Genomic DNA, 144,179 nt, shown 5'->3' on the forward strand with positions numbered 1-144,179 from the left:
AGCCCCACATGGGGCTCCTTACTCAGCAGGGAGCCTGCTTCTCCCTCTGCCTGCTCTGCCTGTTCTGCCTGTAGCTCTCCGTACTTCCGCTCTCTCTCTCTCTGACATATAAATAAATAAAATATTTTAAAAAAATCTTTTTAAAAATAAATATAGTTTATGTTTAATTTTTAAAATGTACATGTCACACCTCTTTGAGAAGTTGATTCTGAGGTATTTTATATTTAAAACAAATTATGTCATATATGGCACCTTTTTCATTAAATTTTGAATTTTTTAGAACAAGTGCAGGGTTTCAGTGTATGCATATTTATTTTCTAACTGACTCTTACCTGATGTCTCTTTCATATTATTTTCTTTTAGATTCTCTTTGGCTTGCAGTATTGACAATTATATCATCTACAAATAATAATTTTCATCCTCTTTTCTTCTACCCTCTCCCCTCATTTTATTTAATTGGCTGGAACTTCCCCATCGTTGTCAAAATAGCATCACAATGGCTCCCTCCTTCCATTCTTTCTCACCTTCAGCATGAAGGCCCTATTTTTTCACTATTGCATAGGATGTCAACTGTTGGGTCTACATCAATGCTCCATTGCTCATGAAAGGTAGTCTTCTAAAAAAGAGAGAGAGCTCAGCTTTAGATCCAGTTAGTGTGAAACATCTGGTAGGCATCCCAGTGGGACGTAGAGTCAGCCGTTAGCTATAAGACTCTGGAGGCCAGAGACAAAGCAGGAGCTGGAACGAAGCATGAAGGATTCCTCAGGACACAGAGGGAATTGTTGGCCATGAAACTTAGTGTCCTCATCCCAAGGTGAGTGTGGCAGGAGAGGAGAGTCCTCAGGACAGGTCTGGGGACCTGCAGGGAAGAGACGACAAAGAGGGAGTGGATCCAGCAAGGGGACTGCGAGAAAACAGGACGAAAACCTAGACTGCGGTATCCTGGAAGCCAAGAAAAGAAAAAGATCCACAAGGACTCTAGGGTGCTCTGGGGGATGCTCATAACCAGCAGATAAAGGGACTGAGGCTCAGAGACCCTGCGCCACTCTGTTTCCGGGCTCCATTTGGAGGCCCTGACTCCAGAACGTGCTTCAGTCTGCACGGGGCAGGAGCAGTGTGGCCACACACCATGCCTGCCCCCTCTCGCTCTGAAAAGAGCCCTTTGTAACTTCTTTTAAGAAGGAAACACCTCCATCAGGGGAGGAACATTATTTGCTTCCTGTTAGAACAGACTCTTACTTAGGATCAAGTTCCATGCCAGCCCCATGCCCACGGGGAGCAATGAAGCAAAGAGGAGGAAGGGGCCCTTGGGGGGGGGGGGCAGGCAGTTTAGCAAGGAAGGTTCTGGAGAATTCAGAGCATGGGGGAACTGGAGACCCTCAAACCCAGCCTCTCTTAACCAGAAATTCTCCCCTTGCCTCCACCAATCCAAACTCTTGAAAAGCCTGAGAAGTGTCATAAACACTCTCAGTCTGGGTGCTCAGTGGGTGGGTTCCTTTGACTCTCAGCGCTCTCCAGGGAAGGTCAAAGCCAGTCAGTCTTTCACGCACTCAGCAGCTCCTCACTGAGCACCTACTTTGCGCTGGGCTCTGTGCCAAGCATGAGGACACAGCAGGACAAAAGACAGGCTCGCGTCACATCCCCCAGGAACTTCGAGTCTAGTGAGAAAATAAAGAATCCCAGAAACAGCTCTCTAATCACAAATGCGGGAAGGTTCTACAGGAATATTCCCCAGGGTGGGGAATAAGATGGAGGCCAGGCAGGGAGTCCCTTCTGAGGAAGTGATAGAATCTGTAAAAGCAAGAAGAATCTGCCCCCTGTGCTTTAGAAGCCAGCCAGACACTGTTTGCCCTTGGCCAGGATGCTTTGTGTCCCCAAAGCCCAGATAGAATAGTGGAGGTTGGAGACGGGGCACTTATTCCCAGCAGGACCTGAGAGGCTGCATCTAGCCGCCAGGAGTCCCTGGTGTGGAGGATGTCTCTTCTAGGGAAAGCAGCTTGAGGCCCAGGAGCCAGGACCAGGAGACGCCCAGAGCTTCTGAAGCAGAAATGATAATACCATCATCCACAAATATCTGTGAACGTTTTGTTAAAAGAAGAACAAGAGGGGGCACCTGGGTAGTTCAGTCAGTTAAGCATCTGACTCTTGATTTTGGCTCAGGTTGTGATCTCAGCCTCGTGAGACTGAGGCCCCCATCGTGCTCTCTTGTGCGTTTTCTCAAATAAATAAATAAATCTTAAAAAAAAAAAAAGGAACAAAGGATACTATGGTAATTTTATTTTTAATGTTTTCAGGAACCTCCATAGTATTTTCCATAATGGCTGCACTAATTTACATCCCTCCCAGCTGTACTCACGGGGTCCCTTTTCTCCACATCCTTGACAACACTTGCTATCTTTTCTCTTTGTGATCATAGCTACCCTGACAGGTGTGAGGGGATATCTCCTTGTGGCTTTTATTTCCATTTCTCTGATGATTAAAGACGCTGAGAACCTGTTAGCAATTTGAATTTCTCCTTTGAGAAGTGTCTATTTTTTTAATATGTCAAAGAATGTTCATTAAGCTATTTTTTTTAAAAGATTTTATTTATTTGACAGAGAGAAATCACAAGAGAGGCAGGCAGAGAGAGAGGAAGGGACGCAGGCTCTCTGCTGAGCAGAGAGCCTGATACGGGGCTCAATCCCAGGACCCTGAGACCATGACCTGAGCCAAAGGCAGCGGCTTAACCCACTGAGCCACCCAGGGGCCCCTCATTAAGCTATTTTTAAAAAAGAAGAAGAAGAAGAGCAGAGGGAATGTCTATGCCTCTTGTGAAAGTCAAGGGAGAAATCCTACATAGGCTTCTGTAGGGCTGTGATCTTCTCTACACCCCTGCTTCCCCGGTGCCCCACAAACGTACATCTCACAGGCACACACACCCACTGCCTCCACACATGGGCACATGCACACCTGCAGAGGAAAGATAGTGAAAGTTGGGAGGAAAGTATAGGCTACCCCAATGAACGGATATCCTTTGGATTCACAGTTCTTTTATTTCATTTTCTGGATCGATGAATATTAATCTAAACATTCCGTTTATGGTTGAAAATACCTTAGCCCCTGGTCTTCCATGAATCTACACGGAAAGCTACTAAATTGTTCATGGACCAATGAGGATATTGAACACTCAAGTCTTTTATTTTATTTATTTTTTTTAAGATTTTATTTATTTATTTGACACACAGAGAGAGATCACAAGTAGGCAGAGAGGCAGGCAGAGAGAGAGAGGAGGAAGCAGGCTCCCCGCGGAGCAGAGAGCCCTATGCGGGGCTCGATCCCAGGACCCTGAGATCATGACCTGAGCTGAAGCTGAAGGCTTTAACCCACTGAGCCACCCAGGCGCCCCTCAAGTCTTTTATTCTGCATTTCAGCGTCACTGTGTGAAGATTAGCCTGTGGGAAGTTGGGTTGAGTGCATGGAAAAGATCAATGAAGGCTTATTGGGATATTGGACGTGATCATTCTCAAGGCACTTACTGGCTTCCATCCAGTCAACTGTCCTGTGAATTGGATAAGAAATATTTCAGTTTTCAAGATGAGGAAACTTACATCCAAGATGTTAACTTGCCTGCAGGTCATCTAATTAAATTGTCTTGTTTTGTTTTTCATCTTGACCACTGTATTCCTCTTATTGTCTTCAGCACTCTGGAAGTCATATAAATATATATACACATACATATACATACATATATATTTAACTGCATTTATAGTTGTCTTAATATTCATGTCTTCCTAAAATTATGGTGCAGACAATAAAATCTGACAAGTAACTCTAGGTTTATTGTTTGTCTGGATAATTAAAATTTACTATATTTTGTTTTAATCCTGTTAATGAAATTTTGCAAGTAGCCGCGGCCCCTAGAGTCCCAAATTAAATACAGATGGATCACGTACACATTCAGCTCAGTTACATGGCAGTTCCAAATTCTTAATTTCAACCTTTCATTATTATGAAAATCTTAGTTTTTAAAATATTTTTATCTATATTTTTTATCTATATATTTTAAATTTTTTGTATTTTATATTTTTTAAATATGCCTTTCAGGTTTTTTTTTTAAATATGCCTTTCAGGTTTTGTTTGTTTGTTTTGTTTTAATGGCTGAGGAAGAGAGTGGGGGTGGCCACATTTTGGTCTCTTTTGACAATCATCAGCGCCATCTACTGTCAAGAAATAAAATCACGAAGGGTTGTAACAACTTGTCCAGGAAAATAAGAGATTATGTAGTATGGGAAAGACAATTTTGTACCCCTGGGGACTTAACTAATATAAGGACCACATGTCCTCATGGCATTTTACTCAGACCTCTCTGTTACTATTAAATCACTGTGTTATCAACGTTTTTTTTACAAAGCTTCTTTCTTTCTGGAAGAGAAATCCTCAAGGGCAGAACTCAAGCTTGTTAAATGAATGAATGGATGGAAGAAAAATGGTAACGTATTATGTCTCCCAGGTCAAAGAGATGATGCCGCCACAAGGTCTTTGAGGACAGAGCCCTTAAGTTCTACCCTCTCCAGCAACAGTGATCACTCACTTAGTTTATTGGCTTGAACTGAGTTGTCCTTAGGGACAAACCACCGTAAAGTGCCGTCCTTCCCCCTTTATGATAATGAAGTCCAGGTAGAGTTTCTTTTAATTCAAATGTCTTCTGCAGGGAAAGTGAGAGGATTTTACTGAGATTCAAACATACCAACAATTAGAAACTGGTAAAATGCATATATGAATCACAAAATTGTGTTGCTAAAGTTGCTTTGAAACCTAAGGGTGTTCAGCCACTCATGGGTTAAAAGAGAAGAAACCTACCACTCAGAAACGCTTTGAATACTGAGTGAGATAACTGGCACAGAGCATCTGGGGCAGTGCTTACTGGCTTCATCCTTTCCCCTACAAGTCCATTTCCTGAGCTCCTACTATGTGTCTAATAGACAGTGTTGGGGGCGCTGATGGTAGACGGTAAACAAAACAGGTAAAATCCTTCATGAAGCTGACACATGAGCTGGGGAAAAGGGTGCAGGGGGCAGGGAGGATAGCAAGCGGGGATTCTGACTAATAAGCAAACGATAGTGCCATGGAGCAAAGCAAAAGGGACAGGAAACCGGCGAGCTGGGAAGGGCTGGTTCAGATGGAACAGCCACTGAGGGCCTCTCCAAGCTGTGACACTTGAGCGAAGAGCTGATGCAGTGTGAGAGAGCACCATGACAGTATCTGGGGGAAAGCGTTTCAGAGAGGACAGGAAGATAAAGGCTCCCCAAGCTGGAAGTGTGCCTGGCTCTGGAAATGCCAAGAAGCGTTCTTTCACACCTTCCATTCCACACCTGAGTCCTTTGCTTTTCCTGATGTGGCTCCCGTGATCCCACTGATTTAAGGTGCTAAGTACTGGCCATGTCTGGGTAAGGACACCATCGACACATACCCAGCCCTCGTGGTGTGCCTCCAAGGCTGTAAAGAAAAGTAGTCAAGGTGAAGCTCTCTGTGGCAAGACCATTCCTGCTTCATGACTGTGCGATGTCGTAAAGGATGACTGGGTTTCCAGGCTAGACCACAGGACCCAACTAACATCTAAAGTGGATGGAATGTGGGGCCTCTGTAATGGAACACAGTGGAAAACAACTCTGTTAGCAGTGGATAGCACAATGTTCTACATTCCATTTCAGCTCCGACAGTCTGTAATTCTAACATATAAGAGGAGGAAAGGGAAAACTCATTACCTGTACTAGGGCTTGAGTGAGTCTTTGTGGGTTGACCTGGAGAACCACAAACACTTAAAACATTCTCTCTACAGAAAAATGAGTTCTGGGTTTCCAAGGCTAGGCTTACGGACATTCCACACAAGACCATTCATGAAATGGAGACTCCCCCCAGGGCGGATGAGAGTGTCCCTGGAGGCAATGGGCAGGAAGAGGTTCCAGAACAAAGCCCAGCACCACGGTAGCTGCAGCATTATGGGGAAACACTCATGACAAACCCAGAGAGAAAGTCCTCAGAAGGGCACCAGCCGCAGCATCACGTGGCTATGGGGTCACCACAGAAGACCAGGAAAATGGGGTCTGTAGAGTATGCAGCAAAATTGGCCAACTCCTGGGGCTCTGTAAAGAACCCTAAAAATGTTAATGTACTTGTCTCTCTCTGTTTTGGGGGATATGTGTCCTTTTCTCTGGGCAACCTAAGGTATCATCTGTCTCTAAGATTAAAACTATTACAGGAGGAATGCAAAGTGGGGGGGAATCTGATATTTTGAATAATAGCTTTCGTTATTTAAAATAGGATTTTGGGGGCGCCTGGGTGGCTCAGTGGGTTAAAGCCTCTGCCTTAGGCTCAGGTCAGGATCCCAGGGTCCTGGGATCGAGCCCCGCATCGGGCTCTCTGCTCAGCGGGGAGCCTGCTTCCTCCTCTCTCTCTGCCTGTCTCTCTGCCTACTTGTGATCTTTGTCTGTCAAATATATAAATAAAATCTTTAAAAAAAAAAAAAATAAATAAATAAATAAAATGGGATTTTGTAGCAACACGCTAAGCTTAAAACCCAGGCTTAAGTCAGAGAGAGAGAGAGTTTGTTCCACGTTCTTTTATTTCCTTCTTTGACATATGAAAACCCGTAGTCCATAAAAGTCCATAAAAGGAAATAAAAAAGAGGTGAGAGGAAAGTCTGTCTCTAGACCCAGGCATGGGTGGGAAAGGGAAAGAAGCTGATCGATTAGGTTAGTCAAGCTTCTTCATCCTCACTTGGAACCAAGAAGCTTGCACCAGTGACGGTGAATCAGTTGGTTCACTGCTTTATTCGTCAAAGAAATCTTCAAAATCCTTAAAAATTGGGCTGAACTATGCAACGTGCTTACTCATATAGTAAAAATGGAATGACATCAAGGTTTGGACGTTGAGTGCAAATCATTCTCTTTATTAGGTGCTAATACGGATGCTGATCCATAACAAGTACAATTGTTTCCTGATCAGGCATGATGGTGGTGAGGGCGGGGGTTGGGGGAGAGCTCTGGAATATTTGCCCTGTGACAGGAGCTCATAGTGTTTCTGCAAGTTAAGAAACCACCTCAGTCCCAGCTTTTGTAGGTGTGAACTAGACAACCATCTTGCTTGTTTGACGTCTTCAGTATTTTTAACAGACATAATACTTCCATGCAGAGAAGGAAGGCAGCCCGCTTTTCATGTTAGATGAGACCAAAGGGCACACGCACAAATTAGGGGCTTGGAATCCAGTTTCTACGTACTGTGGTGACATTATATATTAGTGAGGTGATGATGATCTTGGCGTGGCCTCCCGAAGAAGTTAACACACTTCCTGTGTTCGGTAGAATGTTTTGAATTTTTCCACTGAAAAGAGGTCCCCACACAGGAAATCTGTGGGTATGGTAACCCATTTCTGTCATCAAAGAGTTTTAAATATTCCACAGTTCAGAAGAAAGAAAATACTAGAATTTTTTTCATTTTTAATTAAATGTATTCATATTTAATATTCAAAATATCCGTAGAAGGTACATATAATTCATAACCAAAATACCTATCCTGGGGGTGTGGACTCCAGCAGTTTGTGCTAATTGGGATGCACACTCCATAGGTTGGAGTCCACTGGATTACAAGATAAAAAGATCAGGCTATTTTAGCCTGATGCAATTAAAGACCTGATTTCTTGAGTTCCCCCTTGTACTGATTCCTTGTGGTTATGTCCTGCCACAGGTGGATATCTACATAGAAAGAGAATGCGGAAGATACAGATCAAATATTTTTAGACCAGTGACCGTGACTTCTTATGCTGAGGTACTAAAGTGCTTTCTGATGATGATTTAGTTTGCCATGTAGCTTAACGACAGGGAAAAGAGGTCAAGAGTCCAGCCCGTTGAAAATCCAGCTGCTGACATTTTGCTGTTCACTCCAGCCTCCGGAAGCTCGTCTCCCACCTGTGTTAATCTCTCAGAGCCGGAGGAATCTGAGGCCTTCCTTGTGGGGATCCTGGGATGAGGTGACCCGTGCATGATAGATCCTGCAAGATCGTCCAGCCCCCAAAGTCCATCTTTTAAACCAGTGGTTTTCACTCTGTGCTCCCAGAGCCCTTCCCTTCCCCCATGCTCTCCATCCTACCCCACCCCCACCTCCCAGGTCTGCCCTAGTCTATCACATATTTTCAGCTCTGGCATAAGATCTGCTCCTAAGGAAATTCGGAAAACTACTGCCCTACCCACCTGTCAGCATTCGTATCTGCTCTCAGTGCTGAGTTCCCTGGTTTCACCCAATTCCACCTGTAAATCTTCAGACACGTCTTTTCTTCAATGAGTATGCCTTCACCAAGGCTCCATTTGTCTGTCTCCATTTCAGGCTGGGGCTCCCTGCTGTGGGTGCTCCCAGGGCCAAACCCTCCTACCCTCTTCCCGGCTCTGCACCTTCAGAATTCCTGGATGCCTTCAGACAACACCTCTGTCCGCTCCCACCTGCAGCCTCCTAAAAGCCAGAGGCTCTCTGGTCCTCCAAATCTCCCAGAGAATCAAGCCCAATCTACACAGTAGCAGCTTCATGAAGTTGCACTGATGTCAATTACTGATGAGGGAACAGGAGGAAGTGTTAGGAAATCAAATAAAGGCGCCAGTAACAAGACTTTAATTGATTAGATAAAGGGTCTTCTCAGCATAGCATCTGGTTTCTGGTTGCCATAGAAACCAGGCAACCAGCTCTGCAGTCCTCCCTGTTTCAAAGCCCCAAAGATTGGGGACGATTGGCTGGAGTGATTGTATCAAAGAGACTATTGCTGGGAAAGGGACCTGGTCTAGTTACTGAATTTCCTCATGGGGGAATCCGAAGGGGTAGACTAGATGATGTCTCAATCGCTGGGCTGGTATTCAGCCCGTGTATCCCTCTAAGAGCATTCCAGACCTTAATATGTTGAAACACTTTCCTACTGGTGGGTAGATGGCTGCTGGCGTCCTTCTCTGAAGGATTCCCCTGCCACCTCCCTACCCTCACTGTCCAGACCCTTCTGCCCTTTCTCATTCCTCCCAGATCTCCCATGATCTGTCAACAAAGGGCTAAAGCCTGACTCAGCGGGGGACTGCCAGACCCAACTCAGCCCTGGACACTTGGTAAGTCCCTGCCACGCACACCCTGCTCAGGCCCCCGCCATACCCGGCAACCCAGCCTCCTTGAGTTTCCATTCCATTGTGAAATGGAATATGGGGGTGCCTTCTGTGGAGGGTTTGACTGGATGGGAAGATAAAGACTTGCTCAGGCCTGAAATTGCCCAAACTGTGTCTCGTTCTTTGCACTGGTGCGCTGCTCAGGCGAGGCCTGGCAAGGCAGGAAAAGGCACTATCAGCAGGGACAGGCATGGAGTCTGCAGAGCCGAGGAGAGGTGACCACATCCGATCTGGACAACTCATGGCTCGGTGGGATGTCCCTCTGTGAGTGCTGAGTTTAAGCTGCTTGCTCAGACGTAGCTGACCTAGGCGGGGGCCAGTGCATTGCAAACTCAAAGCTACTACTGGAGATAAAGGAAAGGTTTGCATCAAAATTCAAGCTGCAAAAAGGGATTTGAAGCTTCAGTCCACAGAAAGGAACCTGAAGACTCAGAGAATTAACAGGACGCACTTTTCCTTCCTTTTACATCCTCCTTGTGTTGATGGCTAAACCCTTGCTTGATATCTCGATTTTGTACAATGCTTTGCAGTCTGCACACAACTCTCATGGGTACAACTGTACTCACATCTCAAAACAGCCGCACGCAGGGCAGTAATGATTATTACTCATCTTACAAACAAGGAAACCAAGGAATCTCAGAGACTTGCAATAACCTGCCCACCCTCACTCCTTTTGAAGCCAGGCTTTCGGACTTTAAGTCCAATGTTTCCTGTTATAGTGGGCTGTTTCTTAAAGTCCTTTGAAGACAGGGCCCTCTTCTGTTTGACTTAGCGGGAAGCTGCCCTGTAAAGCTTAGTGATGTCTGTTCATCTCTTTCTTCCCTCCTTCCTTCCCTCCTTCCTTCCTTCCTTTCTTCCTTTCTTCCTTAATCTTCCTTCTTCCTTTATCTTCTTTCCTTCCTTTCTTTCTAGACATTCTTCCTTTCTTTCCTTTCTAGACATTCTTTCCTTTCTAGACATTCTTCCTTCCTAGACTTTCTTTCTTTCTTTCTTTCTTTCTTCCTTCCTTCCTTCCTTTATTTATTTGTCAGAGAGAGTTTGAGCACAAGCAGGGGGAGCAGCAGGCAGAGGGAGAAGCAGGCTCCCCGCCAAGCAAGGAGCTGGATGCGGGACTTGATCCCAGGACCCTGGGATCATGACCTGAGCTAAAGACAGACACTTAACCCACTGAGCCACCCAGGCATCCCTGTCTGTTCATTCTGAGACAGCTAAATGAAGTGGAGTTTGTAAGGAAATGTAAGAGAGTCTCAGGAGCTTGCTGCTTTGTCAGTCAAATGATACACAGACTTGTGAGACTCCTGATAAAAAATACAGGAATCCATCCTTCTTTCGTTGTAAGAGCTTACTGATTTCTCTACAGGTAGGTACAGTTCATTGAAATGTTGCCTTTTGAACAGCAAGTGAAATAGACATAAAACCCAGCAGTAGGAAATTCACCTGTTGGATGTGAACCCATAAACAAGGAGAAAGAACAGGACGGCAGATTTAGTTCATGGGGAAGAAGATTTGGAAAGAATGCAGAAGAATAGCGTCCTCTAATGGAAGCGTGGGGAGAGATGACAAATTCAGGTGACGCAAGTTTGCTAAGCCTGCTAAGGGAAGTAGGAGAAGCCGTCAGACATTCTCACATTTGTCCTCACCTGTCTGGGTTTTCTGTGTGGATTTTCTATAGAAAATCTGTAGAAGAAGAGACTGAATAACTTCTCGTGTAGTTTCATGGTTTTATGACCACTTTGCCTGCTGTACGTGTCAGAAGGTGAAGACATTTCTGTTCCTTCAGGGCTGGTAGGTGAATTTCTCTTCACAGGAGGCCCATCCTTGTTGGGGAAATAGTCAGTGCGGCCACTCAGAGCAGATGAGTCTGGAGTGGGTGTGGGGGGACTGGAGCCAAGGCCACGAGGCCACAAGGGAAGGGCAGGCAGTGAAGGAGATGGGATTTTCTGTTCCCCAAAGAGGGAGGGAGGTGGAGTTAGGAAGTGGGCTTAGAGGAAGAGGAGAAGTGAAGATAGAGGAGATGTCAGGCTGTGGGCTATGGCATCCAATGACCCCCTTGACTTCTCTCTGACGCCATTAACTTCTAGACATGATTGAATAGAAGGACGAGTTATAGAATCCTCCAAGGGTTTGAGTTTCCAGGTTGAAGGGAGGACAAAACAGAGGAACATTTGTAAATATAGGAGCTCAGCTAAACCCCCAGAGCACAGGTGGTCCTAGCTGACAGCTGGGTTCCATAGTTCATCCCTTTAAGACATTTTTTTTTTTTAATATCTGAACCAGTACACATTGTGTGCTTTGCTAGTTATCAAATTTGGGGTGAGCTGGTACAGGTATCTTTTTAGTTCTCCTCAATTCAAGGCACCATGATTCTTTTTATGCTCTAAATTGTAGTTTCTGAGATTCTGGTCTTTGAAGGCCCTCCAGGTGGTCTGCGGTTGCCCAAATGCAATGAGTAGGTTTGGTACGAAGAGTATTTTCTACTAGAGATTTGGACTCTCTGTAAAAAGGGTATAGAAATAGATATTTGATGATTACAACCACAAAGATGGTCACTTGCTAAGCAGGCACTTCATATGGTGCGGCTGTGGTGGTGGGATGTGTGCGTGTGCGTGTGTATGTGTGTGTGTGTGTGTGTGTTCCATGGTTGCAAGCAGTTTTGAGGTGGGTGGTCCAAGGGATTCTTGCAATGTGGGTCATAGTCTAAAATCTCACTTGGGATGAAGTGAAGCCAAACACTTTTAAGACACCAAGAAATCAAACCACCTTGTTTGAGAATCTTTAAAATAGGTATTTGAAAGTGATCCTTCAATTGTGAAAATATCTTGACCCTAAACCTTTGCAATTTCATTTCTGACCATAATGAAGGGATATCTTAGCCACAAATCCCTCATATCCAATTTTATTTCTAGTAGTGTAAGCAGCTACTCAGCTTTGAAGTTTAGTGCCGAGCCATATTTTAGGGGATGGTTTGGGAAGCGATTGGCTAGGAAATCCAACCTCAGAAAATGTCTTTTGAAAACCTTCACTAATCTTTATCATCATACCTATCTTTCAGCTTCATTTAAAAGAATAGTATTCTACCCATGGGCTCAAAACCACGGCAAGAATGCAGACCATTCAGACAGCAAGAACTAGTGGCAGTAGAGTTTTATTTAATCCCCAGATCATAAAAAAGAGACACAGCTATAAGGATGATGAAAGAAAAACACCTCAACAAATGAGGTGAAAAGGAATTCCCAGGATTCCATATCTTCAGGTGATGGCTGGGTGTGCCAAAATGTGAGACAGCAGCTTGAGAGAGAGAAAAAGATTAGAAAGATCTACAAGCCAGAGGATCTATCTATTACCAGTCTACCTCACCCCTAAAAGAAGAGAGCCACGCTAGGAGGACCTCAGTGGGCAAATTGAAAACCATCCAGTAAAAAAGGCTCCAGTCAGTAAGATGGTGGCTGGGCTGGGCTGGGATGCCATGGTGGTCTGGATCACAACCCCACAAACACACCCATGTTCTAGTCCCTGGAACCTGTGTGTGTTTCCTTACATGGCAAGAGTGATTTAGTAGATGTAATTAAGTTAAGTTAAATTAAGACGGGGAGGTTATCCCAGACAATGCAGGTGGGCACAATATAATCACGAGGGTCCTTACGGGAGGAAGGCAGGAGGATCACAGTCAGAAAGGAGATATGACAACAGAAACACAGGGTGGAGCGACACATTTTGAAGACGGAGGAAGGGACCCCAAGTCAAGAATGCAGGTCGCTTCCGGAGGCCCGAAAATGTAAGGAAGCAGACTCTCCCTCAGAGTCTCCAGAGGGAGTGGGGCAGTGCCAATACCTTGATTTTAACCCAGTGGAACACATTTTGGATTTCTGACCTCAAGAACTGTAAGCTACTGGGTCACCTGGGTGGCTCAGTGGGTTAAGCCTCTGCCTTCGGTTCAGGTCACGGTCTCAGGGTCCTGGGATCAAGCCCTGCATCAGGGTCTCTGCTCAGCAGGGAGCCTGCTTCCCCCTCCCTCTCTGCCTACTTGTCTGCCTACTTGTGATCTCTCTTTCTCTGTGTCAAATAAATAAATAAAATCTTTTTTAAAAAATTGTAAGCTACTAAGTTTGCACTGTGAGCCACCAAGTTTCTGGTGATCTGTTACAGCAGTAATAGGAAACTAATACAGTGGAAACCACGTCTCCCAGAATCCTCTTTCTTGTGTGTCCCAGTTAGAGTTGGCCAAAGGAGAAACTTGGACAAGATTTGGGAAGTGGGAGCCATTTCTCTCTGACCATCTTTGTGATAGGGTACCCCGGGTCCATCCAGGTTGGCCTCTCTCTCCTGTGCTACGTGCCTACCTCTTCCAGATGACAGGCCCTGATGAGCCAAGACAGCCCCAGGCCTCACATCAGATGCTTGGCTGTGAACCCACAGAGGCCATAGCTACCCCGAAGCAAGAGCTTCCTAGAGAACCCCCTACCAGTTCCTCTTCATGGCCCCACTTCAGCATGGACCCCTGGCTTTTCCAATTCCATTGCATTCTCCTAATAATGTTGGTGTTTCTCCAAGTTATTCTACCATTTGCTCTGCAATGTGTGGATTTTTCTATTGTCCTGCAACCTCAACAACACTTAATACGGGCTGATTGATTCTGAACAATCCGTAAGCTATGGGCTGCAGTCTCCTTGTGACTTGACTTTGCATTCCCCTATTAACTAACGAGGTTGGGCCTCTTTCAGTATTTTTAATGGCCTTCTGGATCTCCTTGTTTCTGAAGCATGTCTGACTTTTGCCCGTTTTTCTACCAGGTTGTCTCCCTTTTTCTTAATGATCCATGATACTTTGTATACTCTGGATATTAGTCCTTTATCGGTGCTCTGAATTGCAAACATCTTCTCCCAGGATGTGGCTTGCCTTTTTTTCTGTCTTTAAAGATGTAGCAGTCCTTTTTTTTTTTTTTTTTAAGTGGTTAGTGCTTATTATGCACACTAAAACCCAGCAATTCTACTTCTGGATCTATGCCCTAGAAAAACTCTCACACAATTCTCCAGGTACAGGAATATTCACAGACATGTAGAGGGAGAAGCCTGGAAGCTCTGTAAGTAGCCATCAAGAGGGGAAATGGGGGCGCCTTGCTGGCTCAGTTGCTAGAGTGTGTGACTCTTGATCTGGGGGTTGTGAGTTTGAGTCCCACACTAGGGGTAGAGTTAACCTGGGGGGGGGGGGGAGGACAGAGAGAGAGAGGAGATGAATCCAGTGCACATGTCCCTACACAGTAATGAACTACAAACCCATGTGTCCATATGGATTTGTCTCAAAATCCTACTGTTAACTGAAAAAAAGAATTCCTTTTATTAAAAATTCAAAATCAGACCAAGTTAAATAATATATTATTTAGGGGTTAAAAAAAATACCAGAAACCCAGGTGTTAAGGTGCTAAGCTCTAAAGAGAAGGAGGGGGGCGATTCCTACAAACCTCAGGATCATGGTTACCTCTGGAGGGAAGGAGGGAACAGGAAGTGAGACAGACCACAGGGGCTTCTACGTTTCAACCTACCCAGTGTGGGCACAGCTCTTTCCCTTATTCTTCTTCATTGAAATGAACATAGATAGTTATTATTATTAGATAGTCATTGTTACATGATCTATTTTCTCCATAAAACATTTGAACAGGTATGATTCCCTGAAAAATCATATTTGTTGGCCCGGATTAAGGTGGCTGAAGGTAGGAGAAGATTCGGGATCCTTTAGAATGCCAGCTATGGGGGCGCCTGGGTGGCTCAGTGGGTTAAAGCCTCTGCCTTCGGCTCAGGTCATGGTCCCGGAGTCCTGGGATCAAGCCCCACATCGGGCTCTCTGCTCGGCAGGAGTTGGAGGAATCTGTGTCACCTTGCCCGGGTTTGGGAGCACCCAGTCCCTCTTATCCTTACGCAGCCTCAAGAGTGGCTCCCTACTGCCCTCTCGTGGCCAGTTTCCCCATCCAACCTGAGCGGAGGAAACCAGGCACGGTGAGCAAGGGAGCACACTCTCCTTAGGATCAGGGGTTGTCCAGGCCTGGCGGCAGATTGAGGACTTGTACGATGGAACTAGATGCCAAAAACAGCATCTAGGACCCACTAGCTCGTCTAGTATTTCTATGTGAAGTCCTAGTGCTCTAGCCTGGCTTATTGCCTCGAACTTAATCCAGGCTCCTCCTGACAAAGATGATCTCGTGGACCCAAAGACCCCTCCTGCCTGCTCCAGAGCCTCTTGTGGCTTGGTCCTCCCTTCCCTGGGAGATGCTGTGACTCTGTAAACTGCCTCCCCACCCAGACTCACCACCTGCACACACCTGCCCAAAGGATCGGCTCTCCTTTCCTGCCTGAACACACATCTGGTCTATCTAGACCACTCCCTGATCCTGGGCTCTCCTGCACAATGCTGTCCTGACCTTTGGCTGCCACAAGGGCAGAGCTATTAAGAGGGTAAGAATCAAAAGCCACAGAGAAATGCAGCTCCGGGGCAGGTGAATGCTGAGGCTCCACTGAGCACGCTGGGTGCTTGGGGCTTCTCTGCCCCTGTCCGCCATCTTCCTTTTTCTCTTTCTCTTCCTCAGTCAGTCAGAGTTTCTGATTCCTGACATCAAGCTTGGCATGGGCAGGTTCATTCAGAAAAATCATAGAATTGGTGTCACTCAAAGGAAGAGCCTGCCCCCAGGAGGCAGGATCCAAGTGTGTAGAGTCCCTGGGGTAATGTAATGCCTTCGGCTCAGGTCATGATCTCAGGGTCCTGGGATCGAGCCCCGCATCGGGCTTTCTGCTCAGCAGGGAGCCTGCTTCCCTTCCTTTCTCTCTGGCTGCCTCTCTGCCTACCTGTGATCTCTATCTGTCAAATAAATTTAAAAAATCTTTTAAAAAAATGAATTTAGAATAGAAATTGGATTGGAATCTCTGCCTGCTTACATGCTTGGTAGTCTTGGGACATTGTTTTGCCATCTCTAAACCTCAATTTCCCTCTGCTGTATAAAAAGGATAATAATCTTTAACTTGAAATTTGTTGTGATTATTGAAGGAGACAGAGTATGAAAAAAATGCTTATCTCATTTTATACACATGTAAGTACTAAAGAAATATACTCGTTGTTATTTATTATGAAGTCCAGGCCTGTTGGGACTCAAAGGGCTGTATCTTAGAAGCAGTCATTTGGAGCCCTTGGAAGCCTCTGTTGCCCAAAGGCTCCACTTGACACAGCCTGGGAAAAGGTCCAGTGTGACTCCATCCTGCCTGTTTCCTCCAAATCCCATTAGGGCCCTGGCCCAGCGCTGGATTCATGCCCTCATCCCAGGGACTACTGGCCCTTCCTGTCCATCAGTCCAGTGGACCACAACCCTACTCCCTCAGGAGAAGGAGCCCCCTTTCTCTCTGCTCTCCTGCTGGCTTGCTCCCCCCGCCCCTTCCGGCCATCTCCTCACCAACACTCTCCCCACAGCCATCTGTTGTCACTCAGTCTGCTCCTTTGGCCCTCCTCTCCTCCTCTCACCCCCCCCCCCACCACCCCCAATCCTCCACCCTCACCCCGGCCTTGCTTACTCAGTGCTCTATTCCTCCTGCCCTCCCCAGTCAGGTCTCTGGGGTGAGGAGCACGGAACCTCCTTGGGCTGCTCCTACGTACAGGCAGCAGCCCCAGGTCTGTGAGACGGCCCATCCCTAGTGATGACAGAATTGACAGAACGCACAGCCTAAGCAGCCTCTGCCTGGCTCACAGGGAATGTCTCCTTAAGTCATCCCTCTGTTCTCTAGGACCCAGAGCCGGGCATTTTACTGAGAACACCATGAGCACACTTACCTTGCTTCTAACCACAAAATAAATTCTGTATTCACCGTTAGACACCGAGGACACCAGAACCCTCATGACAACCACAAGACCTGAGTTATGGGTCCAACTTGGCACTTACCAGCTACGTGGGCTGCTAAGTTACTTTCCCCTCTCTGGGTTCCTCGCCTGACCCATGAGGGGGGTGAGTCGGATGGTCTCAGAGGCAGCTTCCAACTCCAGTGGGTCGCAGCAGGCTCATCAAGGCATAAGATAGTCACACTTGCTCTTTCTGGGGCTCCACCCTTCCGAGAAGCTGCCCGCATTCGGCCAGACAGTTCTGTCCGCTTTGGTCCTCCATGCAACTTCAAGGCTAGGTCATTGACTCACCGATGACACAGATCCTTTAAGGTGACTTGCTCGTAGCCACATAGTAAATCGATGTCCGAGGCAGAACAGACGCTCAGCTCTCCCTCCCAGCTTTACCCCATCGAGCCAGCCCAAGACTGCAAACAACCCCTGCTGCCCCCCCAACTCCTCCTAGCTCTACATCCACACAAAACTTCTTTCTCACCTAAATCTTACCCTTCAGCATGGCGTGTATTTAACATAGACGAACATAGACGGTCATCATTCAAAACTCTTTCTTTAACCTGCCTGAAAGAACATTGAGAATTGTGAAACTGTATCCATCTGCTTTTTCTTTCCATGCTTTGTTTTTGAAAGCACAAGAACTTCAGTTTCCATACACAGCCCCACGCCACTCAGGGCCTGGTGGCGCGGATTTGTTGGGGGTACTCGGTGTTCATTTCAGAAGCTGAATGCTTTATAGGCACGGGTCGCTGGTACAAAACCCCACACTGACTCAGCCGAGGATTGAATCCCCACAGAGACGTCAGGCTCCCAGGAAAAAAACCACTGAAAGCAAACATTTTTTCCCCCAAGGCAACATTATCTTATCTCTGACTCTGTTCCCTTATCTAAGAAGAGAGGATCAAATTCTTCCTGCTTTCCCCCAGCAGTGCCTGCCCTGTGGGAAGTAAGGCTGATTTCTCATTTTTCCTCTATGATAATGGCAGCTGGCACACTGTGCGAAGGGAAAGTCGGGATTTGGAAAATCTCGGGGTCAGGGACTCTCTCTTTAGATACCCGTGCTTTATTGTGTTGCCACTATTTTTATGAAAAGACTGGTTTGTCTCAGAAAGTTCTGCAGCCCCACGGAGGTAGGAGGGAGGGCAGGAGTTTCTAAAACCCCTGAGGATGCAGTGCGGGGAGGTGGGGAGCAGTGTGCTGGGAGGGCCAGAGAACAGAAAACACTTACGGTTGGGACCCAAAAGAAACAAAATGCTAGACCTTGAAACCAAAGGCCAGGGACACCAGCAGCTGAAGGCAGAGCCTTCATTCAAGGACGGGGTGGAAGTAAGGGTCGGGGTGGGAGAGGGAGAAACCAGCTCCCGGGCATGAGAAGCGAATGGGAACGGAGCATGGCCAGGCTGGCGAGCTGCCAGGAAGACACAGGAGCCTTCCCAGGAGCTTAGCTCGCCCTCCGGGAGGAGGAGAGAAGGTGCATCAGAGTGGAAGATTCCCAGACTTAAAATCTAGAAGTAGCTGAGTTACCTTGAATAGGCGATTTTTATCTCTTCCATGGTGTTGCTAGCCAGGACGAAAAGATCCTCCGCGGAGTTTAACTACAGATTAATAGCACAAGTGACATTTTTGCATACATGAATCTTACAACTGAAAGTCTCACCTGCTCTATCAGCAACATTTTGTCTTACTAAAGGATGTCAGAGTAGATCTGTGTAAGAAGGCACTGACCCCTAACTCCCACACTGTTTGTGAAGGTAAAAGCCAGAATCTATTTTTCTCTTTTTAAAGGGCCATTAGACACAGAGCACCTTCCAGCCGGCAATTTAGTTTATATGGGTCCAAAGGAGAAACAGTAAAAGCTGTTTTTGTATGAATGCAAATGTGATTTAGACACAACAAAGCTGCACCTTGATCTTCGATATTTTTAGACCTCTGTGAATTATGTTTCTGGCAACATAACATGTTGGAACACATTCTCCATTTCATACAGGCATTGATCCTTCAAGTGTGAAAGCACGTTAGCAGGAGAGCAGGCTCACGGTCAGGCGCCCTGTTCCCCAAAGTCAGTTAACTGGTCAGTATTACTCTTAGGAGATAGGGAATATCTGGGCCTAAGCCATTTTACTATAAAGCCAGGTTAGAAATCTGACTCATGGGGCACCTGGGTGGCTCAGTGGGTTAAGCCTCTGCTTTTGGCTCAGGTCGTGATCTCAGGGTCCTGGGATCGAGCCCCGCATCGGGCTCTCTGCTCAGCGGGGAGCCTTCTTCCCCCTCTCTCTCTCTGCCTGCTGCTCTGCTTACCTGTGATCTCTCTCTGTGTGTCAAACAAATTAATAAAAATAAAAAAATTAAAAAAAAAGAAATCTGACTCAATTGTAGTGAAACATCTAAAGAGAGACGCAAGATCTCTTCACGAAACAATTTTGTTTGCTCACCCACAAGCTTCTTTGCACAATAGCCTTCCTATGTTGACTGTCTGATGGAGTCCACCAGCCATAGCAGAGGGTAAATGACAGTTACTTGTTTTTCTAAGGCAGCTCCCTTTCAGCAATGGCATGGGTGTGAGCAGCTATGGCCATGGAGACTGTAAGGGCCTATTTAGCCAGAGCGATGCCATCGGTTAAACAGTGATTTTGTTGTTTATGCAGTAAAACTTAAACTGACCCTGCCCACCTTCCCCCCAGGGGACTTACTTAAAAACAAGTCGAGGAAACCAGTCCCAGGTAACAACACCCAAATACAAGGGTGGGTCAGGCCGGGTGGAGGTATTCAATCAGTGGGGGCACATACTGTCTCCTAGCTACCAAGGAGTATGGGCCCCGCCCTTTGGGTGCCTTTTAGGCACCAATTCTGACCAAGGTGATAGGCTAGTTCAAATATCTACCAGGGTAAATTGTAATTCAATTGGTCACTTATGTGTGACCTAGCATGACTGTGCAGCTTTCTCTGTGTGTTACAATCTCATTGGTCACCTGTGCGTGGCCAGGCCCAACCACATGGCCTTTGCCCTTAAAAGCTAGTCTGTAAGACAGAGAGAGGTCGCCTCTTTGCAAGAGACAGCCCTGGCCAGTCAGTTTGATTCTCGATGCTTGGCACGAAATAAAGCTTTGCTTGACCTTCACTCTGTATCAGTCTCACTCCTTTGACCATGGACCCAACAGAGACATGAGGAATATCTGGGGAAATTTTCCTTAATCATAAAAAGAAAGAGATGCAGGCGGATAGCCTCCTTCTTCCCTCCTGCCTTCAGAAGCAGTTGTGAGAGGGCATGATTCCTGGTGCTGTGGCAGCCATCTTGCCACCATGAGGATGCAGACCTAGGATGAAAGTCAATATGTTGTGGATTGCAGCCTGGAAATATGGAAAGTGCCTGGCTCCTAATGATACTGTTGAGATGCTGAATCGGTCAGGCCTCCAGACTTTTTGAGATTGTGGGATAAGAAAAACCTTAAGTGTTTAAGACACATCAAGTTGGTTTTCTATTACTTGCAGCCAAGCAATACGTTAAAAGTCATAGGAAAGAGAACTAATTTCCATAAGCTGTGAAAAGAGAGTAAAAATATTTTAGTTTGTGTTCTAATTTTCCTGCTGTGATCCTCTGGATTTAGTATGAGAGTTCTCTTCCCATTCCCCTCCATCCCATTCTCCAAAGGGAAATGCTTCATTCTCTCTGGGGGTCCACAAGCCCAACTCCCAGCTCCCCTGTCATCTCAGTACCAACCTCCTCAGTGCTTTGCCTCCCATTCTGGATCTGTTTTTGATGGAGGTTTCTCCGGCACTCTGTGGAGCTTTTAGGTGACTCTGGCATAGTGCCATGACAGACCAAAGAATGACTTCCTTACTATCCTAGATATTTGGATATTACAAACATACATGAACATGAAGTGGAGAGCTTTGGTGCTATTTTTTGTGACCTGTCTCCACCTAGATTTTCATTCTTTGTTTTCTTCTTCCTTCCACAACTCTTAAGTTGCCTGTGTTCTCCCTTTAATGATCTAATTGATGATGTCAAAAAGTGAGTCAAAAAAGTGCCTTAAGCCATAGAGTACAGAATAAACAAAAAATACCAAGAGGCATATTCCCTATGAGTTGGAATCTTGAGAATGGTAACAAATGTGGACCTTTTGATCCTCTCTTATCTTTGCGCTCCCTCTCTCTCTCTCTCACTCACAGGAGAAACTGTGAGAAGAACGTCTAATGAAGTACTCAATTTCCCAAATCTGAATTTCATTTGGTTTCTTTTGCATAAAACACCAAAAATGAATAAAGAACAGGTTTAACAGAGGTTCCTCCAGTGTAAGTCTGCCTGACTTCATTTTTACTTTAGAAATTCAGCAGATCACCATCCCTACTGCTACAAGCAATGTTTCTCAAAGGGCAGTCCGTGGGACATCAGGTCAGAATAATATTTTGAAATGCAATTCCTGGGGCCCATCTCAGAGCTAAGAATCTGAAGATTTGATGGTCAGAGAATCTATAAAATAAGCAAGCAATCCAGTTAATGTATATGCACATAAATATCCCAATCTTTCAGTTTACCATTTTAATTACAAATGCTACCTAAAAGATTGAGTGGGCTTTGCAAAGCAGAAACCAGGGACAGCAAACCTCGTTGAAGTATACATGTATTTAGAAAGCATTACAAACACTGGATCATATAATTCTGATGAGAAAAGTAGTTTGATAAACAGAGTTAGTTTTAGGCAAAATTTAGGTCTCTGAGGTGAGGTCAAAAAATTCCATTTAATTTTGAAAACTTGAGTTCTCCTTTCTCAGCTTCCCTCCAATTCCATATTCCACAACCAAATGGGTCTTTCTTTTCTGTAACCCACCTTACCTGACATTAACCAATTAAAAAAAAATTTTTTTTAAGCAATTACGTAGGCTGGGGACAAATGTACAAACCTGTCAAAACTTCAGGTTGAAAAGTAAAGAATTCAGGGATGCCTGGGTGGCTCAGTTGGTTAAGCCACTGCCTTCGGCTCAGGTCATGATCCTGGAGTTTTGGGATCAAGTCCCACATCAGGCTCCCAGCTCCTTGGGGAGTCTGCTTCTCCCCTCTCATGCTCTCTCTTCCTCTCTCAAATAAATAAATAAAATCTTTTTTTAAAAAAAGAAAGAAAAGTAAAGAATTCAGATGTCGAGGTATTTTAATGTATCTGTCAATCTATTTATTCATTCAAGATGTATATTAGTGAATGTCAAGTATGAGGATAAAAAATGAGTAAGACATGGCCCATGCTTTTAAGAAAAATTATCTAAACTTAGAAATTAAAAACTCACATCACATTCATTTGATGTTTGGGCGTTGGTTAACAAGCCTGCCCATGGAGTATTTAATTCTTTAGGAAAATGTGCGTGTTTGTGACTGGGGCCACTCACTGTTAAGGGCTGAGTTTCCACGATGGGTAACTTCTAAATCTACCAGCACCTGGTGGGTGGAGACTAGGAATATGCTGGATAGCCAACAAAATAATTCTCTAGTGCCAAAGGTCAGTAGGACTGAAGTTGAAAAACCCTGTTCCAAAGAGCTCCAAAGGCTGTAATTTGGGACATTAGGAGACCTTTGTCCCCTTCATGAGAGCAGTGTTAGGATTTTCCTCAAGGGGCTGATAAATGGTTGCGGAAGCAGGAAGACAAGTCTGTGAACAGGAAGTATTCTCTTATCGTTTCTGGTAGTGCTGGGTGTGAGATAAGGGAGAGGCAGGATGAGGACTTTTTTTAGGAAAGGTGGTTGATGCTGGTCAAGTATTTAAACATATTTGGATCAACTGAAATTTTCATTTTTCCTTTAGATATTTGATGCCTTTGAAGCCCTAACCTGGGCCACAGTGGCAATTACAGCATGTTGGTGAAAGATCTTCACAGTTTTTACACATTAAAAAGGGGAGAAAAAAATACTGCTTATTTTTGGTCGTGTCTTCACGATCACAAATATTTAGCAAAGGAAAAGACTAGAAGTGCCTTTATGGCAAAAGTTGGATTCTCTCTGTTAATTTTTTTTTAATTGCTGTCACTCTGTAAAGCTGTGTTGTATTTTTCTATGTGACTATCTACATAATTAAAATTAGTTTAGCAGGCTTTCATTTGTTAAATACAGACACCCTTTGAGTTACACTTTCTATACCACGAGTGACTAGCCAGTCATTACATCTAGAAGAAGAGTTCCTTCTGTTTGAGAAATGGGAGGTTTTTACTACAGAGAGAATAAATGTCATTACTGTTGGAATTGTCTTTTTATTTTATTTTATCTTATCTTGATTTTTTTTTTTGGAGGAGCATGGAATAGTTGTTTTGCCTCAGTTGAGAAATAAAGACCCCTGTGGCTAAATGGACAGTTCTTTCTTTGCTAGAAAATTCAGCAGAGGCTGCGGTTGGAGGTAGGAAGAATTCCTTTTTTTAATTAGTTGGTAAGCAGATGCCATAGCTGGAAGATGGGGTCTCTCTTTTCTTTTTTTTTTAAAGATTTTATTTATTTATTTGACAGACACAGAGAGATCACAAGTAGGCAGAGAGGCAGGCAGAGAGAGGAGGAAGCAGGCTCCCTGCTGAGCGGAGAACCCGATACGGGGATGGATCCCAGGACCCTGGGATCATGACCTGAGCCGAAGGCAGAGGCTTCAACCCACTGAGCCACCCAGGCACCCCGGGGTCTCTCTTTTCATTGGACCGCTATTAGCTGCTGCAACTGGCAGGAACAAGTCCGCTTTTTTTTTTTTTTTTTTTTTACCTCCCTAAGTGGAAACAGCTAGGGCCATAGCTAAAGGTGGGTGATATCCTGACATCAACAGTTCTGATTGAGAATTCAGCGGAAACCATATAGTTATGTTTTCATATAGACTATGAGGGATTTTATGGGGTTACTTAGAAAACAAACCACAGGGGCACCTGGGTGGCTCAGTGGGTTAAGCCTCTGCCTTCGGCTCAGGTCGTGGTCCTGGGATCAAGCCCCACATCAGGCTCTCTGCTTAACAGGGAGCCTGCTTCCCCCTTTCTCTCTGCCTGCCTCTCTGCCTACTTGTGATCTCTCTGCCAAATAAATAAATAAAATCTTAAAGAAAAAAAGAAGAAAAGAAAACAAACCACAATTTATAATGTGATTTTCATAAGATATATTCCAAGTTCCAAACAAACCACAATTATTTTAGATCTTGATACTAACAGGTTAGTCACTTGCTTTAGGAGTCAAGCTTTCTTCTAAAATCATTACAGTGGTGAACTGCAATGTTCATCTTTGTCTAGATTCACTTTTGTATGTGTCTTAATTGTAATAATGGGAGTATAAATCTTTATAAAATGGAAAAAGTTTTAACGATGAATGGTGAATTAATGTGTCTCTATTATGGCACAAGGGTGTTTTCTTCTTATAGATTTATTTGCATACAAGAGGCCGTCTCTACTGAACAATTTTTTTTTTAAATTTTATTTATCCACTAGAGAGAGAGAGAGAGAGTGCGAGCACAGGCAGACAGAGCTGCAGGCAGAGGCAGAGGACGAAGCAGGCTCCCCGCCGAGCAAGGAGCCCCATGCGGGACTCGATCCCAGGACACCGGTATCAAAACCCGAGCCAAAGGCAGCCACTTAACCAACTGAGCCACCCAGGCGTCCCTACTGAACAATTTTTTGAAAGAGATTTGCTCCTAAGGAGAAACTACTTCTCTTTAAATAGTCTGAGGACAGTGGGTCTGGGAAACTGCTAACCTAAATTTTCCCAGCCTGAACCTTGTACAAAACTGACTTACCACCCAAGTTCAAAATGAAATCTTTTGTTCTACTTATGTATAATTGAAACTATCCAGTTATTTTAACTAGTTTGTATATGCATATATTGTAACAATATTTTGCTTAACTGATGAACATTTGACTTTATCTTAAGCCTGCCACAAGGAAACTGACCTCGGCTTGTGAAGTTGACAAATAAATCATGAATGTCCCTGAACATTTTCTCTCAAGATGAAGAAAACATGCGTAAGGGAGGGGCAAGACTCCTCTTTACTCTGTGAGTTCCATTTTCGAGTGTATACAAGGCTATGCTTTAAACGGCCTGTCTACAGGAAACCACGGTAAGAATGTGACTTAGAAAGCCTTCTGCAATTTCAGAAGAAACTTCATTCCTATCTTTAACTGTCCCAGAAAAACTGCTGATCATCATCGAACAAGGTTGGTATCAATCAGGCAAAGTATATGCTTTTCTGAAAATAACTGTTTCTTCATTGCACAAAAACTTAATTTTTCTAGCCAAGCAGGAAGTTTTGAATAAGAATTCCATATTTCAATGAGGTTGTCATATTTTTAATAAATGGTTTCAACATTAGATTGCTATGTAGTATTACATAAATATTGTTGCTAATTTTTCTTTCCTATGTATTTTTCTAAAATACCATTTTAAGTTTTATTCAGCACAGCTATTTTATTGTATGTAAGTGATTAACAGTTTATTACACTAATTATTTAGTCATGTGGAAACTGTTAATAAACTTACTCTTACGCTTTTTTCATAGAAAGCATTTTCCCCTTGGAAAGTCCAATTTGGTCATAGTAATCTCAGAGTAATTTCATAGTTTGGGGGGTAATTTTCTTGTGTTCTGGGGGTCCCCTAAAATAAAAATATTCCCCAAAAGCACTCCACCTGCATTAGATATAGTATTATTTTCCCTCTTTTCCCCAAGTCTATTCCTAGACTAACCTGAGCATACTCGATGCACCATAATTCTGTATGCACCTGTGGCTTAGATATCATGGTTAACCCCACGAAAGAAGCTCCCCGTGGGGTAAAGTGCTCTGATCTGGAGATTCAGGCCCTCTTGTAAGAGGAGCAATGAAGGCTGAACCCCATTATTAACTGACTAGGGAGATGAAACAGGACAATATCACCTCTGAACTTCTGGGATGTGCTTATGAGAGGTGTTCTGATGAACCTCGATTGAATGTTCTATCAGGCATCAGGATAGCGGGCCTCACTGGAGGTGGTTGAGAGGAAAGGCATTCACAAAAATCTAGGTTTGATTATTGCCTCTAAAAGCGACTGTGGGACTGGGGCCAAATTTCTTCACCTCTGCAAGCCCCTGCTTCTTCACCTCTGCAAGCCCCTGCTTCCTCACCTATAATGTTACTTCTCTCACTGGATGGCTGGAACGATGGAATAGGACAAGTCATCCAAAGAAGGAAGCAAGAATGGAGTGTAAGATACAGTATTTTTGTTGTGGCTGTTGTTGCTGTTGGCTCTCCTCTGGTCCCCAGGTCTGACCTGGGAAACCTGGAGCTTCGGTGGCGCTGGCGGGCTCCTCCAGGCTGCTCTTTGTGCAGCCAGCCTTGGGACTCTCTCTCTCTTCTTGGTTAGTGTGTCCCTAATTTTAGAATGATGTCTTCAGTTATTTAGCAACAAAACACTTCCTTGACCCCAGGCTGGAGAAGAAGGTATATGTTGCTGTTTTGAGGTAGGGGTTGGGGGTCTGGCCTGGGGGGTACTTACATTTACAGCTCAACCTGCAATTCACAGCAATTCAGGTTGTAAATTAGAATATACCAAGAGCAAAAATATAATGGATTGGAATGTAAATGGCAATATCCCCATCATAGATTCCTTTAAGTAAAATCCAGATCAAATTTCTAGAACAAGACTATATCTTCTCAAGGAAATGGAGGCAAAACCCTTGATTGCCTTCTAACTAAACAGTTTCTTCACCCTTAATGGTCTGTTCCCTAAGTTGATAGGTGATAAAAAGATCTGGAAATAATTGCACAAGGAAGTATATGAATAATTAACCATAGAGTACATTGATCACTGTTATAGGGCTAAAACCAACTTGGTCTTTCAATTGCTTCCTGGAAATAAAACCACTTAAATAAAACCCAAGAAATAAAACAAAACATAACAAAATAAAAAACCCTGATAAACCCATAACATGTGCTCTACAGCAGGAAAGGCTTCAAATGTCTTAATGCTTTTTTCTTGACTATACATATTATTTTTAAAAATTCCTTTTCAAAATATTTATTTGATATTGAGTATGTGCACTGTGTCCTTGAGTATGTGAACTGGGGACACCAAGATAGATACATCCTTGCCTTGAAGAGCCCAATCTCAAGGACCCAACAGTCAATGGCCAAGCAGTAATAAAACTGGGTATGAGAGAGAGGTGTCTGCAAAGCAGGGGGGAAGGGTTTTGTGATTATTTGAATCCTTATCCTTCCCCAAAAGTTTTGATGGGTGCATGGATGGGCACATCTTTTGGGGAGGAGAAAAATGTACAGAGGAGCTTCCCGAGAGAAGCGGATTAACTGGATGAATTGGTTTTTGACCAGCGGTGAACGGGAGGGTATTCTAGGCACAGAGGGCACCCTGAAGAGCACACAGAGACTGGAAAATCTGTGGCTTATGAAAAGATGGGAAGACAGTTTGGCTATAGCTGAAGTTCAGAATGATGTCTGGTAGGGAAAAGCTGGAGAAGCAGGTGAGGACAAACTGGGAAGGGCCAGATCATTGTAGCACTGTGCTAGTTTTGATGGAGAAAAGTGTCTCAATCAGTTCCAGCTGCTAGAACAAATTTCCATAGGCTGGGTGGCTTAAGTGACACTTGTTTCTCATAGCCCCGGAGGCTGGAACCCAAGATCATGGTGCCAGTGTGGGTTGGGTTTTGGAAAGAGTCCTTTTCCAGGTTGCAGACAGCAGGCTTCTCACTGTATCCTCACATGGGAGAAAAAGAGAGCTCTGGTCTCTCAGTCTTCTAATAAGAGCAGTAATCCTATTCACAGGACTCCAACCTCATAACCAAGTTATCGGCCAAAAGCCCTACCTCCAAATCACATCACTTTGGGGATTAGGGTTTAAATACATGAACTTTGGGGGAACACAAATATTTGCCCATGGCCAACAGAAACTTTGAAACTCCTGTTGTTTCCCAAACCCCCCTTTAGTAGTTCCTTTGATGCTATACTCCAGGAAGGGTGGGGGAGTCATTCCTTCTTTTTTAGGTTATCCATACAACAGTTCCTGGCAAGAGTAGCTCTTCTCTGTGCTGTTTAGTTTTAACTTAACCAAAGATCAATGGCTACCACTATCTCAGTTTCTACCTCTCAGAAAATTTTTACTAAGCAAGGAACAGAATCAAAGATACTGGTGGCAGGCAGAGGAACAGGTGTTAGGTAGGTAAATGAGAGTCTAGCTACTTTATCCTACTTCCTGAATTTGAAGAACAAGTCAGTACCAGCTGCCATCTTCCTCTTGGAGCAGAAAGTTGGTAGGGCCTTGTTCTCCACTCACACTCCATGTTTTTATTGAGGATCTCCTTTGTGCTGTGTACTGAGGACATAGCAGTGAACAACTCAGTGGGCTGCTTCTGGAAAAGCTTAAATCGCATGGTGCTTTAAGCTTCCTTTAAGTATTACAGAAGAGACAGTATAGTTTCTTTTATAACCAAATCTTATTTTAAAAAAAACAAACAAAACCCTATTATCACTTTGCATAATAGGTTTACATTATATTGTATTCTGGAAAAACAAAACAAGTATTAGCATTGTATTGTGATATCCTTGCAAACCGTAAAATGAAGAAGTGGTTTTTGGAACGGAGTGCTATTCTAGCTAGTTTCAAATCTTAGAAGTGTTAGCCTGCAGTCTTCCAAAATATAACTTTGTTTTAATAAAATGACTGTGGCTATGGCTAGGCTTGCTTATTCTTTAATGCAGCTTGCTTAAAACTCAAAAAACACCTTAGGATCCTAGAGAACCCCCATCAGTAAATAGCATTGTATAGATGATAAAACAAGCCTTTTAATTTTTCATAGAGCAAGATTTTTTTTTTCTTAGCAAATAGGAGTGATCTGTTTTTAATTCCATTCAGTACACTGGTGGGGAATTTAGTAATCAACACTAAGTTCTGTGCAAGCCTAAATTTGACGTCTGCCCTACCCTGCAATGAAGACTGAACTTCAAGGTTATGCCTAGGAGGGGTAACAAATAAGGGTATACTGGGGTAAGGGTGAGTTTGGGCGCGGGAGCCAGGTGCAGGCGGGTTTGGGGAGCGGCAGTGATGGGACAGACGCGCTGGGCCTGTCGCGGCTGGCCCGGAGCCAGGGCCGGAGACCCGAGGGAGACAGGCTTGGAGGGGGGGCGGCATCCCGGCAACAATATGCCGTGCGGGCCGAGGCGCCGGCGGAACGCATTCTCCTTCTGGAAAAGGTGCGCTGGATGCCCGCCCGGGTAAGTCGAACCCCCCGCGGGAAGAGGCGGGAGCCGTAGGGCGAGCCGCCGCGGGCTCCTCCCCCGGCGCCTCCACTATCTGGGTCAGGACGCGGCGGGCCGCGGGGCCGGACGGGGGGACCCGCGGGCTCCCGGCTGCTGTCCGCCCGGCCGCCGCTCCGCTCCCGTCCGCCCAGCCGCAGGTCCCGGGTCCCCGTTCGACGACCGCGAAAAGGCCCGAGCGGCGAACTCAGGTGCGTGGGGAGGTGAGCAATGGGAGGCTCGCCTGGCGCAGGCCAGACCCGGACGCGACGGCAGAGCGGAGGTCTGAGGCGGCACTTCCGGCGGCCGCTGCGGCACTTCCGGGTTCCGCGGGGGGTCCCTGCCGCAGACGCCCCGCGGGGCATCCTTCCGCCGGCTGGCGCTGCGCCGCGTCCTCCCGGGGGCTGCCCCGGCGGGCTGTGGCTCTCCCCTTCTGGAGCAGCCCTGTCGAGCCGGCGTCTGGAAGCTTCAGTCCTGGAACTCGCCGGTGTTTCACGCAGGCCGCCCGTCGTGGGTGCATGGGAAGCTGGCGGTGTGCTGCGCGCCCCGGTGGGTCCCTGCAAGCCGAAGGGGTTTCAGCCGGAGACGCCGGGTCCCCGCACAGTCTCCGGCAAACATTTTTGTTGTGTTCTGTTTTGCTCAGACTCCGATTCTCTATTTTACACAAAAGAAAGGCCAAATTTTCAGTGCCCCAAATATCTGCAAAGAAGCCAAACATCAGCGAGCCCTGAGTTTAAAAGAAATTATTAAATAGGAAAACTAATGAGAACCTGATGAAAAAGGAGTATTAGAATTCACTTGGAAATACTAGGTTATCCAGGTCGCTGTGATTGCCAGTTCAAGGTCTCAGAGACAATCCTATGGGAATCAAACCTCAGGCCTGAGTGTAACCCATGGTATTCCTTTCCCCTTCTTGCAAAATTTTTCATACGTCCTCCAAGTACCAGAGTTACATATTTTATGTAATTCCCCCTAAGATTCTGCTGATGAATTAAATGAATATATGGTAGATATTGCTGAAAACATTGTAAGTTGATAAAACACAATTTCCATTTCTAAAAATTAATGTAAAAATTTCTTTAGCGTTAACATTTTGGTGATTTATTACTTCAGTAGGATTCTTGGTTCTCATCTGCAAATAATTATGTATTATCCATTAGCTTTAGATGACAATATTTTTTATTAAAATAATGTGTCATTTTCTATTATTACTAGCACCTTACAAATCAAGACTTGTAAGGGGACTGATACTTAGCATTTGATTATCTAGTCCATACATTTTTTAATTACTGTGTTTTTATACTAAAGGATAGTGTAAATACACTAATTTGATAATTAAACATATAGAAGTTACACAAATAATGTAATACAGCCTTTGAAATTATACTGCAGGTAAACAAGTGTTCTGATTTATTACTTTGCTAGTTTTTTTATGATTTATTTATTTTTAGAGAGAGAGTGAGTGCAGTGGACAGGAACAAGGAGAGGAAGAGTCTTAAGACTTAAAGGTGAGTCTGAGGAGGGGCTCGATCTCAGGACCCTGAGCTCATGATCTGAGCAGAAACCAAGAATCTGGCACCAACTGCACCACCCAGGTGCCCTTGCTAGTTACTATTTTTAATGAGAGGCATTTTTCAGATTGGTGGCTTAGAACCAGGTTTATTTTATACTGGTAAAAAACTCAAACACAGCTTGCACTATTAGTCTCTCATTGTGGTTATTTAAAAGCAATACCTGCTCCACTGATTGATTCTAGTTTTTCCCCCTGTTGATTTTTATAGTTCTGAAATCCTGTTTCAGCTGCGAACATCTCTGCCCAGGCAGCACCCTCCTTCATATCCTTATGGATGCTCTCTGAACCTTCCTCAGGCAGCCATTCGTCCAGGAGTTATCAGGGTAATGGTTTTCCTGTCCTAGTCGCACAGCCCCTGCGTAAATGACTTGACAGCAGGCAGTATGCCTCAGTTTGCTTTCTGCAAAATAGAGATAATAATAGGACCTGCCTCCAAGATATAATTTGGAATTGGTATAATTCCTAAAGAAAAGGTCAAATGAAAATTCATGCCCCTGGCCACTTATTTGAACCTGGGACAGTCTCAGGGATCAGATCGCCTTCCTAACTTCCGTTTATTTACTTGATTAAATGAAAATATTTTCAAACTAGGCTACATTTTTCTCGTGTAAAGTTCAAGGAAGGCCCATGAGCCAAGAAAGCAATCAGAATAGGAAGATTTCTTTTAATAGACCTCCGGATCAGCATAGGAACATTCTGCATTAATCTTTTTATTGACAAAAAGCCAAGAAGATCAAGTTTGATGCGTGGTTAGTAGACATAATGCAAATGGAGGTCATGGGCACATAGTGACTTTTATTATTATCTGTTGCCTTTTTTGCAATAATCTTTCAAAATAATTTAGTTTGGTGATATATTTTGTGCACGTGCATGTGTGTGTGTGTGTGTGTGTGTGTATGTAAATAAGCGTACAGCTAATAATTACCCACAACTTTAGCTGAATTGATCCCAATCTACTGCTGCTGTGTCTCCTGGACAGGATAGGAAAAGACGAATGGTTAGACTTACAGTTCCATTCTAACAATTAGGTAAAAAATGCTTTTTGTTTAAAAAAAAATTAAGTCCAGGAAAACTTCCCTGAGGTCAGGCAGGCCAGATTAAGCACTCAGCCTTTCTTCTAGAATCTTTGGCTTTGGAAGAAGGGAGTCTTAATTCTCTTGGATATAATATTCACCAGTAACTTCTGAAAAATTATTTTAAAATCCTTAGTCCTTCTCTTTTACACTGAGACCTGTGATGAAATGGAGCATCTAGCTAGGATCCTCCCTGCATTCAGTGCATATCATCTAATATATTACTTAAGGAATCCGAAAACACTTTCTCTTAGGCAGATTTCTTGGAAATAATCTTATTCACGCTCCAGTGGGGACCATTTGAAGCACCACATTTAGTTGCTCATTTAGAGTATAACAAACAATGCTTTGCTCAAGTATGTGTGATCGTGAGCTATAGACCCTAGAAAGGCACATTTCAGGTACACAACTGAATTCAGAATTCACATCTTTCTAGTGCGCCTTTCCCTGTCCTCACTCTCAGCTGTTTATTTTGTTTCCTAGTTCACTTAGAACAATGAAGCAACCACAAAGAACTTTCATAAGTTCCCACTGTCCCATCTACCCACCTTCCTGAATCTGCTCACATAATCTGCCTTTTCTTTCCTTCCTATGAATGAATGGTTTGTGTTTCCATCAAAGGTCAGGGTCTGTGCCTGTGCCCTGTGGACCGTCCATCCCTCTGCCTTCTCAAGTTTCGTGCTTCAGTGATTCTCTGATCTTTTACTTCATCATTTTATATTCCTTTATTTAAAGAATTGGATCTTGTCCATGCCCAGATAGAAATGCTTTTATATCTCCCATCTTTTTGGCACCATTTTCCAATATAGTCATGACATCATTTCTTCTCTCCTTACTTGCTTTCTGTTTTCCCATTTGTTCTTTTTTTCACCCTTTTCTGACCTCTTTTGGACTAACTGAATATCTTTAGTATTACATTTTTATCTCCACTCTTGGCTTATTATTCACACCTTCAAGGAGTTTTTTTAAACTGTTGCTGTTGTTTGTTTAGTTTTTAACCCTTGGATTTACAACAGTACATCTTTAACTTACTATAACAACACTGTGTTATAATCCATGACCCTTACAACAGTATATTCTACTTTGTCCCCTCCCATACTTGGGCTATTGTTGTCCTCATTTTTTTTTTTTTTTTTACTTCTACATATAAACCCCATAATTGGTTAATATCATTTTTGCTGTGATAAGCAAATATTTTATAAAGAAATCTTTTAAGTGGGAAAAATGACTTTCATATATACCCTTGTACTTGCCAATCTTCTGTGTAGATTCAGGTTTCTGTCTGTTACCATTTTCCTTCTGCCTGAAGAACCTCTGTTAGCATTTCTTGTAGTGCGTATCTGATGGCAATGAATTCTCTCAACTTTCCTTTGTCTAAAAAAGTCTTTGTTTGGGACACCTGCATGGCTCAGTCTGTTAAGCGTCTGCTTTGCGCTCAGTTCATGATCCCAGAGTCCTGGGATCAAGTCCTGCCTCTGTCTCCTTGCTCAACAGGGAGCCTGCTTCTCCATCTCCTTGCCAGTCCTCCTGTTTGAGCTCATTCTCTCTCTCTCTGACAAATAAATAAAATCTTAGGAAAAAAAAACAAACACTTTAAAGAATCTTTGTTTTACCCTCACTTCTAAAAAATATTCCATTCGGTATAGAAATGTAAGTTGACAGTTTCTTCCAGTACTTTAAAGATGTCACTTCATTGTTTTTTTGCTTGTTACTTTGTCTTCAGGTTTGTTGACTTTTTTCTCCACAATGTTTTTTCTTCCGTTAATCTCAATCAATAAAATTTTATTTCAGATATTTTATTTTTCATCTCCAGAAGTTCTCTTTGGTTCTGCTTAACACCTTCTATTTTTCTCCTCATCATGTTTATGTTTTTCTGTAACATCTTTTTTTTAAAGATTTATTTGACAAGAGAGAGAGGGTGCATAAGCAAGGGGAGTGGGAGAGGGAGAAGCAGGCTCCCTGTTGAGCAAGGAGCCTGATGTGGGGCTCAATCCCAGGACCCTGGGATCATGACCTGAGCCAAAGGCAGATGCTTAACCAACTGAGCCACCCAGGTGCCCCTGTAACATATTTTTAATATTTATATTAAATAGTGAACATATTTGTAATCGTTATTTTAACATCCTGTCTGCTAATTACATCATCTCCATCCTTTTCCTGATTCTTTGTGTATCTAGTTATTTTCGATTGGATGATCAACATTGTGATTTTATGTCATTGCCTTCTGAACTTTTTCAATTTCTTTAAAGAGTTTTGGACTTTCTCTTGAAGGCAGTTAAATTATTTGTGAATTAGTTTGATCCTTTGGAGGCTCATTTTTAATCTATTTTAGAACAAATCTAAATAGATCTTAATTCTAGGGTTAGTTTCCAAGATATTAGCCTTCTGAGATCTCTACTGAAAGCCTCAGATATTTGATAAACACTCTCCAGTCTGGCTGATGGGAATTTGTGTAATCTTTAGGAATAATTAGGTTTATAGCTTCCTGGAAATTGTTCATTTGCCTGGGCAGATGGGATTTGACTCTATGCATGTTCAGACTGGTATTCAGTTAAAGATTTAAGGAGACTCCTATGCATATTTCTAGAGCTCTTTCTCTACATACTTTCTTCATCTTCACTAATGTGCCACACAAATTCTAGGTCCGTCAGATTCTCTGAACTTTGTTCTCTGTTCAAGTCAGTAGACTACCAGGCTTTGTTTGGTTTTCCTGTTCCTGTGCCATAGTCCAAAAATGCCTCAAATTAAAAACCCAGGGAGCTCACAGAACTTACCTCATTTGTTTCCTTTTTCTTGGGGATCATAGGTGGCAATGCTCTATTAGTATGCTCCTTGAGAAAGTGTCAAGAAAAATAAACCAGAAATTTCGTGAATTCAAATTCCTGTAACAGACAGTTTACCATTATTTGTAACATTTCTCTCAAATTGCTAACAAAATTTAATAAAGGTATATACAAAGTAGTGGCTATTGATGGGAAAATAATTTTGAGAACTTCAAAGTCTGTAAAGAAGCCTCACTATATTTTATTCTAAACACAGAAGTTTATTATAGTACTAATATACTTATTGCCATTTTAAAGTCTTGGGAGGAAAGGAATGTTATACTATTATAAATATTATATTTTTATTATATTTTATATGTTTACTTATATATTTAATATTATATATGTTTATTTGATAATATATTATTAACTATATTATTGTTTTTCATTAATGGTCTTCTGATTTTAAGAACAGAAATAAGCAATAAAACTAGGAAGATGGGATATACCAAGGAAAAATTATGGTGCATTTAGTCAAAGTAGCTGAGTTTGTGTGGAATTAGGCAGGCAAACACTTGAGCCTTGGATGTAAAACAGTGAAAGTTCAGATGGAGAGAAGAGTCAAAGGAAGGACATTTTTGCTACTTTAAAAAAGAGGAAAATTTGAAAGAAAATAAAAACATTAAGACCTCAGAAATAGAAATGTGAGGAGCAGAGGCATTCTGAATCAGAAGAAGAAAGGTGATGAAGCCTTCATGTGGTAGTGTTTTTGCTCTGCATGCCGAATAAAACAGAGAAGAGGTAGGTTACAAACTTGCCAGGGCTCTCTGATATATTTTATATTCCAAATCCTTGGGCTTTGAAAATGCGTATTACTCTAAGTATACATGTGAACTGGGTGCCAAGAAAAGCTCCTTGAACTTCCTTAAAGATTGGATAAGACTCAGAAATCATCATACCAATTTTATACAGATAAAAGTTTCAAACAGAGTTAAGCACAATTTGAATTCTTTTTTTTTCATAATTTGAATTCTTAAATAGCTTTTTTTTTCAGAAATGTATAATGATGCTTTTACCACTATCATATTCTTTAAAAATGTATGATAAAGAATAAATTTCAGATCAGTCATGTAGAATACAAATTCTGAATTAAAATTGAAACTTTACACTGGACTTCAATGATACCCTTAAAGTAAATATTTCTATTGGGCCACATACATTTTAGAAATAAATATACTATACTTACAGTATATTTTAGTTTATGATTTTTCATGTGTTTGTGTGTGTGTCTGTGTGTCTATGATGTGGACTTTTGTCGATTGAGAAAGCTTTAATATTTTTGTCTTGGGTAAAGACAGAAACAACATTTATTTACATTTATGCTTTCAATTTTAGAAGCAAAGCCCAAGAAATGCCTCATTCTACAAACAAAGAACTGATAGTTGGCATCATGGTGGGAACTACTGGAATCAGCTTGCTTCTTTTGTGGTACCACAAGGTTCGAAAATCAAGGACAACACTGAGTTTACCTAAATTTCTTTCTCTGGGTAATAAGTTTGATTCCATGACTTTTCAAGATGAAATGTATAATGGCCAAGGCACAGCAGCAATCTTTCAAGGAAGGCAGCTTCAGATATTGGAGAAGTTAAATGAATTACTGATAAATATGGAAGAACTCAAAGAGGAAATCAGAGTTCTTAAAGAAACCATTCCAAAGCTGGAGGAATATATACAAGGTGAACTTGGAGGGCGGATAACTGTTCATAAGATAAGTCCTCAGCACAGAGCTAGAAAAAGAAGGCTTGCCACAGTTCAAAGTTCTGGAACAAGTAATAGTTCAGAGGAAGCAGAAAGTGAAGGAGGGTAAGTTTCTCCATGATGTTTCCCATGTTGAATTGATTATTTATTTCCTTATTGCTATTATATTTAGGTATTTTCATTATGCATTTCCAGTTATGTATTCTGCTAGTAATAAGATTAAAAAAATTATTTGGCTTACATCATAATTAAAACTATATTCGATAGTGGTCTGTATTTAAGATAATTTAGACTGCACTGATAAAAAGAATATAAGTGACTTACTAGCACCAAGTGCCATCATGAGTAATGAAAAAGTCATTAATTGTTTGCCAGAATGTGTAACTTATTTTTATATGTGGCCATGGCATGACCCCTTATATAAGAACTGTCCAAGGAGTGCTCTCAGCTAGAACTTTCTGTGATGATGGAAATGGTCTAAGTCTATGCTGCCAGTATGGTAGTGATTAACCATCTTAGCCATTAAGCACCTGCAGTGTACTTAGTGCAACTGAGAAACTGAATTCTTAATCTTATTTAATTGTAACTAATTTAAATAGCCAGGGGACTAGTGGTTTACTGAATTGGGCAGTGCAGACCTAAAAAGATTTGAGAAGGTACAAGTGATTCAGTCTCATCCTCACCATCCACAGTGGTAAACCTTTGAATTCTAAAATCAAGAACATAAAAAACACTCTTTTAGAAGAAAAACAAATGATTTATGATTTAAAAACAAAAAACAAAAAGCTGTTCCCAGCTAGTGTTTTTGAGGAGTAAAATAGGCAAGTAAATAAAGAATTACTAGAGGTTCTTTAGGGCAGGGACACTATGTTTATTTTATTATATTCTCTTTTTTAAAAAGATTTTATTTATTTGACAAGGAGAGATGGAGGGCACAAGCAGGAGGAGCAGCAGGCAGAGAGAGAGGGAGAAGCAGACTTCCATCTGAGCAGGGAGCCTCACGTGGGGCGTGATCCCAGAACCCTGGGATCATGACCCGAGCCGAAGGCAGATGCTTAACCTACTGAGCCACCCAGGCGCCCCTATTTTGTTATATTCTTAACATCTTGTTTTTGTACCTAGCACAGAGTAGATGATGATAACTTTCATGAATGAATGAGTGTTCTGCTACATCACCATGGAATTGGGAGAAGGGAGGAGAGAGAAGAGAGAAAACAGTGGGTCGGGATAAAAGTGTGATTTCATAGGTGAAGAAATGTAAACGGTTGATCAGGTCTTTGGCATCATGCTAGGACTGGGATTACTTAGCATTTTTATATATGAACTCTGTGAAAAATCAGATAGGGAAGAGCCACAGATGATGGATCTAGAGAGCAGGAAGGTTGTAAACATTTGTGTTCTGAACAACAAGTTGTTGACTGATTTTAAAGTTGGCAGTGCAGTGACGAAAAGGAGTCAAGGATACTTGTAAATATTCCGGAACCACAACTCTGCAAAGGTGCTGCTAAGTATTACAGGTATAAAGAACTGCAGTTTTGTACTCGAGCGGAGACAAAGATCCCAACACAGCATTGGGCATTGATGTGGCAAGAACATCTTCAAAAGGACATGGTGGAACTAAGGACTAGCCAGAGAGGATCCCCTAGACTGGGAGGAGAGACGGCAGTCCTAGTAAAGGAGTGGAGGCCAAAAGGCTGGGTAACCCTTCATCCAAAAAGACCCAGGTTAGATTGAGCACAGGCTTGTTCAAGAACTTCTAGGATTCTAGGAAGAGAGGCAGCCTCTCATAAGTTTAAGATAAGTGTGGGATGATCAGAAAAAGACAGTTACATGGTTTCACTCATATGTGGAATATAAGTAGCAGCTCAGAGGATCTTAGAGGAAGGGAGGGGAAAGCTGAAGGGGAAGTCATCAGAGAGGGAGATAAACCATGAGAAACTCTTAACTACAGGAAACAAACCGAAGGGAGGCGGATGGAGGAGGGATGGGGTTACTGGGTAATGGGCATTAAGGAGGGCACATTGTGTGATGGGTACTGGGTGTTATATGAAACTGATGAATTATTGAATCACTACATCCGAAACTAATGATGTACCAAATGTTAGCTAATTAATTTAAATTTTTAAAAAGATAAGTTTAGACAAATGAAAGCAAGGTCATCGTGGGACTTAATTAACTTCAAGTAATAGTGTAGGCGTAAATTGTTTATGTGAATTCAAGGAGGATTTGTGAAATTTATGAATGACAGCCACAGACGGCAAATAAAAACTTTAAGATTGATGTCAGGTAAGACATTCCTTCTTCTTTTTTTTTTTTTTTAAAGATTTTATTTATTTATTTGATAAAGAGAGATCACAAGTAGATAGAGAGGCAGGCAGAGAGAGAGAGAGGGAAGCAGGCTCTCTGCGAGCAGAGAGCCCGATGTGGGACTCGATCCCAGGACCCTGAGATCATGACCTGAGCCGAAGGCAGCGGCTTAACCCACTGAGCCACCCAGGCACCCGACATTCCTTCTTGCTCGATCCTGGGGGCCTTGTTAGCAACAGAATACTAGAGTAGAAGCAAGGCAGCCCTAATGACTTGGACTAGTATATAATTATAGATTATATACTTAACAAAGTAGAGGGAAACTTTTTCCTACTTAGCTGCACTTCAGTAAAATAAACAAAACAAGAAACAACATGGATTTTTTTTTGAGAGAGGAATAAGATAGAGAAAAAAAAATTTTAATACCTTTCTAAATAAAAACCTAGAGACAAGCTTTTTATTGTTTTATTTTATTTTATTTTTTTAAAGATTTATTTATTTATTTGACAGAGAGATCACAAGCAGGCAGAGAGGCAGGCAGAGAGAGAGGAGGAAGCAGGCTTCCCACTGAGCAGAGAGCCCGACGTGGGGCTTGATCCCAGGACCCTGGGATCATGACCTGAGCCGAAGGCAGAGGCTTTAACCCACTGAGCCACCGAGGCGCCCCGAGACAAGCTTTTTAAATAAATAATGTACTTTTTAAAAACCAGGTCTCTATAAAGAGTATTTGTGTAAATTTAAGACTGCCTGTCCTGATAAACCTCCCACGAGACAGAAATGTCTGGTCATGGTAAGATACCATCTTAGCCCCATTAACATATTTAAATTGAGATGTATCCTTGATACAGCAGTGTCCTGGACAGCAAAATTAAACATCAAATGATAATTGCATGTTCCATATGTAAATTTTATCTTTTGCCAAAGGTTCCTGGAGCTTTTGACACCTTTTAGTAAAAAGGGTGCCAGTCACAATTTGCTGACGCTGTTCTTTCTACACAAGAAGAGAGCAAAACCCAGTCATATCCTTAGGTGGTATCAAAAACTTGAATGGGTATATCAGTAGAAACCATTTTCTGCACACAGTGTCTTCTGCATGCCTGTCTTCGTACATAGTATCATTACGGGCGTAGGGAGTTGACTTTGTAGGACTTAGCTAATTTCATCTACTTCACTGTGGAGGTGATGGTCCCAGAGGCGCAAATTCTCATAATGTGGCCATCAGAGGGCCTGTCAAGTTTCTTATTTTTCCTTCTTAGCACTAGCGTGAACATCTTGGAAAGCATCTGTGCTTCTTGGTAATATTATGTTTCGACTGATTTTGTTTTTGTCCCTGCTCCAAGGCTTGGGAGTCAGCCACTGCCTTGGCAGCGTGGGTTCCTTTCAGGGACACATTGTACTAGACAGCAGCAGCCGGGTGTGCAGAGCGCCTGTTTGTGGGCAGGGTGATACCAGAGCTTGCTTGGGCCCATTTAGGGTCAGGGTAAAGAAAAAGAGTTTGAAATATTTTCAAGGTCACGAGTTTGCAGTAGTGTTTTCCACTTAAACAGAAGTCCTTCCTTATTTCTGAAAACTTTGTAGCTCATTTTCTTTTTCAAGCCGCTCACTGCTCCTTTTTCTGTCAACTTTTATCTATAAAGGTTGTATCGAACCATGGGTTTAAAAAGTTCTTTAAATCACAATGTTATGTAAAGCTTTAGAAACCTTTCCTTCAAAAGTTCCATCTTGTTCCAGTTTAGATTAAAGTAATACCCCTAATAAACTCACAGTTCTTCATTTTAAGTGAACTTTACAAAGAATAGATGTGTTTCAGAGCTCCTGGGTGGCTCAGTTGGTTAAGCATCTGCCTTCGGTTCAGGTTATGATCCTAGGGTCCTTGGATGGAGCCCCATGGTTCTCCCTCTCCCTCTGCCCCTCTCCCTGGCTCATGCTTGCTCGTTCTCTCTCTCAAATGAATAAATAAAATCTTTTTTAAAAGAAAGAAAGGAGGGGTGCCTGTGTAACTCAGTTATTAAGTGTCTGCTTTCAGCTCGGGTTTTGATCCTGGAGTCCTGGGATCAAGCCCCACATCGGGCTCCCCGCTTGGCAGGAAGCCCGCTTCTCCCTCTCCCATTTCCCCTGCTTGTGTTCCCTCTCTCGCTGTGTCTCTCTCTGTAAAATAAATTTTTAAAAATCTTTAAAAAAAAGTAAAAAAGTAAAGATTAGATGTGTTTCAAAATGAAACATTTCTCTTAGGTAAATCATGGTTGTATAGTAATCCTACAGGCCTTCTTTCTTTTTTTCTTGATGTAAGTATTTTCCTTTTAGTGTTAAGTTCATATGATAGCTGCAGATGGTATCAACAGACATACAATTATTTGAAAAGAAAAACCCTACAAATCTACCCCCAAAAGAACGCCAAGCCATAATGCAAGCCACAGTACGCAGTATCTTAGATATTACTCTACAAATAATAAAGGATGGTGATGCCAGCAAGACCACAGACCGAAAAGGCTTTTGAGATTTTATTAAAAACTATTTATGTTTTCGGGGTGCCCATGGCTCAGTCAATTAAGCATCCAACTCGTGATTTCAGCTCAGCTCATGATCTGTGGGTTGTGAGGTCGAGCCCTGCCTTGGGCTTCATGCTCAGTGAGGAGGCTGTTTGGGATTCTGTCTCTCCCTCTCCTTCTGACCTTCCCCCTGCTCACTACTCATGCTTTCTCTCGAATAAATAGATACATGAATCTTTTTTAAAATCTTTGAATTTTCATTTCGAGAGCCAAAATATATAGTCTTTGCCTTTTGTTCATTTACATTTTTTATTCTTACTATTATTTACTTCTGCCAAGACAGTTTTACTGTTGCACTTCAGTTTCTCAAGGCCTTGAGAGAGAGACAATTTCACATATTCCTTGATGTGGTGCTTCTGTGTTCTTTCATGTTGAAAGACTGTAGAAGAGCACATTTGTACACACACAAAATTGTTTTTTGATTAGGATTTTTAAAAATAAAGTATTGCCACATAAATGAAATCCTTTTTGTAGTCCTTTCTCGTGGAAGTAACCATTATCTTAAAGTTGGTGTAGAGTCTTCCTTTGAAAGTTTGAAACATGTGCATGTTTACATCAACAATGAACAAATGGTGTTTGGTTCTCAAGATGTACATAAATGGCATTATATGGTATATAACATTTTGTAACTCACTTTTGCATCAAATGTTTTAAGATTTTTCCAGATTGATGTATGTAAATTTATTTCATTCTTTTCCGTTACTATGCTGCATTCCGTTGTATGAATATGCCTTAACTTATTTCCCTGTGGATGGATGTTTTTTGGTTCTTCCAAACAATGCTTTATTGAATACCTTCATATTTCCTTAGGCACAGGTGGAATAACTTCAAAGTATATATTTAGAAGTGGTTGCTGAGTTGTAGACCAAATAGAGTCTTATGCTATATTACTAACCTATTCCTCAGAGTGTGCCAGTATATGAGAATTCTTATTTTCCCATACAAATTCTTACAGTTAGACTTTTTAATTTTAGGCAACTTGGTAGAGACGAAGTAGTAACTAATCATGATTTCAGTTTGCGTTTCCCCGAACACTAATAAGGTTGGGCATCTCATCATAGTTTATTTATATTTTGGTCTTCTCATCTATGAATTTCTTTTAAAAATGGGATAATAAAGGAAGGTTTGTGTCTTCTTTATTGATTCTCTGGGAATGCCCACTCTGTGCCCAGCACCATGTAGGATCCCCAGGTACATTCGAAAACAAAACAGAGTCTTCCAAGTCAAATACAGATCTTTTTAAAACAAGATAACAGAATGTTAAAGAGAGATACTGTGTTCTAACTTTAACCAGAGCTCCAAAGGCCAAGGACAGAGCAGTAAGGGCCAAGTCCCCTTGCCTTCTAGACCCTCCTAGGCAGGACTGGGCAAAAGATGGAAGCCATTGCCGGCATGAGCATTCACCCACCGGTAGCCTGTGAAAGGAAGCAGCTGAAGATCTGAGAGAAGCATTCCTTCAGGGAAAGTCATTCCTGTTCCAGCCATCCCACCAATACGTGTATGATGCTGAATGCTGTAGGAATGAATGGCATTGCTCGGCAGAATGTGTTGCCTGGGAAGAGCGAAGAGGTAGAGTGCAGAGCCTTTTGGAGTTAATACCGAGGAGTGGGCCGAAGTGGGGGAACATGCCTTTGGTGTTCTATCTAAAAAGTCATCGCCAGACCCAAATGTATTCTAGGTTTTCTCCCGTGTTGTCTACTTAGAGTTTTATAGTTTTGCGTTTTATATTTAGGTCTGTGTTCCATTTTGAGTTAATGTTTGGGAAGGATATAAGGTCTGCATGACCGACCACTCTTTGTCCAGGACATATTTAGGACTGTGGGGAGAAACCCTGAAGAATGAGGTGATGTTCTCCTCCAGGACCAAAAGAACATTTAGCAGATCTGCTTATCACTTGGGGTCACTGTAGTAGGTTCCCTAAGCTCAGCGTTCCTTTCTTTGTAACATGAGTCAGTGCAAATGCGGGAATCTCCAGGCCCTCTGCGTTGCCCTTGTGGGGGACCTGGGGTCTGGGAGAACCAGCATAAATATGCCAGTGATCATACCACTGGATATGCTGTATTATTGCTGTGCGTAATAAAGTCCTCTTCTTCTGACCCAAGAACTGTGTGTGAGACATTAACCGATGAATGTATTAACTTATGTGTAAGGTAAAATCAGATCTGACAATTATATGATGAAAATGAGAGTGTTGGGCCTTTGAAAAGTAGTTTGTCCAAAGGTTTACCAAAGAAGATTGTTAGGAAGGGAAGAAAAATCAGAACATGGCATCAGGGTGTTCAGAATATTGAGACGTTGAAAAGTTTATATTCAAGGCACTGTTTTATGTCATCACTGGCTTGACACACATACCTATGACATGGATGGGGCTCCAAGTTGGTTTGGAAAAGGAAAGGACAGTATTTCCTTTCTGAGGACTCTGTTATCCTTATCTTTAAATGGGTGTAAGTTGTTTCAAGGAGCTAGAAACAATAACACAGCAGATCTCTAATCTCTGTGTCTGGCACGCGCTATCAGATGGTGAGCTTTACTGCCCGCATAGAGAAAGCTTTTTCATTCGGGGGGCAGTGATTTTGGCTCTTCAGGTTTTGGGTTTTTTTTCCCCTTCTCCATATATCTTTGGACCAAAATCTGTAATGGTAATTTTCTGTACTACTGGAGGGGATAAAAACCTGGGGTGAAGAGTGTTCATGTGAAAGTAGAATGAATTAGTAAGCCAGGGGTGTGCAGGGCGGCTAGTGAGAGAGACAGTTCCAAGCAAAAGATCGTGCAGATATTATATACGTTACTGCCTTATCCTGTTTTCTCGTCTCTTGATTTATTGGCTGACTCCTTGAACATGATGAAGTTAGAATACGCATTCCCCCATCACATGGATTGCAGCTTTTCAGAAAGGCAAGCCACAGAACAGTTTTATCTGAACCTGATGTCATGAGATTCTAGAGTCTGCCGTCATCACATTCTGTGTTATCGCTATGTTAATTCCACACACAGGTTAAGTGTTCAGTCTTCTGACCTGTTCCACCTACACAGGGCATTTTTATGGCTTAAGGATGATGGCTTAGGAAGGAAGGGAGAGATTTACTTTGGATTAAATTCAATATGGGAAAATACTTAAGGTAAGCCTTTAAAAAGAAAAGAAAAAGCCCCATTGTTCCATATGCGTTCATGTGCTAAAGAACACTGACATGTTCATGAACCCAGCTTTAACGCTTCCTTTAGTTTCCCACAATAACTGAATACGAGGACTCTGGGCATTTTATCTGAAGTATTCTCTCCAGAGACGTCCTGCTTCTTCCATGGTTACTATTTTAAAATGTATTAGTCAACAGGGCATACATTTATTCTACTTAACTCCTTTAAGTGTGGTAGTTCAAGAATCTCAAACAGATATTATGATTTACTATTTTTAAAAGAGGAAACCCTCTCCTTTCCTTCAGGGGATATTTTCATTCTCATGCCTTGTGGTATGTTTCCCCTGGTCTTTCTGCCTGTTTCCCTGATTCTTTCAACTGATCTTCCCAAGGTTTAACAGAGTGGGCAGGTACTGTCCAAGTAGAGATAATCTTTTAGACTAGGGCATTGGGGGTGGGGGGGACATCTGTGTGACCCTCAATTCAGCTGCCATAATTTTCTCATTCCCTACTGCTTCCATATCGATAAAGTAGATATCACTCTTCAGAAGGCTTGGCAGGTTTCCACCTCTGCTCCTTGGTTTTTTGGTGTGTTTTTTTTTCCCCCTCATTTGACACTTTTCTCACTCTAGCCGCAGCAAACAGGACCAGAACTTGCGACCAAATTATCCTGCAGATCAAGTTACTTCAGACCTCCTGCGGCATGAAGCTTCTTCTTTAAGTCATCGATCTCTTAATCCTAAAAGAACTCATCTGTCTGCAATATGTAATGTCAGTTCACGTAGAGGAAGTAAAAATTTATCTTCTATTCACTCATCTTTCTCTGGAAGAAGACGTTCTTTACTTGCTAAACTTCAGAAAAGCAATATTTTCCCCAACCGTCAACACAGTAGAGCTAACTTTGATTCTCAAGGAAAAAGAGCCTTCCGTGATTTAAAATCTTCCTCAGACCATCTTGGCCTTAGATTCCAAAGTTTTTTCTCTGCCCCTAAACTCAGTGTAATTTCCTGTTATGAGAATGCTTGTTTTTTTGATCTTCAATCAAGTGGTCAAAGCATCTTTAATACAGATGAAATTGAAAGAGTTTCTAAAAACTCAAGTATTTCTGGTGCTGAAAAATATCTAAACTCTTGTTCTCCTGAATTTGACCTTACGCATTTTATGAGTTTGGGAACAAGAGCTAATCCTTCAGCCCATCTACACACTGTTGGTGGAAACACTTGTCAGCATAGCACATCAGCCTTAGCTTCCCTTCCAGCTATTATTTCCTACACCTGTCAACAAAATGAAACTGCCACCGATATTGAAGAAAGAGGCCAATCAAGGAAAGTTTCCCTTCATCATGTTCTCAGAATCACCATACAGATCATTCTCCACCTGTGGTTCAACAGCATCCCTCTCAAAGAGTAACTTCCCCTGTTTTCTGTAATGTTGCATTTTCTTCACTTTGTAAAAAAAATGCTACTCGCTTTATCCCACCTCAGAAGGACATAGCTTTAGATTCCTTTGAAGATAAAAACATGGCTGTTCCATGTCATGATGAAGACAGATCTTCAACTATTGCGATTCCTAAAATAACGTTGCCACAGACTTTCCTCTCTCTTAGAAGAGTAGCTTAAATCAGAAAATTTTCCACCAGGCACATTCTATAGAAATCATGGCTCAGCTCTCCTATAAGTCTGTCTCACAAAGCTTCACTGCCTTTAAGACCTCCACGTTGCAGTCTAAATTTAATTTTAATTGCTCTATGTCTTTGGAAAAATAGCTTATGACATTATTGAAATTTAGAAGTCAAAGGTTATTAATCTGTTTCAGGCTTTTAACAGATTGACTGCTAACAGGTTGACCAGTCTCAGATTTCTGAATGATTATTGTAATATTTCTGTGATCTGAAAATAACCTCAAGCATTGATACATGTCTTCTAGATGTGTGACATTCTCTGAGAGTTTTAACATCATCTTTTATCCTATTTTAGTCAATACAGACAGTATTTCTACCTATGTCATCTATAGAGCTATATTCAGCAATTCACAAATTTTCATTTGTATCAGCGTTGCTAGCTACATTTCTCATGCCAGATAGCCCAGAGACAGATGATAGTTTTACTAATACAAGGGTCAAGTTATAAGTAAAAAATATGATAATGGAAATTATTGAATATACTGAAAACAGGTATTTTAACTAAATAATTTTAATACACATTTGTGTGTGTATGTCTGAGACTTCAGAGGACTCCGAGATCAGAGGTAATAAATGTATATATTAGTCTCAGTTTTTCAAAATGAATATTTTTCAGATTTTTTTCCAAAATTTTTACTTTAAAGATTTTTTAAATAAAAATTTTGTTTTAAAAATGCCTCCCAAGGGGCGCCTGGGTGGCTCAGTGGGTTAAAGCCTCTGCCTTCGGCTCAGGTCATGATCCCAGGGTCCTGGGATCGAGCCCCACATTGGGCTCTCTGCTCTGTGGGGAGCCTGCTTCCTCCTCTCTCTCTCTGCCTGCCCCTCTGCCTACTTGTGATCTCTGTCTGTCAAATAAATAAATAAAATCTTTAAAAAAATGAAGTAGAAAATTTTTTTTTATAAGAAATGCTAAAACTTGGAGAAAAACATCAAAGTAAAAGTAATATCTTGGCCCAATCATGCAGGTTTAGGGGGCATTTTATCATGATAAATAATTGAACACAATGCCAATTTCTTTTCCCTACAAAGAGTAACTATATTCTAACTTAAGTATTTTTAATTGTCTATATGCATTTTTTCGTTCAATAGTTATTCTGATAAAAATATCTATAGACCTTAATATAGTGGGAAAAAATTGAAAGATATTTACTCAAAAATAAAGTTTTGGGAGGCATTTTTTTTTTAAATTGTGGTAAAATGCATGTCACATAAAATTTATTGTCTTAACCATTTTTAAGTTTAATGGCATTAAATACATTATATTGTTTTGCAACCATTATCACCATTTTTCTCCAGAGCTGCTTTCATCTTCCAAACTGAATTCTGGACCCATTAGAATCAATCCTCCCTCCTCATCCCCCAGCCTCTGGCAACCACTTTTCTATTTTCTGTCTATATGAATTTGATTCCTATAGGCACCTTTTTTTTTTTTTAAGATTTTATTTATTTATTTGACAGAGAGAGATCACAAGCAGATAGAGAGGCAGGCAGAGAGAGAGAGAGAGGGAAGCAGGCTCCCTGCTGAACAGAGAGCCCGATGTGGGACTCGATCCCAGGACCCTGAGATCATGACCTGAGCCGAAGGCAGCGGCTTAACCCGCTGAGCCACCCAGGCGCCCTCCTATAGGCACCTTAAAGAAGTGGAATTATGTGGTATTTGTCTTGTAATGGCTGTTTCACTCAGCATAATGTTCTCAAGGTTCATCTATGTTATAAAGTGTCAGTTATAACATAGTTATATACTTTGTATGTACAGACCACATTTTACTTATTTATTCATCTGTTGATGGACACTTTCGTTGCTTCTACTTTTAGCCATTGTGAATAATGCTATGAACATGGGTGTACAAATATCTCTTCAAGATCCTGTTTTCAATTCTTTTTGATTGTCTATCCAGAAGTAGAATTACTGGATCATATGGCAATTCCATTTTTAATTTTTTTGAGGTACTGCTTAATTTTTTCCATAGCAGCTGCACCATTTTATGTTCCTCCAAGAGCTCATAAGGATTACAGTTTCTTCACATCAACACCAACATTTTTCTGGTTTTTGACAGTAACCATCCTAATTGGTACAAGGTGGTATCCCATTGTGGTTTGCATTTCCCTCATGTTTAATGGTACTGCACATTTTTTCATGTGCTCATTGGCCTTTTGTACATCTTCTTTGGGAAAATGTCTATTCGAGTCCTTCACCCATTTTTTAATTGGGTTGTTTGCTTTTTGTTGTTGAGTTGTAGGAGTTCTTTATATATTCTGGTTATTAACCCTTTATCAGATATATGATTACAAATCTTCTCTCCCATTGTGTGGGCTGCCTTTCACTCTGTTGATTATGCCCTTTGATGGCCAAAATTTCATTTTCATTTTGATGTTTAAGTTATCTATTTTAATTTTTGCGTCCATCTATTTTGCTTCTGTAACCAGTGCTTTTGTTGACATCCCCAAAATAGTAAATGATCCATTTTTGAGTTAATTTTTAATTTTTGCACAGAGCCCAATGTCATTCTTTTACATATAAATATCCAGTTTTCCCAACACAATTTGTTGAAGAGACTACCCTTTCTCCATTGCTTGGCCTTGGGACCCCTGTCAAAAATCATTTGACTATATATGTGAGAGTTTATTTCTGGGCTTTCTATTCTAGTGCACTGATATTATACATGACTTTATGTCAGTCCACATTATTTTGATTACTGAGCTTTGTAGTAAGTTTTAAAATCAGGAAGTGTGAGTCCTCCACCCTTATTCTTTTTCAAGGTTGTTTTGGCTATTCAGGATTCTTTGTGATTCCACATGAATTTTAGGATGGATTTTTCTATTTTTACAAAAAACATTGTTGGGATTTTGAGAGGGATTGCACTGACTCTATCAATTATTTTGGGTAGTACTGACATCTTAACAATATTAGTCTCCAAATCTATGGCACGGGATTTCCAATTTTGTCTTTAATCTATGGCATGGGGTTTCCGATTTTGTCTTTTTTTTTTAAGCAATGTTTCATAGTTCTAAGTATATAAATCTTTCATCTCCTCTTTTAAGTTTACTACTAAGTACTTCATTCTTTTAGATGCTATTATAGCCATTTTTATTTGCTTTTTAGATTGCTTCTTGTTAATGTGTAGAAACACATCTGCCTTTTGCAAGTTGATTTATATTCTGAAACTGCTGAATTTGTTTATAATTCTTACAGTTTGTGTGTGTGTGTGTGTGTGTGTGTGTGTGTATGAAATATTTAGGATTTTCTACATTTAAGATCGTGTCATTTGCTAAGAGATTATTTTATTTCTTCCTTTCTGATCTAGGTATCTTTTATTTCTTTTTCTTGCCTAATTGCTCTGGCTAGGACTCCTAGTACTGTACTGAATAGTAGTGGCAAAGGAGGCACTCTTGTTTTGTCCCTGATGTGAGAGGAAAAGCTTTCAGTCTTTCACCATTGAGTATGATGTTATCTTTGGGTTTCTCATATATGGCTTATATTATTTTGAGGTAGTTTCCTTCCATTGCTAGTTTGTTACACACTTTTTTTTTAAGTAGGCTCTGCACCCAGCATGGAGCCCAAATGGGGCTTGAACACATAACCCTGAGATCAAGACCCAAGTTGAGACCAAGAGTCAGATGCTCAACCTACTGAGTCATGAAGGCACCCCAGTTTGTTACTCATTTTCATCATGAAAATGTGTTGAATATTGTCAAGTGCTCTGCTTTTTTCTGCACCAGTTGAGATGGTCATATGTTTTTCCCCCCTTAATTCTGCTAATGAGGTATATCACATTGATTTTTCATATGTTAAACCATCCTTGCATTTCCACTTGGTCATGGTGTATAATTGCTTTCAAATCTTATTTGCTAGTATTTCTTTCAGGGTTTTTGCATCAGTATTCATCAAAGATTTTAGTCTAATTTTCTCTTCTTATAGTGTATTTGTACAGCTTTAGGATCAGGGTAATAATGGCTTAATGGAATGAGTTAGGAAATGTTCCTTTCTTTTCAATTTTTTTTGGAGAATTTGAAGAATACTAGTTAATTCCTTAAATGTTTGGTAGAATTCACCAGTGAAGGAATGTGGTCCTGGGCTTTCTTTTGATAAGAATTTATTGATTACTAATTCAGTCTCTTGTTAGATCTGCTCAGATTTTCTGTTTCTTCCTAATTTAGTCTTGGTAGGTTCTATGTTTCTAGGAATTTGTTTGTTTCATCTAAGTTATCTAATTTGTAGGCATGCTATCCTTCATTATATTCTCTTATAGCCCTTTTTATTTCTGTAAAATTGATAGTGATATTCCTCTTTCATTTCTGTATTTAGTTATTTGATTTTCTGTCCTTTTTTCTTAGTCTAGCTAAAGTTTTGTCAAGGTTGTTGATCTTTTTGAAGAACCAACTCTTGGTTTCATTGATTTTCTTTTTTTTTTTTTTTTTTAAGTTCTGTATATGTTCATTTCTACTTTAATCTTTTTATTTCCTTTCTTTTGCTAGCTTTGGGTTTAGTTTGCTCTTCTTTTTCTAGTTTCTTAAGCTATAGATTTAGGTTGTCGATTTGATACCTTTTTAATAAAAGCATTTATAACTATAAATTTCCCCTTACCACTGCTTTCACTACACCCTGTACATTTTGGTATGCTGTGTTTTGCCTTATTTTGATTCAAGATATTTTCTAATTTCCCTTGTGATCTATTCTTTGACTCATTTGTTGTTAAAGTGTGTTATTTGCACATATTTATGATTTTCTAGTTTTCCTTCTGCCTTTGATTTTCACTTTCATTGCAGTCAGGAAAGATGCTTTATGTGATTTTAATCTTTTAAAATTCATGAAGACTTGTCTTGTGGTGTAATATATGATGTATGCTGGGGAATGCCCCATGTTCACTTGATAAGGTATATTCCTCTGTTGTTGAGTGGAGTATTCTGTATATGTTAGGTCAAATTGGTCTCTAATGATATTCAAGTCCTCTGTTTGCTTATTGATCTTCTATCTGGTTATTCTATCCATTGTTAAAAGTGAGATATTGAAGTCTCCTAACTATTATTATGTTACTGTTTCTACTTTCAATTCTATCAGTGTTTGCTTTAAATATTTAGAACCACTGATGTTTAGTGCATATATGTTTATTATTGTTACATACTTCTGGTGAATTGAGTCTTTTATTTATATAATGTCCTTCTTTGACCCTTGTAAGTTTTGACTTAAAGTCATGTTGTTTGAGGTTAGTATAGCCTATGTTATTATTTACATGAAGCATCTTTTTGGTTTAATGTTAAGTTCTTCTTTCCATGGATATAGTATCTTTGTCCATTTTTTAGATAGTCTTTAATTTCCTCAAATAATATTTTTTAGTTTTCTATAGAAAAGTTAAAAAAATGTGAATTTTTTCCCTAGATGCTGTGTATTTTTCCTGTAAATGTTACATTTTATGAAATTACATTCTCTAGGAGTGCCTGGGTGGCTCAGTCAGTTAAGCATCTGCCTTTGGCTCAGGTCATGATTCAAGGTCCTGGGATCGAGCCCCACGTCAGTCTCCCTGCTTGACAGGGAGCCTGCTTCTCCCTCTGCCTGCTGCTCCTTGTGTGCTGTCTCTCTCTCTCTGACAAATAAATAAAACCTTAAAAAAAAAAGATAGAAAAAGAAATTACATTCTCTAACTTGTTTTATATATGTAAGGGCATGATTCATTTCCAAAAATTGATCGTAAATGTTGAATAGCTTTGTTTACTTATCTGTAAATTCCGATAGGATTTTTATTTTACTGCATTAACTTCAAATAAAAATAGTTCTATTTCTTCTTTCCCAATTCTTATAATTTTTATTTGTTTTCTTTTAATATTGTGCTAACAGGACCTGCAGTACATTGTTGAATAGAAGCAACAATATTGAACATCATTTTCTATTTCTTACTTTAAGGAGAATGCTTTTAATGTTTTATCATTGAGTGTGAAATGTATATTATACTTTTGGCATATAAACTTGTGTTCAGAAGTTCCCTTCTACTCCTTGTTCATGGGTCTGCTATTTCTTTATCCTAAAATGAATATGAATTTATTGAGAAAAAATTGGTAATCACTGAAATGATCATCTAGTTTTTCTCATTCTTTCTGTTGTACTAAAAAGAAACATTCTAATGTTAAACTGTGCTTGTAATTCTTGGGAGAAATCCAGTTTGGTTATGATGCATTCTTTCATGTTTGTTACAGTTTTTTGATATTTTTGAGTCTTTGATTGATATTTTACATCTATATTTATGTGTGAAATTTATCTATAATGTTCATTTCTTATACTATCCTTGTTTGAGTTCGGTGTCAGCTTTACCGGCTTCAGAAAATGAGCTGAGGGGTGTTCCCTGTGTTAGAATTTCTTAAAAGAATTTAAGTTCATCTAATTTTTTGGATATTTGGTGGAATTCCCCATGACGGAAACTTCTTTTCTCTCCCAATCCCTGTCTCTGTCTCTCTCTTTCTGTGTATGTGTGTATGTGTGTGTATTGAAATAGATATACAGATTCTGGCTTAATTTATTTGATAGCTATAGGAACAGTCGCATTTTTTCTTCTTTCTTATAAAAATAAAATCTTCATTGAGATATTCTTCATATGCTGTAAAATTTACCCCTTTAAAGTATACAATTTGGTGGGGATTGGTTTATTCACACTTGGTTGTATAGCCATCTCCAACTATCTAATTACCACACTTTCATCATTCAAAAAAAGGCCATGTACCCTGTATCCACTCATTCTCTAATTCTCTGCATCCCCAGGCCCTATCAACCATTATTCTTACTTTCTGTTAACATGGCTTTGCTTATCCTGTACATTTCATGAGGTGGCATCTTACAATATGTGGCCTTTACCTTAGATGATGTGTTCAAGGTCCATTCATGTTGTATCACCTATTAGTACTTCATTCCTTTGTATTACCAAATAATATTCCATTGTTCGCTCATTTTGTTTACCCATTCAGCAGATGAAGGGTATTTGGGTTGTTTTCATTCTTTGGCTATTACGCAGTAAGTTTCTATGTACATTCCTACACAGGTTTTTGTGAGGACATGGTCTTTCAGTTCTCTTGGATGTGTACTTAGAAGTGTGATTGCTGAGTCATTCTGTAATTTGCTGAGTCAAATTTGTAATTTACTTTTAAACATTTTGAGGAACTACTGAATTGTTTTCCAAACTTGATGCACCATTTTACAATCCCATCAGCAATGTAGGGGGGTCCCAGTTTTTCCACATCTTTGTCAACGTTGTTATTGTCTATTTTAGCCATCCTAGAAGGTGTGAATGAATGAATTATTGTGGTTTTGATTTGTATTTCACTAATGACTAATGATATGGAGCCATCTCTTCATGTGTTCTTTGGCCATTTTGTTATCATCTTTTGTTGAAATAGCTATAAAGTCCTTTTTCCATTTTTAAATTGAATTATTTGTCTTTTTATTATTGAGTTGTAAATCTATTTGTGTACTCGTTAGATATACATCAGTATATTTGTCAGCATACTTGTTAGATATACGTCAGTATATTTCATTTGTAAGTATTTTCTTCCATTTTTTAATTATCTTTTCTTTTTCTTGATGAAGAAAATTTTCTTTAAGCACAAAAGTTTAAAATCTTATAAAATCTATTTTATCTACTTTTTCTTTCTAATATTTACTTCTGTGTTTTCTTCTAAGAGTTTTATAATTTTAGCTCTTACATTTAGGTTTTTGGTCCATTTTGAGTTAATGTTTATATATGGTGTGAGGCGAAGGTCCAGCTTATTTCTTTTGTATGTGGGTACCTATTTGTCCCTGTACCATTTGTTGAAAATAAAATTGTATCATCCACTAAGTTGTCTTGGTATTCTTGTTAAAACAAATTGACCATAAACATAAGGGTTTGTTTCTGGACTCTGAATTCTTAATAGGTTCTTAATCCCTATACCATATGTCTATCATCCTTATGCCAGTACCATCTTTACTACTGTGGCTTTATAGTAAAATTTGAAATCTGGAAGCATGAATTCTCTTTGTTCCTCTTTTACAACATTATTTTGACTATATTGGGTCCTTCGCATTTCCACGTGAAATTTAGGATCAGCTTGTCAATTTCTGGGGGAAAATGTTGTCAGCTGAGTTTTAATAGAAATTACTTTGAGTCTGTAGATAAATTGGGGGAATCCTGCCATCACAACTAAATCTGATTCATGAGCACAAAACTTCTTTTCATGTACTTAGATCCTATTCTTTAATTTCAGTAATGTTTGATAGTTTACAGTATATAAGTCTTACACATATTTTGTTAAATTCAATCCTAAGAATTTTATTCTTTTTTTAAAAGCTTATTTATTTATTTATTTGAGAGAGAAGGGGGGTACACACATGAGTGGGCAGTGGCAGAGAGAGACTCTCAAGTAGACTCCCTTTTGAGTGTAGACCATAGCCCAGGGGCTTGACCTCACCACCCATAAGATCATGACCTGAGCCAAAATCATGAGTCTGACACCCAACTGACTGAGACACCCAGGTGCCCCAGAATTTTTTTTTTTTAATCATATTGTAAGTGAAATTGTTTTCCTCATTTTTGTTTTTGGATTGCTCATTGCTAGTTGTATAGAAATGCAATTGACTTTTATAAGTTGATCTTGTATTTTGCAATCTTGAACTTGTTTATTAGTTCTAATAACTTTTTATGAATCTCTTAGGATTTATATGAACAAGATGATGTCATCTGTGATTAGAGATAATTTTACTTCTTTCTTTCCAATCTGGAAACTTTTTATTTCATTTTCTGGACTAACTGATTGATTTTTTTCTTGAGCAGTTTTAGCCAGTTATATTTTTCTAGGTGTTTGTCTTTCATTCCAAGTTTAAGTTTATTAGCCTAAAATTGCTCATGGTAGTCTGTTATTTAAATCTATGCTCTGTCTGTAGTAATGATGTTTCATTCTTGCTGTTTATAATGACTTCTGCTTTACTTTCTTTTCTTATATTCTCTTATGTATGAGATGTATCTTTTTAAAATTCTTTTTAAACTTTACGAAATACAGAGTAAATGTGGAAAAGCATACTAATAACAAATACCCAGATGGATTTTTCTAGCTGAATACAATGGTAAAGTCAGCACCCAGATTTAGAGACAGAATAGTTTTAGTACCTCAGATAATCCCAACATGCTCTTATCCAGTCATTCCCTGGCACCAACAGGATAACCCATCTTGATTTCCAAATGCATACATCAGTTAAAATTATGTTTTTACTTTATCTAAATGAAATAATACACTATATGCCCATTTGTGTCTAGCTTCTCTCAGCTGATAGTAGCTTGTGATACTCAGTCATATCGTTGTGCATGGTGGAAGGCCATTTATCCTCACTGCTAAATACTCATCCATTGCGTTAATATACCACAATATGTAAGCTCCCTATTCCTCATAGGTATTTGGTACTTTCCAGTTATGGACTATTATTATGATTGGATAAACATATGTACACATTTCTTTCGGGCATATACCTAGGAGCGAAATGACTGTGTCCATGGAGTTTGTGTATGCCAGCTTTAGGATATATATTGCCAAACATATTCCCAAAGTGGTGGTTCTGATTTATGCTCCCATCAGCTATGTATAAGAGCTCCATTGGTTCCACATCCTCACCAGCTCTTGGTGTTTTTTTGTCTTTTCATTTTAGCCTTTGTAGTGGGCATGTAGATGGAAATGTTTCAATTATTTTTAAATTTGGAGGTTTTCTCACCTACTCTTTAGTGTTGATTTCTAACTTAGCTGCATTGTGAACAGAGAATATGGTCTACACAACAGATTATTTGTTACCATTTGTGGCTTGCTTCGTGGCCTTGTGTATGTGGCTGTTTTCATAGATATTCCATATGACATTGTTTTCCTGGGGCCCAATGTCTAGTTTTATATATGTTAGTTGGATTTGAGCTTGTTAATTTTGGCACCTAAATTGTATCCTTACCTTTTCTTATACTTTATCAGTACTTAGACTGCTATGTTAAAAATCGCCTGTTCTGATAGTGGATTCAATTTCTCTTTGTAGATGTTAATTTATGTTTTCTGTGTATCTGAGACTTGAGTTTTTAGATGCATAGATGTCTCAAACTGCTCTTCTGCTCTTTCTTTATCATAAATTGAACAATTTAGCATTGGTGTCCCTCTTTAATGCTTTTTGCTCTAAAGAAGATTATGTCTGATATTAAACTAGTTACTTCCTTTTGGTTATTATTTTCTTATATCTCAGGTACGTAGAATAGCTCTTGCAAACTCTAAGGACTGGTCCATGCATGTGTCACTTTTATTCATTGAGTTAGTTATTGTGAATAATGTAAAAGCATCCATGAAACTACCTCCTAAAACAAAAGATAGGACCTAGACAATAATCTTCATCAAACCATTTGGCTCCCCTGCCTTCCCTCATCTGAAGATAATGATTACTCTGAATGTCTAATCTATATTGTTCATTCCTTCTTTTTTTAATAATATCATTTTATTGCAGGTGTGCATATGTTCCTTAAGATACACATTTAATTTTGATTGTTTTTGTGGAAAGGGGATTGTGTTGTATATAGTTTTAAGATCTTATTTTTCCACTTAATAATAAGTTTGTTAAGATTCCTTCATATTTTGCTCATCACTCTATTTCTTTCATTTTGACTGTTATATAATATTCATTCACTCTTTGATGGGCATTTAGGTTGTTTCCTGGTGTTTGAAAGTACTGCTGTCTCTATTGCACATATCCTTTTTTGTACATATGCAGGAGACCAGATTACTGGGTCCTAGGGCATGTGAAAAATTCACGATTAAAAGATAACTCCAGAGTGCTTTCCCAACTGCGTTCACGAGTTTGCATTCACATCGGATCCTATGGATTGACTTCATGCCCAGCATTTGATATTTTCAGGGTTTTTACATAATATCTCCCTGTGGTCTTTATTTGTATTTCTCTGTTTGTTAGTGAACATTGAATATCATTTCTTATGTTTATTGACTATATGTATTTTCTCATTTGGGAAAGTCTATTTATATAAATCTATCAAGCACATTTCTATTGACTTCACTGCATCTTTTATTATCTAATTTTAGAAAAGCATTTATGCGTTCCTGATTTCAGTGTTCTCCACATGGATATGTTGTAAAACATCTATTCCTGGTTTTTAACTTATGTTCTTATATTTTTGAAATTGTCTTTTGATTAGCAGCAGTTTTTTCATTTTAATATAACTAAGCTGAGTAGTCACTCATAATTAATCATTTATAGTTAATTCTTTCATATCTTGGTTAAGAACATTTTTTGCTCTGGGACACCTGGGTGACTCATTCGGTTAAACGTCTGCCTTCGGCTCAGGTCATGATCCCAGAGTCCTGGGTTTGAGTTCCTCATTGGGCTCCTCGCTCAGCAAGAATCCTGTTCCTCCCTGTGCCTGCTGCTCCCCCTGCTTGTGTGCTCTCTCTCTCTCTGACAAATAAATAAAATCTTTTAAAAAAAGGAAAAGAAAAAAGAAAATTTTCCGCTTCTAAGACTGAGAGATATTCACCTATAGTTTCTACTTAGAGTTTAGAAAATTATTTTTAACACTTAATTCCTTTTAGCATCCAGAGTTAATTTTATAACATTATATTGTAGAGATTCAGTTTCACTGTTTTCCATAGACATAGCCATTTTTTGCCTGGCCCTTCCCTTCCTTTCCCAGCGATCTGACAGCCGAACTCCATCACACACCACAGCTCCATATGTGTACCGATCTGCTTCATGCCTCTTATTTCATCAGTCACTCATCTGTTCTTGTAGTCATAGCATACTGGCTTGTATTTTAAAAGAATCACTCTGGCTATTATAACTTTCAAGAGATTTGATCATTATTAATTTCTGAATTTTAGGTATATTACAGCTAATACTGACACAGAAGAACAGAGTTTTCCAGTTGCTAAGGCATTTAACACACAAATAGAGGAGTTAAATTTAGATGTCCTTCTTCAGAAGGCTGATAATTTACGTATGAATGAATGTAGCAAGTTGGAGAGTTTTGAACTACTTTGTGATCACAAAGAAAAGGTAAGAGATATGAGACAATAACGTTTGTATAATTTTGATTTTTAATTTTACCCGAAGTCCCATTCCTGTTATGACTGTAACAACTGTGTTACCTAAATGGTTGATGCAAAATTTTTCTATAATCTAACTGAAACTTTTAAAAAGTAAATTATAAGAGTTTATGAGGCTCTACGATCATGAAAAAGAGAACCAGAGATATGATTATACACACCTATTTTTATTTGATTCTTATTAATTTGCCATATTTGATATGTACTTTATAACGTAAAGAATAAGACTTACTGCTTCTGTTGGGGCAGGAAAGCTACAATTTTAAGTTTTCTGTCTTAAGAGTTATTAGTTTAACAACCATCAGTTTCAGCATGTTTTTACTAATGGACATTTTCAACATTTAACGTTGGGCTGAATTGAGAAAGCGCAAACCTCCCACTACTACCACCAAAGAGAAAGAAAGAAACAAGGAAAGAAGGAAGGAAGGGAGGGAGGGGTGGGGAGGAGTTCTTAGTATCCCAATGAGCAATAAATCTTTCTTTCCTGTGAGCAATTTAAGTATTAAATCCTTTGAGGACTTAGCAACTCCAAACACAAAGATTGTGATTGTATTTGTGGGTAATTTAGGTTAAAAATGTGACTGCTCTTTTGAGTATATGCGATCTGTAATGCTCTCTGAGGCATTATACTGAAGGTAGATAACTTAGAAAGGAAAATAAAAAGAGGATACTATAATCCAGGAAAAACTCACCGAGTCTGGCACCTGTCCATTCTCTCTTCCATGTTGGTGTAGAGCTAGTGTCTGCATAACACTCCTTAGTTTTAAGCTCCAAATGCAACGCTATATTAAATCACATTTTGTAGCCATGAATATTTGGATTGAAAGTGTTGTATGCACATAAATATATTCAGTCATCCATAAATGTCAGTTCACCTGCCTACTTTTTTAAAAGTTGCAGTGGAAAACATTTATAGTCTTGTCAAGTTACTGAGTTAATCTAATATACAGTTCTATCTTTTCAGTTCAGAGATGAAATAGAGTTTATATGGCGGTTAGCTCGTGCTTATGGAGACATGTATGAGCTATCTACTAACACACAAGAAAAAAAACATTATGCTAATATCGGTAAGTATTTTGTAAAGATTGATTATCCTCAAGTGACAGTCATTATCTATAATAACCCATTAATGAATTTTAATCAAATTTAAATTACCTTAGCTAAAACCAGGATATTTAATCATTTTAATATATACTAGTACTGAAAAATATACGTAGTCTAAGGACAGAAAGTGTTTTTTAGGGCTAAAGTATATATTTTTTAAAATGTTTGAGCATATTAGAATAGGCAACTGAAAAACTCAAATTTCAGATATTAAAGTTTATAAAATCACAGAAAGACAAAACATTCACAGGTAATATTTGAAGAGCAAAAGAGGCAGAGGATAGTTGTCTTCAGTACAATTAAAATAACCCTCCCTGATTACTGAAAGGTAGAACTTCAGGGTTTTTTTCAGTGCTTTTTTACAAAATTCATCTTGACAAAGCAAGATTAGCCTTGAGTTGATCATCATTTATGCTAAGGCGTATAGTACCTGGTTGTTTATTATACTGTCCTCTATACTTTTTTGCATATTTTTGAAATTTTCCATAGTAACAACAAAAGAAAAACAGCCAGGATGTCAAATATTTATATTTATTATATATATATATATATATATAAAATTTATATACTTATATTATATATATACTTATACTTATATTATATTATATATACTTATATATTTATATACTTATATTTATTATATATCTATATAATAGATTTATTATATATCTATATAATAAATATAAGTATATAAAGTATATAAATATATATAAATATACGTAAGTGTATATTTAAACATATATAAATAATATAACTATATAAATATATATATCTCACCTTGACTCTCATTAAATATCAAAACCTTTTCTTGCAAAAAGCCCCGTAGCTGCCATTTCTCTGAGCTTCAGCATAGTAATCTGACATCAAAATTTCTTTAATTCTTCTTTTATTCCAAATCTCCTCTTTTCCAACCTTTCTTTCTCTAAAATAGCGTAAGGAAGAAACAGCAAAGCATAATGATACCACAGACCACATTCCAGTTTCATTCACTGTCATTTTAATTTCTAAGAAGGTAGTATCTTCAAACTCCTTGTAATTACAATCCTTCCACTTGTAGATTTCCTCGCCCAGTGACTTTTGCACAAAGAGAAAAAACTAATTTGTGTTTGTATCTACTGAGAAAGTCACAGGATATCTATGTAAACTGTTTCAACATTCATCAGTATCAGATACTTTTTATTTCCTGTAAGCACTTGCCCCTACTCTGGGCATCGAGATTCCTCCTGTGTGTGATAGGAGGTAGAAATGATAGCAAAATCACATGTTCTCAGACCCTAGACGAGACCCGATGGCTTTTTGGGGAAGCAGTATTGTTGAAATAACCGTACATAAAAGGAAACAGATGGAAAGCCATTGTGAGAAAAGAGAATGCAGGACTTTAAGAGTAATAACAGCAAGGATATGATGGCAGGGGCTGGGGGTCGAGGTAGAGAAGGCTTTCCTGGGAAAGTAAGAGTCTCACATAGGTGAAATTATTTGGGATCTCTATTCTTAAATGTAGTAGAATTTAATTGAGTTAATGAATGAAGTGGTAAAAATGGAAAAAGAGATGGGCTGGAGGAAATTGGGGGACAGAAATGGAATGTAGATTGGAATAAGATCTATTTTAAAAAGAAACATTTATGATGTCATGGAAAAGGAATGAAAGCCTCAAATGCATTCATTCAGATATTGAAATATATTAAAAAATAATTCTTTTTCCTCTCCATTTAAGAAATATTTATTGGAGGGCGCCTGGGTGGCTCAGTGGGTTAAGCTGCTGCCTTCCGCTCGGGTCATGATCTCAGAGTCCTGGGATTGAGTCCTGCGTCAGGCTCTCTGCTGAGCAGGGAGCCTGCTTCCCTCTCTCTCTCTCTCTCTCTCTCTCTGCCTGCCTCTCTGTCTACTTGTGATCTCTCTGTCAAATAAATAAATAAAATCTTAAAAAAAAAAGAAAGAAAAAGAAATATTTATTAGAAATTACCGTGTCCTGGAACAATGTTAAAATGAGGGGTGGAGGGGAGAGAGAAGGGAGAGAGGAGGGAGGTGAATGTGATTAAGATGATGCTACATTAAGGAACTTGCTAGAAAGATCAACATCGAGGCAGCCCATCATACTTCAGGGTTCAGGTAGTGAGTACCCGGGAAAGGCAGTGACAAAAATAGGCTTGAGCTGAGACCAGCATTGGAGGACACTGGAGCTCTGCATAAGGGAAGAGGAAGTACTGAATGTTATTCCCTATAATAGCGTATTTAAATTATTTTTTTAAATGGTGCGGGAGGCGGCGCCTGAGTGGCTTAGCCAGTCTGCTTTTGGCTCAGATCATGATCCCAAGGTCCTGGAAACGAGTCCCGCATGGGGCTCCTTGCTCAGTGGGGAGCCTGCTTCTCCCTCTCCCTCTGCCTGCCCCCCCCACCCCGCTTACTTGAGCTTTCTCCCTCTCTGTCACATAAATAAATAAAAACTTTAAAAAATATAAAAAATAAAATTGTTGTGCCAGGGGAAAACATGATGGCCCAGGAATGCAGAATTCTTTCCGCGCCCTCTCGCTGGGGTGGAGCCTTACACAGCGCCTCTTTTGAATTACTCTGATCATAATTTGTCTTCCAAACAAAATATGAATCTTATATCTAAAGGAACATTATTATAATTGCCAGAATTAAAAGACCAATGTAAGTGTCTCAAATAGATCACAAAGTATGATGTCCTAAGGAAAACAGCTTTCCTACCGGACTTCTGTTGGATTAGTGAGGCTGCAGAACCCGCCTGCCTACTACCAAGCGTCCTTTCCTAGTCTCAGGGTAATGGACTCCATTTCAGGCTTGTGGTTGTGCACTCAAAGCTATTTTTGCTCATTTGGCCAAGGAGCTAAAATACTGATTTTGTTTCTAATATTTAAATGTACATTTAAAACCGGTTTTCATTTATTTAAAAATTATTCTTTTAATATATGTCTACGATTCAGTGTCAGTTGGTATTAAAACACTTCACTTTGTAATTTTTTCCGATTTCCCAGGTGATACTTCCCAGGTGATACTTCCAGTCTTGGGACCATATTTTTGGAACCACTGACTGAATTCAATAATCCACTCCTCTACCAACTCGCATGAAGGTACTAACTGTACGTACATTTGTCTTTCAGGAAAGACATTAGGGGAGAGAGCTATCACTAGAGCACCCACAAATGGACATTGTCATCTGTGGTAAGTACACAGAACTTCTGTAGTTTTTTAAACCTTCATATGCCTCTGTATAAGTTACAATTGATTTTTAAGATATTATTGACCCGTTTCACCTGTCACATTCACTGAAAAATATATTTAGTAGATAGCACAGAAACTATTCTTATTCTCCTGTATTTTATAGTATGTATATTTTAAATATATTCAAAGTAAACTTTCACTGAAGATTTTGTAAGTGTATCTACCAAGTGCAGTGCCTTTGAACGTGATAAATTCTAATTAAATATAATTTAACATTTTGTTTGAAAACAAATATTGAATTGATACCATGTTTCTAAGTGAAATGTAGGAAGAAGGCTTCAAAGAATAAAAGACTGTCACTCATTTCTTTTACCTTAATGAGTCCATGAGTACAAATTCTACATGTCAAAGAGAAGCCATTTTTAATATAAGGAATATAAGAAATTTCAAACAAAGGGAATTTAATTCATTGGGTAGGTGAATATCCTTGGGGAAACAAATTTATTCTTGAATGCATTTTGTTTTGGATCCTTTGTGTGTTTAGAATTATAAAACATATAAAACACAAATAAGAAATATATTGTTTTAAATTAACACTCTTTGGTTGCATTTTTCTTTAAGATTTTATTTTTTTATTTATTTGAGAAAGAGAGAGAGCATGAGCAGGGTGAGGGGCAGAGGAAACTCCCTGATGAGCTGGGATCCCAGGACTCCCAAGATCACAACTTGAGCGAAAAGCAGATTCTTCACCCACCAAGCCACCCAGGCACCCCTGTGGTTGCATTTTTACAACATCTCTTAGTTCCTTATCGCAATACAGGTACTTCAGGTGCTAAGAAAATAACAATAGTAAATTAATTTATGACCCTTCTCTCAGACCTAGGTTTCCAGAAACCTACCGCTCTTCGGGATTATTTTTATTCTTCTGGAGCACTTTTAGGCAAAATCTCTCTCACAATGGCTCCCTTTCTGCAGGTCCACATTTGTCCCACAGGAAATTCATTTTCATTCCACTGGCTAACTCTGAAATGCAGACCATTTTCTCAAAGCAGAGCTGTCTCTTTACTCCGCAACCAGCAGGGGGAGCTCCACCCACACGCTCATCTAAGCTTCTCTGCTTAGGAGTCAAGGACTTTTTTTTATGTCCCCGAAGGGACACAGGCCGGAGTAAAAACAGGTCTTTTGATCTGGTCTCACTTGGCTTAAGATGAGGTGCAAGTCTCCCGCCTGTCCCCTCTAATGAGAAGATGGGAAGCAGAGCCCATTGTCTGCCTATCTGCAAGAATCCTTCTTTACCTTCTCTTCTATAGCCTGGAGAAGGGCCCAGGGCTGACCCGGCAGAACCTGTCAGTCATTTCCTTAGGGTGTCATGCACGGGCAGTAGAACTTCTGGCTTTAGGAATTGGAGCACCTAAAGTGAAGTATTGTTCTATGCCCCTGGTCCCTCTGCCGCAACTCTAGCAGAAAGGCAGTTTTGCAGTTAACCTCCTGGTACATATCTTTAATATCATTTTCCCAGTAAGTAAGGGTCTTGGCTATCATTTCTACAGCCAAATAGACCTTCTCATCTAATTTGCACATCAGTATTAATAAATGAACATAGGAATGCATTAAGGTACTTCTGTTCTTCTGCTTTTAGTCGTAACTGTAATGAATTTGTATTGATCAAGCCACACACTCTTCATCTCCTTGGATACTGGAGGTTTGGGAGCTGCTTGACGAGGTTTAGAGGAAGAAAGAACCCTGAAGCCCTACTTGCTCTTAACTCTGAGCTGCTCCTCGTCTCCCTGGCGCTGCATTGCTCTTCCTCTTTTGTCCTTCTCCTTCTCCCACACATGGATCTGCATCCATGAAAAATCACACTTAAAATATACAGTGGATTTCAGTCCTCAACTTGAGGGCATTTATCTATGTAAGCTTCAGATTTTCATAGAGGAATTTTCATAAGTCTTCCCTGGGGGCTACATAAGTACCTTGAAATCTATCTTGTAAGAAGAAATTGTCCGTAACTCTGCCCTCATAGGCTACCTGGTCTGTCGTACACTAGTCTGGCTTCTTTGCTTTAGTTCATCTTATTTCACTTCTTGTTGTGAACAGATTGCCTTGTTTATAACTGTGGTATTTGACTCCAAGTTTAAATCTTATACACACACACACACACACACAGAGTAGTGATCCAACTGTATTGCACATGTCATGTTCAGTATCAGTTTTAAATCTTAAAAAATGTTAAAATCTGGGGCACCTGGGTGGCTCAGTTGGTTAAGCGACTGCCTTCGGCTCAGGTCATGATTCCAGAGTCCTGGGATCGAGTCCCACATCGGGCTCGCTGCTCCTTGGAGAGTCTGCCTCTCCCTCTTTCTCCCCTCTCATGCTCTCTCTCTCAAATAAATAAATAAAATCTTTAAAAAAAAATGTTAAAATCTAATCAGTTGATAAAATTTGATAAATTCAAATATCTTAGTTCTTAGAATATATTATATTGTATGTCATGAATACAAGAGTTTTCATTCAATTAAATAGTAGAGGCTTAGGGTTATGATAAAAGAAATTAAAAGTTTGACTTGAGAAGCAGTGGTTAAAATTTAGGTTAACTGATTCCATAATTAATTGTAATAAAAATATCATAAAAAGTCTTTTTGGGGGTGTTAAGACATTTTCTCATTCATTTGGCGTAAATGACAAAGTACAGTCTCGGGCCGACTGCCTATTTTCATAAATAGTTTTATTGGCTCACAGCCACACCTATGCGTTTGTGCACAGCGATGAAGTTGAATAGTTGCAAACCTTGACTATCTGACCCCAAAGCCTAAAATGTTTGCTACAAATTCTGTTGTTTTTGTTGTACCCAGCCTAAAATACTTCTAGAACCAAGAGAGTAAAATCACTATGGATTTAGTTTGTTAGCCCAACAGGCTTGACCTTAATTACAACTAATGTCTTACATATTTGTTGTGCTCTACTGTTCACAAATTATATCCAGATGTTTACAGCACACGAGTCACAGAGCAACCCGTTTCCACTTTATAGATAAGGATGAACCAGGTAGTGTGCTTAGGGGTTCTGTTGTGGGGAGTGGTGTGCTGATTAGTATGCAAGAGTCACATAATTAATAGAAAAACAACAACCAGATCTCTTATTCCTAGATACTCAGTATTTTTTCCTCTTACATAATTTTTCTACTGCTTTCCTACAGTGTAAATAGCATTTGTGCTGAATAAGAAGTATACAGGGAAACTAATGGGGTTATTTTAGTAGTTGTTAAAGCAGGAATGTTGGTCATTTATTAAAGATACATTCAATATCAATGCAAAGAAAATAAGAATTTTTGTCAAAGCATGTATGGTGAGAATGACCTCTAGATGGAGGTAATGGACCATGTTGTGAATTACTGTTCTTTAGAGTTCCCGTCAACTTGAGACGGTTTAAATTACATGTTTAAAGATGAACAGCATAAAAGAACAAAAACACGCAGACACACAGAGACATAAGTGGAACTGATTGCCAAAAGAAGAAGTGATGATCCTTTGAGGTCAGGTGAACTTTGAACTTAAAATATGTAGGAAGATAAGCAATATTTTATTATTTTTTTAAAGATTTAATTTATTTATTTGACAGGCAGAGATCACAAGTAGGCAGAGAAGCAGGCAGAGAGAGGGGGAAGCAGGCTCCCCGCCGAGCAGAGAGCCCGATGTGGGGCTTGATCCCAGGACCCTGAGATCGTGACCTGAGCCGAAGGCAGAGGCTTAACCCTCTGAGCCACCCAGGTGCCCCAATATTTTAGACTTTAAAGAAACAGACTTCAAGGGGTGCCTGGGTGGCTCAGTCAGTTAAGCATCCGATTCTTGATCTCAGCTCAGAAAAAAAAAAAGAGAGAGAGAAAGAAGAAAAGAAAGAAACAGACTTCAAAAAAGATTATGAAAAGCATTAAGACTGATTATTTATAAGGGAAATGTGTATATTTCATATAATGGTATGCATTATATGAAATATGCATATATTCATTATATGAAATTGCATAAGTCGTAGAGGGGTTTTTTCCCCTTTTCTCCTCACTCCGAGTGGCTTGGAGAGAGCATGTCGAGAAAGCAGTGTCGATGCCTAGCGCCGTGCACGGAGTTGTTCTGATGCTGACGTCTAGCGCAATAGATGATTGATCCCAGCACTCTAGATCAGCGAACATAGATTCTTTTCTTTTGATTCCAGTGCAAATATTTGGGTTGTTCTATAAGTCTGTGGATGAGAAAGTTCAAACAGAATCAATGGATTTTTCTAAAAATGTGACATGATTTGTTTTTTATTTCTTTGCCAGCATATAGAGTAGGGAAATTGAGCCAGTACATCTGGATTTAAGCAAGGCATTAATGTAAGTTTACTTATGACATTCTTATGGACAAGATGCAGAAATGTGGGCAGGTCTCTGGGTTACCCACGTAGAGAGAAGGGTTCAAGCCTCAGCTGCTCAACAGAATAACTATTGGCAACATCATTGTCGATCTGGAGGTGATTCTAGGGTTCCAGGTCTGTATCTTAGACACTGGTATGTTCTGTAATTTTGTCAGTGGGTAAATATAGAGTAGGTATGTTTATAAAAGTTGCAAGTAACATGAAACTAGAAGAGGATGTATGATGAATGGCAGTAGTAATTCAAAAGATTTTCACATGTGTGAATTGATAGGGATAAATGTGGAAGGAGGGATGGAGAGAAAAGCATCAACATCTAACTTAGGGAAAAACATGAGAATCTGAATAAAGCTTGGAGTTTCATTAATAATAATGTATTACTATTGGTACATTGTAAAAATTAGGTATCAGTATTGCTTGACAGTATTGGTAGACTTGTGATAAATGTACTCTACTAATGTAATATGTAAACAGGAGAGAAAATAATATGGATGTATGAGAACTCTCTGTACCATCTTTGCAACTTTCCTATAAATCTCAGGCTATTTTAAAATAAAAACTTTTTTTTAAAGTGGCCTAAGGTTTTAAGTCCTATTGAGTCAGAAAATGATAAATGCCCATTTAAAAAAAAAAAAGGAGCATTGGGGGAAATAGATGTATGGAATTCTGCTCCACTTTCTTGAACTCCCTGGGAGGAATGATAGAACAAAATGACAGAGAGCATTTAAAAAGACCGCGGTGAGGCTGGAGGCGAGGCAACAATAGCAGTTCTACAGGGAAACTCATTAGTCTTTCTCCGGTATCTTTTCCTCCAGGCTCAGTCTCTGGTGGGTGCAGAGAGCTATGTGTAATGTAGTCTGATGATAGAATTTGTGAGTAGTAGTATATCTCCTAGTCTAGTTAGTCTCTCAGAATACTTTTTTTTTAAAATATTTATTTATTTGGCAGACAGAGATCACAGTTGGGCAGAGAGGCACACAGAGAGAGAGGAAGGGAAGCAGGCTCCCCGCTGAGCAGAGAGCCCGATGTAGGGCTCGATCCCAGAACCCCAGGATCATGACCTGAGCCGAAAGCAGAGGCTTTAACCCACTGAGCCACCAAGGCGCCCCTCAGATTTTGATAGGTTGATTTAGTCATCATTCTTGTTTCTCCTGTAGCAGATTTGGTTGATTATATAGAAACTGGAAATTCAGAGGTCAAACAAATCATAACTGAAAAGTGACTGTTTTGTTGGTTGTCATAAGTTATGTGAATTATGTCATCTTTCTGGAAGGGTCTTCCTGTTCCAAATTAAGAAAATTGTTCACTTCCTTTTTGTACTTGAAAGTTATGCTAATCTACAGGAATGATCAAGATAAATACTCCAAATTACATCTTTCATTTCAATTATGACAGTGCAAGTAAAAATTAATACTTACTCTTGAAATATTTAGGTAAATGAATATTTTGCCTCAGACAGAAACACTCTGAAATACTCTGGAGACTTGAAACAGAGAGAAACACTCTGGTATAAAGAGTAATACATCCCCACGGGGCTCCTGGGTGGCTCAGTGGGTTAAAGCCTCTGCCTTAGACTCAGTTCATGATCCTGGGGTCCTGGGATCCAGCCCCGCATCAGGCTATCTGCTCAGCAGGGAGCCTGCTTCCTCCTCTCTCTCTGCCTGCCTCTCTGCCTACTTGTGATCTCTGTCAAATAAATAAAAAAATAAAATCTTAAAAAAAAAAAAAGAGTAATACATCCCCAGATTTCGGAGTGAGCAAATTGCTGAACAAATATCACACCCAATTTATGTCAAATAATTATTGATGTAACTTTTGTATTCCCAGTGGGAAAAAAAATTAATTCATGGGATACGCTATTCTAGGTTGCAGTGTTTCCAAGGACGGATCGAAGGTCATGGGGAATTTTTCGGAAAAGTGTATTCTGAAACTACCTTTGATTTTGTTTTAGTCATGGTATTTATTTTTGTTTTCAAATGACATTAAGGGATGCTGTGAAATTTTTATTTTTATTTTTATTTTTATTAAGGAGGATCAGGGATATGATGATACAATATATTTTTCAATTTATTACCTGTGTGACTAGACTTCTTCAGAGAACCTCTTTGTGACTTTGATGTTGATGATGGTGATAACAGCAACTCCTATTTCTCAGAACTCACTATGTGCCCGGTAGTATTCTAAGCAATTATGTGTTCGAGGTGTTCTGGCATACGTACAGGATGTATGAGATGGTGTTATTTTCCCTGTCATAGGTGAGGAAATTGGCCTCATGTTCATGTCAGTTATTTTTTTATTTTTCATTTTATTTTTTTTCATTTCATTTTATTTTATTTTCATAAAGATGCCCTTGCATCTATATGAATACTTCTGTCAAATATTAATAATTGCTTTAGAAATATTTAAGTGTTATATTTGATGGTATTTGATTAAAAGTTCACACGCTCTCCACCGTTTTTATTCTTTTCAGGTATGCAGTTCTGTGTGGCTATGTATCTGAGTTTGAGGGCTTACAAAACAAAATCAACTATGGACATCGCTTCAAGGTATTTCTTGATATTAAAAATATTTTAATGGACCTATATGTTTCCTTAAAATATATAAATTAAATTATTCAACAAATTAACCTAAAGAAATTTATCTTTTTTATTTAAATGAAGTGACAGTCTTTACATCGTACCATGCAAAAAAGAATGAAACTACTTGGGAGTTTGAAGATTATTATTATGCTGGAACTTGAAAGTAGTCACATAGTGGACGAGTATTACTTGTTCAAAGACTGAGGATTAGTCTTTTGGTCATGAACTCACCAATATCATCAGCATGATGGGGACTAATTAGTTAACATTTCTTGCATATTGATGTGGCAGGAGGAGTAGAATCCAATTGAAGGCTTAAACTTAACATGATGAGTGAATAAAACAGATAATGTACGTGTACATCGTTTATAATGTGCCTGTAGCTTTGATAGCTCAATATAAATGGTCACAGTTTGTCTTCCAGCTCCCTATAACGATTATAATAACATCAGGAGAGTAGATCCCTCCACCACCTAGTTGTGCTGTTCTTTCTCCCGTTATACCCCCATCATTTGATATTTGCAAGGGTGCTTCCGAATAGTAAGTACTAGCTAGGCAAGGCATGGCAGACAAAAATGTCACTTGGACGTTTTCTATTTTTATAGTGACATTTGGCTTTAAATTATTCATTGCTTAATTAAATCATAGTCACAGTCTGGTTCTAGTTGTGGGCAGTCATTCCCGAAAATTGAATTATTAGTTAAGACTTACTTGTATTAATGCTAAGGATCGAGGAGGAGGACCAAACAACACTGTAAAGCCCCTTTGAATTGACTAGGCACACTTCCATTCATCACTGCCTGAAATCTGAGAGATGGTATTTGTTTTGATTTTTCTTTCAGGAACATCTAGATAAAGCAATCCAATTTTTACCTGAAGAACCCTTTTTGTATTACCTCAAAGGAAGATACTGTTATACTGTGAGTTGAATGTTTCTATCTATAAGTCTTGTTTAAATATACTATGATTATGGGATATATTTCCAGTGACTTATTCTTTCTTTAAGTGTTTTACCTAGTGCCTACTGTAGGGAAAATGATAAAATCAGTACCTATTTTATGAATTTATGATTGATTTGTTTGTATGCTGTGTTACATAGAGGATGTAATTTTTATATACACATATATATCTGTGTTTTCTCCTGAGCACCTTTCTGTTTCCCCTGGCAGCAATCACATGTCCCCTTTGTGCTCTCAGTTGTTGGTCAGCCTCCTATAGGCATGTGCTCTGTGTTGGTGTACTACTCTTTGTTTTGTGAGAGGACTGTTTCATTTATCAGTGTGTTGAACATAAATTATGTGCCCACTGTTCTTGTCTTCAAAGAACTGAATTTAGAAAGGCACTTGAAACATACAGAAATAAATCAAGACAGCTGGCAAGTCTAAGATCCAGTGTCTTAAATGACATTAGTTTATAGAAAATTAACAGAATGTGAAAATCTATCTTAAGAGATGCATGAAAAATTATGCTGAAGAGAAATGCTATTTCTGAATGAGGAAATTAGCATAAGCAAAATAGGAAGCTTTTTAATTGTGGTTTGAGGATTAGGAATGGAGAAGGAAGCTCTTTTATTGAACACCTGCTATGTATCAAATGTGCAGTTTATACTTTGTATTTCTTATCCCCTTTAATCCTTGAAACAGCCCTGTAAGCAGTTTTTATTCTACCAGTTTTAGATATTGAGAACCTGAGTCTTCATTAAGGTACAAGACTCCACAGGCTTAAAAACCATTGACCCAACCCCACATGAGTCTGGGGATTGAATGTACGTTATTTGTTTAGGCTTAAAAGAAAAAATCTGGGGGCGCCTGGGTGGCTCAGTGGGTTAGGGCCTCTACCTTCAGCTCAGGCCATGATCCCCAAGCCCCGCATCGAGCTCTCTGCCCGGCGGGGAGCCTGCTTCTCCCCTCTCTCTGTCTCTGCCTGCCTCTCTGCCTACTTGTCATCTCTCTGTCAAATAAATAAATTTTAAAAATCTAAAAAAAAAAAGGAAAAAAAGAAAAAGTCTGAAAGGACCACATCTACACAGAGGTTAAGTAACATGCAACTAAACAATGAATGGATCAACCAAGAAATCAAAGAAGAAATTTTAAAAAATATATGGAGACAAATGAAAATGAAAACACAATGATCTGAAATCTTTGAGATGCAGCAAAAGTGGTTATAAGAGGGAAGTGTATAGCAACACAGGCCTACCTCAAGAAGCAAGAAAGATTTCAAACAACCGAACCTTACACCTAAAAGAGCTGAAAAAGAAGAGCAAAACCCAAATCCAGCCGAAGGAAGGAAATAATGATCAGAGCAGAAATAAATGATATTGAAACAAGGAAGAAAGAAAGAAAGAAAATAGAAGAGATCAATGAAACCAGGATTGACTCTTTGAACAGATAAACAATGATCAATTGCTGGCCAGACTCACCCACCCACAAAAAAAAAAGAACTCAAACAAACAAAATCAGAAATGAAAGAGAAGAAATAACTGACACCACAGAAATACAAAGGATTATAAGAGAATATTATGAAAAATTATATGCCAACAAACTGGACAACCTAGAAGAGATGGATAAATTCATAGACACATATAATCTACCAAAACTGAAAGAGGAAGAAATAGAAAATTTGAACAGACCAATTACCAGCAATGAAATTGAATCAGTAATCAAAAAACTCCCAACCAAAAAAGTCCAGATGTCTTCACAGGTGATTCTATCATATATTTAGAGAAGAGCTAATACCGATTCTTCTCAAACTTTTCCAAAAAATAAAATAAGAAGGAACACTCCCGAATTCATTCTAATAGGTCAGCATTATCCTGGTTCCAAAACTAGATAAAGACAAAACAACAAAAAGAACTACAGGCTAATATCTCTGGTGACCATAGATGCAAAAATCCTCAACAAAATATTAGCAAGACAAATCCATCAATACATTCAAAAATCATTCACTGTGATCAATGGGATTTATTTCTGGAATGCAAGGGTGGTTCGGTATTTGCAAATCAATCAGTGTGATATATCACATTATTAAGAGAAAGGATAAAAACCATATGATCATTTCAATAGATGCAGAAAAACCATTTGACAGAGTACAATATCCATTCATGATAAAACCCTCAACAAAGTTGGTTTAGAAGGAACATACCTCAACATAATAATGGCCTTATATGAAAAATCCACAGTTAACGTTATACTCAATGGTGAAAAACTGAGAGCTTTTCCCCTAAGATCAGAAACAAGACAAGGATGTCCATTCTCACTGCTTTTATTCAGCATAGTACTAGAAGTCCTAGCCATAGCAATCAGATAAAAGGAAGAAATAAAAGGCTTCCAAATTGGTAAGGAAGAAGTAAAAGTTTCACTATTCACAGATGAGATGATTCTATATATAGAAAACCTTAAGAATGACACCAAAAAACTACTAGAACTGATAAATTAATTCAGTAAGCTCACAGGATAGAAAATCTCCATGTAGAGAAATCCATTGCATTTCTAAAAAGCAAAAAGAGAAATTAAGAAAACAATCCCATTTACAGTTACAAAAATAATAAAATACCTAGGAATAAACTTAATCAAAGGGGTAAAAAACCTATATTCTGAAAACTATAAAAAATTGTTAAAGAATTAAAGATGATCTAAAGAAATGGTAAGACATTCCATCCTTACGGATTGAAAGAACAAATATTGTCAAACTGACTCTACTACCCAAAGTAATCTATGGACTTAATGCAATCCCTAGCCAAGTACCAACAGCATTTTTCATAGAACTAGAACAAACAATCCTAAACTTTGTATGGAACCACCCAACTAGCCAAAGCAATCTTGAAAAAGAAGAACAAAACTGGTGTTATCACAATTCCAGGTTTCAAGTTATATTACAAGTAATCAAAATGGTATGTTACTTACACAAAAATAGACTTGTAGATCAATAGAACAGAATAGAAAGCCTAGAAGTAAACCCACAATTGCATGGTCACTTAATCTTCAACAAAGGAGACAAGAATATACAATGGGAAAAAGATAGTCTCTTCAACAAATGGTGTTGGGAAAAGTGGACAGCTACATGTAAAAGAATGAAACTGGACCACTTTCTTACATCTATACCAAAAAACTCAAAATGTACTAAAGACCTAAATGTGAGGCCTGAAACCATAAAAATCATAGAAGGGAGCATAGATAGTAATTTCTCTGACATTGACCATAACAGCATCTTTCTAGATGTGTCTCCTGAAGCAAAGGAAACAACCAACAAAACTAGAGACAACATACTGAATGGAAAAGATATTTGCAACTGACGTATCCAATAAAAGATTAGTGTCCAAAATACATAAAAGAACTGATACAACTCAACACTCAAATAATCCAATTTTAAAATGGGCAGAAGAATGAACAGATTTGTCTCCAAAGAAGAAATACAGATGGCCAACAGACACATTTGGAAAGATGCTCAACATCACTCATTGTCAGGGAAATGTAAATCAAAACCACAATGAAATATAACCTCACATCTAGCAGAATGCCTAAAATTGAAAAGACAAAAAAATAACAAGTGTTAGTGAGGATGTAGAGAAATAGGTACCCTTGTGCACTGTTGGTGGGAATGGAAACTGGTGAACTATCCTATGATCCAGTAATCACACTACTGAGTACCCAAAGAATACAAAAACTTTAATTCAAAGTGATACATGGACCCCAATGTTCATTGTAACCTATTTTCAATAGCCAAATTATGGAAGCAACCTAAGTGTCCATCAATAGATGAATAGATAAAAAAGTGTTATATTATACAATATAATAGAATATTATTCAGCCATAGAAAAGAATGAAGTCATGCCATTTGCAGCAACATGGTTGGACCTAGGCTATAATGCTAAGCAAAATAAGCCAGTCAGAGAAAGACAAACACCTTATGCTTTCACTCATGTGTGGAATTTAAGAAACAAAACAAATGAACAAGGGAACTAAAAAAGAGACAAACCAAAAAACAGACTCTAAACTACAGAGAATAAGTAGCTGGTTATCAGAGGTGAGGTGAGTGAGGTAGATGAAGGGGACGAAGAGCACACTTCTCTTGTACAACACCGAGTGACATGTGGAATTGTTGAATCAGTGTATTGTACACCTGAAAAGAACAGAACACTGTACGTTAACTACATTGGAATTTAAATGGGGGGGAAAGGAAGCAAACAATAAATGATAATATGAATTTTGATTTTGGTGGTTATTGGTTAAAATTTTCTCCTGAATTGTAAATATGTATCCTGGGCCCTCACTCTGTACTCCCTCTGGGTTAAAGATCCTTCTTCTATTTACATTTCTGAGATGCTGTGTTCTGGGTCAGGCTGGCCGCAGAGGGTAGGCAGGAAGGAACCCAAGGTGGGGACTAGTAGGTCCTACACTCTGAAAAGAAACACTGTGTGGTCATCTCAGAATCTTGAATCATATAAATAAACAGGATCAGCAGTATTCCCCATCCCTTTCCCTGTCTGAACACAAATCTTACCGTGAGTAGTTCAGATTGATTTGGGAACCAGTGCTTTTAGAGCTCACGGTTTGTTAGAACTATAAAAGGGGAAGGTAAAATATTAGTACCGTAAAGATGATCTCTGTCATATAGGTTATTTATGGAGATGTTTATCTTTATATATTCTATGCATATACATCCATATACACTTGGACATGCATGTCTGAGGAGAGACGATTCATTCAAAAGGTGATTAACTTTCTAAGAATGATGTCGCCTCCCTGTTTGCAGGTCTCAAAACTGAGCTGGATTGAGAAAAAGATGGCCGCTACTCTGTTTGGAAAAATACCATCCTCAACTGTAGAAGAAGCTTTGCAAAATTTCCTTAAGGTATATTTTGTCTGTCTGTTATTTTAGTATCAAACTGGCTCTGACCTGCACCAACCTTCCTACGCTTCTCCATGCGTAGATCTCTAACAGAAGCCCCGGGTCGAATCCTAGTTTGGGGGTGTGCAGACTGCTTCCCAGAGCAGCTAGTTATGCCCTAGGTCCTAGGGGCACAGCCCTTGCTACCAAATCCAAGAGTTGCTCTCCGGGTCATGTGAGTATGTACAAAAGCATTCATGCCCTGATTGTTAGACGTGTTCCCAAATACTCCCAATTAGCCTCATACAGAAGCAGTTTAATCTTGAAGAACTAAAAGATACCAAAGGGGAGAGTTATTATTTTTCATAAGTTGCAGACAGTTCTATGGAACACAGGGCATCAGACCAAACCAGTATTTTCATTCCTGTCTTAAATGTATAATTGCAATGTTGATAAAACTCTAAACAGTAATAATGTGTGTGTGTATATAATCAAGTTTCTGGTGGGCTAATCCCTTTATCTTTCTCTCGGAGCAATTATAGGATTTTACAGACACTCAGATGCCTTTTCGTTCCTTATTTACCTTTTCAGATTTGTAACAATGTAGGCAAAAATCAGGCTCTAGGGGCGCCTGGGTGGCTCAGTGGGTTAAAGCCTCTGCCTTCAGCTCAGGTCATGATCCCGAGGTCCTGGGATCAAGCCCCGCATCAGGCTCTCTGCTCAGCAAGGATCCTGCTTCCTCCTCTCTCTCTGCCTGCCTCTCTGCCCCCTTGTGATCTCTGTCTGTCAAATAAATAAAAACTCTTAAAAAAAAAAAATCAGGCTCTAAACTGTATTGTCCAACATATTATACATACTCATACTTTTTTGTTGTATCTTAGGGTTTGATTTTGTAGAACTAAGAAGGAATTTAGAAAACATATATTCTAAGATCACAATAGATTTCATTGCACTTTCCATTTCTGATCGAATGGTTAGCAGCTACCTACAATGCCCTGTGGAAAAAGTAAGTGTTCTGAGATCAAGCATGAGCCCATTAGAAAAGAGTGCAAGGTATAAAAGCGCAGGGGCCAAACGTGTCTTTTTTTTTTTTTTATTTAACGTGATCTTTTTTATTTTATAAAAAAGGAAATCAAGGAACTTAACTTTTTCTAGTGTCACACAATGGCAGGCCAAAATATGTATATAGTCTAAGGCTGTGTCATCCCCATTTCTTCACCTTTTTATCTACCACTGAGAATTAGTTCTTCCATTTTACATTTTATGAGTATAAATTTATATATATGAGTATATTTATATATATGATATATAAATATATATAAGTATATAAAATACCATCCTCAACTGAATAAACTGAATAAACTATATATATATTTATATATATAAGAGTATATTTAAGATAGTTCATGGTGCGAAGCTAATTAGGAAAAATGTCATTTGGACTTGAAACTCATTTCTTCATAGTATCAAAGTTATAAATGGATGCTCAGGTTTTCAGGACATTGCACAGAAGTTCTTCAGGTGCTAATATACCCAAAATACTACCCAGATAAAATAAATGATCAGAGGCCCAATAATGTAGAGGTAAGGATTGCAACCTCTAGAATCAGACCATCTGGGTAAATCTCAGTTCTGCCATTTACCAACTGATTAACCCTGGACTGGTTTCTTAACTTCTCTCTCCATTTAATCAATGACATGGAGATAATAGTACCTGACTCATAGTGTTGTTGTGAAGATTCAGTAAGTTAATACAAGGAAATTGCTTAGAGTGCCCTGTACCTAGTAAGCCCAATAAAGGCCATAGAATTTTAACTCCATTAAATTGTAAACACCTTGGCCAACCACCTTGGGGACCTCACCATTCAGTCGTGACTTAAATTTTGTCTGAAAATGCATTTTGTGGTATTTGTTGAGGGAGTGAGAAGGCATAAGGAAAGCTTCTCCCTGTGTCGACTGCCACAGCAAAGGGTCCTGAGGAGCCCAAGGTGCTAAGTTCAAAGGCTAGAGGGGAAGTAAGAGCCGGGGCGGGGTGGGGGGGAGGAACTTCGATCCCATACCCAAGGGGAATCCAGAGCCTTGGTCCTTGTTGCAGGACCAAGCAGCAGGTTGGCGTTTTGGACCCCAGACTTTAGAACTACTGTCCCCAACTCTGTCCCCCCAAAGAGGGTTCACAGGGGCCAGGAATGTGTCCCCAGGCCATCCAGCTCAGTCCTGTAGAGATCTGGAGCACTGGCATTAGAATCAGACAGTTTGAGACCTAAGTCTTTTCCCGTCTATATGACCTAGCCATTTTCTTTATTTCTCTTAATCTTAAATTCTTCATCTGTAAAGCAGGCATAATAATACCCACTTTCTATGGTTTTTGTGACGATACATAAAATAGTTCATGTAAGTTTCTTAGCTCAGGGTCTGGCACATTAAGTTCTCTAACTGAAAGTAAATGTTAGCTGCTATTTATTTCACTCTTACAACTGGTGGAGTCTGATCCTCCTCAGCGTCACAGCCTCTCGGGAGGCAGTTGTAGACCAGGAGTCATCGTTGAATCCCCTGTGGGAATTCTTTGCAACTATTGCATGTTTCCCACCTCAGCCAGAATTCTGGCATGGTTCCCTCCAGCAGTGGTTCCCAACTTCAACTAAACATTGGAATCATCTGGAGACCTTTAAAAAATGCCAGCCCAGGCCACAGCCCAGACTAATTATTTCAGGATCTTTGACTATATTAAGGTGTAGTTTATACACAATAAAATCCACCCGTTTTAAGTATACAGTTCACTGAATTTTGACAAATTTATATACTCGTGTAACCACAACCATTTTAAGATATAGAACATTTCCATCACCCTCAGGAGTTATCTTTGCGCCTTCGCTGTCAGTTTCCCTCACCCTCTGCCCCTGGCAACCCCTGGTCTGCTTTCTGTCACTATAGATTAGTGTAGCCTATTTTAATAAATGGAAACAGAGCTTGTATTTTTGTGTATCTGGCTTCCTTGGCTCAACGTAATGTTTGAGATTCACTCATTTTATTGGTGTATCAGCAGTTCCTTTTTATTGCCCAATAATAATCCATTTTGTGGACATACCACAGTCTGCTTATGCATTTGCCTATTCGTAGATTAGAATTGTGGCCAGCGGGCTATTGGGGCCATTATGAATAAAGCTTTTATGAACATTCATATGCAAGCTTTTAGGTAGACATGTTTTAAAGTTTCTTTGCTAAGTTACCTTAGCAAAAGGAATGGACTTGGGTCATAAGGGAAGTATTTTTTTAATAGTTTTTTTTTTAATATTTTATTTATTTGACAGAGAGAAATCACAACTAGGCAGAGAGGCAGGCAGAGAGTGAGGAGGAAGCAGGCTCCATGCGGAGCAGAGAGCCCGATGCGGGGCTTGATCCCAGGACCCTGGGATCATCACCTGAGCCAAAGGCAGAGGCTTTAACCCACTGAGCCACCCAGGCGCCCCGATAAGGGAAGTATTTTTAAAAGCTTGATCAGTGCTTTTAAAGCTCTCAGAGCTCCTCCTGTGCAGCCCATGGCATGGTTGAGAACCCAGTGCCTTGAGTATGTGTAATAGGATAACAGGTGTAGCGATGTTGGGGAATCGGTGGCCCTGGTCTCCCCTGCTGTTTGCAACATATGATCTGTGGATCCCCTCAGTGGTTTTACCACCTGCAGAGCCTTCATCTGTGTCCTGATATGACGGAGGGCAGCTGCCTGAGGTTGTGAGATGTTCTTAAAACACCACTGGTTTATTCAGTAATGTTTATTAAGCACATACCTCGTAACAGATACAGAAATGATCAACACAGCTCCTGCCTCCAGGGAACTTATACAACCAAGACCAAGTTAACTACAATATTCTGTATTATTATTGAGTATTATTATTATTGCATTATATTATTATAAAGTATATTGTTATTATATTACTGTATTATTATAGAGTGTTCTAAAAGCCTAGCTAGAAACTGCTGCCTAACTAGAACATTCTCCTGAGCAACACTACCTTCCTTGTTATTAAGTAAGCCCTTTGGTAAAAAGTCAGAATCTGCTCCATTTTAGGAAGTTTGTATTGTTCGTAACCTATGTTCCTTTGGCTGCTTCTTTTTTTTAACCATGGGCACAAAAAGAGATTTATAGTTATTATGGTTAATTAAACGTAAGTGCTAAGGTGTGTATGCAGACTTAAAATGCCAACATTAAAAAAAGCAGCAGCTGCATATGCTCCTATGTTGGAGCAAGTTTTCCAGACAGGATTTGGACAGAGCAGGGCAACTGTTGGACATAGAAGAAGGTACAACAGAACAAAGTTTAAGTGAGCTCTTATTAGAGTGATTTAAGAAATGCACTTAGACTCAAAGAGTAAGAGTTGAGATGGAAATAACTGAACAAGAGAGAAGCAACAGAACCAGAATCCAACAGCACTGTGGATGGCCCTGTGGGCTTTTCAAGGCTCTGACTAGGACTGCACTTGACAATGTCCTTCCATCTGTCAGCAGCCTTGCAGTCTCACTCGCAAGTTCTTGGCCAGATCCACACATTGTTCATCCATTTGGTCCTAAAGACTTAGACCCAGTCTGGCTCCCCACCCCAAGAGACTTTTTTTTCCTCCTCCTCCTAGGACCCTTGCCTTTTGGATTTTATAGAAAGTAAATGTCCTTTACCAAGGATGTGCCCTCCTCAGCACAGGAGGAGCTCGGTCTCAGATTCCCCTCCATTAGCATCCATCTTTAAAATCTATGTATCCTTTTACTCAGCAATTCAACCTCTAGGAATCTCTCTTACAGACATAATTCCACATGTGCCCAAGCATACAGGAGCAAATGTGTTCATCAGTCATTATTAGTGAGAGTAAAAAAAGGTCTCATAGAGGATTTTTAATTTAATTACGGCATATGTGTATTATAAAATACAATTCTTAAGAACAATGAGGTAGATCTGTGTATATTAACACAAAAATGTACCTGTGATATGTTGTGGAAGAAAAGTTTTGGACCAATACATAGAAATGGTCCCATATTATTTTTTTTTTTCAAAAGCGGATTTTTTTTTTTAATTTGTGTGTACTTGTAAAAGGTCTGGTGGGATGCATGTCCAACTGTTGATAGTGGTTACCCCTGGGCAATGAGACTGAAATCGAAAATAAAATTAGAACAAAGAAACTTTCACATTTTAATTTTTTAAATGTCCATATTATTTGTATCTTGTAAAACAAGCATATCTTTGTAAATTTTTTTAAGTAACCTTCTTCTATTGGGTTGTGTATCTCTCTGGGTTGGGTTCCGGGGTCAGACTGGGGGCTTATATTTGCATCAGCCCTTGCAACTGCAGAAGGCGACCCTGACTGAAGATTGACTTAGGTTCTAAAAAGTGCTTTCTAGTGGCCATGCCAGATGCCTGAAGAAATTCTTATTCACCAGAGCTATAGAAAAGGAACTGGTGAGTAAGAGTTTAGTAGATGAGGAGTAAAGTGCCTTCATCATACCCACTTATTAAAATCTGCACGTAGGTCTGCTACTTGGACTAGTTGTTTCACGGGCCAGTCGTTGCTTTAAAAACACTTGATGCAGTGGACTCCAGATAGGATTCAATTCATGGGATGTGTTGAAGTCCTAAGAAATCATATACTAATGCAGTGGAGGCTTGTCATGGGAGACCAGTCATCCTCTGCTTAGTTCCTAAATAGACGTGAATTGTATATGATTTGTCCTGGGAAAGTGTATCACCAGTTGTTTTTGTTTTTGGAAGGAGAAAAAGAGAAGGGATAGGTTACACAAAGGAATCCCAAAACCTCAAAGTATCGCATTGTTTCATAAGCTTTATGAACGTAATAATAACTTCATTTTAATGGATAATCTCAAAAGCTCTATTTCCACTCAAAAGGTACTTGAACTGATAAAATGATTCTGATATAACACAATCAACCTAAATTTTTAGGACAGTTTGGTTAGTATTTGATTTATTGAAATATATCCTCTTTACTGGTGGCTGTGGTTGTTGTTTTAATATTGTCCCATTAATTCTCTTTTCTATTTTCTCTTAAAATCAGGTTGAAGAACTACACCCTGGTTTTTCTAAGTCCAATTACTTGTTCTTGGCCAAGGTAAGAAAAGCCACTATTTTTGTTTTTGTTTGTTAATTTTATTTATTGGGGAGCCTGGGTGGCTCAGATGGTTGAGAACCTACATTTGGGTCAGTTCGTGATCTCCTGGTCCTGGGGTTGAGCCCCATTTCAGGCTCCCAGTTCTGTGGGGAGCCTGCTTCTCCCCCTCCCTCTGCCTTTCCCCCTGCTTGTGCTCTCTCTGTCTCAAATGAATAAAAAATATATATTTTTTAAAGATTTTATTAATTTTTTAAAGAAGGAGAGAATCTCAAGCAGATCCTGCACTGAGAGCAGAGCCCTCCTTGGGGCTCAATCCCATGACCCTGAGATCATGATTTGAGCCATAATCTAAAGTCAGACGCTTAACGGACTGAGCCACCCAGGCGCCCCGGAAGACCACTCTTCTAAGATCACTTTGAGTCCCTTACATAAAACTGTGCTTGCCTTTCATATGGACTGTTTTTCATTTCTAGTGTTACATCGATCTTGAACAAACAGACAACGCTGTGAAGTTTTGTAATTTGGCAGTGTTGCTTCCTTGTGTTACCAAAGAGGTAAGTCGCAACAGTGACAATGAGGGCTGTTATTTTATTTGTCCTTTTCTGGCCTCAAATATGGCTTAGAAATGTCTGGATTTTTCTTCCATACTAACATGTAGTATAACGTTTTAAAGTCTGCTGTAGTAGACTCCCAGTATCTTTAAGGGACACACAAATCATGGGCTAGTAGTTAAAATATCCTAATGCCTGTTAAGTGTTAGATAGCAGAGAATAGGCTAAGCCCCACTGGGGGAAGGAAGGAGGACAGCCTCATGCTGGGGAGCTGATGGTGAAGCTGTGATAGGCAGCAGACAAGGAGGCAGGCTGTCCACGTGCCTGCCATCCTCAGTCCTCAGCTCACAGCAGGGGAGGCTATTCTCTAGCAGGAAGAAGATTAAAAATAATGTATTACCATTTTCTTGGTCTTTGGACACCTACCATGAATGAAGAAGAAACTGTCTTATTCTTGCCCTTTTGTTTACTGATTTAGCATTCTGGATGCGCTCTGGTTTAAGAATTTCAGAGTTAACAGTCCCGTCTGTGTTCCTGTGAGCCATATATTGGTATTGTGGGAACGAAAGAAAATAAATGTTTTCCTTCTTCCTTCCATACCAGCAAACATCATTCTCTGAATCACAGCTAAAAGAAATGCCTCAAGGGGCACCCAGGTGGCTCAGTCGGTTAAACGTCCAACTCTTGATCTCAGCTCAGGTCTTGATCTCAGGGTCGTGAGTTCAAGCCCCATGTTGGGCTCTGCACTGGGTATGGAGCCTACAATTTAAAAAAGGGGTGACGTGGGGAAATAAATGCCTCGGAAATAGGCAGCACTCTCCTTCTCTGTTGGAGCCACACTGGCTCTGATATTTGTTGTGATCTCAAATATGAACATGTAAGGCATGCCCACAGCCCTCTGTAGCCTAGAATATAGGTTAGATAGCCAAATAATGGTAGCTCAGGGTGAAAAGCCTGAAGAGCTAAGAGAGGTACAAATAATTGGTTATGGAAATATTGAAGATGGAAATTATTTTCACCTAGAAGAGATCAAGGAGCATCAGAGGTGGGTTTTGATGATGTGGAGGTATGAGTGAAGCACGTCGCAGGTCATGACCAAAGCCTCCACGTGGAAAAGCGAAGATTTGTGTGCTTGGAGGGAAGGAGGTGTTCAGGACAGTCATGGGAAATACAGATGATAGGGAAGTAGAACAAGACCTTTCTGGAGCTTCAGGTTTCAGGGATGCCCATGTCTGTAGACGGGGCTGGCCAGCCCTCTCTGGGCCTTCCCAGCAATCACCTGCTCCTAGGTTTGGGTGGCTAGGTTCGGGTGGCTCCTAGGTTCGGGATTTCCTACAGGGTTGGCTGTCCTTCTCTCTCCGACCCTTTGGTGGGTTCTGTTGGTCAACACTGAGTACGCAGCACAGGCTTAGTAGCGACACTTCCCCACAGAAGACATTTTATGGAATTTTGGGGGCAGAAAACAGATTTTGTCCCTCTGGTTGCCTGCTCTGTATTGGTTATGGGGACCCTACCAACTTGCCCATTTCTCCTGAATGATGTCACTTAGGTTACATGCAGTCATCTTAAACTGGGTGTCTATGCATTCTTATTAGAATTGAGATTAGGATACGGTATGGTAATGAAGTATGATGCCTGGTGCGACATGCGACTACTTGTGCGCGTAGTTCAGCTCTCATCCAAGGGCTAAGTATCAGTGACCCCTGAGGTTTGGTCCTTGGTCCCTAAGTGTCTCCTCTCCTCTCACCTGTCCTCCTCCCTCCCCACAAACCTGTTGTCCATGACTTCTAAATGCTGTCTCCCTGCCAGAGTCCTCAAATTTGCATCTCTAGACCTCCCTTCTGAACTCTAGACCTGCTTTTCTGCTTCCTGTGTAACATCTCTACCTGGGTGTTTCACAGACATCTCAAACTCAGCTTGTCATCAGGCCTTTGGATCTGCTCTTCTCCATCTTCCCAACTACTAAATGGCACATTCATTCATCAGTGGGAATGCTGGGAATCATCCTTGACACCTCAGCCCCCGACCCAGACACCCACCCGGTCCCCAAGTTCTCAGACTTCCTCTTCTAAAACATGGCCGTGAGCCACCCAACAGCCCTCTCGCTCTGCTGCCCCCACTCCAAGCAGGAAAGCACCCCAGTTCACTTGAACTGCGACGTGGGAGCCTCCCACTGGCCGCACAACTTTCTTCCTCCCTCCAGGTCGTTCTTGACTCTCCTTAGCAGCCAAGGTAGCAGATTAAGCAAACGTCAATCTGTCCCTTCCCTCCTTGAAAGTCCTAAATGTGTAACACAGCCTTCAGGGCTCTGGTGTAGTTTCCCTGCTCTCCTCACCTCTGCACCATGCTCTCCCCTGCCTCATACCCCCAGGCCCTGTTGTTGCCTCTTCCCGAAACTCTCCCACTCAAGCCCTCACTCCCTTCACCGCCTTTATTCCTACTCACCCTTCCAGCCTCACCACGAATGTCCTTTCTTTAGGAAAGACTTCCTTGAGGCTCCCAGGCAAAAAAGCACCTCGTGCTTTTCCTTCATATCATTTACAGAGCAATGGTTGCCTCATAATGGGTGTGATTGTCCCAAGAGAGTCTCAGCCAGGTGTGTTTCGTTCACCCCCCTATTCCTAGTGCCAGGGGCCAGGCCTGGCAAGTGACAAGCACTCATGAGTCCTGGCAGGAAGATAACAGCATGCAAACAAAAATTCTGATGCTGGCAAGCAGGACTGATGATAAAGGTAACTAAGAGAGCTGGGCCCTGTGGAAATACTTGGGTAATAAGCAAAACAGCATTAGTAAATATTTCCCATGTTAACTTTTTTATTTTTCCCAGTGATGCTTCTGTTTGCATTTTCTAGGAGGTTTGCTCTTTTTGGGTTTTTTTTCAAGGAGTTAAATGTACTGTCAGGAATGTCTCCGTTTCTTTTTTAGTTAGCAAGTAGGCTGAGGAGAGTTATCTGTAGTACCCCTGATCTCTGTAAGGTTTTCCTGACTGAAGTGCATCCCAGTAGTGAATCTGCTGACCAGTCTGTTCATTTGCAAAATGTCCAGCAAAGCCACGAATTACAGTGAAGGCCACCGACCCCTGGCGCACTCTGCCTCGCAGGAACTTGCATGACCTGGGCGCTGCTTTCTCGGGGAGCTTGTAACCTCTTCCCAGCGATGAGCTGTCTTCCGTCCCCTCCAGGGGGCTGCCCCTCATCACACTGCAGTCGGTATTGGGACTGTCAGCCCTTGGGCTCTAGGGCCCAGATTCATGCACGTGAGCGACCTAGTATTCCCAGAACTTGAAACTACAGTATTTTATTATTCATGTGGACTTTTCTTGACCCCAGGAAGGTAATCTCAGGTCCTGAGAAACATTCCGTTTTTAAAATTAAAGGGATTCCTGTGTCTGAGGCAGTGTGAGAATGCTTGATGAATGAAGTCATGACCGCACCAGCAGCCTGGGAGTTCTCTGCCTGGAAGAAGGGTCAAGTTACCGACCCCGGCTGTGCTGCGAGCGCTCAGAGCATGAAGCAGGATGTGGTGTTGTGTGTCACAACGAGGGAAGTGAAGCTCTGATCCGGGAAAGAAACAGACTGTTCTTCAACGGCTGTGCTATTTTGAAGTGAAATTAATTGCTCTTCTAAGACAAACTCTTATAGGACAGTAAATAAAATATACGAGGAACAATTCCAGGAAGAAGAGGACGCCGGGAGTGCTCCAAGTAAACACTCGTGTGTCCCGTCTAACAAGTTCTTGGAAGTTACCTGTTGTTTAAAATCCTGGGCTCTATCTCCATACTGTTACACAGATTAAGAATCATCCCTCTTACCAGTCACCACTCTTAGCAATAAAATCCTAATCCTGCTTTAATTTTCTGTCTTAATTAAGACCTTATGTTTGATTTTTAAATTATTATTATTTGTTGTTAGTCACCAGACAGTACATCATTAGGTTTGATGCAGGGTTCCAAGAGTCATTGTTTACGTATAACACCCAGTGCTCCATGCAACCCGTGCCCTCCTTAATACCCATCACCGGGCCAGTTTTAATTAGGAGATTGGTTTCTCAGATAAACTTATAAAATTGAATCAGTCTACAGATGTTCACCCTGCCTTCCTGTTAACGGAACACGACAGCTCCGAGGAGTGAGCGGGTCACTTACTGAAACCCAGCAATGCTGTCCAGGGTCTCATTTGTTAGAAATTCTGATTTGCCCTATTTATTTCTGGTTTGGACTTATTTCTTATAGATTGACTCATCTGTGCCATCCAGGCCTAGAGAATTGATTCTTCCTGGTTCATTTTAAAAGAACTTAATAAGACCACTAGTGGATGAACAGACTGTTCTAATTCTCTAAACAGACATGTTCATGAGCTGCAGATGGGCGGGTGCTACCCTGTTTACACCCCCCATTTCTACCCTTTCAGCTCTGGTATTGATCGGCATTCTGAAATACTGTATTCAGTCTTCTTGATACATAATGGCTTTGTTGCATTTTTTAAGTTGATCTTAAAAACACCTTCAAGAAGTTTCTTAAACCTCCCTTAAATAATTTTCTTAAAATAACTGATGTCAGAGCATCAGTTTGGAATCAGTCATTCTTAAGCTGTACCCAGTCTAGTCAAGTTGACGTTTGACGATCATTACCAAATGCCAGGAGCATAACAATGTAAGTATAAGAATAAGTATAAGAATAGGAATAAGTAAGAGAGAGACTTCCTCGTCCAAAGTTTTTGGTAGAGAGTATTGATATATATCTTTTTCCATAAGTGCTTCTTCTTGTGGCACTTGTAATCTCTTCTGGGTGTGTGAGTTATTTGTAACATGTCCTTTGTCCCTTTCAGGGAGCTCTAAGCTCATCACACTGCACTTGACATTGGCAATGCGAGCCCTTGGGCTCTAGGGCCCAGATGCTTGCATGTCAACAACTTTACATGCCCAGAATTTAAAACTACAGTGTTTTGTGGAGAGGAAGTGTGCTGTCTCAGCAGAAAGGTCTGCATAGTTTGAATCTGGGGAGGCAAAGAATAACCTGAACTCAAAACCATAACCCGAGTCCTCAGAAGATGCCATTTGCACAGATATGGCCCATATATATCGAGTGCCTGAAACGTAATGAAGACCTCAGAATTCATCAGATCACTGTGCAGTTGACCTCCTACGGAGGGAAGAACTTCAGTACGGGAGAGTATCACCCCCTGTGAGTGTAGCCAGCACGGCGAAGACTTTAACTGGAGGTTATCCCTGAAGGATCAGCATAAAATCCACATGTGGACAAATGAACTGATGCGTGGATGTAGGCAGACTGTTAGCAGCCTCTCCTCTCCCCCTTAGGAGCAGGGATTTCATGCTGGAGCAGAGCTCCTTGAATATAATGCGAATGGGGAAATAGCCACAGCTCAACTGACTGGTCTGTGGTGCTGGAGAGAATCCCTACAAATGTAACGGATGTGGCAAACTCTTCACCGCAGACTTACCCTTCAAACAGCATGAGTGAGTTCGCACCGCAGAGAAACTCTATGAATGTCATGTCCGTGGTAAAGCCCTTAGCCCATGCTCTGACCTCAGCCATCATGAGAACACACGCTGGAGAGAAACCCCCATACATGTAATGGATGTAGAAGCTTCAGCCTCAGCGTTAACCTTTCCACAAGAGTCCCCACAGGAGAGACACCCGACAGCCTTCAACCAGAGCTCAAGCCTTGGAAGACACAGAACACTGAAGACAACACAGAAAACAAGAAGGAAAACAGCAAGTCTTCACCAGGAGGAGGAAGCCACTTGAGAAATACCAGATAATTCATATTCGAGAAGCAATTCAGTGAAATAAACAGGAGAAACCCTTTCCTCACAGAGTAACATTCCAGGACACGTGAGGATTCTCACTGTATTGAACTCCCTCAGAATGACAAATGAAGGGAAGTCTTCAGCCATCACGCATACCTTAGTCAGCCTTCAAGGTCTTACACTGGGGAGTCCCTTGGGCTTCAAGTCCAAGTAGAAATGCCTTTATCTGCAGCTTCTATAAGAACTCAGACTGGAGAACAAAACTATCAAGAACGCTTTAGAACAATTCAACATATAATTTAGACTTTTGGCAAATGTTATGGCACTGAAAATAATGCAGTGTAAAAATGTAGAACTGAAACGCGTTCTTGGACATGTAGAAGGGCAGAATCTGGTAACATGCAGTAGGCTATAAGATAATCCCTCCTCAGTAGATTAATAAAAGTTGATGATAAAAAATCTGATACATTGGTATTTGTCTTCAAAAAATCATGAAACGTGCTGAGTAATCAGGCCATTTTCCCTTTGTTACCTCACTGTGGAAAGCTAACCAGTTTCTATTCTTTATGCAGCTCTAAACATATTTACAAAGACTTTGTTCAATCAGAAAACAACTTTTAATGTAACCGAAAAATGGAGAACACAAAACAATACGTTCCAAGGATTATATTAGTGTCGAAATATGTATGTACATGACAAAGGTTGAACGGAAACACGGGCCATAAACACACACGAAGTGGTTCACGTGTCTCGGATGGTACTGATGTGGGTGGCCCTACTTGATAAGACACGAGAGACAAACGCTTGGAATTGAGAAATATGCCTAAAAGCATTGAATCAAATGTACGATGTGGCTGAAATGTTGAGTACTAGAGGGAGAAAAGAGATGAGAACCCTGTGTATCTTTTTCTTAAAGGAGGGGGAACCCATTACAGGGTCTTAAGCAACAAGTAACACAGTGAGATCCCGGGGAGGGCACACCAACTGCCATGTGGAGACTGACTTGGCTCGGAGGGGAGCAGAACTGGAAGAAGGGGTACCATTTAGGGAGCCCCTGCAATAAAGCAGGCATGAGCCAGTGACCTGGACTAAGGTGATGGCAGCGAGGAGTGAGAGCACAGATTTAACGGATTTGTGGGTGGCAGTCTCTACAAGACAGACTCTGAATTTCCAGGAGATAAAGGACTCAAGAATGAGATCTCAGTTTCTGCCTTTAGAAACTGACCAGCTTAGATGGAGGTACCTTTAAGGATCTAGGGAACGTTGGAGAACCAGATTTGGTAGAGAAGGTGAGTTCAGTTATGGACCTTTTGAGTTTGTGTCTGTGAGGTTCTCCAATCCATAAGGTGATTGATATTTGAAGCCCCAGGAAGGCAGAGATCACCCAGTTAAGTGAGAGTATTTGAAAGCCAACAGGTCAAGGATCAACTCTGAGAAACAGCAACATAAAAGAAGGGGAGGAGGAAGAGGAAGCTGCAAGTGAGATGGAAAGAAGTGGCCACAGGGGCCTCAGAGGCCAAAGGATGGTGGAAGTGGTCACCTCTGTCAGCCGCTCTGGAGAAGTCAGGACTGGACTGAGCTGATTTTAATGATGTCTGTTACTGGCGATCTTCACCCAGATTGTTTTCGCGGAACAATAGAAGCAGAGACAGTGCCGAGCACCAGAGGTGAGGAAATGCAGTCAGTACATGTAGGCGCCCTTCCAGTAATGTGATGGGGAAGAGAGGGGGATGGTCAGGCGGCGGTTAAGGTGGTGCCGGAGTTGAGAAATCATGTTTTTTTAGATGGGAACTAGGGGAGCATATTTAAATGATGAGAAAGGGCCAGCAAAGAAGGCAGGGTTCGAGAAAGACTGGGGAGAGAGGAGATAAATAATTGATAGATTAAGGTCCTGAGGAAGTCAGAGAGAGCACATCATGGTCCTCTTTTTTGGGGGGGTGGGGAGGGTGGTCATGGGCTCAGTAGAAAACTCGATGGATTTGTAGACTCGTCGGTTGGTGGAGAGCCAGGGCAGGCGCCACAGAGGGAGAACGGGTTTTGCTCTCTCACTCAAGAGCAGCTAGATGTAGAACCTAATGTGGGTAGAAAATAAGTCAAAGCACCAGGAAACTGACAGAGAACAATAAGGAAATAATAAACCTGTAGCAGTTGAAAAATTGGTGTTATTGAGAATAATTGGATAAATGGCCCAGTAAGATAGACAGTTGTGTTCAGAGAGCAGACCGCCGGTGTCCGGGATAGAGCGGTTCTAGGTCATGACGCAGCCCAGGGTGTGCTCACGGGGGTGGTGCGGGAGGACATCGGCGATGAGGGGACCAGCTCCTGGGGCGCTGGGATCCACGGGATGTGGGGACAGAATGTCTCCAACAGTGATGGCAGACAGTGTGGAGAGTGACCCAGATCCCGAAGTCATATAAAAATAAACATAAAGGGAGAGTGACCAGGAGTTTAACAACTATAAGAAATGGTAGAGGGGAACCCTCTTCCCCCATTGGCTCCCACCCCTCCACCCCCCAGAATATATTCTCTCAGCAAATGCATTACCGGTGATGCAAAAGTGACTTCAAAACAAGTCCCCTAACAGGAGTGCTAGGGAGCTCTGTAGAAGCGTCCGAGAAAAGGGGGGAAAGTGGGAGGTTGAGTCAAGGAGGAGAATTCGCAGGAGAGCGGCATCAAGGGAGTGTAAAGGGCCTATATTTTGGATGATAACAGAGGAAATCATGATTGGATGTGGTGGTTTTAGTTGGCTTTTTGGGCTAAAAAGCCCTACCAGTGTCCTCTGTACATAAAAACATAAATAAATAGAATACTTGGATGGAAGCCCTGGGAAAGAGTGAGACGGGAGGGATGGTGTATGTGTGTGAGCGTGTGGGTGTGCACATTTGCCGCCAGTTGAATTGGGGTGGAGGTTGGAGGAACTCTTCTTTGTGGGCATGAGTGTAAATATTGCTACGCCGTGACCTTCATTTTAAATCTTTCATTATGGTTTGTGCATTTTCATTTCTTTAGGCATCTAATTGAAATAATTCTCTCATTCATGTCATCATTCTGTAAGAAATGGATTCCTAGGAATTGATCAATGGGAAGTGTTACTACTGTATGTTCTAGCATCAAACCCCTAATAGCAGGCATCCATTCAGGACTCCTAGGGGCCAAGCACTCAGCTAGCCATAAGGTTACAAAGATCAACAGGGATTACAGCTTATTTTTTATAAGTTCTTTTAAGTAATACATTCATACCCTAAATTTGTTAGTCATATTTTCTCACAGTCTTCAAAAAATACTGATTTGATTAGAAGTAGACATCCTATTGATCAGACACTACATTATGATTAAAACTATTGAACTTCTGGTGTTTTGTTTTTTTTTAAATCTAACAGCTACTTCCAAATATTACTTTTGTTCATTTTCCTCATCTGTTCATTTTTAATTTGTTACATCCGTTAAATTTTTTCTAATTAGGTGCTCAATAAATGTTTGGGTTTTGTTTTGTTTGTTTGTTTGTTTAAGATTTTATTTATTTGAGAGAGAAAGAACAGGAGCAGGGGGAGGGGCAGAGGGAGAAACAGACTCCCTGCTGAGTGTGGAGTCCGACTGGGGGCTTAATCCCAGGACCCTAGATCATGATCCAAGCTTAACCAACTGAGCCACCCAGGTGCCCCTCGATAAATGTTTGTTAAATGCAAAAGTGTAGAGGAGTACCCTGCCATCTGAATTTATCACCTCTCTTTCTAACCTCCACACCCGATTTAAAGAAATAACAACACATGTGCAGTACTAGAAAACATATTACATGGTTTTTCATCTTACCTATAAACTGCTTGTTAAAGTCAGTGAGGAGAGGTGTATTTGCTAGCCTGGATCTTGCAGTGGAACCTCAGATTTCTTCAAATCCTACTGCTAGGGCTGGGACTTCTTCCACATGGTACAGCTGAAAAAGAAAACAGTGTTAACCAGTAACAGCTAGTGAGATCGAGTGTGTCCGCTTACACGGAAGGCTCTCTCCTCCCTGCATTCCCACCACTCCCGACCTGGTGGGGGGAACCCTGGAACTAGCTCTCCATGTGACACATCTTCTCAGAGATCTGAATAGTGCCTGGGTCTAAGAAATCTGTAATTTCTTTATAATGGTCCTTCGGAAAGTACCGCGTCACTCCACCAAAGTTTGCTTCAAAACAGCCAGGGTAGCAGCATCACTGTGTGAAATTTCATTGTGTACTTGTATTTTCTTTATAGGATACAGATGCACAGAGAGAAGTGAAAAAAATAACCAGTTCCTTGAAGAGGTAAATAAAAGAACTTACTCTTCAACAAATCAGATGTTGTCTACTAAAATTTAAACTCACCCAAGTTGCGTTTTTTTATTATCCTTTTTTTCTTTTTTGATGTAAGGGTATTGTGCTCAGATCTGAAGGTAAAGCCACATTTCTGCAGAATGACTCCAATAGTTGCACTACAAAACTAATCATGTTATTTGGAGAAATCAAGTTCCCATAAATGTCAGTACAAAATTATCTTTAAACATGTATGATTCATATTTTTCCTATCAATAAACTATAGTCTTCAGAATATTACTTTAAATAAAATACTTAAATCAATTCAATAAAGTGAACTCTAGTAAGTGTTTTATTGCTGCTTCAATGGAGTCTTTACCAAACAAAATCTCATGAGTGCGGATGATAAATGGGAGAAATGGGCAAGGGTCATAAACAAGTTGTTGATAGAAGAGGAAAAACAGGAGAGTAAATACATGGTAACTAGTAATCAGAAATGGGAATAAAATTACAGTAAAATACTGTTTTCTTATCAAATAGCAAGGATTTTTTTCTTTCAAGAGATGCTCAGTGCTGGTCATGACGCCAGGAGTTGGAACATTCTCAACCACAGCTGGCGGAAGGGTATTTTGACACAAGCATTTGGTAAAATGTATCCTGAGCCTTAAAAATGTATTAATTCCTGAGTTTTGTAATGTCATTTCAGGGGACTAGTGCTAAAGAGAAAAAGTACAATTATTTATGCACAAATGTTTATAACAGCATTCTTTACTACAGCAGAACACTATGTCCAACAATAAAAAAAAAGCGGTTAACTGTATTAGAATCTAACCATGCGGGCGCCTGGGTGGCTCAGTGGGTTAAAGCCTCTGCCTTCGGCTCAGGTCATGATCTCAGGGTCCTGGGATCGAGCCCCGCTCGGGTTTTCTGCTCCGCAGGGAGCCTGCTTCCTCCTCTCTCTCTGCCTGCCTCTCTGCCTAGTTGTGATTTCTCTCTGTCAAATAAATAAAATATTAAAAAAAGAAAAGAATCTAACCATGTGAGAATATAACTACAACAGGTTATTACTTTGACATTGAGAAAAGTTACAAGAACTGTGAAATGCACAAAGCATCTTAAGGACAACTTACAAGGCAGTGTACATGTCTGTATATGTATACATAGTGTAAACGTACCATCTCATATACACATACCCATGCCGTCTCGGCTGTATGAAAATGTGTGCAGAAGAGCATCGGTTGGAAAGACATGAATCCGGTAGCAGTTCCTATTTCTGTGGAGTTGTGTTTTTTTCCCTGTATTTCCCAATTTTTAATAAACTACAAGGATTTTTTATGTCATTGAACTTAGCGATCTATAAAGATTCCTCACTACACCTGAACCAGCCTCATCCTGGAAATCAGGTCAGAAGTTGAATTTCCTGCTTGCTATCCCAAAGACACGCATACATTTGTACACTCAAAACTTCAAGCCTGACCTAACAATGCCATTTAGTCAAACTGAGCCACATCCTCCCTCTTTTACAGTGACCCATCGAGATACCCGCATCGGTTCGACTGATTCTTGCCCAAACTCTGACACCCGGTCCAATGTTGACACTGCTGGCTGGAAGGGATGAGAGTTTCAGCAGGTCCCTGCACAGAGCCGCGGTGTCCACAGGCTAGGATGCCTCTGGCGCTCTCTAAACAGCTCCAAGAATGTGCCAGTTGAGACCATGATTGTCACTAGCAGCAAATGACAGAATCAACCACGTTGTGGAGCAGCTCATCCCAGCAGAGAGCAGTGCAGACACTTCTGCTAGAAACTATGAGGGACGTCTAGGCGATCTCCGTGTGTTTTAACAAAATTCCTATTTGGTCCCTGGAGTCAATGTGCCTTCAGGGGACAGACTGATGTCCCTTGGTTAAGTGATCCAGTTTCTGGATAAGGACCCCAATGGGAGTGTAACACTCCTAAAAGTTACTTGAACCTTTAAAGCATTCAGAATTGCTGACACACTTAACAATTTCCTCAGTAGGAAGTTAGCAGAGGAAACCCCCCCCTCGTCATGTTATACTGGATCCCCTTCATGCCGTCTGGGTCACGACGGAACAGTCTCCACATTCAGTCTGCCCCCCTGTTAAAAGCGGCGTCTTTTTCTCAGCCAGCGGCGCAGTTTTACTTCAGTGAACTTCGCACGAAGGGAGTCATGCGAACTGGCTGTAGCTTTCTTTCTATGGTTACTTCACTCACCACTCATGCTGCTGACCTGGGAGAAGACGGAATCGCTCCAGAGCCCTTCCGGAATGATTTCTCCCAGGGGGTCCCTAAGGCCAAGCTAGTGGTGCATCGGCCACCACCAGCAAAATACACAGACTCCTAAACTTTCGAGAGACTTCATGCATGGCTTTGAGAAAGGGAGGTTCTGATCCCGAACTTCAAATATATTCCAATTTCAGAAGATAATAAACTTGCATGTTAAAAGTTCTCATCAAAGATTAAAGAAGTCAGCGTTCTGCCAAAATTTTAGCCATCGTCCTGTCTGTGCAATTTGCAAAGTTAGTTATCTTTCTTACGGAATAATGAATGATCTTTGCTGGAACGTGAAAAACTCCATTGTGCCTAACGGTTGTCAAAAAGCTTCTCATTTGATAATATTTGTATGATTTTGAATTATAAAAAGCAGTGTTAACAGCTGGATGCAACCGTGGAGACAGTCTTCTGGATCAACCTTCTCATTTTCCCCAGGAAACAGTCTAAGCTCTGATGCATAAATCACATGGAAGGGGTCAGGGAGCTGGGGACTGGCCGAGACAGGACTGGATTCCAGCTCTCGGAATCTCGTGATTTCTGCCTTCTTCTCTGAGCCAGGACTTTTTACATTTAACTGATTGGAGCCCAGCCTGTCTGTGGTAGATTAGGGGCTCTGGGAATGGTAACACTGCAGCGTATTAACCCGTGGTTCTGCCTGTTTCAAGTGCTTTACCTACCACAGTGGCCTGATGAGAAGGAACCTTTGGTATTACCCTGTTTACAGATGGGGCAGCTAAAGCAGGAGGCATTAAATACCATACGGACCGCGGGATGAGATTTGAACTTGGGCAGTCTGCTCCAGTCTGCACTATATGAGCAATCCTGCCAGCAAACAGGGGTCAAGGGAATGTGGGCGTAAAAGACAGAAGGTGGAAGGAGAGAAGGGGGAAAGGACAGGAAAGGAAGAAAGGGTTTTAGTAAGAAAGGAATGGTAGAGAGAGATGGTAAGGAAAGAAGGAAAAGAGAGCAAAGGCGAAGAAAAAATCTTTTTTTGTAGTTTTTGGATATTGATACCCATTTTCTGGTTTCATATGTTTCCAACAGCCTGTTGTGTATATTCCCTTATATTAAGTCTGTTTTCATATTTGCCCCCTTCTCCTTTCCCAAGATAAGGAAGGAGGGAAAAGGGGGTGGGGAAACCTGCTTTCGGTGACTCGTTCACCTTAATCTGTGTGGTGGGAGAGCCTCAGTGGAGACTTTACGACCTATTGTTAGGCAGTTAACAAGAATATTTCATTTCCCAGTAAAGACAAGTCACATTTTAGAACCAAATATTGTTAATATCTTGATGTTCCATGACTTCTGTAGCTCCCAAACCAGGATTTTGCTCTGGGTGCCCGAAGTCACATCCTAAGTTTTTAAAAATAACTTTATTGGGGTGTAATTGGCATTCCAAAATGCACATATTTCAGGTGGATAACTTGATGTGTTTTGATCTATCTCTATGTATATCCCTGAAACCATCACCACAAGATAACAGACATTTCCATCACCCCAAAAGTTTCTTCACACCCACTTGCAACCCCCCCAACTCTCCCTGCACCTCCCATCCCCAAACAACCACCAACCTGCCTTCTGTCACCATAGATTGTATTTTCTAGACTTTTGTATAATTAAGATTGTACATTATGTTTTCTCTTTTCTTGTCTGATTTCTTTCAACAAAATTATTTTGAGATTCGTTCATCTCGTCATGCGCACTAAGAGGTCATTCCTTTTTATTACCAGGGGGTTTTATTGCATGGATATACCACAGTTGTTTCTCTCCATTCACCTGTTGAACATTTGGGGAGTTTCCAGTATTTGATTATTACAAACGAATCTATGAATAGTCATATAATTTTTTTTTAAAGATTTTATTTATTTATTTGACAGAGATCACAAGTAGGGAGAGAGGCAGGCAGAGAGAGAGAGAGAGAGGAGGAAGCAGGCTCCCCGCCAAGCAGAGAGCCCGACGCGGGACTCGATCCCAGGACCCCGAGATCATGACCTGAGCTGAAGGCAGCAGCTTAAACCACTGAGCCACCCAGGTGCCCCAGTCATATAAATTTTTTAAATGGACATATGCTTTCATTTCTCTTTGATAAATACATAGGAGTAGAATGGCCGAACATGTGACAGATCTATGTTTAGCATTTTAAAAAAATGGCCAGACTGTTTTCCAAAGTGGTTATCCCTTTTTATAGTCCCGCCAGCAATGAATCAGAGTCCCACTTCCACCACCTTATTAACAACACTTGGTATCGTCATTCTCCGTAATTTTAGCTGCTGCTCTGTGTGTAGTGATATCTAATTGGGGTTTTAGTTTGCATTTCCCTAATGGCAAATTACACTGAGCATTTTTTCATGTGCTTATTTGCCATTCGTATATCTTTGGTGAAGTACCTATTCAAATTTTTTGTCCATTATTTTAATTGAGATACTTGTTTTCTTTTTTATTGAATTTGAGAGTTCTTTATATATTCAGTATGATAGAAGTCCTTTATTAGATAGGTAATTTGCCAGTGTTTTCTGTCTGTCTGTGGCTTATCTTTTAATTTACTTAACACTGTCTTTGACAGGACAAAAGTTTTTCATTTCAATGATTCAATTTATACTTTCATGTATGTTGTTTTCGGTGGTATGTCTAAATATCCTTGCTTAATACAAGGTCATAAAAATTTTCTCCTAAAAAGTTTATATTTGAAGTTTTACATTTAAATCTGATCCATTCTGGGTTAACCTTTGTATACGGCGTGAGGTACAGATTGAAATTCATTCGTTGTGTATGTGGATAAAGAATTGTTCTAGCACCATCTGTTGAAAAGACTATTGTTCTCCCACCAAGTTGCCTTTGCACCTTTGTCAAAAATCCATTTTCCACACATGTGCGTACTTTCTATTTTGTTCCATTGATCTATTCAACAGTATTAATGCCAACACCACCCTGTTGACTACTGTAGTGTTATATTCTCTTGAAATCAGAAATTGTTATTCCTCCAGCTCTGTTTCTTCTCAAACTTGTTTTGGCTATTCTAGCTTCTTTGCATTTCCATCTAAATTTTAGAATCAGTTGTTTAATTCCTTAAAAAAAAAAAAAAACTAGGATTTTGATGGGCATTTTGTTGATCAGTTTGTTTCCTAAACTCAGGGAGATTGTGGAACTCCTTTTGGGCTTACCTCTGTCCATGGTCGCCTGGAAACTCTCTCAAAGCAATAACCCTGGGCAGTTGTAGGGCTTATCTTTTTTGTTACAATCTCTCAGGGGTTACTGTCTTTTCTTTCCTGCTCCAGGAAAACCACTGATTCATACATTTTGTCCATGTTTTGGATTTTGAAGAACAGAAATTGTAACTTAGGAACACTTGTCACTCTGGAACACTTTCCAGTCCTCCAAACCATTCTTTTGTATACAGCAAGCGCAAACATATTAAATTGCTTTTTAAAACAAGTTTCTATAATGTTCAAATGTATCCATTCTATAGTATAAAACAAGTTGAGCAATGGTACTATGAAATTAATTATTTAATAAGACTTTGGTTTACAACTCAGATAATTTGTTTTTAAACAGCATTCTTACACTTTGGCAAATAAAGTTTGCATATGAAGAATTAAATTATACCTTTCTTCCTCCTTCAGTACTTTAGATTTACACAACCCTACCAATTCAAATTTGGGAAACTTGACTAGGAAAAGAATCTGCTGAAAATTACAAGTAGAAACAGCATTAGGAATTATTAATGTCACTCAGCTGTGCTGTTCACGGAGCCCTCTGGGCAGCCACTTCCTGGCAGGTAGACTAGTCGCACCATGGTGTGTATGGAATCATCTGGAACCCAACGTTGGTTGTCCTAATTTTTAAAAGGTCCCAGTCAGGGGTGCCTGGGTGGCTCAGTTGGTTAAGTGTCCAACTTTTGGTTTTGGATCAGGTCATGACCTCAGGGTCCTACAGCCGAGCCCCACGTTGCAAACATCTCTCTCCCCAGTCTAGGCCTGGCTCAAGTGACAGAAGCTCCACCGTAAGACCTTCCTGATCCACATTCCTAGATGTGCTCTCTCCTTCCTCAAAATAGCAAGGCACTTGTTGTGTCCTTTGTCAGCCTGACCAGCCATCAGATCTTCAGCAAGGTGAGGACAAGGACCATGTTTTAGTCACTTTTTTATTGCCTGTCTGTGTTTGCACTCAGTTAACGCGTGTTCAACCAGCTCAAACAACTCAAGAAACACAAAAGCACTTCACAGCTCCTAGGGTTCCTAAAGGAGGAAATTAAGGGTCACTTCTACCCTCGGAGATGATGTGACAGGGAGCAAGCAGAGGGAAGGAGGGGAGAGCAGGGCAGGAAATGGATCCACCCTGTAGCTCAAGGGCTAGGCCGGAGGCAGTAAGCGCAAGGCAATGCCAAGACCGGTCCTTGACTTCAAATTCCTAGGACTCTCTTATTCCCCTAAAAACAACTCAGACACAGGGATATTCCTTTTTTTTTTTTTTTTTTTTTAAACTATAGCCGGCATTGGATGGTGGACTATGTAACCATGGTGGCATTTCTAGGACCCAATTGCTATTTTTTTTTCTTTTTGAAATTGTACTTCGTATTCCATTTCTAGGCTTCAGTTTGCAGTCTCTTGGTTTAGCAATAAAGTAACTCCTGCCGTACCCCAGTGTGGAACTTAAAACGATTTAGAGCGATGGGGACAAGAGGACTGTTCCTAACAGCCACCTGGTGAGAGCGAGTGCTGCTCTCGGAGGACACTTAGCCCTTGGTGCTTGCTGCTAACAGCTTGGTAAATTTTTGAATGAGATGATTTTTATTGCTTTCAGAACCAGTCCCATAGCATGTACATCTAGTGATACGACATATACTATGTTTATAACATCGTAAAAGTTGTCTTTGGAATGCGAAAAAAACCAAAAACCAAAAAAACGCTCCTTTGTATTCATATCAAACTTTCCCTTTTCAAAGTGTTAGCACCAGATGTAACATTTCACTGCAAACCTTTTACTTGCTGAGGTTGGCAAGGACATGGTGCCATCTTAACTTGACCATGAGGAAACCGGAACCAGCTTAGATTTTCTGGAAGTCACATACCTAGCTAATGAGACAGTGGACACTGGACCCCGGGGCCCTGACTCCCAGCCCTGATGTGTGCAGTAAGGGAGGAAATCATATTCAGATCCATAGGATCAGCTTTAAACCATTTTAGATTTAATGCACTTAGGAACTCTTTCTTTTTCCTTTGTTTTTATTTACCTAAAAAAGTGCCTGTGGCCGTCTATCTTTTGTTTCTCAAAACAAAGAATTCTTGAAATTCATGTAATTGTTAACTTAGCCAACCACACAGTTCTCTCCCACAGTGGGGGAAATGGTTCATTGGAGAGGAAAACAGTAATTAAGATGGGCTTTGGATAGGGAGTTCAGTGTCCATATAATATAGATTCATAGGAATGTCCTGGAAAGTTGCCTTACTCTACTCAGGGAACAATTTACGTACATCTGGTGGTGGTAATTTCTCTACAAGATGCTGCTCACAGTCATACTTTGTTTCCATTTTAATTTCGATGTAATTATGTGAATCATCACTGTTCCATAACCATAATTTACTTTTCAGAACATACTTAGTGGAGATTGTGATCTATCTCGCAATCACAACTCCCCCCTCCCCAAATCTAGGCTGTTCCAATGTGGCTCACTGAGTTGGCCGAGAAACTTGGGGATGAGGGGAAGTTTATTTAGATTTTCCCAAACTTAGTAATGCACTATGAACCCCTGGTTTCTTTTCAAAGAGGATAACTTGCTGGGGGCACCCAAGCAAAAGCTGCCCATCTCCTTCTGACCTCCCACCTTGTCTCGAACTGGAAATGCTCTCCAAGCGGGGACCATCTTCAGGATGCACAGAGCCCAGGAGGAATGCTCTTCCAAACCACAGTTAGCTAGACCCCAACTTAAGTTTCTTGTTCAAGAGAGGAGCCAGTGAACTGAGTTGGGTCTCTAAAGAAACATCCAACCAAGCAGACCACACCATGGCTGCCAGACTATGACTCAGCCGCCATCTTTGTACAGCACAGCACATCTTTGTACTGCCCTTTGTACAGGGCAGATGTGGGGCGGAGCCACTCTCTGTCCATCATCCCCCAGGCCTTTCTCAGAAGCCATTGCTATCTCTCACTGGTTCACCTGTCCTGAAAGTCCATTCATCAGAAGAAGGGCCTCCTCCTTCTCTTCTTACTTCTTGTAAATGTTACATACAACCAAATGCATTCATTTGAAGCGTACAGTGTGATGAGTTGGGACAAATTTATACACCAGGTTAAGCCCTACCACAATCAAGATATAAATATGTGCATCATTCTGGAAGGTTTCCTTGTGTCCCTCTAGCCCGCACCCCAGCCTCTGGCATCCATAAATCTGCTTTCTGTCACTGTAGGTTGTTTTTTTTTTTTTTTAAAGTCTGACCATATTTATTTATTTTTAGTTATTTATTTATTTGACGTATTACAAGTGGGCAGAGAGGTAGGCAGAGAGGAGGGTGGGAAGCCCTGCCAAGCAGAGAGCCCAATGCTGGGCTCGATCCCAGGACCCTGGGATTATGACCTGAGCTGAAGGCAGAGGCTTTAACCCACTGATCCACCCAGGCGCCCCTGTAGTTTGTTTTTGAGAACCTCACATAAATGGAATCATTCCTTCTCTGAGCGTATTTTTGAGATTCATCCATGTTTTCTAGGTGTTATCAATGAATAGTTCGTTCCATTTTGTTGTTGTGTAATACTCATAATTTGAATGTCATAAATCATTTGTCAATACACCTATCTGGGGTTGTTTGTAGTTTGGGGTTATTGTGAATGAAGCTGATGTGAACATTCATTCACTAGTCTTTCAAGGACATGGTTTTATTTGGAAGGAGGAGCCTTCCTAGGAAGGCTAGGAGCAAACCTAGTATTGGAATTGTCACATGGTAAGCGTATGTTCACATTACAAGGAACCGCCATGTTGCTTTTCCAATGGCAGCACCTCAGAATGGCCATTCCCCTCAGAAATGAACAAGAGTTCCCGTTGTTCCACATCCTCACCAGCACTTGGAACGGTCAGCCTGTCTTCAGTTTTAGCCATTCTAACGATGTGTGGCAGCATTGCATTGTGCTTTTAATTTGCACTTCACTGACTGATGACTGAGCATCTTTTCCTGGGCTCGTTGTCTATCTTCTTCCTTGACTCAATTGCTCTGACTAGCAGACAGCACTAAACTCAAAAATCCTACAGCCAAAAACATCCTTCTCGCTTGCTGGTAGCTTGACACTTTTTCCTTCTTGCCTTAACACTGGCAGCACATAAGGAGGCTGACAGGAGCTCTGATTTGCCCCCTGCCCCAGGATCATCAGAACAGACCTTCAGAAACCTCACGAACAGAAAGATGAGCAGGTAGATGGAGCCTGTGACATTGGAACAATGCTAGGAGAAGGAAGAGAAATCCTAGGTTCCTTCTTCCCCCCTTTGCTCCGCTGTACTTACAGGAACCCCCACTGACACAATCCCAACAACCAGTCATGAGTTTTCTGACCTCTTATAACACAGTCCCTGTTATTCTGTTATTCAATTGTATGTGTGTGTGTTTTAAGATTTTATTTATTTATTTGAAAGTAAAAGCAGGAGAGATCACAGAGGGAGGAGAAACAGACTCACTGCTGAGTGGAGAGCCTGATGCAGGGCTCGATCCCAGGACCCAGCTCAGACCATGAGCTGAAGGCAGACGCTTAACCAACTGAGCCACCCAGGCGCCCCACAATTCTGTATTTCTTTGAATTGTTATCGACTCCATATGCACGTGTATTCACTCCTTAAATAGATTAAAAGGCACTCCATTTACCCTGCCTCTGTGTTCCTGTGGTGCTCAATGAGTACTTCTAAAAGGTTGAATTAAATTTGCCATTTCAACATATATGTTTATTTTTTATATATATATACACACATATATAAACGTATGTATATGTATATATTTAGAGAGAGGGGAAAAGAGAAAGAAAAAAGGGAGAGAAGGACAAAGAGGGAGGGAGGGACATGGAGGGAAGGAGGGAGGGACATGGAGGGAAGGAGGGAGGAGGAGATTGAATTTACTCTAGATTATAGAGTAGTCATTCCATGTGGACTCAAGCTTTTCATCTGCAGGACTTTACAAGATTCCTCCCCCAGCTCCCTACTCTCGTTGACAATGTAAAACAAACCACAGTTAGCCTGGGAATTATCTCTATGGAATAAATCGGCATATTGTTTTGAGTTTTTGTACTGCATGTATCAATTTTAAAAAGAACACATGTCTTGGTTCAGTAAAAATTTGCAGAAAGCCAGACATCCCATAAAAAGAATTTGTTGTTTGAGATGTTTATGCCTCTAGCCATCTTTTCCTTTTTCTGTGACTACAAAGAATACTTATGTTTCTGTACTTGTCGGAATCATCTACGCAAGAAGACTTCCGGCAGTGCCCGACAGGAAGTCCCACTGTGCTGAAGCCATGAGTCACTGTGAAGTCTGGTTCCCTCCCATCTTTTGAGCGGTCTGCACATAGGTGGCTCACCACCCTGCCTCCGCCACAAAGAGCGTCTTTCAACCAGGACACTCTGTCCAAGGTGTGCTTCACAGAGGCAGGACCCAGGCTACACAGGCCCCCCTCCATCCGTCCTCTGTCATATTATGATGCCTCCACGATTGGGGGTGTGACCGGGGAAACCCAGCATGTTGCTGCTTCCCTGAAACCATCCAATGTAGAGGAAGACATTCAGGGGACAAAGAAATCAGACTTTTTCAGAGATGAACGAAGACCTTCTAATGGTCGATGCTTAGTTAGCCAATCTTCCATCAATTGATAAGATAAACAACATCCATTACGATAAACCTAAAGCATTCAAGATCTTCAAGTGCCTTCTGCATTTGAAAAAAAACAAAAAGTTAAATTATATGTGGTAAATGTTAATATTTTAATATAAGTAATTTTATTACGATCTTACAAGCCCATTGTCTCTAAGCTTCCTTGATTACATGCCTGAGGCAATCAGTTTTTCAAAGCTGGCATCTCCAACATCTTTACGTTCATTTATTTATAAATTATAAATATTAAAACTCTATTAACATATTTATGATAAAACATACACATATATAGAATGCTTCAAAGTATAGAATTGCCTCCTTTCTTGATTAAAAAAGAAATTCTTTAAAAAAAAAATACTTTTGGGGAACCTGGGTGGCCCAGTGGGTTAAAGCCTCTGCCTTTGGCTCAGGTCATGATCTCAGTGTCCTGGGATCGAGCCCCGCACTGGAGCTCCCTGCTCAGCGGGGAGCTTGCTTCTTCCTCTCTCTCTGCCTATTTGTGATCTCTGTCTGTCAAATAAATAAATTTTTTAAAATATCTTAAAAAAATAAATTAAATAAAAATTAAAAAAAAGACTTTCTCAAAATGATAAAAAGATATTTATCTGAGTCTATCATGCTACTAACACAGAATTTAGAAACCTTTGTACTGAAGTCACGGACAAGGATGATATTATCATCATTATTACTTAATATGGTTCTGGAGGCACTGGCACTAATTTTTTTAAAGATTTTATTTGCTAGGGCTCTTGAGTGGCTCAGTTGGTTAAGCATCTGCTGTTGGCTCAAGTTATGATCCCAGGGTCGGGCTCCTTGCTCAGCGGGGAGCCGGCTCTTCCCTCTGCCCTTCCCTCCCCCAGTTCATGCGCTCGCGCTCTCTCTCTCTCTCTCTCTCTCTCACTTGCTCTCTCTCAAATAAATAAGTAAAATCTTTTTTTTTTAATATTTTTAATTAAATTATTTAGAGAACCTGAGCAGGGGAAAGGCAGAGGGAGAAGGAGAGAGAATCTCAAGCAGACTCCGGGCTGAGTGCAGAGCCCCGTGCAGGGCTCGATCTCACCACCCCGACATCATGACCTGAGTGGAAATCAAGAGTCAGACGCTTCACCGACTGAACCCCCTGGTACTAGCCCTGGTACTAGCTCTAATTTAACAAGACAAATAAATTACAGAGTCCATTTAGAAGTACTATATTAACAGAATATAATAAATATTGTTATTTATGTAGGTAAATCAACCTGTATACACAAAAAACCTGAGAGAAGTAGCTAAAAAACTATTTTCTTTTTTTTTAAGATTTTTTAAATTTAATTATTTGACAGACAGAGATCACAAGTAGGCAAAGAGAGAGAGGGAGAAGCAGGCTTCCTGCTGAGCAGAGAGCCTGATGTGGGGCTCGATCCCAGGACCCTGAGATCATGACCCGAGCCGAAGGCAGAGGCTTTAACCCACTGAGCCACCCAGGCGCCCCTAAAAGACTATTTTCAAACATATGAGAGTTTACCAAGCCAGTGCAGTGTGTAGAGATCAACAGCCATCCCCAATACAAATAGTCGGTCAGAGAGGCAATGGAGGGCAAGCCCTTATCGACCATAACCACCAGACAGAAACAAATCCCTAGGAATAAAGTAAGAACGTTCCTGATGCACAGCGGAAATCTAAAGGCCTCAAGGGTTTGAAAAGTAGAAAGACCTACTGCATTCTGACTAGAAGACAGCATCCTGGAGTTATCAAAGCTTCCTCAGTTGATCTACACATTTAGTGTAATTCCCAGTAAAATGCCAACAAGATCCTTTCCATATCCTAAGATTCATACAGAAAAACAACAACAAGAATAGTCGGGGAGACCCTGAAAAAGTCGAGGACGGAAGGGCAAACAGATAGGAAGCAGATATTCCTACCAGATAGGAAAAAATGGAGCCTGAAGCTCTAAGAATGAAAGCGGTTTTGTGAATGAGTCGATGACCTATCAGTGTGGAGAGGCTGTAAGCACACCCAGATATACGGGCCAATTTAATATAATCAAGGGGGCACGTGAGAGTGATTGTGCAGTAAAGGAGCCCTTGGAAGAAAAAGAGGGTAGGAGAGATGGACGAGAGACCCATCCCCCAACCGTGGCACGGTGGCTTACTCTGGGCATCGCCCGTGTCACAGGGACCCCTCTCCCACCAATTCCAAGCATCACCGTGTCAGGAGCTACACGCAGTAATCACTCGGGGAGATCTGGACGCTCGTTAGCTCTGAATACCCCAGCAGGGACAAGTGTGCCGGCCAGGAAGGAATTCACGGCTCAGAGGCAACAAGGCCATGTGGAAAAAAGCGCTTCCCTGGGCACACACGCAGGGGACCCTTGTTGATGGGCCCAACCTGAGGATAAAGAAAGAGGAGCCCGTGATGGAGAATCACGGAGATCTCATCACAAAGAGATGGAGGTGTCACCTGGGGACATCCGCCGCCTGCAGGATGATCTTACCAGGAGCCCAGAGGTAGGGCTCCGTATGCCCAGCAAGCCAAGAACGCGTTGTTGGGCTGCTGTGCCCAGCTCCCGGGCTTCCCTCAAAAAGAGCATGAAATGACAAATGCGAGTACACTTTGCAAACTCTGGTCACAGGCAAGTGTTCCCTGTGCCTTGAGCCTGGCTTGTAACAAGCACGCCCCTCGCCGTTGTCCCCTCTCCTTTCTGAAGGAGCCACAGGCTTTGTAGATCCAGCAGGAATCCAGACCCCCTCCCCCGAAGGAAGTTAAGGTTGGAAGCCACAGAATAATCAGCACCCTGTCCAAACTCTGGGCCCGGGGAGGAGCGCCCCCCTCCCCCGCCTCACCCCGGGAGCATCCTGCTTCGTTGGCTTCCTCTTGGCAAGCAGTGAGGCGTCTTGAGGAACTTGATGAAAACACAGAGCTCCAGCCAGGGCAGGAGAGCAGGAGGCTTTCCTGGAGGCGGATCCAACATCAAAGCGCTCTTCCTCCGTCCGAGCAGACATGTGTAACTCTTTAGCTGGTCTGATAACACATACAGAGCAGACTCTCGGGTTCCTGCAGGGAGAAATCCGAGCCGGAGATGTGCTGGACCAGGCTGGCAGACGTGCAGAAGTCTGATGGGAAGCAAATGGGCCAAAAATCCACGGGGCTGGTGGCCACGGCCACCTCGGGGGTCCTGGTGGCTTCATGATCTATTTCCAGAGGGAGAGAGTAGGAAGGGGGGTGCAGAGCAAAGTGTATGGGAAAATGTGCCGCCTTATCCCCGGAGAGCATTGATTTTCCGTCCGTCAAGGCTTCCAGGGAAAGGTGGCATGATATAAAAGAGAAACCAGTACAGTGTTCAGAATCCGGTTCCGATCCAGACCCGCTCTCGCTCAGTGCACAAAGTTGCACCAGTGACTTAAGCTCGGTGAGCCTTCGTTTCCCCCTCTGTAAAATGTTGCTAAAAATTCTGACAATGCAAGATTTGGTGAGAAAGTTTAAATAAACGCAAGGAAAATAATTGGCCTAGGGACATGGAGAGGATTTCTCAGCTTCCCTATCTTCCCGAGATGTTTCCACATTGCTTTTTATCCCCATAACCCTGTCCTCTCTCTGGAATGCTTGTCCACTTGGCCTCTAGATTCTGGTTGTTGAACAAATGTCTGCAGAGACAGGCCGGACCACGAGCTCGCGGCCCCGCAGCCTAGAGCAAAGGCCGGACGCATCCACGGACCCTGTGCGAGTCCTGGGGGAAGACAGCCCGCTGCTGCCACTACTGCCACAAACACACTCGCTGGGGAATCCGCATCAGTGTCCTTGACTTAACAGGGTCTCAAAATGAGTTCAGAATCCTGGTGCGTCTTTCCCAAACTCACATATTGTGTTCGATCGCGTTTTCGGGTTCTGGTTAGTGGCCGAGAGCTTGAAAGAAACTCAAGGCAGAAAACCCACAAACTGCTCACGGAAGACACTGCGTGAAATGCTTTACACCTTCTGGCTCTTGTCCTCCACCCCCCACAAGGCCATCATGCCCATTTTACAGGTGATAAAACACAAGCTCCCCGAGGCTCAATAACTCCCACAGTGTGACAGACTTCAGTGTCGGCCTGGGCTGGGAGCCATACCCAGAGAGACCAGAAAGAGAGGTGAGGGAATGAGAATTGCAGGAAAAGATTAAATGCAATACTTTGGAGTGTTTTGTTAGCCTGTAGAGCTCTGAAACCTAGGGGTTCTTTGTTGTTGTTGTTTTTTTTTTAAGATTTTATTTATTTATTTGACAGACTGAGATCACAAGTAGGCAGAGAGGCAGACAGAGAGAGAGAGGCAGGCAGAAGCAGGCTCCCTGCTGAGCAGAGAGCCCAAAGCGGGACTTGATTCCAGGACCCTGGGATCATGACCTGAGCCAAAAGCAGAGGCTTTAACCCACTGAGCCACCCAGGCGCCCTGGAACATAGCAGTTTTGCCTTCACTTGCAAATCTGGCATCCAGAATGCTGGCTGCCTTCTGTCCCTTGTCTCCTCTTTATTCTCCCTTGTTCCCTTCTTTTTTCCATTTCTTCCCGCAGTTAGACCACAGAAGGCAATTACTGGCTCTGGCTAGCCAGTGGAAATCTCCCGATCCCCATGAGAGCCCTTCGCAGACTTTCCACTGGAGGGCCTCAGCCTGGCCTTGCAGGGAACCGGGGGCGGCCTGGTCCCTAGGGCATGCTGGCAGCCGCAGGCAAGGCCGCCACTAGCTGCCGGTCTCTCTGCACCAGGCGCTTGGGCCTTCCTTCCCTTGGGGAGGTTTTGGTTTTTCCCTACCATCAAATAAGCCGAGTGTTCTGTGTAACTGGTTCGGTTATCGTGGTACATGGGGGAAGGAGCCAAGGAGAAAACTGATACTCCGTGTTGTGCAAGCTGTTTTCTGGGAAATTCAGCACCGTCTCCTGCGTGGCTCAGGGCTATGGCCCGCTGTCTGCAGCCTGTGCTGGGGGGCCGTCTGCATCTGCAGGCGAGGGGCCCCCGCATTTGGGGGCATGGTCTGCGGGTTCCTTCGACTTCCCGAGCTGTGGTTCAAGCACACACCTTCAGTCTCTGCACCCACAGCATCTCGAATGAACCCTGCCCCACAGCAGGCACCCAGGGCAAGCCTTTTGAAATCAAAAGGAAAGGTGGGTTGATGACAGTGGGGCCTTGTCAGAACCTCACAGGGTTGAGACAACAGGTAGACCTCCGGATAGGTACAGACACTTTGGTCTCACGGACCCGATTGTGGAGCCCGTATCTGAGGACCCACATCAGGTCTTTGCCTCCACCAGGCCAGCCCTGCCTTGAGAGGTTCTGCCCCCTCAGCACTAGGAGGGTCAGGCCCGTGCTTCCGGGGCTAGTATGTCGCCTAGAAGCCAAGCCGGAAGTGTAGGGGTTTTTTGCACCCAACCTTGATTTGAAATTTTTAAATGATGATGAAAATACAGTAATGGTTTTCTTAAAGCAACAGTTAAAAGCCAGATGCTATTCAACAGTCCATATTACACATAATTCATGTATATGTGTGTGATTTTAATGCACATGATTGTCCTGGAAAATCAGTCTTCATTTTGGGATTGTCCTTTAGGGTTTTACTCATTTGGGATTGGTCTTATTTCACAAATGCAAAAACTATTGTCCAGAAAGGCTAAATAACTTGCCTAAGGTCATAAAACTAGTGAGTCACAAAACATGATTCGAACTCAGAGCTGTCTGGTTCCTAAATCCGCAGGTCGGCCGTGCCGTCGATGGCAAGTGACAAGAACTCGGAGCATTGCCAGGCACTCCTATTTTTGCACTTCTTTCTCCGAAGCAGTGACTTCCTTTACATGAGGGCACAGTCTCTCCTATGTCACCCCCCGCTCCTCTGAGACGTCTTTCTGTGTTGATGGAACATTCCCCCTCCTTTTCACTCCTGCTGTTAACCAGAAGGCCCCACTTCCACGCGCGGAGGAATCAGGTTTGCTGACAGATGAGGCAAGACCCCACTTCCTCCCCTGCCACAAAGCCATCCACTGTCTGAGGCTGAACCACGTGTTCCCTGAGGAGTCAGGAAGGATAGCAGGAAGGGCACGCGCGAGCTGGCCCTGCCCTCCCAAGACCCTGATGTCTCCTGTTTCACTCCCAGCCCCCAGATGCCAAGGACCAGGCCCTGCTGTGAAGAATCAAGAAGACAAGCAAAGGAAACGTGCCCAGCCCCGTGCCTGACAAAGCCACAGTAAGCCCTACTGGCCTCCCTCCCACTTCCCGGTAGCCCCTCCTCTCCTCGGCTGTCCCACCAGGCCACCCTCCCAGCGGGGCGCCCTGCGCTTCCAGCTCAGTTCACAGTCGTGTCCCAGGCAGGTGAAGACCCTCGCCCTCTGGCACCTGGCGGACCAGCAGCGATCGGCAGGTTCAAGTAGGGGGAGGGCCAGCGTGGGTCAGGAGGACAGAGAAATGCCGGGAGGTAAGTTGTGGAAAGACTGAGGATGTAATCTTTCTTCACTGATGAGTGATTCCTACACAAACGTGTGCGTGTGTGTGTGTGTGTGTGTGCGCGCGCACGTGTGACTCAAGGGTAGCAATTTAAATTTGAGGTCTTATTCCCTCCATTTTACACATGAGGGGATGGCTACTTAAAGAGGTTAACTTGCACAAATTCACACATTTCTACAAACTGACAGAGACTGGATTTGAACCCATGACTTGATGGAAACACTCAGCCCCACATTACAGGAGCTCCGTGTCCCTGGCCCAGTGTCCCCACAAGCTGTGCGTCCCACATTCCACTGCCCTCTGAGGGTCCCCACTCCTACAACCGGCTCCCTTCTGTCCTGCCTCACCCCCTCTTCTCTCTGTAGGATCATGGGGTCCAGCATACACACCTGCCTAAGCATGACTTACTCTGACAAAGTATGTCCTTTGACCGTACATCTCCTTCCTCACGTCCCCACTTGATCCTGAATTTCTCTGATTCTCCTCTTGTGTTCATGAAAAGGCAAGCAACATCACCAGTCCATTACATTGTTTGCAGCTCTCAGATGTTCTCGTGGAGTCTTTAAAAGCTCACGAGAGGGGCGCCTGGGTGGCTCGGTGGGTTAAAGCCTCTGCCTTCGGCTCAGGTCATGATCTCAGGGTCCTGGGATCGAGCCCCGCGTGGGGCTCTCTGCTCAGCGGGGAGCCTGCTTCCTCCTCTCTGCCTGCCTCTCTGCCTACTTGTGATCTCTGTCAAATGAATAAATGAAATCTTTAAAAAAATAATAAAAAAAAGAAAAGAAAAGCCCACGGGACTCTGTCCTGGCTGAGGGGGAGGCAACCTAGGCTTTAATTGGGCAGAACAGCTGCCCTGGATATCCTACCGTGGTTCAATTTCTAATAGAGCTCCTGGTCACCCCATTATGAACTTGGAACCAAGAGAAGACACGACCCTGCATGAAGGGCACATGGATTTCTTAAAGTAAGATCAGAGGGCCATTCACTACGTGGCTTTGAGTGATGACCATAACCTCTGCATCCACTATATTGGAATAATCACATGTTGTTCTGTTGAATTATTGTGATTCGTGTTGTTGTCTATAGGATCTATATAAATAAAAAAACAGGCTGTCAATATAAAAAGACCCTAAAAAGTTGGGACCACTCTGAGAGGAAGCTGCTCCTTGAAAGACATGAGTTTAAGAAATTGAAATCGGTTCTTACTTAATTTTGGAAGATTAGGCCTAGGATTGTTATTTATTGTTCCCCCAACATGCTTAATCGAAGCATCATAATTTGAAGTCAAATAGCAACTCTTAATCTGAGTCTAGTTTCCCGGCTGTGAAAAAGATTCGCCCAACTTCAAAACTCAAGCTGGATAACCTCTCACCGTGGTTGATGTCTAACTATCAGAAGCAAATGAGAGAGGGGAGCACGTCCAAAGAAGGCTCATGGGTAATCCTGTGCTTTTGTGAATCTTCCACTTGGAAGAATTACCTGGAAAGTATCATGAAGGGTGTGTTGTTTTTAAGGGCCAGAATCGGAGAGGCAGAAAGGGAGAGCAAGTTAGAACATGGCCTCGTGGGGCTCGCTGTGCCCCGGGGAGCAAGCCTCTTCAGGAAAGACATCCCCAAGCCCGGTGACAAGGACTCAGATGTACTTCAGGGCATGAAACCTCATTAGCTCGGGCTTCATCAGTCTGGAATTTATGCAATTAGACCAAGTCTGGTTTGATGTTTATCTTCAATTTGCCAACCGTTTCCCTCAAGGTCATGCAGAGTCATAGCAAAACCAAATTGCTGGGGAAATTTTGAAGATGTAGTTGACCCCTGGTGGTCAGGTGGGATGTGTCTGGAGGTGTTTGTGAATGGCAGCAGTTTCACATGCCCTCTGGACAATGCAGTCAGGTGAAAGTAGAAATTCTGAATGACCTTCATATCCTTAATGATTCCCCAAAGCATTGATGAGCCCGCCTAAGGATCCTTCTTTGATGACTTCTCTGTCTTCTTATTTTCATCACCAGCAGTTATTGTTTGTCCTGGGACATGTTCTACAGACTTTTTTTTCTTAATCAGGTCCCAAGAATTAGAGGACCCTGAAGTCAAATAGAAAATATTAACGCTATTTTGACAGGAGCAGGTGCGCAGTGGGCTGGGTTCAGCGGCGAATGGATTCCCTGCCACCCTCCGGCCTCACTGGCCATGGGATGCAAATCTGTGTCTCAGAAGAATCACCATATGGAACGGATCCTTGGTCACTAACTCCATGACTGCCAAATCCATAAATGTCAAGGCTCTTTGCAGTACAAAGTACTGGTTCTCAATCCCAGTTATTATATCTTAATCACTGTGAGATTGAAAGCCATTTGTTGATAAAAAATAAAGTACCAACAAGTACAAATAATAATGTCCCTTAAAAATAAATGAGTGAGGGGCGCCTGGGTAGCTCAGGCGGTTAAGCGTCCGACTCTCGATTTTGACTCAAGTCATGATCTCAAAGCCGTGAGATCGAGTCTCACATTTGGCTCCCAGCTGAGCGTGGATCCTGCTTGGGTTCTCTCTCTCCCTCTGCCCTTCCCTGGCATGCTCTAAATAAACACATAAATAAAGCAGTCGATTTAAAATTGTTCCTACCATAATACATCTTTTCCACTTGACTCATGATATGCTTTTTTGAGTGAGAGAAAAAACAGTGCACAGCCCCTCTCACCTAAGACCAAACAGCCCGCAGGTGGCTGTTACTGGCGTATTGTTAACAGCTGAGTATCTCAGCACTATTAGCTGAAATATCCTGGGCAGTGCAGGAGGTTTCACGGGAGTTCTGAGAGTACACAATGTCAACCCCAGGGGCCAGAGCAGGAGAAAGCTTCAGCAATGCTGCTGAAGAGAGAATGCAAGTTGTTTCCAGGGCCTCCGAGACTAGTATTTATTTATTCACAGACGCATGAAAAATCAAGATAAACGTCAGTTTCATCTCATCGCTGAAATGGTTCCCAAATAGCACATTACTAACCATACAAACAAGTCCCCACTCCATGTGGATTATCACAACCCACAAGCATGTCAGATTCATTCATCCAACAGGTATTTACTGAGCAAGGACAAGGCACCAGCATTGTCATAAGCCCTGGGGACCCAGCAGGGAACCAGACAGACCACCAGGCCCTTCCACACCTCAGCGCCCAGCCAGGATCTTTGCGGCCCCTTTCCCAGTATCCGGTCTCTCTGGTCAACCCTGAGCACCTCCCCGGCCCAGCTCACAGGGAGCTCCTCTGCAGAGCCACTCCCGACCCTCGCCTCCCCACATTCCTTAGGTGAATCTGGTGTTTTCTGATCTCTTTCCCCCTGCACTTCATACAAAACCATTGCTGCATCCATCCCACTGCTTGCATGTGTCTCCTTGAACAAAGAGTAAACACCCCTGGGGGCACCTGGGTGGCTCCGTGGGTTAAGCCTCTGCCTTCGGCTCAGGTCATGATCCCAGGGTCTTGGGATCAAGCCCCGCATCGGGCTCTCTGCTCAGCAGGGAGCCTGCTTCCCTTCCTCTCTCTGGCTCCCTCTCTGCCTACTTGTGATCTCTGTCAAATAAATAAATAAAATCTTAAAAAAAAAAAAAGAATAAACACCCCTGAAACAGGAAATGTGTTTGCTTTTACAGTAGTTTTCTCTTATAACAAAACCTAACAGTGTTTAACAATGCTTAGAGGCATAATTTGGATGTGAATAAATGACCTGAATGTACTAAAATTGTATTTGATTTACTCCGCTCTGCATGGAAGATCCTGTGAGAGTTGCTCAAGAACACACTTCAGAGTGTCCCCTGTGACCATATAAGACGAAGAATTTTGTTCATCAGATTGGTTGCCTTACCTCGGGCTATGCCTAATAATTGTGAACGGCACCGTTTCAGATGATACAAACTTACAGAAACCAGATCCTTCGGGAAGAGGAAAATGAGTAAGAACTGCAAGCCCCGAAGCCACAATCTCTTTCTCTGATTTAGTTTCAGCGATGTTCCCGCACCGTGGGTGTGGGTCTGAATGTTGCCTGAACGTAACCGCTGTGTTCTCTAGTCTGTCATCAGATGCCTACATTTTCAAACAGTCTGGAATATTGCCTCAGTGAAAGAATGCCTGGCACCCATTTCTGCTCCCGAGTGACCTCACCTGGGGTGATGGCTTTGTGGGTTCATGTCCGTCTGTGAAGCAGCCACAGCCTGCCACAGCCTGCCGGACGGAGCCCAGGACGGCTGGAGACAGAGGGGAAAGTGGCACCCGGGAAGTGTCCTGTCAGCCACGATGTGCTGGTGGCTGGTGAGGAAGTTATTGTCAATATTCACTGGTGCCTCGAGGCATCAATGGTGCAGACCAGGACTGACACCCTTTCCTATTAGGGCCAGAGAATAAATACTGTCAGCTTTTCGGGCCTCATGATCCGCGTCACTTCTCAACTCTGTCTCTGGGGAAGGAAAGCAGCACAGACAAAAAGCAAATAAATGGATGTCTTTGTGTAAATCAAGCATAACTTGATTTACGGACACGGAATTTTGGGTTTCATGAAATGTGCATGTGTCCCTAAATACTATTCTTCTTTTGATATTTGCCAACCCTTAGAAAAATGTAGAAATAAGTCATAGCTCGCAAGCTAGAAGGAAAATAAGCCATGGGCTGGATTCGGTCCATGGGTTGCAGTTTGCTGACCTCTGGTGTGAACCACAGAAGGTGGCATCTGTCTAGACGGCAGGCAACCAGTGGAGCCCGCTGAGGCTATGCTAGTGGTGTTAGAAGAAGCATTCCAGAAGTATTCAGATCATATTAGCGGCGTTAGAGAGCTACATCAGCTCTTTGAAACTTAATTGTTTTCTGTGGAAATAAATGTGCTCCTCACGTGCCTTGTTCCTTTGCCCTGAGTTGATTTTTCCACTGGGAGTATGAAATTCCCCACCTGTGAGTGAAGTCCAGGCTGATACCAGTCAGCATCTACCCCTCCGGGGTGAGGGCAAATGAGCCCAGGTGGAGAATCTCAGAGAGCCAAAAAATCACAGTCAATCACTCCTCAACCTGCAATAGAGCTCTTCAGGTCAAGACTTCAAGCTTTGTTCGGCAGGGGGAGTGGGATTAGGAGAAGATTCTCCCTGCATTGCGACCCCCAGACAGAGGGGAAGAATCAGAGAAGGAAGCATTCAAGTGTTGTTAGTTTCCACCTGCTTCCCCCAGCTCTGAGCAAGCAGAGGATGTCAGGACCAGAAGTCTTTGTTTCCGGGGGACTTATTGTCCCAAGGCAGAGGTGAGGGAGAAGTAAAAGCAGAACTCCAAAGCTATGGGAATGATCATTGTTAATCTCCTTGTGTGGAACTAAGTTTCCCACCAGGTTATGACTGTATCAGGTCCTCTCCTCTAGTTTTCTCAAGGTGTTGAGTGTTCTGTGCTTTCAGACTGAAGTACTGGGCCGTTGTCTGTTTCAGATCCACCTCCTCCAAGAAGTCTTCCTTGATTTCCTACCCTGAACTGGAAATTATAAATCTCTCCTTCCTTTGAATTCCTGCAGTACTTTATCTGCATCAACCTCAAGGCTTTTGATACGCATCTTTGCATATTACATTTATCTTCAGAATCACTTGCTGAAAGAAGCAAGTTTTCCGAATCCTCCCTGTGCAACATGCATTTCTTATCAGGGTGCCTTACTCCAAATAGACACTAAATGGATAGCTACCACTTGGATAAAAGAAAAAAAATCCAACACGTTGACAAATGAATTCACCTGTAGCAGCACGGTTCAATAGGACTTTCTGCTGTGACGGAAGTGTTTTATATCTGTGCTGTCCACAGCAGTAGCCACTACCACACATGGCTACAGACCACCTGAAATATGGCTAGCCTGACTAGGGAGATGAAGCTCAATTTTTTCAATCTTAATTACTTTAGATTTAAATAGACACATGTAACCCACGGCTATCTTATTGGACAGCAGAGGTCTATACAATAATAATTAACCAATTGTGTGTGTGTGTGTGTGTGTGTGTGTGTGTGTGTGTGTGTGTGAGTGTGGATTGTTTATTTGGGGCAGTGATCAGATCCCACAGACGCTGTGTAGAAAACCTAGTGGGATGGTTGGATGTCCTACTTCCCAAGCAACATAAAGATGCCCGTCCTTACATTCTGTGGAGTGAGGTCCGTTAGAGACAGACGATAAACCATAAACAAAGCGGAAAGTTTAGGTTTATGTTATATTAGCAGGAAACATGTGCCGTGAAAAAGAAAAAAAAAGGAAACACAGAAAATGTAGAATAAGATAAGGTGAGCTGAGAGTGTCTGGTGGGTGGTGAAAGTAGGCTGTATCAAGAAGGTGAGACCTGGAGCGCCTGGGTGGCTCAGTGGGTTAAGCATCTGCCTTTGGTTCAGATCATGGTCCCAGGGTTCATGGGATCGAGTCCCTCACTGGGCTCCTTACTCAGCACAGAGTCCGCTCCCTCCACTTGTGTGCTCTCCCTCTCTCTCTCTCTCTGACAAATAAATAAATAAAATCTTCAAAAAGAAAAAAAAGTGAGGTCTGAACTCAGACTACAGGGAGGGGCAGAGTGACAAAGGAGCGGAACCCCGCAGAGCCCAGTGGCGGTTCTGGATCATGGACTGAACCCCTGCCACATGGTCACAGAGAAAATGAGCCTGGAGGAGCCCTGAGGAGGGAGGACAGTTTTTGGTGGGTTTTGTTAACAAAGCTTTGATAGTTAAAAATGAAAACTAGGGGCGCCTGGGTGGCTCAGCGGGTTAAGCCTCTGCCTTCGGCTCAGGTCATGATCCCAGGGTCCTGGGATCGAGCCCCGCATCGGGCTCTCTGCTCTGCAGGGAGCCTGCTTCCTCCTCTCTCTCTGTCTGCCTCTCTGCCTAGTTGTGATCTCTCTCTGTCAAATAAATAAAATATTTAAAAAAAAAAAAAGAAAACTAAGTGGCAAGCAGCCTTGCTCTGCTCTGTACCACAACGAGTTTCTGGAAACCACGCTGGAAAACACAACAGTAAAAAACCAACCTTATGCCTTCACCTCGTTGTCCAGCCTGTGTTTCCCGACTTTTTCCCTCAGTGTCAACGCCAAGCGCTAGGGAAAGCCGCGTGCCAACTGGATTTGCTCGGAGGCTGTGGAAACTGCAGAAGCAGGGTCTGAAGTTAAAATGAAGGTTGCTGAGAAGGGCAGTAGGAGCGCCGAGGTGCCCCGTGGCCCCCTGAGGTGGGGCAGCAGTGATATGGGGGGGCCGGAGGGGAGCACCCAAGGCGGCATCGGAAGGCCCAGCACAGAGCCTGCCAGCCGCAAGGGAACTGTGTAAGTCTCGGCGCTGGGTGTGACCCGCGCTCTGGTGTCCCAGCACCTGGACAACAGCCAGACTGACAGACACAACCACGAGGCAAGGCCCACAGAGAAAGCCTCGCCAGTCGCACAGTACGAGACCGGGGATGCGAGACCCGGGACACTGTAACCCAGATTTCCCGCAAGCCCACGGAAATCAGGGTGGAAATCCTTTTCAATCAAATACAGTAAGAGTTTCATTCAAGGGCCAGAGGTAGAATCTGTGAAATACTCTGTGAAATACTCTAGAAGAAGATCCATTAAGTGCTCCGAAGAACCAACTTGAAATCCTTTGCTGCTTGGAAAGTGGGAGAATCCACAGACCATTTGAACTTGTATTTTTCAAAGCACCGTTGTCAAGTACGTTAGCGCCGACATCCTTAGGCACGTAGAGGGCCTGCTCGCTGGTGATTCTCCGGGAGCTGTTTCAGTGCTCCCAGGGGAAGACGATGGAGTCTGGGAGTCAGAGGCAGGAAACAGTCTGGACCATTCCGATGCCATGTGGCAAAACCAAAAGCCAAAGCTGCATAAGGGCTTGCCTGCAACATCTATCACTGGGCGTGTTGAAGTGATTTTATTTCCAGCTGTGGCCTGTGACTCATTAGTGACCACAGAATCAATTAAATGAGTTGTAACCAGCCTTTTTTTTTTTTTTTTTTCAGATAACTGATTTATTGTCTGAAAACTGTGTCGGTTATTTCCTTCACATAGGCTGGGAGGAAGAGGATGCTTGTCCTTAATTCTGCTCCTTGCCACCTCCTTCAGAAAGGCCTCCCTGACTACGTCTAGAGATCCCCCACATGCACGCACAAACACATGCACTTACACACCCACACACGCACACACACACTCCACTCTATTTCATTGGCTTTACAGCACCAGGACACTTACTACTAACTGAAGTCTCCTTCTTTCCTTCCTTCCCTCCCCCTCTCCCTCCCTCCCTTTCTTTCTTTCTATTTTTCCTCTCTCCGGGTCCACCTGCTGGAATATCAGCCCCAAGAGCTCAGAGCCACGTATCTTGATCGCTGTCCTATCGTCAGTGCCCAGAACAGTGCCTGCCACACTGTAGGTGCTCAGTTAACTCTGATTTCAATCGCACCGAGTGGCACCACTCTTGACTTTTAGCTGCTGTTGTTCATCGCAAACGCTGGTGTCCTACTTCCCGGTTCTGCTCTGGAGGCCTGCTGCCTCAGCCTACAAGGACTCAACTCGGGCCGTGACCCCGCTTCGCACACCTGGACTTGACCTTCTTTGTTCAGTGCTTCTCTGTCTTCCAGCAGCTGCTGTCTTCTCTGCCAACCACCATTCAGCTTCGCTGAAGCTCATTTGCACCAACTCTCCTTCAGAGATATTTTTCAGCCTATTTTAATGTACAGTTTAATAAGCGTTAACACAGAAGCTATATTGCCACAGTCAGAAACCCCCCAAAACTCCACCATGTTCTGTAGTCCCAGCCCCTCTCCGCCCCGAAACCTCGGCAACCTGTGGTCCGCTCCCCATCACTTTACTTTTGTCTTTTGGAGACCGTCACAAAACTGGATTCATACAGTATATAACATTTTGAGGATGGCTTCTCTGACTCAGTGGCGTTCCCTCGAGAGTCCTCCAAGCGGTGCATAGATCTGTGGAATTCATTGTTTTTTTATTGCTGAGTGTCACTCCTCTGGATGGGCGTACCAAGGTTCGTTTAGCCGATCACCGGTGAAGCACACATAGGTTGTTTCTGGTTTGAGGTGATTATGAATAAAGCTGCTATAAATATTAATGTAAAGCTTTTATGTGAATGAATTTTCATCTGTCTAGGATAAATATCCAGGAGTAGGATTGTTGGATCACACCATGCCATTTTGCACTCTCCACCAGCAATGTTTGAATGCTCTAATTGCTTCACATTATCTCTAACACTTATTACGATTATGTGTTTGTTTTTCAATTTAGTTTCTATCAAAAGTTTGTGGTATCTCATTACAGTGTATTTGTAATGAAAAATAATGACATAGATTTGAAACAGATTGCATCACAGAAAACAACACTAAATACTATTTTTTAGAAGATTTTTTTTATTTGACCCTGAGAGAGAGAGAAAGAGAGAGCACCAGCAGGGGGAGCAGCAAACAGAGAGGGAGAAGCAGACTCCCCGCTGAGCAGGGATTCCTGACTTGGGATTCGATCCCGGGACCATGACCTGAGCCAAAGGCAGACTCTTAACCGACTGAGCCAGCCAGGTGCCCCAGTGAGAGGGTCTGCTATTTTTATGTCAGTATGTAAGTGCACAGTCACACCATAGGTACATACTAAGTTATGGTGCAAAATGTATTTTATACTGCAGATTATGGTAAAAAAATAAAAAAATGTTTGAAAGTCGCTGTTCTTACCAGAGGAGGAAGACCCAGGATTGGCATTTCTGCTTGCCAATCTTCTGCTTGCCGAAGTGAGTTAGGGAGAACCTTAAAACCTTAACTAAGCTCAACTCTACAGCAGAGAGAAGAAACTGAGGTCAGACTTCAAGGGCATGGATTGAGAATGGAGTCGGGGAGAGATGGTGTCTTTAGTGCTGAGAAGCAGATTTACCAGAACTCACTCCTTTGTTCATTCATAACTGTATATGCAAACTCTCATTCAATAGCAAATTGTTGGCACCCACTCCCTGCTTTTAATGAATGTACCATCGAAAAGAGATTGATAGAACCACAGATATATCTATAGGACATGTTGAAAAATGAGGGTAGATGTCTCTTTAAAAAAAAACTATTTAATGCATTATACCTCCCTAAGGAATGTATTTCATGTAAAAAATAATGAGGTCATTTCCATGTGTTGGTAGGGACAACGGTGTAGAGGGACCAGGCTGATGGGAATGTGGCTAGTTGGCATCCTGGAGAACGTGCTTACAGTCCCTAAATCACATAGACACAGACTTGCGAACCTGACTGTTCTGATCATGGGTGTGGTGTATATTACAAAATTCTCATAAGTCTGCAAGGGAACATGTACAAAACTATTCCTTGCAGCATTATTTGGGGACACATGAAATCAGGTGCCGTTTGGGTGCCCATTCCCAAGACTTGGGTAGAGAAAATGTGGAGGATGAACGCCTAGAAGCAAGAGAGAGCGAGCAGAAGCCATGGGATTCAACAGTGTCGGAAATATCGTACACAGAGAAGACCAAGCAGTAGGATGGGTTACAGAGAGCACTTACAATAAATTAAAACCACACGTATACAAAACAATAATACAAATTTTGCTGGAACACACCCAAACAAAAAGTACCCATTAAGCATCAAGAGAGGGAGAGAAACAAAAATAGGCAGGTAGAAATAAAAAACAGAATGAAAAATTTTTAGGAGAGCCTAAAAGGTTTTCCAGGTGGTGGAACGATTCTTAGCTCTGACCTGAAGGGATCTCAGTGGCTGTTGGGTTTGTGTTGTTATATTGTGCAATTTGTGCAATATCGTGCTGTTTGTTTAGTATAACCCTTACGTAGCTAGTTTATTGAACCTCTCTATCACCTAAAAGGACCTCAAGTAGCCCAGTATCTGTTCCAGCAGCTCCCAGAAGCTGTTCTCAAAGGAGGCTTCCTATCAACGTGCCTGTCTCATTCATGCCTTGGTTTTGCATTCTCTCTCTCTCTCTCTCTCTCTCTCCGGAGAATGTTCTGTGTTCACCCTAATCAAAGTCGCCGAAAGCAGGAAAGGTTCTGATGGGTCACCTGAGCCAATATCCAGTGTGGTGTCCCCTACCAAAAAGAATTCTTCAATCAGGCCCCTTCATAGGCCATTGGTCCTCCCTATGGATGGCCTTTGGCTCAGATAAGGATCCTTAACCCAAGCAGATTACAGGATAGAAGTTTTAGGATTATAAAACAAACCATGACCTTTCCTTCTTTGTCTTTATTTCTTTCTCTTTTTCTTTATTTTTTTTCTTTTCTTTCTTTCTCCCTCTTTTCTTTCTTTCTCTCTCCCTCTTTTTTCTTTTTTTCTCTCTCCCTCTCTTTCTTTCTTCTCACTCTCCCTCTCCCACCTTCCCAACCCCCTTCCTCCTTTCCCTCCTTTTTTTTTTTTAAGATTTTATTTATTTATTCAACAGAGAGAGATCACAAGTAGGCAGAGAGGCAGGCAGAGAGAGAAAGGGAAGCAAGCTCCCTGCTGAGCAGAGAGCCTGATGCGGGGATCGATCCCAGGACCCTGGGATCATGACCCGAGCTGAAGGCAGAGGCTTTAACCCACTGAGCCACCCAGGCGCCCCCCCCCCCCCCGCCTTCCTTTTTAATAAGGAAGTTCGAGGATGCTTTTCTCAGGAGAAAGGAGTATTGTGAGTCTTCCCAGCACTTCACAATGTCAAACCTGACTGCCATGTGGAACGTGCCCTCAACAGGTTTGGCGCATGGCTGTGAAACCCAAGGATCAGAGGGATTGGACTGTAGGTGGACTCGGCTGTCCCCCCACACACGGCCAGGTCGGAAGGTAACTCACTATAGCGTGAAGACAATGGGCTGTGGAGTCAGTTCGTGTCTAGGGAGTGTCCAGACACTGCCATCTTCTCAGTGTTTAACACGCCCCGTGACGGCCCCCCACAGGGACTGCTTGTGCACTCACACGTAGTGCGGTGCTTCAGACACAATGCGTGGCCCACACGGTCTGGGAGCATGGGTTCCTCCCATACCTGCCGCGTGTTGGACTTGTCAGCGCGGAGCACACAGATGGATGTGAGAGCACCAGCAGCTCCAGACATCAGCTCTTGTCTGCCTGCAGCTCACCCAAGCCTATTTAAACCGGATAATTACTTCTGAATGTATTCTTTTCTTTTTCTTCCCTTCTCTGAAGAATTATAGCTAGTGGGTCAGAACTGGAAAGCAGAGAGCATGGGAGTCTCAGAGGCGAAGGGAGGGAGTGTCAACACCCAAACTTCTGCAGAAAAATGGACTGGCTTCAAGGTTAGAGAAATGACCTCTATGTGTTCGCAGCAATCGTGCCTGTCTTTTGTCTAAAGCTATGTCCATTTCCCACCCTGCACTCCAGCCTTATATTTTAGTGGATCAATTGGGTAGAATTCAACTCTGCTTGACATTATTGCAAATGCCTGACCCCACTTACAACTTTGTTAAAATTTCTCCTGTGGAAAAATGTATTTCACTGGTCCGAAAACTACATGACTATTCTGAAAACCCTCGGCTAGCACCTTCGGAAAACAAGTGGGTCTTCTCTTAAACCAATGTATAGCCACACCCTTTACTTGCTGAAATGATGTCATTGAGTCAAGGCATCAATAACACTGTGTGTGTCCGATTTCTTCTCCTGTTTTCACAGTAACGGGAGCTTCGGTCTGGAAGAAATGAGAGCCCTTGGCACTGCAGAGCCTGCCATCTGTGTGCGTGGGGCGGCGAGAGCCTGGAGAGTCCCAGCAGAGGTTCTGGGAAGTCACATCTTCCACCCAGTAAAAAGGTTAGCAGAAAATATTTCCACAGAGTATGGGACAGAATGTTCTCCCCTATTCTATTTTTATTGGACATGAATTGCATTTATTAATTAAGGCACATGTACCTTAAAAATGAATGAAAAAATGTGTATCAACTGAATTGAAAACAAAAGCTTTCACCACACACACACACACACACACACACACAAGCTTTTGTGACAAAAGGAAACAAAATGTATGAATGAAATACTAAAGGAAAAGACCGGCTAGTTGCTAAAGGTGGAAGTGTATCCTGCATTTTTTAGATGAAGCAGAAATAAAAGGCCAGAGTCTTAAAAAATCTACTCGAGTCCATCTTTCAAAATTAAAAATCAACTCTCACTTTGCTAGGTGTTTGCCACTGAAATTTAACTTCTGCGTTGGTGCTCATAAACTGAAAAATATAGAGATCAGAAATTTGGTAGGAAACTGAATGCTGAACGCCTACTTAAAAAAAAAGGCATGCAGCCTAAAATGTCAAATGACCAAGTAAAATGTTTACAAGGCAACATTTTAATTTGAGCACTTGGAAGTAGGAGTGGAAACGAATGGATGCATTAATGAATGGATGCATGTTGAAAAAAAGGTAGCAGATTCACTACAACAGAAAGTAAAACTTCATAACAAGACTATGAAAGTGATTTTTATTATTTTGGTAAGGGTGTCAGGTTATAGGTAATTACAGATACAGAATATCTTTAACCTGGTCTATCCCACGGTAGAAGGTACACATGAACCCTGTGTCGCCAAAGTGTGTTCAGTTACAAGCACGTCTGACAGTAGCTCTCTAAGTGTTAAAAGCATTGGTAATAAAATACAAAAATAGGGAAAGGTTAAATAAAAAGTTATCCTTGAGCAATAAACCTCTACTAAAATACCACACAGCGTGTCATAGTTAAGAACATACAAATCCATATAAACGCCATATGCAACTATTTTTCTTTTAAAGATTTTATTTATTTATTTGACAGAGAGAGAGAGATCACAAGTAGGCAGAGAGGCAGGCAGAGAGAGAGGAGGAAGCAGGCTCCCTGCAGAGCAGAGAGCCCGATGCGGGGCTCGATCCCAGGACCCCGAGATCATGACCTGAGCCGAAGGCAGCGGCTTAATCCACTGAGCCACCCAGGCGCCCCGATATGCAACTATTTGATCTAATATAGATCTACTATGGAAATGTTAAGGCCGTAATAGCATTTCACAGGTGAAGGCTAAGTTCTGAGACGTGAAAGCTTTCAGAGGGGGGGAAAAAAAAAGCTTTCAGAGAACCCACAAAACAAACCTGAGGCATCTTTTTGTTTGGAAAAAAGTCACCTTCTTGCAAAGTCAAAGCTTCGGTATATAAAGGAATTATTTAAGGAACAATATACTTTAATTGTTACCATAACCTGGAGAGTAGATATTCCGACTACAATAGCAACCAGCAAATACATTCTTTGTCTGGAAGAAATATGATAAGGTTTTCTGATTAAACCAGTAGTCGGATTACTGTAGCCTCCAAGTTTGGTTATTTGTATTTGTTTGTTTTGGGTTTCGTTTTCCTTCCTTTAACTAGATTATAAAATAGAGAATAACCAAGTTGCATTTCAATAAGCCAGGTAGCCTCCAGGAGCCCGCCTCTCTTCGTCCTTCTCCGTTGCCAGAAGTCCCAGCCGAACTGAGCCTACATCTGTACAAACCGATTATAGCCCGTCTGGACTTGGCTGACTTAATGAGGCATCCAGATTGGCACATGTTGCTCTTGTACCACACATGTCTCAGAGGAAGTGGGCCAGGACAGCCTAAAATCACTGTCTTGGCCCTGCTTAGGGGTAGGGGGTGACCATGTTTTAGAAGAGCGGGTGACAAAAAAATTTAAATGTAGTGAGTAAGCCCGATTTCTACAGTTGGCTTTAGTGCCCTTAAAAATATTGTCACAGGTCTCCATCCTCAAGAGGTAGAGCTATGAGATTTTATCAATTAAAAGCATACGAAACGCTTATTCATAAAAGAATTCCAAATTACAAAATAGATCTTCTGTGTTGCAGATTTTTTTTTAAGTATACTTGGGACTGAACGTTAGCCAGTGATACATTTTTCTAAATGTTCATATTTCAAATTTTGTGCTTCAGAGGAATTAATTTGGAATGAGTGAGGGAAAGCTTAATCATATTTCTTCCTTTTCCTTTTCCGATCTTTTTTTCTCACCGCCCCTATGTAGAGCCATCAGACATGCATCCCTTTGTAATTTTGATTAAAAGATTCCAAAAAGCTTAATAGAATGTACGAAGCAGTAAACTCTCAGGACATGTATACCTTCCTCTGAAAGTTCACACGCAACGGGAAGTTAAAGCTCCAACCTTCACTTTGAACTTTCGCCACTTTCCATGGTGCATTTTCTTGTTTTGCCTTGTTTTTTTGTTTTTGCGTGTGTGTTTTAGGTTTGGGGGCTCCTTACATAAATGGAACATACATACTTCCTTCAGGCTTCATGTTTTCACAGTTAACAAAGTGGGCTGCTCACCAGGCCGGCCATCCTGAACTGCAGCCTGATCTGATCAGCTCCGGTGGAACGTGATACAATCCTCAAAACAGCCTCCCAACGCTACCTTCTGATTCTGACTTTCCAAAACACAGGCATGGACACTATTTTTTAAAAATCATTTAAGAAACTAGGCCTAGGATGATGGGAATTTCCCCCCTGGTTTTCTAATAAAGAGAAGATCTAGATAATTCATTGCATTTTTCCCTATTCACCAGGCAGACACAGGTTAAATTTCTCTGCCTTGCACAGGCTAATGGTCAGATTTCCAGTAACTTCAACGGAAACTCAACAATCAGAACAGCTTTAAAATTAAATTAAAATTTAAGTATGCTGAGAGTTTGGAATTATAACATATTAACAACATTGATTTCACAAAAAGATTCTAGATTATGAATATAATTTTTAGAAAGTATGTTGTAAAGTAATAAGGAACACATCTTAGAGATCCAATTTTGAGACTTTTTAGTTCTGATTCAAGTTGCAGATGAGAGAATGGACTTTGCTTTACGTTCGTTTCCATGATGTCAAAATAGGCTCATTTCAAGTATTTGAGCCTAAATTGGTTGAATTGTACTTTTTGATTGGTCTTTCTTTTGGAAAGATGTACATAACTCAAACTTTTCTTAAAATAACTAATACTATTTAATAATCCAATAACTAATACATATTACTTAGGAATAATTATATATGTAAATATATTGAATAGTATTTGGTGACCTTTTTATTCTACGAGACTTACTGAAATCAGTGCATTATGATCATATGCCATAAAGCTTAGCTGGGCTGGTAAATCTTTTTTTTTTTTTCTCATCATTGAAATTCTATACTTTGGCAACAGCAGAGGTATGACTTTGGCTTGGAATTTTTGACAGTTTAACAACTTACACTTCAAACTTCATGATAAATCATCAAAGTCTACTATTGACTCAACCACTATTAATTTCTTTATAAGTAAATGACCTCATGATTTATGCAAAAAAGAGAAATCTCATCAGTAGGCAAAAAGACAAATCTATCCGGAGATACTCCCTAAACTATTTTTACTGAAGAGGTCAGAAAGAAGTTTCTGGTCTTTACCCTCTACCCTTGTCACCCTCAATCCCGTGTCTTACACTGAAATGATTTGCCTTTTCGTAGTCAACAATATTTTCCGAAATTTTGCTCACTACGGTTTCCTACGGAGCAGATTTCAGTGCTCAGAACGTCAGTCCTGGATCCCACCCATGAAGGTGTGGTTATGGAACGTCTTCTTCATTAGGTCATTTGTGGGTGCGCATATGTGGGTTTCAACTCCAAAGGATGCCCCCTCAAGATATTATTACCAGCACTCAATAGTGTGTAAAAACTCTTTGGACCCTGTAATTCTTTGGCTCCAAAAATCTTCCAGGAGCTCCTTCATAGCCCTGCGCTGCTCTGAGCTCAGGTGTGTGAAGCCCGTCAACAGCGGGTCTGTTGGTTGATGCTCACTTTAGAAGCCAATTGAGAAAGTGGCACAGAGGAGCTAGAAAAGTCTACACTTCCTACCCCCACCCCCCCACACACACTTGAGTATTTCTAAAATTTGAGCTCGCTTCTGGCTTCTCACTGGCAGCCTTCCTCGGCTTGTAACTTTTGGACAGCCCTATCGAGGAGCGCCATGGACTCTCTGAGAGTGACATTGATTCTAAATGACTTGGGTTTAATGGTCAGACCATAATTAAAATCCATCGTCGCGGGTTCGTCTGGATTGGCCTTGAAATTGCACTCGTGAGCCAGGATGGAAACGAAGAGAAACAGCTGCATCTTGGAAAGCTCTTCCCCAATGCACCGCCGTTTGCCCACTGAAAAAATCATCACGCTGCTGGCCAGGTCCTTGTCGATGAAGCCGTCCTTGTCCAAGAAACGGCCCGGATCAAAGTCCTCCGGGTTACGCCACTTTGCCGGGTCATGATTCACAGACCACTGGTTAACAAAAACCACCGTGTCCTTGGGAATGTGGTAGCCCAAGACGGAGGCGCTGGTCGTGGTGGCATGAGGAATGGTGACAGGCACAAAGCTGGAGAAGCGCATGGCTTCATAAAGAAAGGCCATGACGTAGGGCAGCTTGGGCTGGTCGTCCAGGCAGGGCAGCCGGTCTCTCCCCACGACTTGATCCAGTTCTGCCTGGACCCGAGCCTGCACTTCTGGATACCTGTTGGGTTGTTAACACAGAAGGAGAAAGTAAGGGAGGCAAATGAATTCTTTCATCTAGAAAGCGCATGACTGTTTATTTTTATGCCACTTTCTTTATCTGAATCAGTGGCTGAGTCAACACAGCCAGCCCCCCCAAAAGAAAACAATCCCAAACAGTTTCCTATTTTCTCACTAAATTACAGGATGGATAAACTAATAGTTCTATTTCCTGTAGTAAGCCTCACCTGGCTGATGCTCTTTTTCCTACCGTAAGTCGAAAACAGTCTTTAAATTTTCTAGTCCGAAAAAGCTCCTAACAGACAAAGACGATTTCTCCATGAGGCAGAGGAGACAGTGCCAAGGACCCACAAAACTTTCCAGGGGCCCATGAAAATGTTTTCATTTCATTCAAAATCAGGGAACAAAAAAAGGAGCTGTTAAGTCAAAGAAAATGTTTTAATATGTAATTTTAACCTAATTATCTTTATTCCAATGTAGTAATAAAATGTCACTAAAAAAATCTCTTACGGGGTAAGCCGTCTACAGAGGCAAGAGCACCTAGGGTCCACAAAAGTCTCAAAAGCAGCCTCCAAAGCGGATCCTTTTTTCTCTCATTTCCCAGGATAATTCTAGGACATACACTGCTCTCACTTCACACAAATTGTATCCTGATAAAGCTACACATCTTCTAAACTTAAAAGGAAATTCCCAGTGTTCGATGGTACAAACTATAATGCTTATTCACTGTTGGCAATACAAATAGTACTGTCCTTTTGGAAAACGAAATCTGAGTACAAAGCAAGATGCAGAAAGGTAATCCCTCCCCAATCTTTTTAAACCCAGTAATCCGTGCCTAGAAATGTATGTGCGGGAAACAATAGATCCAAAAATATGTAATTACAACAATAGCCAAAATTTTAAAAATGCAACCAACAGTGTTAAAAGAAGTGATCATCTATAATGGGGCTATTATGACAAAAATACTAGAGAGCCATCAAAAATTACTAAAATAAAGTTTTAAAAACCAAGGAAAAATGTCCATTACAGTAAGTGAAAATGCCAGAAGTTAAAAAAAAAAAAGTAAATTATTATTGCATCTCTGAAAAAAAGTTAAGCATGTATGGTATGAAATTATGGTTGATTTAAAAAACTGCCTCATGAACATCATACTTCAGGGGTCTGCAAATCTTTTCATGAAAGGCCAGATAGTAAGTATATAAGGCTTTGCCAATCAAACCCCTGTCACAACTATTCAGCTCTGCCTTGTGCTGTGAAGGCAGCCATAGAGAATACATAAACGAATGGCCATGGTTGTATTTTGCTAAGAAATTTACATACAAAAATGTGCAGTGTAATTTGCTAACCTCCGTCATACTGTCTTTTCACTAAAAAGAAGAAAAACGTATTCATCAGCTATATTGAATTGAAAGTGACTCCAAAATTGTTTTATTTACTTATGCTGCCCAATTCAGTTTCTGATAAAAAAAAAAAAAAGAGCAGTTTCAAAAGATGATATGCTTATGGAGGGACATAGAAGACCTATTGATCTCGTTTTGGGATGTCTTCTTCCCAATCTATTATCCACTTCTTTGTATTTGATCCTGCTCGTTGCCCATATGTGTTTCTGGGCTCTTAATACTGAAATGCAAAGTTAAAAATACAAAAAATTCAGTTTATAAAAGTACTTGCACCCGATCTGAGGTTGGAGGATTCTAATAAGAAAAGAAACAGTCTTTGCCTTCCAATGTCTGGATTGCCAGCAAATTCAGCATCTCCCCTGGCTCCCTTTCGCGCCAAGAAATGGCACAACCAGGGCTTCAGGTCTCTCAAGGCAACCACGATGTGCCTTGAGTGAGCCATCTGCCCCGGAGCAGGGTTTCTAGATAAAACAGGCTACTCTGTTAAATGTATAAATTTCAGATAAGCAAATGGTTAATCTTTTAGCACGAGCATTTCCTGCGTGGATTTTATTTTTTATTTTCTAAGTCTGGCAACACCCTATACCAGCAAGCCGTTTGCTTCCTGCGTGTAGAGCTTCCCAGAGGTCTGCGGCCCTAATCCAAGTGGGCACTGCCGATCAGTCCAGAGAAGTGCGTCCGCAGGCGCCTCCTGGATGCCCCGTTTGCCCTCCCGGACGCTGCTCTGCGCTCGGTAAAAGCGACTGCTTCTGCGGTTTTTTAACTCGGGTACTTCTAACACAACTAGCTCGGCGGTTTCGTAAACCCAGCACAACCTGCTAGTTTCTGGCCGCCTTCCTAAAGCTTCCGTGCCGGGTAAGTGCTGGCGGGGCTCCCTGTGCCCGGGAACAAAGCCCGGACGCGCGGCTGGCGGACAGCGCGGGACTGGGCGGCCTCTGCTCTGCGCCGGGGACCAGCCCGGCCAAGGAGCTGCTGTGTTTATTGAACGTATCCCCCGTTACCCTTTCTTTCGGAACCGTGCCAGTTTTGCTTCTGTTGTGCCAAGGAGGCAGAGAGCAGGACTGCTCTAAGGACACTTAGAAGAGCCTGCCTTTCAGGCGGCTCTCACAATTCTGTCCCCACTTGGAGGGGTAGCGAGCGACAAGATCAGAGCCGCGGGCGGTCGGGGCCGGGCTCGGTAGGGTGTGCGCGCGGTCTCCAGGATCTCAGCTTGGAGAGACGCCGACCTGGCGCGGAACCCCATACCCTGGGCGTTGGTCGCGCCCTCAGCATATTCCAGCCCCACTCCGCCCTTTACAGAGGAGGAAAGGCCCGGCCCACGCCTCCTGGGGGCTTTACCTGGTGAAAAGGATGAGCAGCCACTGCAGCGCTGTGGAGAGCGTGTCCTGGCTGGCGCCGAAGATGTCGGTGACAGTGGCCGGCACGTACTCCAGGTCCAGCCGTGAGCCGCCGTCGTCCGAGCCCTCCTCCGCCGCCTCGGTTCCCGCCGAGAGGATGAAGGCGTCCATCATGTCGCGCGGGCCAGCCCCGGGCTGCAGGCTTTCGCGGTGCCTCAGGAACTTATCGAGGACGAAGTTGCTGAAGCTGCGGTTGACCTGCTGGAAGTCGCGGAAGGCGGTGCGCACCGGGTTGGGAAAGCGCTGCAGCCAGGGCAGCACGTCCACCAGGCTGCCCGCGCCCACCGTGCGCCCGAACTCCTCGTTGTGGCTGAGCAGCTCGCGGAACTCGGCGTCGTCGTGGCTGTAGCGGCAGCCGAAGCACACGGCGCTCATGACGTTGGCCATGGCCACCACGGTCAGCGGCCGCGGGTCGAGGAAGGCGCCGCCCGCGCTGCCGCGCACCAGCAGCGCCACCAGCTCGCGAGCCTCGCCCAGCACGTGGCCCTCGAAGACTCGCCGGCTGCGCGGCTGGCGCGTGGCGAAGGCCCGCATGGTGCTGTGCGCCGCGCGCCGCTGCACCTTCCAGCGCGGGGAGTACTGGCCGAAAGCCAGGCTGCGGCCGCCGGACACCACACGAAAGGAGGCGAAGCGCGGCCGATCCGCGAAGGCGGCGCCCTGCTGCACCAGCGCCTGGCGGATGGCGCGCTCGCCGTTCAGCACCACCACCCGGCAGTTGCCCAGGCGGATCTGGAAGACGTCGCCGTAGCGCCGCGCCAGGCGCGCGAACGAGAGGTGCGGCGCCGGACCCATCGCCGCCGCGTTTCCGATCAGCGGCCACGCGAACGGGCCCGGCGGCGCGGACCCCGGCTGTCGCCGCCGCTGTCTCAGCAGCCACTGGCCCACGTGCACCGCGGCCAGCACAGAAAGGAGCAGCAGGAGCGTGGTCTGCTGGGACGACAGCGCGCTCGGCTGCAGGCGAGCGTCGGCGCCGAGGCTGGTGGCCATGTCGGAGTGAGATGGACGGAGGCTTGACGCTCAGGTGTGTGGAGGAAGGAGCCGGCGCCCCGCGCCCCTACCCCTGGCGTCTGGCTACGCTGAGCTGCTGGGAAGAAGGAGGTGGCGCGTGGGTCAGCTCAGGGCGCGCGCACTGGGCAAGCAGCAGAGGACGCTTCCTCCCGGCCCAAACCCCTTCCCCTAAGGAGAAGGGAAAGAGCGTGTCTCCACCTCTCTGTGCCCCGAACTCTCCGTCCCCACCTCAACCCCCAGCGGCGTAACGGTCCCAGCAATTCGGGGACAACCCGGAGGGCATCAAGACGGAGGCGCTCCGTTCCCTCTCGGTGCCTACCACCCCGGCCCAGCAAGGTCGCGGGAAAGCAGCTCCGCGGAGAGACTGACCTGCGAGGTGGCGCGGTTTCCTGCGGCGCGGGATGCACGGCTCCGAAACAGGGCTGGGGCCTTTGTGGAAGGCAAGAGGTCTCCAGGAAATCGGAGACCTCGCCGGGACACCTGCTGCTCTGGGAGCTTGAGCACACGCTCAGGAGCCTTCAGGCGTCGTCGGAGCCAGGGACGCTGGGACTGGGATGCGGACCGAGAAGGGTCCCTCCTTTGCCGATCCCCGCTATACCTGGGGCCTCGGCAAAGCGGGGTTTTCTCACAGAGTGCGGACTGAGACTGGGGGGTCAACGAACGCTGTCAATTCCCAGCCCTCAGGACCCCCGCGTGTCTCCGACAGCTGGTGTCGCAGAGGCGTGGCCCGTTTGCGCACAATCACTCCAGAGTTGAAACGCGCCATCCCGCCCGACTTTTAAGGTCTGCATTGGGCGGGTAGGACCTGGGGGCGGGCGGGGCTTGCGGGGGGCGGGGCGCCGGGCGGTTCCAGCTGCTCAGACCCCTAACCGCGTCGCTGTGCTCCCGCGGTCACGCAAGGCGGCCGCGATTCTCCCGACAGCCTTGGCACAGTGACTGTCGGCTTTGCCAGAGTTGCGGTGTGAGCTTCCCTTTTGCCGGAAAACCACTCTTAATCAGTCCCTCCCCATCGAAGCCGCAGTTTCCCGGAAGCGCGCTGGGAACAGAACCTGCCCGTCTCGCGGGGCTCTCGGTGGGAACGCGCCCCCCGCCCAGAGCGCACGACCCCTCTTCCCTCTCGGTGACTGAGCTCCGTTCCCCGAGACAAACCCGTTCGGGATCCTTGGGCGCCCGGGCCGGGAGAGGGAACCCATCGGTTTAGAAACGCGGACTGCCTGGGTTATGGTGGCGGTTTGCCTTTACAGCATATCCCCAGTTGTATTATTTTATTGTAACTTTCTTGCAAACAAATGGGCCCCTCGGATGAGGCCCTTTGGCGGGTAAAGTTCTCCTTCCACCTTGTGCAGCGAGATCAAGAACCCCGAAAGACGCCGCTCCTAACGCCGGCGGTGCTGGGCACACAAAGGCCAGCGCTGGCCGCGCGCAGCTGGTCGAGAGGCTTCCAGCTTCGCAGTGTCCCAGGTGGCGCCGCTCCTAGCCCCGCGCGCGGTCGTGCTGGCCGCGTCCGAGACTCTCGGCACACAGCCCAGAGCCAAGCTGGGGCGAACGCGGGGCTAGGAGCGGAGGGGAGGGCGCTCTGAGGATCCCGGAGGGAGGGCGAGGGGGAGGAGGAGCCGAGGCCGTTCTCCTCGCGCCTACCGATTTCATCGGGTTGAAGTTTCCTCTGCTGTCCCTCCCCCTTGCGTGCAGAGCAGACCTTTGCGTGCGCGGCTTCTGGAAAGTCTTGGGCTCGGGTCATATCCTTGGGCGCTTCTCACGGCACCTGACACGCCGAGGCGGCGGGGGCGGCGGCCCAGGGCGGGGTACCCGCCGCCACCGCCCTCAGCGGCGCACGCACGGCCGCACCCCGGGGGCCAGCGGGGAGGACGCCCTCACCACCCTATCGGGGGGCGGATCTGTGAACTCGAGATGGGGACGCTTCCTTCGAAGGGAAAGCAGGAGGTGCTCCGTCACCGGTAGCTTCCCCAGCTGGCTGCGCCCTCCCTTTACCAGCTGGTACAAAGCATTTTCAAGCCCCAGGGGAGAAAAGGGCTTCTCCGCAAGGTTGGGGAAAGGGCGAGCCCGGGGAAGGGTGAGATGTCTGGTAGTTGACCAGGGTGGAATTGTACCTCCGGGCCTCTGGGATCCTCAAGTGTCATAAAAGTTGGGGGTTTACCACGTGACCACTCTGCGCTTTGAGTATTACCCACACTGGGAATCTCTATTGTTGCATTGCTTTTCAGTTTGCAGAGATGGAAACTGGTGTACGGAGAGGTTATGTCACTTAACCAAGATCACACGCACGGCAATAATACAATTACAGTCATACAGTATAATCTTGGGGCGCCTGGATGGCTCAATCTGTTAAGCGTCAGACTCTTGATTTCGGCTGAGGTCATGATCTCAGGGTTGTGAGACTGAGCCCCGCACAGCCTCTCCGCTGGGTGTGGAACCTGCCTAAAATTCTCTCTCTCTCTCCCTGTTCCCCTCCATCCCTTTCATTCTCCCTTTTAAGTAAAAATTAAAAAAAAAATACACTGTAACTTTAAATGACTCTTTTCAAGGAAGTGGTTGAAATGCTTGATGGTTTTCTCCCCTCCCCACCTCTTATCACCTCTGAGGAGGTGAAGCCAGAATTCGAACCCCCCTCAGTCTCATTCCAGATCCATCAGACAAGTTTATGTGGAAGGAAATCCTCAGGTGAGAAAAGCACAAATGCCATCTTTCCTGCCTGCTTAAAAAAAACAATCAGCTGGAAGAATTTTTTTGAATACTTGTTTTTGTTTATGGAAGTGAGGACTCTGAGGTTCACAAAGAAGAAATAGTGTGATTCCCTTTTGCAGTAAAACTGGATGAGGGAGGCCTGTGGACTATGCCTCATAGCTGGCCTGGAACTAAGTGGTTAAATTTTAAAGAAGCCCAAAGAGATGTTTGAAAATCAGACTTTGTGATAGACTGAAACCAACAATAAAATATCTGACCTGATAAGAAAATGCTTTTTATAAAAGTCTCCATTCAGTAGTTTTTGAGAGGTTCTCTCTGGAAATGATGTCACACACTGTAACAGAGCCCTCCGATCCATGATGAAGCTGTTTTTGAGCAATGGAATAAATAAGCATTGGTTTCAGAGCTGGGTTGGTTTACACACTCTTTGAGATGAGTTTCATAACTTTACACTGTCCAGCTTTAGCAAGCCCCTTGCCTAATAATTCAGTTCAAGACAGCTGCACGCATTGGTCTCTCAGTAAGCTTTAATTTAATAGACGGGAATTGTCTATGGACTTATGCCAATTCATAGCTATCAACATTCCTGAAAGCTCTATGCCAGTAGCTCTCCCAGAAACCAAGCAAATAGGGGTTGCCTTTAAACCAAGTAAATTACTCTTTTCAAAAGTATAACCCAAGGCTGTTCTTAAGACCTCTTGTTAGTAATTCCTGAATAATGTTGTATGTGTAGTTTTTAGGTAAACCAAATGCATGCCCTCTTGCCACAGAGAATAGTTTAAGCATATCCTTCAAGCTGTGGTTCATTGGGCCGAGCTCTTATTCTAGGACATGCTTTAAAAAGCAGAGTACCCAGCTGGGCCCATCCTGTCAAAAGGACAGGTCCTTATCGATTATGATAAACCCAAGTGACTGGCTATGGTAACAGCCTCTTCAGAATATGCAGGTCTCAGATTCTCTCAGACTTCGTGGTGTAGACCTCTGTTGGAGGACCCATGTGGTACTTGATGGAGATGTAGGGTAAATCCTAGGTGGCCCGTGGGGACCCCTGACCCAGCTCAAGGCAGGGCCCTCCCTCTAGTGAGAATTCACACCAGGCTCTTCAGTCATCAACACAACTTCTCAACCAAAGCCAGTAGTATTTAAGTCCCTGGGATCCCCTTTCAGTCAACAGCCCAGGATATGTGGATCTTACCCTCCCAAATCCCAAACTTGAATTATGTGGGGCAAATATCTTTCAAAAAGAACAGTTAAGCTAGAGAGAGAGTTTAAGGTGGAGGTTTAAAATACCTTATATCATACAGATTCCAAAGAACAGAAATCCAGCTTAAGCTTGTTTAAGCAGAACAGGAAAGCCCTGGCTTGCGCTCAGAGAAGGATAACTGTGGTACCTTCCCTCCCTACAGGGAGGGAAGGAAAGAGGGAGAGAGGGGCAGAGAGGGAAAGAGCGAAGGATCTGGAGCCACTCTTCTTCTATATCTATCATGCTGGTCTCTGCCTGGGCTTTGTTCTGGAGACTCTCCTTATGTGAAGCTGGTCATGGACAGCCCCAAATGGACCACTCCAAGAATAAGAGAATATCTTTCTCCCAAGGTCATTATACAAGACCCCAAAAGGACCCTGACACGCCAGACCAGCATCAGGCCACCCTGTGGCCAATGGTCCAGGTCTGATATCGGGAAAAGAGGGATGTGGGAAGAGAGAACATGCTAGGAAGCCAAAGATAAAAGGCCCCTCAGTCCTCCTGTATCTCACTTCTGTCCTTCACTCCCTTTGGGGTTGAAGAATACCTCAAGCCTATCATCATCATCATTATCATCATTACAATTTGGAGGGTTTTTTAGATTTATTGGGGGAGGGGTAACAGAAAGATAGGGAGAGGGACAGACTCTGCACTTAGCGTGGAGCCCAGCATGGGGCTTGATCTCATGACCCTGAGATCATGACCTGGGCCGAAATCAAGAGTCAGGTGCTTAACAGACTGAGCCACCCAGGTGTCCCTTCATCGTCATTTTAAATCAGCAAATCAGATGGATGCATTACACCTGCAGCCCCTAGCCAGGAAAGTCAGCCTTTACGTCATCAGGCTAGAAGTCGGTTTTCCTGCTGGGCTTTCCCTCCAGCATAATCCTCTAGCACATCATTTTGTGGCTGAACGCTGTGCTCTTCCAACCCCCTCCAAACACACATATGCACATGCACTGAGAGGAGAAGGGAGTAGAAGCAACAGCCCCTGGCAAGACTTTGACATATGGGACGCACAAGACATTGTCATCAGACCCATGCTAGCAGGCAGAGAAACAGCCATCCGGAGATCCAGCAAGTGTCCCAGGCGACTGAGAGGACAGCAGAGCGAGGAGCAGTAGGAAGCTACAGATCATGTGCTAGGACTTGGGAGGATTCTTAGGAAGTGATACCAAAACCCTGTGCCCCACCTGACCTGCTTCTGCTTCCTTCCTCCTGGTAATACACAGGCTAAGAAGCACAGAGGTAAAAAATCTTTATTTCATCTCATCGAAGAAGTTATCTTTTGTGGGATGCACTGTTGTTTTATACACTAATATAAATAAACACAGGGGCTGCCGCTTACAATGATGCCACTGGTTAATAAGACATAGTCTAATTTCACAGATGTTAAAAACATCCTTAGTGTGTTTTAGGATCGACAAAGCACTGCGTGCTGGTGGTGATCTTTGCTGCCTTTGTATTCAGTAGTGGGGGTCCTGAGAGCTCTTAGATGAGGCATTTGGAGCCAGGAATGTCCCCTACCAAAGCCATCTCCCCTTCCATTTTTTTTTTTTTTTTTTTTGGATGTGAACAATTGATGTTTCTTCAATTTCATGTAAAGCATGGGGAGAAGCTGCTTTGGAAGATTTTGCTAATTTTATTGACCTAAATAAACCCAAGAAAACGGTCACTTACTAAATCAGTGCAGGTTAAGACCATTTTCTTAGTCTTCCTCCCCTTCCAACCTCAGTGCCCCACTAAGCTCTTTCTATATAGTCTGGTGCTAGTGAAAGCCACAAAGCTACACTGTACTATTCCTGATTCCCACCGGAATACTTCCATGGGTATTTAGAAGTGAATAGACATCATCGTTTGCAACATACTCTCAGAGTTCGAGAAAAAAGATAGGGAGGGAGGGAAGGAAAGAGGGAGAGAGGGGCAGAGAGGGAAAGAGCGATGAAAATGATAAAGCAAACATGGTAAAATGTTCCGTAATTAGAGAATTTGGGTAAATGAGAGTTCCTTGTGATGTTCTTTGGACATGTCTGTAAGTTTGAAATTGTATCAAAATTAAAAGTTACTAAAAAATATTAAAAGTTATTAAGAATAGAAACTAGGATCATAAGAAAGAAATATCTTCTTGACATGTGATCTTACATTGTCTCCTCAGTGTTTATTGAGAGTGTCTTATGAGAGAGCCCAGTGACAAGGACCTGGGATTGGCGTGTCCTTCAGGCTCCTTCATCGGATCCGGCTCTCAGAGTTCTGGGCTAGGAAATTGTACATTTGTGCTCAGCTGGGATGGTTTCCCCCAGTTTCCTATCTGATTTGGCCCTTCCCTTGTTTGCTATCCCTGCTCATTGAATGCTCTAAGTGAATCTGGGTCTTTGACCTCCTTCAATTCTTTTTTAAAATAAAAGGAATATAATATGTAAACAACCTCTTTCTCTGGTCCCTCTGCGTCTTATTTCCAGGAGATAACCCACTTACCATTTCCCACGTGCCGTAAAAGCAGCGAAGGGCGCGTGTCTCAGATTGTTTCTTCCGGCTTCTGTCAGTTTCCTTCCTCCTCAGCCTTCTTTCTTCTCCTTGCTCTGCATTTTTCTTTCTTTCCTGCCTCCGGTTTTCTCCTCTTCCCCTTTTCCTTAGGTCCATCCTTGCCTCATGTCACCTGTATTCCTTCCAAGACCTCTGTTCTTCCTGGAGCGACCACCACCGTCTCTGCTCTCCTTTGTTTCCTTTTCTCTCTCCAAATTCCTGCTCACCTTTTCTCTCTCCCTGGACAGTAAAGAAAGACTTAGGGGTAGAGAAGAAAAGAGAAGGGGAGTGAAGAAAGTAAGAAAAAAGATCGGGGGACTAGAACAACTAAGAAAAGGAATAAGGGCAAAGTATCAAACGCTGAGGTTAACAGAGAACGCAGTGATCAGGCAGGGTGGGCTCCCACCCGGCAGAACTCCCCTGCTCCATGTTTGTGGGGGGAAGCAATCACTAACTTAGGACAGTGATAATTCAAAGGAAGGGAAGGGACGCCGAGGTCTGGGGTTGCTTCAGTACCTTTGTTCCCTGAGTTTTGACTACCAGCCATCCAGTTTCTGACATTCACCTTCTCACAGTAAGTAATTTCACCTTCTCACAGTAAGTAAAGTACAACCAACCAACAAAAATGTACTTTTGGGTTCAGCATCTGGCCATGGGCCGCTGACTGGTACACCTTCCTGATCTGGGACAGATTCTTGGTTGAGGATCCAGATTCCAGTCTTCTTTTACTCCATGAACCTCTTAGTTTTTAGGGTTAAATCTGTTTTTCTTAACGGGTTTTTGTCTCTTTCCACATAGGGACAAAATTTCAGGTCAAAAACTGTAGTCATACCCAGGGTTTAAGAAAATATTGGGTAGTTAAATGGTAGTTTATTGGTATATTGGGTGTAATATTGTTTATTATTGGTATATTGTGTATAATGTAATATAATATTGGGTAGTTAAGTGGTTATTCCTCCCCTGCCCATTCCCAACAGGGAACACAAGGCTGGATAATTATACATCGGGTTTTGACCATCAACCCCCAAAGGGATTTTTCTTTTCTACGCTGGAAGTGTTCATTTCTCAGCCATGGCCTGTCCTGTTGTTGGACTGCCCGGGTGAGAAAGCTCTAGATGTCAGAAGGTTCTTTCTGACATTACAAAAGATTCTGGAGTGAACGTTGTTATCTTCTGCTGAACTTAGAGCTTCCCTTTGGAGAGACATAAACCAAGACTAACGTCCCTTTCACATACAGTCCTTCACATGTTTGAAAATGGCATCATTCCACTAACCAAGAAAGCCCCAGTTCCTCAAGTCATTCTTTGAATAACATATTTTCTAGAGCTTTATCCAGCTTATCTATGCCTTCTAGACAGTGTAGTTTTTCAATATGCCTAAGTGCGTGCGTACCTGAAACTGAACAGCATACTCCCAACGGGGACATCCTGTCCAGCCCAGAGGGATGCAGTTACTTCCCAGGAGACTCCCAGTGCTCCTTTTAATGCAAATTAAGGTTTTTGTACTGTTTTTAAAATCTGCATTCCACTGTTGTGCCCATACTGAGCTGGTGATCCAAGTCTTTAAGTTTCATGATAAGACTTGGTACCATTCTGAGCCTTTAATTGCCCTTAGGCAATCAATTAAAAAAAAAACAACTAAGAATGAGATTTGCTTTAATACCTGTTAAATCCATCTTGGGGCTGTAAGAGTGTTCTGGTCCATGGAGCCCATGTTAAACTCTTGCTGACCCTCAGGGCCAGAGACCAGGAACAGGAAAACTACATGGGGATAGATATTTATTTTACATAAATATATATTTTATATATGTGTATGTATGTGTCTATATAAAGTATATTTCCTGTTTTGGTCAGATATACATTTTTAAAATACACACAAGTAGCACATAAATAGATTTTTGCGGCAAATGATTTAATCAGAATATAAGAATATGCAGGGAAATGGGAAAGCCCATACTCCCACCTCTTCTCAGATGTAACCCAGGGACCCATGACCTTCTGTTTATGTACGTGCATATGTTTGTACATAGGTATGTATTTTTGATACAAACGAGATTGTACATTACTGTTCAGTGACCCTTTTTTCCTATTTAGTAACTGTCTTGGTGACCACAATAGAATGCATAAACCTACCTCATGCTTTTGAACTATTGTGTGGTACGACTACAGCATAATTGATTCAACCAGCTCCTAGACGGTCACTCGTACCCTGTCTTGCTCATAGACTTCACCGGAAATACTTTGCTTGTCTGTGCAGGTCTATATACACTCCAGTAGAGATGTTTAAACTAGGGGCACATGCATTCAAAAGGGTCTTGTTACCCCCCCCATTTGTCTTTCAGAAAGGGGCACTGGGTTTGCATCCTCAGGAACCTGGGTTTCATACCTAGGAGTCTGTGTGCTGCTGTAAGAACCGTTGCTGTCATCGAGCTTTGCAAATGTAGAAAGAGAACAAACAAAAGCTTACTTTCTTTCAGTCCTCTTCCTTATTTTAAAAGAATATGTGTGCTATCAGATAAAGGGCTAGTATCCAAAATCTATAAGGAACTTAGCAAACTCAACACCCAAAGAACAAACAATCCAATCAAGAAATGGGCAGAGGACATGAACAGACATTTCTGCAAAGAAGACATCCAGATGGCCAACAGACACATGAAAAAGTGTTCCACGTCACTCGGCATCAGGGAAATACAAATCAAAACCACAATGAGCTATCACCTCACACCAGTCAGAATGGCTAAAATTAACAAGTCAGGAAATGACAGATGCTGGCGAGGATGTGGAGAAAGGGGAACCCTCCTCCACTGTTGGTGGGAATGCAAGCTGGTGCAACCACTCTGGAAAACAGCATGGAGGTTCCTCAAAATGTTGAAAATAGAACTACCCTATGACCCAGCAATTGCACTACTGGGTATTTACCCTAAAGATACAAACATAGTGATCCGAAGGGGCACGTGTACCCGAATGTTTATAGCAGCAATGTCTACAATAGCCAGACTATGGAAAGAACCTAGATGTCCATCAACAGATGAATGGATAAAGAAGATGTGGTATATATACACAATGGAATACTATGCAGCCATCAAAAGAAATGAAATCTTGCCATTTGCGACGACGTGGATGGAACTAGAGCATATCATGCTTAGTGAAATAAGTCAATCAGAGAAAGACAACTATCATATGATCTCCCTGATATGAGGACATGGAGAAGCAACATGGGGGGGTAGGGGGATAGGAGAAGAATAAATGAAAGAAGATGGGATTGGGAGGGAGACAAACCATAAATGACTCTTAATCTCACAAAACAAACTGGGGGTTGCTGGGGGGAGGTGGGATTGGGAGAGGGGGAGCGGGCTATGGACATTGGGGAGGGGAGGCGAACCATAAGAGACTATGGACTCTGAAAAACAACCTGAGGGTTTTGAAGGGTCAGGGGTGGGAGGTTGGGGGAACAGGTGGTGGGTAATGGGGAGGGCACGTTTTGCATGGAGCACTGGGTGTTGTGCAAAAAGAATGAATACTGTTACGCTGAAAAAATAAATAAAATGGGAAAAAAAAACCAAAAAATAAATAAATAAATAAATAAATAAATAAAAATTAAAAAAAAAAAAAAGAATATGTGTGCTTGTGTTTGGATGTCTCCTTTTCTTGATGGATGAGGGAAATCCCCAGATGAAAGTCTGTGAAATGTCGGGGGGGAACATTCCAGATCTCTGCATCTATGTGGAAGGCATCACAGACGCCACGGTGGGAGAATGACCTCGGTGTGCCTTGATAGCCTGCCTCCCTGAGATGATGACAACTCTTTATGGGCTCCTGGGCACAGGCCCAAATGCCTTCCAGGCTTGTCTAATCCTCCGGAGGAGATCAAAAACAGTGAAGCCAGCAGTCCGCCCCCGACTCAGGGCTTTGGGTCTGGGGACCAGGCCCTCGTGGGTGTGAGGCCCAGCTTGCTTACTTATCAGCAGTGACCTCCGCCAGGTTATTGGATTCTGCTGAGCCCGCATTTCCTCTTTTGTGCAAGAGAGGTAATACTATCCCAACCTCGGAGGGCATTCGGGGAGCTTAAATGAGATACTGTGAGGAAACCAGTAGTGTGGTTGATGGAAAGAGCAAGCTGCAGATATGTTAGCCCTTACTATTACTGTCATTGTTGTTGTTGTTTACTACTGCCACTATTACTAGTAAGCCTACATACATACAAACATACATTTATTTAGTGTGTGTGTGTGTGTGTAAAGTATATTTTCTTTTTTTTTTTTTAAAGATTTTATTTATTTATTTGACAGAGAGAGAGAGATCACAAGTAGACAGAGAGGCAGGTAGAGAGAGAGGAGGAAGCAGGCTCCCTGCGGAGCAGAGAGCCCGATGCGGGGCTCGATCCCAGGACCCTGAGATCATGACCTGAGCCGAAGGCAGCGGCTTAATCCACTGAGCCACCCAGGCGCCCCTAAAGTATATTTTCTGTTTCGGTCAGATATACATTCTCACTCCTTTCCAGTAAAGTCAGAGTCCTGCAAGGACTTGGAGCTCACAGAGATAAAGGCACGGGTGAGATGGCTCCTGGCTATGTGCTCTTACCCACCTGCAAGCTTCTGGAAGCCTGGGGCGTCACCAGTCCCATTGCTCCTTGCATTCCTGAGGCAGCACTGAGCAGCCAAGGGCACCCCTGTCGAGCCAGCCAGGGTCGGACTGGGAGGCCCACAGTGGCTAACTCCAGTGGCTGCAAATCAAACCACTTCCCGGGGGCCAGGTTCCGCTTTGGGGACACGGAGCTGATCCAGGCCCTAGTCCATAGAGTCGTGGTGGGGACTCACTGAGCTGCCATGTATGAGGCTCCAGAGCAGTGCTTGGCACCCTGCAGGGGCTCAGCTGGTATCAGCTCCAGTAACTGTCCCGCAGGAAGCCATTGGTGGCTGCCTGTAGGAAGGAGGCTGACGGACCGCAGAGTCCTCTGCTCCTGGCCAAAAGGCTCAGCACCAACAGCCAACTTGCATTTTCCTCCACCTCTCAAATGGCGGCCCTGCTGCCCCCTTCCTTGCCCCGTGTCAGCTCACCTTGGATGTGCTCCTGCTCAGGACCCTAGTATGGAGGCAGCCCTTCAGGCGAGAGGGTGCCACATTGCCAAAAGATTCTGGGCCAGGCAGGGCCGGGTTCGCTCCTCTCAGCTCGGCTTGGGGCCAGTCCCACCGTGGCTTTGGTGAATGCTTTGCAGCCCTCAGGAATGAGGCTCCGGGACAAGACTCATGCGAATCCCTGCCAAGGACAGTTGAGAAAGCACTAGTCCACGTGGTGCGCAGGGGAGAGAACTCAAGGGACCTCCCGCTGATTGGTACAAATGACACAGTGCTATCCAGCTTCCCAGAAGCACCGGCCTTCTTTCCCAAAGTTACAGGTGGGGCTGAAAGCCCATATGACAATGAAGAGGCTGAGGCCATGCCCGGGAGCCACAACCCCAAGGCAGGGTGGGGCGGCTCTCAGCTCCCCCTTCTTAAATGCCAGGGAGAACTTTCTCCAGAATGCTCTCCCATCCAAAATGGAAAGTTAAATTCAATCGTCTGGACTTGGGTGGTGACTAATCTCTGTTTCTCCTTTCCCCGTTGTGCTGAGTGGGTCCCTGGCAGCCCATTCATTTTAAGGGTATGGATGCAGAAGGAAGGAGGGGGTCTGGTGGATTCCAGGCCTTGAAGCATGGCACCCTGCTTTGTTCAGGTCTGGGTGGGATCTGTCACCACTAGGACCCTAGTTCTCTGTTCACTATTTCGTTTCTTCTCGATGCCCTAAGAATGTAACTGGGCCTGAGCTCCCAGGTTCCAGCACCATGCCCTAGAGGCGTACCTGGGGCTGTGGGGTCAAATAGAAATCTACTTCCCCAGCAAGGACACAGGAGGGCTCTGGACTCCTAGGAAACCTCATTTCTGTTCTCTTTTACTGCTGGGCTTTCAGCACCATACCTGAGGCAGACAGAGAGGTAAAAGCCCAATTACACATATCACTGGATTCAATAAGGAATAAACTCAGCACCTGTGAAGGCCACATGCGGAGCACTATGCCCACCGTGAGAGGACGACTCCTCTCTGATGTGACAGTCATAAGGCCAGGGCCTGTGCTTTATGGCCCTCTATGCTCTTAAGGTGCCTAACACCACAGCGCAAGTTGGGACAGAGAAAGACAAGAAGCCAATATTCCTCCCCAGTGCCAGGAACTGTTTTCTATGTTTTCACATCTACTGTTTCATTGAACTCTCCTAATCACCCTAGAAGCATTGCTAATTTTAGCCTACTTTACGCATAAGTGGATTAAGGTTCAGAGACAGTGAACTATTTGCCCAGAGTCACACAGATTGCAAGAGAGGGGCCAAGATTTGAACTCGGGTCCACAGGCTGCAAAGCTGATCCATACCCCAGTAGAAAAGATAAATTAACTTTTGCCTAGGGTCCTGAATCTTACAGCAGCCCCTCCCTCCTTCTCTGGCATGATTATGGATGCTAAGGACCTGGGTGACCCCAAGCCTCTCCACCTATCCCCATCCTGCTAGGGAGAGCTGACTCCCTCCAATGGGCCAGGACCCCAGGAGGCAAAACCATCTTGGTTCCAGTGAGGGATGCGATTCAAACCATGTCCCTCGCCTCCCAGTCGAGCATCTCCCTGGTGTCTGCCCTGCACGATTTAATCTCTGTAATTTACAATCTGGTCTTGGGAGAGCTTAGACATTTTTCCTTTAAAACAGTGGCTGGAACATGCCGAGAGCTGGAAAGAGCATTCCACGTGGGCTTCATGACTAGATCTGCTCCACTCAAATCCATTACATTGAAATTACTATAAAATTCACACAATTCCAAATCTCCAGAAATGATGGTTTTATTAGAAGTAAGTGAGCAAAGGGATGATTTCAT

General features: G+C 42.5%; 2 protein-coding genes across 12 annotated transcripts; one reads left to right on the forward strand and one right to left on the reverse strand.

The window, feature by feature from the left end:
* Nucleotides 1–29,292: 29,292 nt before the first annotated feature.
* Nucleotides 29,293–94,004, forward strand: RMDN2 (regulator of microtubule dynamics 2). 9 transcript variants are annotated; one of them, XM_045979853.1, is made up of 14 exons: nt 29,313–29,467; nt 30,707–30,763; nt 31,037–31,151; nt 36,059–36,526; nt 57,961–58,135; nt 59,150–59,252; nt 62,412–62,472; nt 69,347–69,422; nt 70,298–70,375; nt 75,207–75,305; nt 81,332–81,385; nt 81,859–81,939; nt 91,942–91,991; nt 92,098–92,274. In XM_045979853.1, exons 4-14 carry the CDS (start codon nt 36,075–36,077, stop codon nt 92,168–92,170), a joined length of 1,302 nt encoding a protein of 433 aa, XP_045835809.1. In that variant the 5' UTR covers nt 29,313–29,467; nt 30,707–30,763; nt 31,037–31,151; nt 36,059–36,074; the 3' UTR covers nt 92,171–92,274. The 9 variants fall into 9 exon arrangements, with proteins under 9 accessions (XP_045835816.1, XP_045835815.1, XP_045835808.1 ...); XM_045979855.1 differs by lacking the exon at nt 29,313–29,467 and adding an exon at nt 29,680–29,804; XM_045979859.1 differs by lacking the exons at nt 30,707–30,763; nt 92,098–92,274 and adding an exon at nt 93,506–94,004 and having other exon boundaries at nt 29,310–29,467.
* Nucleotides 94,005–123,461: 29,457 nt separating this feature from the next.
* Nucleotides 123,462–131,328, reverse strand: LOC123925964 (cytochrome P450 1B1). 3 transcript variants are annotated; one of them, XM_045979614.1, is made up of 3 exons: nt 131,186–131,328; nt 129,750–130,892; nt 123,462–127,012 (listed from the first exon to the last, which is right to left on the reverse strand). In XM_045979614.1, the coding sequence occupies exons 2-3, from the start codon at nt 130,793–130,795 to the stop codon at nt 126,424–126,426; spliced, it is 1,635 nt and encodes a 544-aa protein (XP_045835570.1). In that variant the 5' UTR covers nt 130,796–130,892; nt 131,186–131,328; the 3' UTR covers nt 123,462–126,423. The 3 variants fall into 3 exon arrangements, with proteins under 3 accessions (XP_045835570.1, XP_045835569.1, XP_045835571.1); XM_045979613.1 differs by having other exon boundaries at nt 129,750–130,889; nt 131,186–131,322; XM_045979615.1 differs by having other exon boundaries at nt 129,750–130,984; nt 131,186–131,322.
* Between the last annotated feature and the right edge of the window lie 12,851 nt (nt 131,329–144,179).

Source organism: Meles meles, chromosome 15 (assembly GCF_922984935.1).
Source record: "Meles meles chromosome 15, mMelMel3.1 paternal haplotype, whole genome shotgun sequence".
Classification (NCBI taxonomy): Eukaryota; Metazoa; Chordata; class Mammalia; order Carnivora; family Mustelidae; genus Meles; species Meles meles.

What these genes read in the sequence shown, in the direction of transcription:
- RMDN2 (XM_045979860.1), top strand. Translation starts at nt 36,075, where the DNA reads ATGCCTCATTCTACAAACAAAGAACTGATAGTTGGCATCATGGTGGGA. An exon ending in TTCCTTGTGTTACCAAAGAG is followed by an intron (nt 81,940 to 91,941) that starts GTAAGTCGCAAC and finishes TTTTCTTTATAG; the next exon opens with GATACAGATGCACAGAGAGA. An exon ending in ATAACCAGTTCCTTGAAGAG is followed by an intron (nt 91,992 to 92,097) that starts GTAAATAAAAGA and finishes TTTTGATGTAAG; the next exon opens with GGTATTGTGCTCAGATCTGA.
- LOC123925964 (XM_045979614.1), bottom strand. Translation starts at nt 130,795, where the DNA reads ATGGCCACCAGCCTCGGCGCCGACGCTCGCCTGCAGCCGAGCGCGCTG. An exon ending in CTGCTCATCCTTTTCACCAG is followed by an intron (nt 127,013 to 129,749) that starts GTAAAGCCCCCA and finishes ACAACCCAACAG; the next exon opens with GTATCCAGAAGTGCAGGCTC.